This window comes from Bos mutus, chromosome 15 (genome assembly GCF_027580195.1).
Source record: "Bos mutus isolate GX-2022 chromosome 15, NWIPB_WYAK_1.1, whole genome shotgun sequence".
Taxonomy (NCBI): Eukaryota; Metazoa; Chordata; class Mammalia; order Artiodactyla; family Bovidae; genus Bos; species Bos mutus.
The window spans coordinates 44,679,314-44,806,873 of NC_091631.1; the positions used below are offsets into that span (position 1 = coordinate 44,679,314).

The 127,560-nt window shown below is 48.9% G+C and overlaps 3 protein-coding genes and 1 long non-coding RNA gene across 6 annotated transcripts; 2 read left to right on the plus strand and 2 right to left on the minus strand.

Moving 5' to 3' along the window:
• Positions 1–9,058: 9,058 nt before the first annotated feature.
• NCR3LG1 (natural killer cell cytotoxicity receptor 3 ligand 1) lies at positions 9,059–22,343 on the plus strand. The gene is made up of 5 exons (XM_005896775.2): positions 9,059–9,706; positions 11,110–11,457; positions 18,982–19,308; positions 20,858–20,951; positions 21,700–22,343. The coding sequence occupies exons 1-5, from the start codon at positions 9,607–9,609 to the stop codon at positions 21,953–21,955; spliced, it is 1,125 nt and encodes a 374-aa protein (XP_005896837.2). The 5' UTR covers positions 9,059–9,606; the 3' UTR covers positions 21,956–22,343.
• A 4,856-nt stretch (positions 22,344–27,199) lies between these two features.
• On the minus strand, positions 27,200–30,348 carry KCNJ11 (potassium inwardly rectifying channel subfamily J member 11). The gene has a single exon (XM_005896774.3). It carries the CDS (start codon positions 29,405–29,407, stop codon positions 28,241–28,243), a length of 1,167 nt encoding a protein of 388 aa, XP_005896836.1. The 5' UTR covers positions 29,408–30,348; the 3' UTR covers positions 27,200–28,240.
• A 3,813-nt stretch (positions 30,349–34,161) lies between these two features.
• On the minus strand, positions 34,162–113,149 carry ABCC8 (ATP binding cassette subfamily C member 8). Of its 3 annotated transcripts, none has more exons than XM_070384042.1 (39): positions 112,948–113,149; positions 111,548–111,689; positions 107,516–107,637; positions 101,728–101,894; positions 99,876–100,118; positions 98,788–98,976; positions 90,745–90,909; positions 87,350–87,505; positions 81,184–81,318; positions 80,699–80,861; positions 71,740–71,780; positions 70,416–70,561; positions 68,034–68,139; positions 67,779–67,895; positions 67,306–67,381; positions 66,461–66,566; positions 57,499–57,531; positions 55,715–55,750; positions 54,898–54,996; positions 53,754–53,838; positions 52,723–52,803; positions 50,797–50,934; positions 49,176–49,301; positions 48,141–48,240; positions 47,677–47,918; positions 47,412–47,584; positions 46,254–46,323; positions 45,280–45,437; positions 43,476–43,568; positions 39,363–39,465; positions 38,689–38,802; positions 38,241–38,361; positions 37,957–38,087; positions 37,059–37,137; positions 36,754–36,862; positions 36,262–36,365; positions 35,351–35,484; positions 34,812–34,874; positions 34,162–34,299 (listed from the first exon to the last, which is right to left on the minus strand). In XM_070384042.1, exons 1-39 carry the CDS (start codon positions 113,093–113,095, stop codon positions 34,162–34,164), a joined length of 4,752 nt encoding a protein of 1,583 aa, XP_070240143.1. In that variant the 5' UTR covers positions 113,096–113,149. The 3 variants fall into 3 exon arrangements, with proteins under 3 accessions (XP_070240143.1, XP_070240142.1, XP_070240144.1); XM_070384041.1 differs by having other exon boundaries at positions 57,499–57,534; XM_070384043.1 differs by lacking the exons at positions 107,516–107,637; positions 112,948–113,149 and having other exon boundaries at positions 57,499–57,534; positions 111,548–111,686.
• Positions 52,460–74,527, plus strand: LOC138991010 (uncharacterized). Its single transcript, XR_011467048.1, has 3 exons — positions 52,460–60,218; positions 70,161–73,314; positions 74,360–74,527. It is a non-coding gene; the product is annotated as an uncharacterized lncRNA (long non-coding RNA).
• Positions 113,150–127,560: the final 14,411 nt, after the last annotated feature.

Sequence of the window (127,560 nt, forward strand, 5' to 3'; positions counted from 1 at the left end):
TATGAAGGTTCTATAAGCATTTAAATGTCACTTCAGTCACCTGCTTCCCTGGTGGTTCAGCTGGTAAAGAATCTGCCTGCAATGTGGGAGATCTGGATTTGATCCCTGGGTTGGAAGATCCCCTGGAGAAGGGAACAGCTACCCACTCCAGTATTCTGGCCTGGAGAATTCCATGGACTGTATAGTCCATGGGTCTCAAAGAGTTGGACTTGACAGAGCAACTTTCACTTTCAGCTACCTGCATGCACATACCAGTGTTTGTAACATGCAGGAAACATTTCCACCTAAATTCAAGAACAGTGACAAAGAATCTCTGATTATGGGGTAGTGGAAAGTTCTGGGGTCTGGGTGTTAGGACTTTGGCTCTGTCATTCTCCAACTGTATGTTTTTTTCCCCCCTCCTAGAGTCTTGAGAAAAAACTCTAAAGTTTAGATTGTGAGATTTTATTAATTTTACTAAAATTTCCCAACTTTTCCACTTGAAATCATTTCAGCTTTGCAAAAAACTTGCAAAAATAGTATATGCCCTTCACCTAGCTTCCTCAAATGTTAACACCTTAAACAGAGTTAGTAAAATCAGGAAGTCAACATTAATATAATTTTATTAACTAATCTTTAAATTTTGCCAATTATCCCACTAATACACTTTTGCTAGGCTAAAGAGCCAATTCAGGATCATACATTGCAGTTAGTTGTATATATGGGTGTGTTTGTTAACTTTGAAAAAAAAAAAAGCCTATCCAAAAAAGTTGCAACAATAGGTCAGCTAATTCTAGAATGCCTTTCCCCTAGATATATCAGTTGTTAGCAGCATGCCACATTTGCCATCAAGCTCTCTCTTTCTCTACAATTCTGATTTTTTACTGAAGCATTTCAGAAGTTTCCGACACTATGATCCTTTACCCTAAATCTGTAAATTAGCATCTCCTAAGAACAAGGACATTCTTTTATAATAACCATCTTTCCAGTTCAGTTAAGTCGCTCAGGCATGTCGGACTCTTTGTGACCCCATGAATCGCAGCATGCCAGGCCTCCCTGTCCATCACCAACTCCTGGAGTTCACTCAAATTCACGTCCATCAAGTCGGTGATGCCATCCAGCCATCTCATCCTCTGTCATCCCCTTTTCCTCCTGTCCCCAATCACTCCCAGCATCAGAGTCTTTTCCAATGAGTCAGCTCTTCACATGAGGTGGCCAAAGTACTGGAGTTTCAGCTTTAGCATCATTCCTTCCAAAGAACATCCAGGACTGATCTTCTTGCACTCCAAGGGACTCTCAAGAATCTTCTCCAACACCACAGTTCAAAAGCATCAATTCTTCGGCACTCAGCTTTCTTCACAGTCCAACTCTCACATCCATACATGACTACTGGAAAAACCATAGCCTTGACTAGACGGACCTTTGTTGGTAAAGTAATGTCTCTGCTTTTGAATATGCTATCTAGGTTGGTCATAACTTTGCTTCCAAGGTGTAAGCGTCTTTTAATTTCACGGCTGCAATCACCATCTGCAGTGATTTTGGAGCCCAGAAAAATAAAGTCTGACACTGTTTCCACTGTTTCCCCATCTATTTCCCATGAAGTGATGGGACCAGATGCCATGATCTTAGTTTTCTGAATGTTGAGCTTTAAGCCAACTTTTTCACTGTCCTCTTTCACTTTCATCAAGAGGCTTTTGAGTTCCTCTTCACTTTCTGCCATAAGGGTGGTGTCATCTGTATATCTGAGGTTATTGATATTTCTCCCAGCAATCTTGATTCCAGCTTGTGCTTCTTCCAGCATAGTGTTTCTCATGATGTATTCTGCATATAAGTTAAATAAGCAGGGTGACAATATACAGCCTTGACGTAGTCCTTTTCCTATTTGGAACCAGTCTGTTGTTCCATGTCCAGTTCTAACTGTTACTTCCTGACCTGCATATAGGTTTCTCAAGAGGCAGGTTCAGGTGGTCTGGTATTCCCATCTCTTTCAGAATTTCACCATCTTTTAGAAGTGGTCAAATTATCATCTTATTCAAATTCAGGAAATTTCCTGTGGACAAAGAATGTGGTCTGCCACTTCTGTAAATAAAGAATGTTGCATCACCACCATCATCAGCCTTCATGGCTGCCCTCTGTGCAGGTGTGCAGCCCGAGGGGAACTCAGGAAGGAGATAAACAGGAAACCAGCCTTAGCGAGTTGAGGTGCTTATCAAAGGCTTGATTTCAATGAGCCCAGACTCTTGAATCTTTCCATACATAGAAAAGCACTAAATTCATTACTTGAGATATATGGTTTTCTTTAGTTAATGGGAATCTTTTGCTATTCCAAGAGGCTCTTTCCTGGGCTTTAGTCCTCAGTAAGACCACTGAATAAAACACAATTCTCAATTTTTTGATTATGTATTTTTTTTCAGTTGACATTACAAAGTATTGCTCTAATATCTGGTCCATACTCAGATTTCACCAACTGTTTCAATACTGTCCTTCATGGTCAATTTTTTTTTTTTTTTTGGTAATCTAGGATTTAATCCAGAATCAAGCTTTGCATTTACTTCTCACATCTCTTTCATTTCCCTTAATCTAAAATAGCTCTTCAACCTTTCTTTGTCTTTCATGATGTTGACACTTTTGAAAAGTACAGGCCAGTTATTTTATAGAATGGCCCTCAGCTTGCATTTGTCTAGACCATTATTTCTCAAAGTATGTTCTGTGACTGATGCTGTCTATACACCAGTGTCACCCAACAATGATGGGTAAACATAGAAACTGAAATTTGTTGTGCCTTTGAAAATAATTTTACATTTGTTTTATAGTAAAAATTGGAGGCTTAATTTTTATGTCTTTTGATTTCATTTTTCTCAGAATTCCTTTTTATTGTATTTTACAAAATATCAGTCCTCAATAGGTTGGATATTCTATCTTGTTTTTTTAAACTTTTTCTTTTATGTTGGAGTATAGCCAATTAACAATGTTGTGATAGTTTCATGTGTCATCAAAGGGACTCAGTTATATATATATACATATACATGTATCTTTCTCCCACATACTCCTTCCCATTCAGCCTATCACATAACACTGAGCAGAGTTCCCTGTGCTATATTGTAGGTCCTTGTTGGTTATCCATTTTAAATATAGCAGTGTGTACTTCTTGATCCCAAATTCCCTAACCATCCCTTCTTCCCCCCATCCTTCACCCCTGCAACCATTAAGTTCATTTTCTAAGTCTATGAGTCTGTTTCTGTTTTGTAAATAAGTTCATTTGTATCATTTTTTTTTAAGATTCTGCATATAAGGGATGTTATACAATATTTTAGATTGAATTTTTTTTTTTACAAAGGTCCTTTGTCTCAGTTATTTTGACAAGCAGTGTCTGGAATAGCCTTTTGAGGCTAAGGACTATGTTTTAGTCACCTGAATCCATTACATTCAGACCATACCTGTCAGAGTTCAGTGAATGGTTGCCTGTGGGGTGACTTAAAATGACCATTCCTTTATTGCAGAAGTTTTTCTTATGCTGAGTTCAAATCTGTCTCTCCATAAATTCTACATAGGGACTTTACTTCTGCCTGCAAAAACATCATATAACATGTCTATGCATATCCTTAGATGTCAGCTTTTCTAAGACTTAAAAAACTGAGACACATCGTAAAGCCTCAGTCTACTTCAAGCAAAAGTAACTCCATTTCTTTTACCATTTGTAGTGATTAGGATTAAATTCTGCTGAAAATAAGAACACCTCAAATAAGAATGACTTACTGACTTTGTTTCTTATGTTCTGCAAGTTCCGGGGTGTCATCCTAGGTCTGGTAGGGCAGTTTCACAAATTATGAGGGACCCAGCAGCCCTCTATTTTGCTATCACATTGTCCCCAGTGCGTGACTTCTATGCTGTGGTCTAAGATGTCTGCTTGTGCTCTAGCTATTACATCTCTATTCCTTCCAGCAGACAGATGAAAGGGTAAAGAGCATATCCCTCCCTTTAAGGATATTTCCCCAAAATAACACAAAACACTTCAATTTATTGCACTCCTCTCACACGCTAGTAAAATAATGCTCAAAATTCTCCAAGCCAGGCTTCAGCAATACGTGAACCGTGAACGTCCAGATGTTCAAGCTGGTTTTAGAAAAGGCAGAGGAACCAGAGACCAAATTGCCAACATCCACTAGATCATGGAAAAAGCAAGAGAGTTCCAGAAAAACATCTATTTCTGCTTTATTAACTGTGCCAGAGCCTTTGGCTGGGTGGATCATAATAAACTGTGGAAAATTCTGAAAGAGATGGGAATACCAGACCACCTGACCTGCCTCTTGAGAAACCTGTATGCAGGTCAGGAAGCAATAGTTAGAACTGGACATGGAACAACAGACTGGTTCCAAATAGGAAAAGGAGTACATCAAGGCTGTATATTGTCACCCTGTTTATTTAACTTATATGCAGAGTACATCAAGAGAAATGCTGGGCTGGATGAAGCACAAGCTGGAATCAAGATTGCTGGGAGAAATATCAATAACCTCAGATATGCAGATGACACCACCCTTATGGCAGAAAGTAAAGAAGAACTAAAGAGTCTCTTGATGAAAGAGGAGAGTGAAAAAGTTGGTTTAAAACTCAACATTCAGAAAACTAACATCATGGCATCTGGTCCCATCACTTCATGGCAAATAGATGGGGCAAACAATGGAAACAGTGAGAGACTTTAAATTTTGGGGCTCCAAAATCACTGCAGATGGTGACTGCAGCCATGAAATTAAAAGACGCTTACTCCTTGGAAGAAAACATCATATAACATCAACTCCTTGGAAGAAAAGCTATGACCACCTAGACAGCATATTGAAAAGCAGAGACATTACTTTGCCAACAAAGGTCCATCTAGTCAAAGCTATGGTTTTTCCAGTAGTCACTATGGATATGAGAGTTGGACTATAAAGAAAGTTGAGCGCCGAAGAATTGATGCTTTTGAACTGTGGTGTTGGAGAAGACTCTTGAGAGTCCCTTGGACTGCAACGAGACCAAACCAGTCAATCCTAAAGGAAATCAGTCCTGAATATTCATTGGAAGGACTGATGCTGAAGCTGAAACTCCAATACTTTGGCCACTTGATGTGAAGAACTGACTCATTGGAAAAGACCCTGATACTGGAAAAGACTGAAGGCAGAAGGAGAAGGAGATGACAGAGGATTAGATAGTTGGATGGCATCACCGACTCAATGGGCATGACTTTGAGCAAGCTCCGGGAGTTAGTGATGGACAGGGAAGCCTGGCAAGATGTAGTCAATGGGGTCCCAACGAGTCGGACATGACTGAGCAACCGAACTGAACTGAACTGAACTTCCACTTATATTACTTGGGTCAGAACTTTGTCATATGGCCACACTGTGCTCCAAGAGAGGCTTGGAAACACAGTCTTTTATTTTGGTGATCCCAGTACTCAGGAGAAAAAATTGGTGACTTTTTTAATGAAGAAGGAGAAAATAGTTGACTGACAAATAGCAGTCTCTGCCATTTTGTCCTCATATGCATGTCTCTTCTTCAGTGTTTTTATTTCTCGTTGGATGTTTTCATGAATTTAAATATGATTCCAAGTTGTATGTGACTTCCAAAAACACATTGGACAGGATTTGTCTTATATAAATGGCCTCAATATTAACCAGCATTTGAGGACCATGTCTCAACATGAGATGTCTAAGAATGTAAGCTCATTTCTTTTATTTATTCATGGTAGAACTAATTTATTTATTTATGATAAAACAATAACTTTATTACTAGTAAAGGCTAGATTTATGAGAAACTGAGATTTATTACAATAAACTCCAGAATTATATACAGCCTTATACATCCCATTCCTGGAGAAGGAAATGGCAACCCACTCCAGTATTCTTGCCTGGAGAATCTCATGGACGGAGGAGCCTGGTGGGCTATAGTCCACGGGGTCGCAAAGAGTCGGACACAACTGAGTGAGTGACTTGACTTTATACATCCCATTACAAGCTGTGCTGGACTACCACATAAGAGACAAATCTTTGCGAAAATGGTCCTGCTTGGAGCAGCAGAGAGAACAAGTTCTCCCAGTGGGAACCTGGTTTCAGAGAGAGAAAGTGGGAGAAAAAGAGGCCAGGCTATGTGAGTCAGTGATCAGAAAACCCTTCAGGAATGCTGAGTGAGGCAAATCTTAGCTGTCAAGAGGAGTTGGGGATGGGCAGTCTCTGTTTTGTCAAAGGGCTCTGAATAAAGTCATTCTCCCTTTTCTTTTCATAATCAATGGATCCTTGCATAGTAGAATATGCCTTATTCTTTTATTTTTATTGGAATATATGTTTTTACCATGTTAAACTCATTTGTTTCAGAAACATTTGTGAAGCGTCTGCTGTGTGCTTTGGGGTTGAATGAAAGACTAGCAAACATATTACAAGATATGTTTTCTTGTGTGTTTGCAGGAATTCAAAATATGTGAAATTGGAAAAGATGATAACATAAGTAGACTTATTTAATGTAAATTTGATTAATCTTTAAATGTTAATAAAAATGGTGAAAGCTGCCAATTTTACTCTGCTTACTTTTTCAGGCAATTTCTCAAATTTTCTACAGGATGATATGTATATGTCACAACTGTGTGCATTCTTTTGGGCAGGTATAGGGATTTATCATACATTTCCACAGAGGATGTTATTTAATCATGTCAGTAATACCAGAATCAAGATTGTTGGGAGGAATAGCAACCTCAGATATGCAGATATGCCACTCTAATGGCAAGAAGTAAAGAGGAACTTAAGAGCCTCTTGATGAGGGTGAAAGAGGAGAGTGAAAAAGCTGACTTAAAACTCAACATTGCAGGCGGTGGTCCTAAGATGGTGGAGGAATAGGAAGGGGAGACCACTTTCTCCCCAACAAATTCATTGAAAGTTCATTTGAACGCTGACCAAATACCACAAAACAAGTTCTGGACGCTGGCGGAGGACACCAGGCACCCAGAAAGGGAGCCCATTGTCTTCGAAAGGAGGTAGGACAAAATATAAAAGATAAAAACAGAGACAAAAGAGTTAGGGATGGAGCCCTATCCCGGGGAGGGAGTTGTAAAAGAGGAGAAGTTTCCAAACACCAGGACACCCTCTCACAGGCGGGTCTGCGGGGAGTTTTGGAAGCTCAGAGGGCATCAGAACCAGGAGGAAAAAATAAATAAATAAAACCCACAGATTACATGCTTAACTGCAACTCCCAGCGGAGAAGTAGCACAGACGCGCTCGTGTCCGCCACCAGCTAGCAGGGGCTGAACAGGGAGGTTCAGGCTGCGTTGCTTAGAGTAAGGAGCAGGCCTGAATGCGAGGGCAATCTGAGGGAGCTAACATGAGATAGCAACCCAAACCATGGGATAGCCAGAGAGGAAAAAAAAAAAAAAAAGGAAAGAGAGAGAGAGAGAGAACTTTCCCGTGTAAAGCTCTAACATAAGGTACTGCCAGGCCAGCTCACAGAACAAAGGACTGAGCAAATACCAGAGGAGAGTTAGCCGGCTGCGGACAGGCCCATCCCCCACCAGAGGCAGAGAGGCAGGTGGGCAATAGCCAGAGCCGGAAGGCAAGGGGTAAACTCAGCCCCAGAGATGGCATCCCCTACCAAACTGTGAGCAGGCTCCCAGTTGCTAACCAAGTCTTCCTGTTGACATTGGCCAGGAGGGTCGCAGCCAGAGATCTGCTCCCCAGAGGAGACACACCTGAGACAGCGTTACCGCTGCGCACCCAGGAAACCCGTGGCTGGGACCGGGGAGGTGATAAGATGCACTGCACCTGGGGAGAGCGCACCTCGCCGAGCACCTGGTCGCCTGAGCTGCTTGTATCTGAGAAGGGCACAAAACGCAGGCCCAACTGAGTCTGTGCCTTGGTGGAGCACCTGAGAACCTGAACCGGAGCGGCGTAGACCTGGGAAGTGCATGCAGCCCAGGGCCCACCTCAGACAGTTCCCTGGCAGAGCAACCTGGAGCCTGAGCAGTGTAGACCAGGAAAGCACACATGCTTCTGACACACGCCGTGAGTGGGGGCAAACCCAGTGTGGCCCAGACACTGCAAGGACTCCCCACAGGTGCAGTGTTCCTCCCTCCTTGCAGCACAATTGAACAAGTGAGCCTAAATAAATGACCACCTTCACCGCCTTGTGTCAAGGCGGAAGTTAGATACTTAGAGACTTTCAAACAGAGGGAGCCAAAATAAACAAAGAGCGAACAGCTTTGGAAGTGACAGGTACAACAGATTAAAACCCTGTAGTTAGCACCGGCTACTTTGGCCACCTCATGCGAAGAGTTGACTCATTGGAAAAGACCCTGATGCTGGGAGGGATTGGGGGTAGGAGGAGAAGGGGATGATAGAGGATGAGATAGCTGGATGGCATCACCGACTCGATAGACTTGAGTTTGGGTAGACTCCGGGAGTTGGTGATGGACAGGGAGGCCTGGCATGCTGCGATTCATGGGGTCGCAGAGAGTCGGACAGGACTGAGCGAGTGAACTGAACACTGGAAGGGACCTACAGACCTTGAGAAGAAGTATAAGCTGGAACAAGGAACTATCTGAAACTGAACAAGGACATTCTTTTATAATAACCATTTTTTCAGTTCAGTCACTCAGTCGTGTCCGACTCTTGGCGACCCCATGAATCGCAGCATGCCAGGCCTCCCTGTCCATCACCAACTCCCGGAGTTCACTCAAACTCATGCCCATCGAGTTGGTGATGCCATCCAGCCATCTCATCCTCTGTCGTCCTCTTTTCCTCCTGCCCCCAATCACTCCCAGCATCAAAATCTTTTCCAGTGAGTCAACTCTTAGCATGAGGTGGCCAAAGTACTGGAGTTTCAGCTTTAGCATCATTCCTTCCAAAGAATACCCAGGGCTGATCTCCTTTAGAATGGACTGAACTGACACCACACTACCCTCAACAACTCCAGAGAAATTCCTAGATATATTATACTATTATCATTTTTTAAGTTCTTTATTACCCCTTTAATTTTCATTTTTAAAACCTACTATTACCTTAAAAAAAGGACCCTATTTTTAAAGCAAATTTCATATATATATTCTTTTATAACTTTTGCGATTTTTTTTTAAATATTGTATTTTTGAGAATCTAAGCTCTACTCTAGATTTTTAATCTTGCTTTTTGGTATTTGTTATCAATTCTGTACCTTTAAGAATCAAATCTTCAGTTCCAATTATTACTTAGGAGTGTGATTACTGGCTTGATTGCTCTCACCCCCTGTGACTCTCCGTCCGTGCGCGCATCCCTCCGCCCCGCCCTGCTTCCGCTCGGCCGCCCCGCCGCTCGCCGCCCGTCAACCCCGCGCTGGGAGGTGGGGATTGCCTGTTCCCTGGTCCGCGGCTCCCAGCCCAGCCCATTTCCCCGCGCAGCTGGCGGAGGTGCGACTGAGCAGGCGCTCGGTGAAACTTTTCCTTCTTCGTGAACGGAGTGACCAAGACGACTTCGCAGAGTTCTGCAGAAGGGGCCCAGAGACCTTAGTTAAATACGCCTATAGTTCGGTCTGGACGCGAGAGAATACACTTTCTACCCACTTCTTAGGCGCTGCTCACTCTTAAGAAGAAGGAACAAAGAGGAAGTTCGAGGCCGCCGGTAAAGCTAGGCTACTGCAATGGCGAAGAGGGCGGCTGGCCGCGTGCGGTGGGACCCCGTGTGGCTGCTCCGCGTTCTGATGTCGGTGTTGGTGCTGGAGCGCTTCCAGCTCATCGCAGGTAGGATGAGGGAGAGAAGGAGGGAGGGAGGAGGGGTAGCGGTCGCTAGGCCTTGAGATCGCAGTCGGCTGGGTTTAGTTCAATTCAGTCGCTCAGTCGTGTCCGATTCTTTGCGACCCCATGAATCGCAGCACGCCAGGCCTCCTGCCCATCATCAACTCCCGGAGTTCAGTCAAACTCATGTCCATCGAGTCGGTGATGCCATCCAGCCATCTCATCCTCTGTTGTCCCCTTCTCCTCTGCCCCCAATCCCTCCCAGCATGGGAGTCTTTTCCAATGAGTCAACTCTTCGCATGAGGTGGCCAAAGTATTGGAGTTTCAGCTTCAGCATCAGTCCTTCCAATGAACACCCAGGACTGATCTCCCTTAGGATGGACTGGTTGGATCTCCTTGCAGTCCAAGGGACTCTCAAGAGTCTTCTCCAACACCACAGTTCAAAAGCATCAATTCTTCGGCGCTCAGCTTTCTTCACAGTCCAACTCTCACATCCATACATGACCACTGGAAAAACCATAGCCTAGACTAGACGGACCTTTGTTGGCAAAGTAGTATCTCTGCTTTTCAATATAGGGGCGCGAATAACCCCGAGGTAGCTTTCGGAAAATGCTGATTGATTTATTGAACAATTACATACTGAATCCCTGCTTTGTGCAGAGTCGCCTCGTGTAGGAGCCTGAGAACAAGTGTTTCCTCAAGTTTGTGCTCTGGTGTTCTGTAAACTTCTTTATCCCTTGCATCATGCTAGTTGCTAGAACTGAGGGAAAAAATAAAAAATGTGAAATGAGATTACTCCGGGACTTTCCTGGTTGTCCAGTGGTTGAGACTCCACTTGCACTGCAGGAGGCGGGGGTTCAATTTCTGTTGGGAGGGAACTAAGATCCCGCATGCCACCCTTGGTGGCCAAAAACAAAAAACACTCAACGGAAACCTCTTCAACAGGGGCGAAGGAATTGGGCCATGGATCATACTAGCTGAGAGTCCCTTAAATTCCCTTTAAAAAGAAAAGGAAATAGACTCCACCTGTGTATCTTGACTTCACTAAAGTCTTTACTGAGAGTGCATGGGTGTCACCGAAAGTGGGCTCCACCTGTTGGTCCCTCAAAAGCCAGTGAAGAGGCCAGGTTGGTGGAAAGGAAACTGCTTTATTTTGGATATTGGTGGATTGGCTGGATGGATGGGGTTGGGGTGGGGTTGGTTGGGGGAAGGAAAGAACAAAGTTCAAGGATTTTATATGGATTAATGAGGGGCCATGAACTAAGGGGTTTTGTATCTGAGGATCCCCCCCCCAGACCTGCCCCCACCCCCAAAAAGGGGAAGATGTTTCCAATCACATGATTGTGTTTTAGAGTACCAGGACTATGTTTCTTTCAAGGGTCTTCCATAACCTTCTCTTGTTGCCACAGGTTTACTGCAAGTGGAGATGGCAGGGAGGACTCAGATGGTTTTCTTGAATGAAAATGTAACTATCTTTTGCAAGATCCATGATTCTCCACACCTGGACATCAAAAGTATGGGTATCACGTGGTTTCAGAAGACTGGAAAGTCTGAAACCTACACCAAACTGTTTCAGTATTTCGGAAACTACAGGGAGACATCCCAACGTGGAGCCTGGGTGTCTCTACGGAGTCTGCAGAAGGGAGATGCCTCATTGCAGCTGCCTCGTGTGCAGCTGGAGGATGCAGGGGAGTACCGCTGTGAGCTGGTGGTTACTCCTCAGAAGGCCCAGGGGAGTGTCTGGCTGGAGGTTGTAGGTGAGTGCCTGAGGGCAGTGCCCTGTGGTTCTTATGATGATGGGGCTTGCAGTGGAGATGTGGATGGGCTGAGTGGAGCAGAGGTTTAGAGCATGGGCCTAGGAGTCAAATAGAACATAGGTTTGAGTCCAGGACTTCCATGGACTTCTTAACAACTTTGGGCAAGTTTTTAATCACGCTGAAACTCTAAACAGATGTAACAGTATTTTTTCTAAGAGAATTGATTGTAGAGAAGTGGCTCAGAAAAATGCAGGTAAGATAGCTAGTGAGAAGTTGTTGTACAGCACAGGGAGCTCAGCTCGGTGTTCTGAGATGCCCTAGAAGGGTGGAATGGGCGGGTGGGATGAAGGGGCTCAAGAGGGAGGGAATATATGTATACATAGAGCTGATTCACACTGTTATACAGCAGAAATTAACACAACATTGTAAAGCAATTATACTCCAATTAAAAACTTTTTTTAAATGCAGGTAAAATGCTCAGAATAGAGCTTGGTCCATTTAAAGTAGCAGTAAAAGATATTCACAGTAATTAGATAATTTCCCTGGTATGTCTATAGTTAGCCTTCACTGAAGAGATACCTCTGAAAGGTATCTGGGGAAGGAGAGAGATTGCACTCTGTTTCCATGGGTCTGAATCCTATTCTGTCTGACTTTGCTGCTTTCAAACTGAGTGATTGGTCAGCCATTTAATATCTTTGCCTGTGAATTTTCCCACTTAAAATAAGGTGACAAGTCTTACCTGCTGAGGTGTTCCGAGGATTACATAAGATCATGTATGAAAATGCTCGGCCAGTGCTGTTTTAAAACAGCAGGTGCTCAGTCAAGACTTAACAACAGCAACGTTCTTCCCTAAACACCTTTTTGAACTCCTCTGTCTGCTATTATAAGTAGGTTGGATTCTCTGTGGATGGGCTTGGGGCTACCACAACAAAACACCACTGACTGGGTGGCTTATACAACAGAAATTAATTTTCGTACAATTTTGGAGTCTAGATGTCTGAGATCAAGGTGACAGCAGGGTTGATTTCTTCTGAGGCCTCTTTCTTTGGCTTGTAGCTGGTTGTCTTTTTCCTGTGCTTGCGTATCCTAATCTTCTATAAAGACATGAGTCAGATTAGGGCTCAACCTAATGATCTCTTTTAACTTATCAACAACCTTAGTAAAAACCCTATCTCTCAGCTTTTGCTTGTCTGTAAAGCTTTTGATTTCTCCTTCATATTTGAATGTGATCCTTGCTGGGTACAGTAATCTGGGTTGTAGGTTTTTCTCTTTCATCACTTTAAGTTTGTCCTGCCATTCCCTTCTAGCCTGAAGAGTTTCTGTTGAAAGATCAGCTGTTATCCTTATGGGAATCCCCTTGTGTGTTATTTGTTGCTTTTCCCTTGCTGCTTTTAATATTTGCTCTTTGCATTTGATCTTTGTTAATTTGATTAATATGTGTCTTGGGGTGTTTCACCTTGGCTTTATCCTGTTTGGGACTCTCTGGGTTTCTTGGACTTGGATGGCTATTTCCTTCCTCATTTTAGGGAAGCTTTCAACTATTACCTCCTCAAGTATTTTCTCTTGGCCTTTTCTTTTTGTCTTCTTCTGGGACTCCTATGATTTGAATGTTGGGGCATTTAACATTGTCCCAGAGGTCTCTCAGGTTGTCCTCATTTCTTTTAATTCTTTTTTTCCACTCTGCTTCATTTATTTCCACCATTCTATCTTCCACCTCACTTATCCTATCTTCTGCCTCAGTTATTCTGTTGGTTTCCTCCAGAGTGCTTTTGATCTCAGTTATTGCATTATTCATTATTGATTGACTCTTTTTTATTTCTTCTAGGTCTTTGTTAAACTTTTCTTGCATCTTCAAATCCTTGTCTCCAGTCTATTTATCTGTAACTCCATTTTGTTTTTGAGATTTTGGATCATCTTTACTATCATTATTCTGAATTCTTTTTCAGGTGGACCCCCATCTCCTCCTCTTTTGTTTGGTTTGCTGAGCATTTATGATGTTCCTTTACCTGCTGAATATTTCTCTGCCTTTTCATCTTGTTTAGATTGCTGTGTTTGGGGTGGCCTTTCTGTATGCCGGAAGTCTGTGGTTCCTCTCTATTGTGGAGGATCCTCCCTGAGGGTGCGTTGAACGAGTGGCTTGTCAAGGTTTCCTTGTTAGGGAAGCTTGCGTCAGTGTTCTGGTGGGTAGAGCTGGATCTCTTCTCTCTGGAGTGCAGCGAAGTTTCCAGTAGTGAGTTTTGAGGTGTCTATGGGTTTGGTTGACTTTGGGCCGCCTGTTTTTTTGTGCTCAGGGTTATTTTCCTGCTTTGTTGGAGAATTTGCTTGTTATGTCTCGCTCTGAAACTTGTTGGCTCTAGGTTGGAGCTTGGTTTCAGGTAGGTATGGAGGCTTTTGGATGAGCTCTTGTCGATTGATGTTCCCTGGAGTCAGGAGTTTTCTGGTGTTCTCAAGTTTTGGATTTAAGCCTCCTGCCTCTGACTTGCAATCTTATTCTTACAGTAGCCTCAAAACTTCTCCATCCATACGGCACTGATGATAAAACATCTAGGTTAATGGTGAGAAGATTCTCCATAGTGGGGGACACCCAGAGAGGTTCACAGAGTTACATGAAGAAGAGAAGAGGGAGGAGGGAGATAGAGGTGACTAGGAGGAGAAGCTGCTGCTGCTGCTAAGTTGCTTCAGTCGTGTCCGACTCTGTGCGACCCCATAGACGGCAGCCCACCAGGCTCCCCTGTCCCTGGGATTCTCCAGGCAAGAACACTGGAGTGGGTTGCCATTTCCTTTTCCAATGCATGAAACTGAAAGGTGAAAGTGAAGTTGCTCAGTCGTGTCCGACTCTTAGCTACCCCATGGACTGCAGCCCACCAGGCTCCTCCGCCCATGGAATCTTCCAGGCAAGAGTACTGGGGTGGGGTGCCATTCGGGGTATCAAAAGGAGAGAGAGCAATTTAGACAGTAATCAATTCCCTATTTGCTCTCCACAGTCTGGAACACTCAGAGAGATTCACAGAGTTACACAGAGAAGAGAAGAGGGAGGAAGGAGACAGAGGTGACCAGGAGGAGAGGAGGGGGAGTCAAAAGGAGAGAGACCAATCTAGCCTGTGATCAGTTCCCTAAGTGTTCTCCACAGCCCGAAACACCCAAAGAGATTCACAGAGTTAAGTAGAGAAGAGAAAGGGGAGGGAAGAGATAGAGGTGACCTGGGGAGGAAAAGGAGAGTCAAAAGGGGAGAGAGCAATCAAGCCAGTAATCACACGCCTAAGTAAAAATGGGAACTGAAGATTAGATTCTTAAAGGTACAAAATTGGTAACAAATACCAAAAAGCAAATATTAAAAATCTAGAGTAGAGGTTAGACTCTCAAAAATACAATATTAAAAATACAAAACAAAATCACAAAAATTATAAAAAATATATATATGAAATTTGCCTTAAAATAGGGTCTTTTTTTTTGCAAGGTAATAGTAGATTATAAAAATGACAATTAAAGGAGTAATAAAGAACTTAAAAATAAAAAAATTAAAAAATGATAATAGTAAAATATATCTAGGAATTTCTCTGGAGCTGTTGAGGGCAGTGTGGGGTCAGTTCAGTTTCAGATAGTTCCTTGTTTCAGCTTATACTTCTCAAGGTCTATAGGCCCCTTCCAATACTTAGTCAATGCTAACTACAGGGTTTTAATCTGTTAAACCTGTCATTTCTGAAGCGGTTCCCTCTTTGTTTATTTTGGCTTCCTCTGTTTGCAAGTCTCTTCAGTGTCTAGTTTCTGCCCTGACACAAAGGGGCAAAGACGGTCACTTGTTCAGTTGTGCTGTGGGGAGGGAGGAACACTGCAAACAAATATCACTGGCGTGTGTGGGGAGTGCTCGAAGTGTATGGACCACACTGGGTTTGCCCCGGCTCACAGCGCTTGTGCTTATATGACCCAGCAATCCCACTGCTGTGCATGCACACTGAGGAAACCAGAATTGAAAGAGGCATGTGTACCCCAATGTTGATCACAGCACTGTTTACAATAGCCAGGACATGGAAGCAACCTAGATGCCCATCGGCAGACAAATGGATAAGAAAGCTGTGGTACATATACACAATGGAATATTACTCAGCTATTAAAAAGAATGCATTCCTCAGCTATTAAAAAGAATGAGGTGGATGAAACGAGCCTATTATACAGAGTGAAGTAAGTCAGAAAGAAAAACACCAATACAGTATATTAACGCATATATATTGGAATTTAGAAAGATGGTAACAATGACCCTATATGCGAGACATCAAAAGAGACACAGAAGTAAAGAACAGACTTTTGGGCTCTGGGAGAAGGTGAGGGTGGGATGATTTGAGAGAATAGCATTGAAACATGTATATTACCACATGTGAAATAGATCGCCAGTCCAGATTTGATGCATGAGACAGGGTGCTCAGGGCCAGTGCACTGGGATGACCCTGAGGGATGGGATGGGGAGGGAGGTGGGAGGGGGTTTAGGATGGGGAACACATGTACATCCATGGCTGATTCATGTCATTGTATGGCAAAAACCACTACAATACTGTAAAGTAATTAGCCTCCAATTAAATTAATTTAAAAAAACTCTATCTGTAAATATAGTCACAGTCTGAGGGAATTAGTTTAAGAGTTCAACATATGAATTTGGGAGGGGGTACAATTCAGTATAACTGGGGGGCAGTATCTGTGAGCTCTCCACAATTTCACTGAAGACTTGTACATATCAATTTTGGAGGTAGGGATGTATATTAGAATTCCTCTGCAACTGATAGCCTAAAAAGTTTTTTTTTTCTTTCAAAAATTAAATAAATAAATAGACTTTATTTTTTAGAAGAGGATTAGATTTATGGAGAAATTGCAAAGACAGTACAGAGTTCCCATATTACTCTTGCCTCCACACCCCACTCGCCCTATTAAATCTTGCATTTATGCTATATTTTTATAATTATGAACCAATATTGATACATTATTATTTATTAAAGTCCATAGTTTATTCACTTGTAGCTCAGTCGGTAAAGAATCTACCTGCAATGTGGGAGACCTGGGTTGGATCCCTGGGTCGGGAAGATCCCCTGGAGAAGGAAATGGCAACCCACTCCAGTATCCTTGCCTGGAAAATCTCATGGACACAGGAGCCTGGTGGGCTGCAGTCCATGGGATTGGAAAGAGTAGGGCAGGACTGAGTGACTAACACTTACATAGTTTATTCAGATTTCTTTAGTTTTTTCCTCCTGATAATTTTCTTTGCTCTGAAGGCTACTATTTTTTCAAAAAGAGTTTTATTTAATTATTTGTTTTTGGCTGTGCTTGGTCTTCATCGCTCCACGGACTTTTCTCTAGTTGTGACAAATAGGGGATGCCTCTCATTGCAGTGGCCTCTCATTGTGGAGCATGGGCTCTAGGTTACATGTGCTTAATCGTTATTTAAAAGTCCCTATCTGGTAATTCCAAAATCTGTGTCATTCCAGAGTTTGGGTCTGATGCTTGCTTTGTCTTTTCATACTTTTTGGCATGCCTTGTAATTTTTTGTTGAAAACCAGATATTCCATATCAGATAGTAGGAACTGAGGTGAATAGGCTTTTGGTATGAGGATCTGCATTTCTTTGGCTAGGAGTTGCATTCTGTTTAATGTTAATGCTGTGCCTGTAGATGCCAGAGACTTCGATTCCTTCTGGTGTCTTCCTCCCACCCCCCGCCTTATTTTCCTTGAGTTTCCTCATGAACTCCTTCTGAAATAGAACCTACGTTTAACAGCTCTCTCAGTTGTAATCTACTGTTATCATTCTGGGGCTCTGTTGATGTAGTGGTAAGTTGTCATAGAGGGGAAGCTGTTTATAATTTTCTGATTAAATCTCATTCTTTGAGTTGCCTGAGCCGCTAGACTGTCTCACCTTCACAAGTGTTCCTAGGTGAGACAGGAAGGCTAAGAGGGGGCTGGAGCCGCTAAACATCACTATCCCAGGTCAGATAAGACTTTGGCAAATTCTTTTCCCTTGAGAGCATCCTTTATTGTGGAGAATGCACTGGGTATGTGTGTGTGTGTGTATATATATTTAATTTGTATTTAATTACTTAGTTTTGACTGCTCTGGGTCTTTGTTGCTGTGCACCGGCATTCCCTAGTTGCAGCAGGTAGGCACTACTCTCAGGCTGTGGTGTGTGGGCTTCTTCTTACGGTGGCTTCTCTTGTTGCGGAGCACAGGCTCTAGGGTGCACAGGCTTCGCTGGTTGTGGCACATGGGCTTAGTTGCTCTGCAGCATGTGGAATCTTCACAGACCAGGGATCAAGCCCGTGTCCCCTACATTGGCCGGTGGATTCTTAACCCCTGGACCACCAGGGAGTCCTGGGTATATTTTGAAATAGTTATAATAGTTATTTTTCTTCTCTTCCCTGCTCAAAACAGGAGGGGATTTTTCTTGGATCTTCACAGTGAGAGCCTGGTGGGATTCTTGGAGGAACAACTCATGAAAGTGTGTGGCCCCCTCTAAGGCTGGGCCTCTAGGAGTCTTTTACTCTCAACCTAGTCCACACTTATCCTTTAGCAATTTGTCAGAGTTAGTGCTTACGTATGTCAACCAGTTTATTGCTCTAGTACCTTCTGCTTAAGGTTTTATGATCTTGGCCGTGATTCTCTCAATCTGCCTGTGTGTGTCTATGGTTTACAGGGTGGTGGCTTGCCCTGTCACCTCAATTCTTTGATGAATCTAAAGAAAACTGTGGATTTTCAATTTGTTCAGTTCAGCTTTATTTCCTGTTCCAAGGATAGAAATGATGACTTTCAAGATCTTTACATGTGAGAGGGGAAGCCAGAGGTCAGTAGTGCTTTTAAGAAGGCGGCTTATTTTCCTTTCTCAAAAATGTAGCCAACCCAGGGCAGATATAGCAGTGCTCTGATCATCTGGGACCCAAGATCCTTTATCTTGTCACTTTTCTGTCTTCAACCTGCATTTCTGCTTTGTGTTTAGAAACGGCTTCTCTGTCCCCAGCCATGACATACTATTCCAGCCATTCTGTAGAAAGAAGGAAGTGGAGGGGGAGAGACACTGTTCTTTTCTTTAAGATACCCTTGTTATTTCAGGATCCTTCTTAGAAGTTGCTCTCACCACTTCTGATTACAATCAAACTTTCAGACCTTAATTCACATGACTACACCCAGCTGCAGAGGAGGGAGGGAGAAGCAGCTTTAACTTGGAGGTGTCATGGAAGAATGGAGACTGGCAGCAGTTAGCAGTCTCTGCTAATTCCAAGTGTTTATTCCAAGAGTTTCCTCAGATTCCCAAAGGTATCTATGACACAGAGGGGCTTAAGAAACTCTGCTTTATAAAGCTGCCTGAGATTCAGGGTCACAGCATATCAATACCCCACTGGCACTGGGACCAACGTACCCAGAACACTTAGTCTAAGCAGAATACCATTCAGTTTACTTCGCTTTCCTGAAGGCTTGCCATGGGTCTGACATTTGAGCTGATAATAAGCAAATCTCTACCTACCCTCAAAGAATGATTTCTCTCCCCTGGCAGCTCAGCCAGTCAGCAACTTGTCTGAACAAGTCATGGTGAGAGATAACAAGGACAGACATATTTTGTGTACATCAAGTGGGTTCTACCCAGAGCATATCAACATCACATGGAAAAAGTGGACCCAGAATGATCGCCACTTCAGGGAATTTTCCAAGAACATCACCATTGACCACATAGTCAGGAATGAGGATGGTACATTTAATATCACTAGCCACCTAAGGCTGAAGCCATCTCTGGAAGACAATGGGACCATCTATCAGTGTGTGGTATGGCATGTATCCTTGCCCACAATCCAGAGTTTGGACTTTCAGTTGATTCTACATCCAGGTAAGCATCTTCCTGGACATTTCCCTTATTCTTCATTTTGAGGGGAGTATCATATAAACTTTGGTTATATAGGGAAGGGGAGAAAAATTGGTCTGATTTAGATCAGCCCCAGAGTCAGCAGTCCAGATTAGGTCCCTAAGCCAGGACAGATGGTCTAATAGGTGACCTGGCTTCTATGGTCATGGCTCTGGTCCTAGGTGGGGATGATCCTGTTGGTCCAATGCATCTGCATAGAGCTGAGAGAGGTCATGAAGGCAGAGGCTGACTGGTGGCCCTGAGGGATGTGGTCTGGGTGTGCCAGATGGGGCTTGAGATGATCCTGAAGGGAGAGAGAAATTGTTCTTGGAAGTAAAGACCAGGGATTGTGTGGGTGGTGTGTACACAGATGTGTTTAGGGTATCTCAGAAACAGGGGAATATGAAATTGAAATATGCTTTGTGTGTTTGGTATCAGGGATTTGTCTGGGCTGGGTGATATGTATATATCTTGTTGTATATTGTTGGTGCTTACCATTGTTGGTGGTTAGTCGCTAAGTTGTATCCAACTCTTTTGTGACCCCATGCACTGTAACTCGCCAGGTTCTTCTGTCCATGGGACTTGTAGGTAAGAATATGGAAGTAGATTGGCAGGCAGATTCTTTACCATCACCAGTCACCAGGTAAGCCCTCTTAGTCCAAATGGACTGCTGTAACAAATTGCCACAGACTAGGTGGCTTATAAGTGCCTCCTCAGGTGGTAGAGTGGTAAAGAATCCGCCTGCCAATGAAGGAGATGCGGGTTCAATCCCTGGGTTGGGAAGATCCCCTGGAGAAGGAAATGGCAACCCACTTCAGTATTTTTACCTGGGAAATCCCATGGACCAGAAGAGCCTGATAGGCTACAGTGCATGGGATCGCAGAGAGTCAGCCATGACTGAGTGGCTGAGCGTGCACGCACACGCATGCGGGTGGCTTATAAGCAACAGAACTTCATTTCTCACAGTTCTAGAGGCTGGAGTCCCAAGATTAGTGGCCAGCATGGTTGGGTGAGAGCCCTTTTGCAGGTTTCAGACTTCTCATGCTGTCCTCACAAGGTGGAAGGGTGAGCGATCTCTCAAGGCCCTCCTTTATAGGGCACTCATCTCACTCCTGAGTGCCCCACCCTCACGACCTAATCACCTCCCCAAAGCCCTGTCTCCTAATGCTGTCATACTGGGCATTAAGATTTCAGCATTCAGATTTTGAGGGGAGAGTGACATTCAGTCTATAGCAGTATACAGGTGATACAGGATGGTATAATGCTATGGAAGCTTTAAACATGTGCACAGCATGTGCATATTGTATGTGGTGTTTGATATTGCTGTATTTCTGATAAGTGCTAAACAGGCTGTTTGACGTCTGGAGGTGTAAGTGATAGGATGGAGGAGGGCAAAGACATGTGGCAGAAGGTTGGTGGTATCATCCCTGACAGAAGATGACATACAACCACACCAATCCTAGAAGCAGTCATGTGATCTCTTTGGCCCCTGCCAATAGGCTTCCTCTTAATGTTTTCTTCCTTCTTTCTGCAGAATCTGAGAAGAAAACTGACTGGCTCTCTATTGGAATGATTGTAGTAATCATCATTGGACTGATCATACTTTTATATATTTTTCTTAAGACAAGGTAAGGGGCTCTAAAGCAAAGTTTAGCCTTGTGTTTTGGAGTACGCTCTGGGAGTTCAGAATTCATGGCCAGTGCGTGGTGTTGGAGAGCTCTCAGGATTGATGCTGGGGTGTTCTAAGTATATTTATGATATATGGCTTTTTTTGATGTGTTGGGGAGGCACTGTCTCATCTGGTCTCCATGTAGTGGCCTGGGACTCTGGGAAGACGTGCTGTAAGGCCCTTCTGCCTCCTCCTGATGAATCGGCTCACTGTGAATCAAGCCTGACCTCGTTGTTCACACCAGGCCCGTGAATGATATATGAGCTGCAGCACTGCTGTCGCATACAGAGTCCTTGGCTCAGAGAGGGGATTTCCTTCCCTACCATTTGTGCACATTTTGTTAATAACTCAATGGGATAACTTACCACCCAAATTATACTGGTTTAACCAAGAATTTCCAACCCCAGTGAGGGTGTTGCCAATCTAAAACATGTTTCCAAACATGTTATTCCCTATGGTCCAAATAGCAAATAAAACAACTCAAACTGTTGTCGAGGCCAGTTTAAATGCATTAGTTAAATGCTTTTGGGTAATAAAACTGCCCCCAATTATTTACAGGCCTGCTGATGCAGAATCTGTGCAATAACTAGTATATCTCATTATAAATGCTTTTGGAAAAGCAGACCAATCCATTCATCAAGAAAAAAGGCTGTTTGTCTAAAGTTGGCCAACTGATTCATAGGACTTACTCTCCTGATTTAACCTAGGTCAGTAAAATGCTGGAAATGGTGCCTGCTGAAGAGAGTCTGCGCTCATGTTGTCCAACTCTTCATGACATTATGGTCTGTAGTCTGCCAGGCTCCTCTGTCCATGGTATTTTCCAAGCAAGAACACTGGAATAGGTTGCCATTTCCTTCTCCAGGGGCTTTTCCCAACCCAGAGATCGAACCGAAGTCTCCTGCATTCCAGGTGGATTCTTTACTGCTTGAGCCACTGGGGAAGCTGGAGGATGAGAGACTGTAAACAGAGACTTCTGGAGGATAAGGGACCCTCGAAGCTGGAACTGGATCAGATGACCGCTTCCTCAACGCATCAGCAAGTCTAGCTAAGATCATCAGTGCCAACAGAACTGACTCTTGAGTGCATGAGACTTATTTTTCAAAGCCACTTAGCCACCATGTTCCAGCTATGGCATCTCTGGCATCTGCTGTAGTTTCAAGCTTGCTTGAAAGCTAATGGCATGCTATCCCTCATTATCCCTTCTTCCTCCCTTCACAGATAGCAGACCTGTGTCAAAGTTTTAGTCAGATCTGTACTTATTTCCCTGAATTTATTTATCCTGATTTTATTTATCAGGATAATGTACTAATTTATCCTGTATTTATAAGTGTACTGATTATAAATAAATGTAGTGATTATAAATAAATGTACTGATTTATCCTGTATTTATTTATCTTCTCTTCCCCAGTAACAGTGGCATAGTGAGAAAAACTGGAATTGGTCAAGTGAAGTCAGAGTGCGTAGAAGCAGGGTTCTGTAATGAATTGTGCAGTTGCATATGCACTTTGTATCACTGCTTCAGCTATTGGCATCAATGCCTGGAAGGACCTAAGGACAGGGGAAAGACAGAAGTTTACACTCCTGTACCCAAGGTGGCCAGTGTAGGTGGCCTGCCTTTCACATCACTCCAGAGTGGAAATAGAGTAGAGTGTAGGTAGATGAAGATATACGATGCCCCAGGCAGGTGGACCTGGCAGCGAGGATGCCAATTGTAGGGAAAGAGCAATTGGTGGTGGCAGTAGTCAGGCTTTCTCTTGTTCCACGGTTTCTCACTCTTACACGTTTGGTAAATAATAATATGTAAGAGCTGAGATCATTTATAGCACTATGCATACATGTCACGACGTACTTCTTGGCCACAGGCTGTTTTTATTCTGCAAGTATATATAAGCTCCGCCTGAAAAGCCCTGGAGGCTGCATTAAGGCTACATTACAGCTATGTTAAAGTTATGTTATGGCTGCTGTCATGGGTGCTGTGCCAGTCAGGAGAGAATAAATGTGTCTGCAGTTCCTATGGCTCCTTGCATCTCCTTCCAGCCTCTTGGTTCACGCCTCACCTACCCTGGGTTCAGCAAACAGTGCATACAATGAGATACGCAAGACAGCTGGTATAGTCAGCAGGATACAGTGAGACACCAATACTCTAGGTTCTAATGCAACAAGCCCACCCTCTGGAACCCAGTTCTGACTCTAATCCCATCGTTTGGTCTTTCCCCAACTCCTTTCAAGTTGGAACAGATCTGTTGTTATTCAAGCCTACCCTAATCTGGGGTCAGCAGCATTCATGTCTTCTTCCTCCAGGTCTTCTGCATGTCTTAGTACAATAAGGTGTCTGACACTGGCCCTGGGGAGACCTCAGAGGTGAACCCAGAGATGTATGGGGAGCCAGAGCTACTCTTTGCAGCAAGCACTCTAGGAAAGTTCTCCCTAAGAAAAGACGTTGGAGAGGAACTCAAGAGCAGGACAGAGCTGAGAGGATGATACATGAGGAGAGTGGCTTCATAGAAGCTGGCTGAGTCCTCCCCAGCAGAAAGACCAGAGGGCCACCTAGGTGGGCCACATGTGGGCTGTGTGGTGACTGGCTGGAGATGCCAAACCCAGAGGCATTAGGCCTGAGCAGTTTTCCAGAATGTCTTAGTAGGCTAGTTTCTCCAGCCTAGCAGTTCAGTTTCACTACTGGAAGAGGGTGGCTTGGCTTCCCTTCTCTGCTGAGCTCAGGACTGAGACCCAGGACACATGTCACAACACCTGTGTGAGTTGGAGACAGGGATGGCAGATGTGCAATGTCAGTCTGCACTGCCGCCTGACTGGCTGGAGTTGGGGGAGCCTGCAAGGTAGGGACCCCAGTCCACATAAAGAAGGCAGAAGATGGAGGGTTCTTCATAGACACCAGTGGGAAAAAGTGTCAGTGAGGTCCTGTAATAGGGAAGAAACTTTGTATTCTATTACAAGTTAACCAATAAAGGGCTGTTGCCTGTAAGGTTGAATTATACATAATGGCCCATCCCTGGGAAGCCTGCCTTCCAAGTAACGAGTATTGAGCTAAAATACCTTTGTTCAGCTCAAAGGAAACATCCTGATGACCTATGAATGACTGCAGAAAGGAACCAATGAACACATCTCTGGAGGATGACCAGAACAAGTAAAGATGTTTGATTTTTACTTCCTCCCGTTGCCTGAATTCTAACTCACAAGATGGTTCTGAGGGGCATGAGTCCACCATCTTCCTGAGCTACTGATTTTCTAAATAAAGTCGCTATTCCTTGCCCCAAGAACTCGTCTCTTGATTTATCGGCCTCTCATGTGGCGAGCAATATGAGCTTGGACTCAGTAGCAGTCCCTCTGGCTCCTTTGGTGTTTGGACATGATCTGGGCTGTCACAGATGAGTCTGCATCAGTCTCAAATCTGGGACTTTCCTGAGTTACACTTTCCCTCTTGTTCTTGATCCAGAGACATCCGTCTGCCAGTGGTGGTTTTTGACAACCAAGAGCAAGGTGGCACCCCTAGTAAAAGGTGATGCTCAGGTCACTGGGATCCTGCAGCAGTGGGAAGGGAGAGAGCTTTGGTGTGAGATAGACTCAGGGCCAAATACTGGACCTGCCACTTACTAGCTGTATGGTCTTAGCAAGTGATCCCCAAGTCCAATCCTATTTCCTTATCTGAAAATTGGGAGAAGAGCGCCTTCCTCAGCACTGGACCACGGTGACATGAGACACACCTTTCTGGGGGATCTGCACATGGGGTGTGGACGAGCTTAGACTGCTCCATCACATGATGCCCTGGAGGCAGAATATCAGAAACAATTCTCAAAGAATTTCCTGCTAGGCTGAGGGGAGGTTAGGGGAGCTCTTCTGTCTATAGTTAGACAAGTGCCTTAAAGAGATGGGTGGCCCCCGAGGATGGGAGCACTGTTAGAGGACAAGAACATCTGTGGGGTGATCAAAGGAGGTCTGGTCCAGCTGCTCCTTCCATGCCTGGAGCTTTTCAGCTTTTCCCTGAGTTAAGCCTAAATGCTAGGGATCTTACAACGTGAAAAGCCCAGGACTAGGAGAAGGCAATGGGACCCCACTCCACTGTTCTTGCCTGGAGAATCCCAGGGACGGGGGAGCCTAGTGGGCTGCCGTCTATGGTGTCGCACAGAGCCAAACACGAATGTAGTGACTTAGCAGCAGCAGCGGCAGCAGTGATTCTGATTTTCTGGGATCAAGTGGGTCTTTTCTGTGGCCAGCAGGTGGCACTAAGCCCTCAGTTCTGCCATTTCACTATCACCAGCTGTTTACTCTTGCCTGGAAAATCCCATGGATGGAGGAGCCTGGTAGGCTGTAGTCCATGGGGTCGCTAAGAGTCGGACACGACTGAGCGACTGCACTTTCATGCATTGGAGAAGGAAATGGCAACCCACTCCAGTATTCTTGCCTGGAGAATCCCAGGGACGGAGGAGGCTGGCGGGCTGCCATCTATGGGGTCGCACAGAGTCGGACACGACTGAAGCGACTTAGCAGTAGCAGTAGCAGCAACTGTTTAAAGGTGTATGAAGGAGTGGAGGAAGGTTACTCTGAATGGTCCCCAAGGAAGGTGCTGCCCAGACGCTTCTCATTAGTGAGTCTGACCTCCTCCTCTGTTCTTGAAGACAGGTAAACTGAGTCTTTAGACTAAGAACCAGGTACTGTCCCCAGAACCCTGGGCCAACTTTGAACAGCTTTCTCATCTCCTTCCTCTAAACCAGAAACAAGTCAGCACAGCAAAAAATCAGCTTTTGGATGGGGGGCAGGGTGTGTTTCTGTGGGTACAGGGATGGGGCATCTTAAAGCCTGAACCAGCAGCTCCTTAGTCCTTCAGCCCTGCCTCTGGAATAGCCTGGGACAAACTCTCACTGATGCAACCAAAGCCCTCTACAGGCCTCACACTGCACCACTGACCTTGACTTGTCCTGTACATTATTCATCATTCACTCATTCAGCACTTTCTGAAAGACAGTCACAGTGCTCAATCAGGCACAGTCCCTGACCTCAAGGAGCCATGGACTTGGGAATGGGGAGACAGACCCACAAACACTGGCAAAAGTAGAATGCCCACAAGCACAGAGGAAGGGACAGGACCATCACTTTCTAGAGGAATCGGGAGGCTTCAAGGAGGCATCATGGTGGCTTGGACTTTTATAGATTTCCACAGGGAGAGATGAGGCCTGGACAGTCCAGGCAAAGGGAATAACATCATCTAAAGCTCAGAGGTAGGAAGATCAATGCTGTATGCAGGGAGGGGATATTGAGGCTGCCAGGGTGGTGGGCGGTTACATAGGGTCCTGGCCAGAGAACAGTAGGCTATAATGACTAGAAGTCAGGAAAAGCCTGAAACGACTGGTTATGTGTCTAGCCTTGACCAGAAGGTAATGGGGAACGACTGGAGGTACTTGACATTGGAAAGAATGAAGTCTTTTAATAAGACTACTCTGGTGGCCACATGGTGGATGGAGTCCAGAGGGTTGAGATAGAGAAATAGGTAATAGGTGCTGCCACAGCCCCTGTCATCAGGGTCTGAGCTGGATGGGGAAACAGTGTAGAAGGTAAGTTCAGGCAGAGAAACTCCTCACTAGGGGACACATAATAGCACTTTCTCTCCTGGCATCCACTTGCTCAGCTGTCTCATCATGTAGCTGATTCAACAGCAGTCTCAACTGTTAACATTTATTGAGCACTTACTATGGACGAGGCACTCAAGCATTTGACTTGTGCTCTTCATTTACTCCCAAAGCAATTCTATGAGGTCGGTACTATTAGTAGCCCCACTTTATAGATGAGGCAACTGAAGCACAGAGAGGTTACGTTAGATGAAGGCTGAGAACTCGAGCCAGGGTGTGAACGAAAGCACTTGTTTTGAGAGCTAATGCTCCAGTCGCCACACTGGACGTGTGACGTCCAGTGACGTCCCTGCCTCTTTCCTTGAGCACCTCAGCCTTCCAGCAGATCCCTGGGAGTGGAGGCAGGGCTCAGGGCTGTAAGCCTGATGAGTGCCCAATCGAGCCAGTCAGATAGGCTGGCAGGGCTGGGCTACCGGAGGCAGAGAAGGGAAGTGTCCCTGAACAGCGGAAGAGGACCAACCCCAGGTCCCTTTCCTGGCCTCCCAGCTAGGGTCCCTGGAGCCTCTGAAATGTGGGCTGGCAGCGACCAGCCCTTGCCCTCCCTGCCCACCAGAAGAACAGCCCAGAGTTTAGGTCACAAAGGGGTAGGCTTTATTGACGACAAAGAAGGCAGGATTCTGGGCAAGTACACATAGCACTGCTCCAGGAGTCTGGCTTGGGGTCAAGCCGGTCACAATCAATGGCCTTTTTGCCTCAGGGACCTCACCCACCCCCACCATCCTGTGCTTTCCAACATTTCCTTTTCTAGCAATCCAAAGGCTCTCTAAGGCCACCCTTTTGACAAAGTGAGTGGCAGCCACCGGTGGGGAGCCAGGCCTGTGGTGGGCCCAGGACCCCAGTCTCTCTCAGCCTCTTTCAGTCCACAGCCTCCCAGGGTGGGGGACAGAATGGGAACAGGCAGGTGCAGCAGCCCTGGGCCATGGAGCCCCCATTAAAGAAGCTTTGAGGTCAGAGGCAAGCGGCCTATAGCTCCTCCCCGAGCCTGAGCAGGGCTCAGAAAGCTAAGCCCCTCAGCGCCATCTCCTCTCTGCTGAGCATGCCCGGGGGGCAGGGGCTCCACTTCTCCAACTCTCCAGCTCTACTGTGCTCCCTCATCACCTGCCCTTCCTAGCAGGCCAGGCCCACCCTTTCGCCCATCACTTTTTCAGGGACCATGTAGGGGCTGGGGCCTCACCACAGGCATCTCTTGGGGCCACAGAAACAGGGCAGCGGGCCTCCAATGTGGGGCCTGTTCTTCCCCAGCCATTTGCCCAGCTTGTGGCCAGTTGGTCGGGGGGCCCAGGATCGGATGGAGACCCAACTTTAGGGCCTGACCCTTTCCACAGCTCTGTCAGTCTGGGGCAGGGGAGCGGAACGAGCCAGTCCTGAGTTGGGGCTGGGAGGAGCAGGGACAAAAATAACCCAGTGCAGGCTCCTGCTGAGGCCAGAAATAGAGTAGTGACAGGTGCCTTGTAACACCCTGGGCGAGCAGCAGGCAGGGAGGCTGAGCTGGAGGGCCCAGCCTCACACAAGGTCCTGGCCTGGCCGAGGGGCCCACACCACGTCCGCTCTACATACCATGCCACACTGGCGTGCGCACACATAAGGAGGGAGCCCAAGGGAGCAGAGCTCAGGACAGGGAGTCTGGAGAGATGCTGAACTTGGGCTTGGCCTTGGCCACAGCCACGGTGCGCTTGCGCAAGGGCCCGCGGACAAGGGTCAGGACATCCAGCAGGCTGGGGTCCTCCTCAAGCTGGCGGGCTGTGCAGAGTGGCGTGGGCACTTTGATAGTGTTGCCAAACTTGGAGTAGTCCACGGAGTAGCGGCCATCCTCCTCGGCCACAATGGGTACAAAGCGCTGGCCCCACAAGATCTCGTCGGCCAGGTAGGAGGTGCGGGCCTGGGTGGTGATGCCCGTGGTTTCCACCACACCTTCCAGGATGACGATGATCTCAAGGTCCTGATGGTGGTGCAGGTCGCAGGGCGCCAGGTCATAGAGCGGGCTGTTGGCGTCAATGACGTGGTAGATGATGAGCGGAGCCACCAGGAAGATGCTATTGCCCCCCACACCATTCTCCATGGGGATGTCCACCTGGTGGAGGGGGACCACCTCACCCTCAGGGCTGGTGGTCTTGCGCACCACCTGCATGTGGATGGTGGCACTGATGATCATGCTCTTCCGGAGGTCGCCCACGCGCAGCATGAAGCAGAGGCGGCCGTGGCGCAGGGCGATGACCGCATGCTTGCTGAAGATGAGGGTCTCGGCCCGCCGGTGGGCCTGAGCCGTCTTCATGAAGATGCAGCCCAGCATGATGGCGTTGATCATGAGCCCCACGATGTTCTGCACAATGAGGATCAGGATGGCCAGAGGGCACTCCTCGGTCACCATGCGCCCGCCGAAACCAATGGTCACCTGGACCTCAATGGAGAAAAGGAAGGCAGACGAAAAGGAGTGGATGCTGGTGACGCAGGGCACAGCGGCACCCTCGCCAGGGGCCAGGTCACCGTGGGCGAAGGCGATGAGCCACCAGACCATGGCAAAGAGCAGCCAGCTGCACAGGAAGGACATGGTGAAGATGAGCAGCGTGTATGGCCACTTGAGATCCACCAGCGTGGTGAACACGTCCTGTAGGAAGCGGCCTTGCTCCCGGATGTTCTTGTGGGCCACGTTGCAGTTGCCGTTCTTGGACACGAAGCGGGCTTTCCGCTCACGGGCACGGTACCGGGGCTCTGCGGGGTCCTCTGCTAGTCGCGTGAGCACATACTCCTCGGGGATGATGCCCTTGCGGGACAGCATGGCTCCAGGGACCACCAGGTAGAGGCCTCCCCCATGGAGGAGGGGGACAACCCCTGACTGAGCCTTCTCCCTACTGTGGGGTTCCCGCCCTGGGACCACCCTCAGTCTGCACTGGTCTTACTTCTGAGACGCGTCTCCAGCTAGACTCGACTCATCCTCACTTCCACCTGGCCCCTGCTTCACTTCCTTATACCAGCCTCACACCTCAGCCCACCTGCCCCACTGCCTACTGAATCACCTCCGCTCTGCCTGTTCGCCACCTGGCGCTGGATCCCAGGTCAACTCTCCTCCACCCGCTGGCGACCCCTAGGCGTCTTCCTAGGACCCCTTCTCCCCACCGAGCCTTCCTTCTCAACCTTCCTTCTCACACCTCCGGATCTTATCGGCTGACCAGACCTCACACAGCGTCCACCGTGTCTCCCGTCTCGCCCATTTCCGCCCTGGGCTCCCCTCCAAGCTCCAGTTTCACACGGTCTCCCCTCCAGGTACGCTCCCTCTTTTCCTACCCCGCCCCTCGAAGCGCTCTCGCCAATTTGCGATCCCCCTCCAGCTCTCGTCCTCTCTGTCTCCTTGGGATCCTGCGCCCTCCAGAGTCGCCAGTACACCCGGCCCCACTCCAGATCCCCTCGCCTCGGCGCGACCCGGCGGGGCTCAACTCGGAGTCGCGGCCTCCCGGCCCCGCGCCCGCCGCACGCACGCCGGCGCCGCGCCCCCGCCCGCCGCTCTGTCCCTGCTTCTCGCGCCCGTCGCCACGGCACCTGCTCCTGCTCTTCAAGCCGCAGTCCTCGCCTCCCCGCCCCCTCCTGCTGCCCGGGCGCCCGCGGCGGGTGGTTCTGCGGCCCGTCTGTCCGTCAGTCGGCCCGCGGAGACCGACCTGTGCTAGGTCGGGTAGAGGATTGAGGACACCGGGCGCCCGGGGCGTGGAGTAGGGGCCGGGGACCGCCAGGGGGAGCCCGACCTATTCCTGGGCTGGAGGGCGGGCGGGCACCGGCGCAGGCCCCGCCCCTCGCCATTCACCTCCCCCGCCTGCCTTCTCCCGAGCTCGAGGTCTGGCTTGGGGACTTTGCCCAATCAGATGCTCCGAAGAGGTTCCTCCCAGCCCTCACACTATGAAATCAGGGCGGGGTGAGGGGCAGTGAAGGGAGTCGCGACCCGATCTCCCATTCTGGGGACAGATTCCGTGTTGTCCTGGCTCTCCTACTCCAATTTTCCCATCGTCGGTTGTGCCAGTATCTGCCTGGGCTTTGTGGGTTCCCCGCGATAGGAGATACAGGAGCTGTGTCACAACCTGGTATTGGGGCGAGGGGCAGATTAGGTGGCCGGAGGACTTCTCAACAGACCACTTCTCCTTGGCGATGATTTTTAGTATTTTCTGAGTCACGGATTCTTTGGGAATCTGATAAAAGCTACGGACTTCCTCCCAGAAAAAAAGTACCTTAGTAGGTGTAGAAACAGTTTAACACCCACTGCAGAGAATGCTGGATGCTTAAGCCCAGAAGCCTGGGTGGTTGCATCTTCTTCAGTCATGACCCATCCTTGTAAAACCACCCCTGCATTTTAAAGAGGGTTTGAGCTACCAGCGCCTTCCCGGATGGCTCAGCAGTAAAGAATCAGCCTGCCAATGCAGGAGATGCAGAAGACGCAGGTTCGATTCCTGGGTCTGGAAGATCCCCTGGAGAAGGAAATGGCAACCCACTCCAGTATCCTTACCTGGAAAATCTCATGGACAGAGGAGCCTGGCGGGCCACAGTTATGGGGTTGTAAAGACACGGCTGAGCATGCACGCACTTAAGCTACTGTTGCTTGCTTTACACCTCCTGGGGTACATGATTTTGTCTGCCTTAGGTTATGGGAGGCACCTAGGACTGAGGAGCTGTGTCAAAGGGCTGTTTTGGGCACTGTGTGTGGGGGGTGTAGGGAGGGCTCAAGCTCTTGGCCTGGAGAGGAATGGTGTTTCTACTGCAGGCATCTACCTCGGGTTGTTCTGTGGCTTGGGCCCCCTCTACTACTCATGGTAAGCATGATTTGGGGCTGTGTTACCAGAGATGCAGATGAAGGCAGGAGGAGAAGGGGACGACAGAGAATAAGATGGTTGGATGGCATCACAAACTCGATGGACATGAGTTTGAGCAAGCTCCGGGAGTTGGTGATGGACAGGGAAGCCTGGTGTGCCGCAGTCCATGGGGTTGCAAAGAGTCAGACACGACTGAGTGACTGAACTGACCAGAGATGAAATGCTTAGGATGGGGAGGGGAAAACAGGATGAGCAGAGAGGGGAGCTCAAGGAGACAGAGTTACACAGGAAACCTCTGGGGCAACTATAGCTGTTCAGCCATCAGAAAAGAAGCCTTGGAGAGCCTTCCCAGGGAGTTTGTGTACTATTGCAGAAACCCCTGGTGTCCAAGGAGGATAGACTAGTTATTTTGTGTGGCTCAAAATATAGAATTGGTATAGATACTGAGTGGAACAGCGGCAGGCTTTGATTTCATGTGTGGAAAAGAAAGTGAAAGAAGGTGTTAGTAACTCAGTCATGTCCACCTCTTTTGTGACCCCATAGACTGTAGCCCACAAGGCTTCTCTGTCCATGAGATTTTGCAGGCAAGAATACTGGAGTGGGTTGCCATTCCCTTCTCTAGGGGGTCTTCCCGACCCATTGCAGGCGGGTTCTTTACTGTCTGAGCCACCAGGGAATCATCACGCATGTATGGAAAAGTCAGTTCTAATGACCAGAGATGACCCTCATCTGTGGGGTGTCCGTATCATGGTTGGTGGGCCATCAGGGGTGCTATAGAGAGATTTAGGTTAAGATGACCTTGGGCATCTCTGCAAGACTTCAGTGTGAGCTGTGATGTGCCCCTGTGCCTATGCTACTTTCCTTTAATCCCTTGCGGGGGGCGGGGGTCATAGACACGAGGATTGGGAACCCTTTTTTCCCTCCTCAGGCTCTGCTCCTTCCCAGCGGAGGGAGTCGCTGGGCCCCCAGAGGCATCTCGGAGGCATCTCAGAGCTGGAAAGGCTAGGACTTGCCTCACAGGGTGGCCCGAGACCTCAGCTATTCCTTGCTTTTCCCTTTGTAGGAAGGCTTGCTCCCCGCCCAAAGAGCTCAGCCTCCTGCTGTGCTGCATCCTTCACCTCCTCATACTTATCTCCCCCCAGCACTGCATTTGTCAGGTCTCTCTCACTCAGAAACCTTCTTCACTTTCCTATTGTGCATAGGCTTGTCCCAGACCTTGGGTTGGTCCTGGCATTCAAGGCTCTCTGATCTTGTTCTCCCTCCCCTTCTTGGGCCTTTTTCTTTAACTCTCTGCTTAGATAAAATGCCTACCCTTCCCATGATCAACTTCAATCCTGTGTCTCCCAGGCACCCTGCCAGGCCTCACAGAGCTCTTCCTTCTGAGCTCCTCTGGCTCCTAGAACAGCCAGAAGGGCCTGTGCTGGGCCCCTCTCCAATGACTGGTGGGTTTCCCTTACATTGTCTGATTCTGACCCCCTTGCAACTGACAAAGCTGCAACCTGTGTCTGCACCCCAGGACTCAGAAAAGCTAGTACTAAAGGAAACATATAAATGATAATAAAGCGATATGGAAATAAGCACCTTCCTTTCTTGCCGGGACAGGTGTGCACTCCTGTCTCATGATGACTGTGGAGTCTGAGGACAACTGTTGTAGTCTCCCCAGTGTCTGGGCCCAGCATCTCCCAGTCACTACCTGGTTGACTTGGGGTATAGGTACTGTGCTTTCCCTCTGATGGGCCACCCTTCGTCAACTTCTGAATGTCCCTGTGTGTGGGATGGAGTGGGGGACATATGATTCATGCCCCTCTCCTTTTCAGAGGGGTAGGATGTTTGCTGCAGGTGCTAGTAGCCATCCGTCATGGGCGAGAGACAGGAAGACGGAATCCATCAGCCCTGATGGCAAACACCTGGATCCAGCCATGCTTGAAGCAGTATACCTCCTGATCTTCTCAGTCACATAGGACAAGAAATTCCAGTTTTTTTTAAAGCCACTCTGAGTTGGGTTCTTGTCATTTGTAATCGAAATGCACTGATCCAGTGTACCTGGGGACCCACAATTTTAACCCAAGAATTAAAGTAAGAAGGAAAAGGGACCAGACTGTATGGAGATCTGCCACCTTATCTGATGATATAATCACAAAAATACTATAACCTTGTTATGGACTGACTTATATCATATGACCGAAATTCATATGTTGGAGCCTCCAATGTGATAGGGCCAGTGAAGAGGTAATTAGGTTAAATGAGGTCACAGAAGTGCAGCCTCATCCAATATGTCTAGTATCCTAAGAAGGAGAGCGAGAGACCAGGGGTGTGCACACAGAGGAAAGGCCATGTGAAGATGCAGCTAGGAGAGAGGCCTCAGGAGAAGCCAAGCCTGTGACACTTTGATCTTGGACTTCCACTCTCTAGCACTGTCAAAAGTAAATTTCTACTGTTTAAGCCGCCTGGGCTATGGTGTTTTGCTACAGCAGAACACAACCTAGCAGACGAAGACAGCCCTCATTTCACAGATGAGGGAAAGTGCTTTCGGCCACACTCACACAGCTTCCTCAGTTCTGCTTGATGCTAAAGTCAGACTGGATCCATGGGACCCACGGCCCACCCCAGTCCCTGCCCACCAGACCCACGACCTCTGGCCTTCAGTAGGAAATAACCAATCTCTTTATTTACAAGTGATTTACAGTTAGAAAACCCAGGCAGGGGGGTGGGGCAGGGATGGCACTTGGGCTGTGGTAGGTCACTTGTCAGCACGGACAAAAGAGGCAAAGACACTGTCCTTCCGGCTGAGCAGCTTCTCTGGCTTGTCGAACTCAAGGATGGCGCCGCGCTTCAGAACGATCACCAGGTCTGCGCTCAGGATAGTGTGCACGCGGTGCTGGGCGAGGCAGGAGGGGTTGTCAGGGTGGTGTGGGCAGGGCTGGGGCCACTGAGGCATCCCTCCTGCATCTTGGAGGAGGAGGCATGTGGCCAGAATGTCCTGTCTCCATGGTGACTGCCCTTTCCCAGGGTGGGACTCCAAACCCTCCATCCACTAATGCCACCTTCTCCCCCACCATGTCTCAGATCTGCTCAGAGATCCCCAACACCTGCATCTCCCATTTGCTCTGGAGAAGTAACCCTAGCCTAGCTCACAGGGCCTTAGGGCAGGGGTGGACCCTGGGACCTGGAGAAAGACAGCAAGTCTAAGGGAAGTGTGGGTGCAAATCCTCCTACACTCCAAATCCTGCAATCCAGACTCCTTGCAAGCCTGCCAGGCTGCTTGCCCTGCACTGCCCAGGGCTCTCTCTTGGGGTGTAGGTGAGCCCAGAGGCTGCCCGCTGATGATAGCCTCAGGAGGCCAGCCCTCTCTCCGGGTGTCCCCCTGCACCCCATCGGTGGGCCCCTTACCGCGATGGTGACCACGGTGCGGTCTGCGAAAGCCGTCATCACCACTTTCTGGAGGATGTTTTCCTGCCAGGTGGGAGCAGCAGCTGTTGGCTTACCTGCCCAGGGGGTGGGGTCTGGCCTGGCTACTGGCCCAGTTCCCATGTGCCTCCAAACCCAGCCCTGCCCCCTCCCTGGGGCTCTAGTCCCCACAGTACCAACCTGCTTCCCAGTATTCAGGGGCTGGGCTCTGCCTGTTGGGAGTTCAGCTGTGTGTGTGCATGTGTGCATACATGCAGGCTGTGAGTGTGTCTGGGTGTGCTGTCTGGTGGGGGGATGGGTGTGAAGTCTGTGGGTTCCTGTGCAGCTTGTGTATATGTGTGTTATAAACATGCCCTAAGACTAGCTGAAATCAGAGTCCCTCAGTCTTTACCTTTTCTGCCCCAAATGGCCCTTGATGCTAAAAGCAACCTGAACTTCAGGACTACTTTCTGAACTTCTCCCTAACACCCCCTGAAAACCGTCTCCAAGACCCCTGCCCCATGGGTGTGCCCAGCACCGACCGTGGCCATGTCGATGGAAGCCGTGGCTTCATCCATGATGAAGATACTGGTCTTCCTCACGAAGGCCCGGGCCAGGCAGAACAGCTGCCTCTGGCCCTGGCTGAAGTTCTCCCCGCCTTCCGTGATGATGGCATCTGAAAACAGCCCCAGGGAGCGCTGAGTTAACCCTGCGTTGTGAGTTGAGTGGATAGAGTGGCTTGTGTGGGAATGTGCGTACAGGGGCTAACATGTAGGTGTGTGTCATGGGTAGAGGTGTGTGCAAGGTGGCTGCACCTTACACAACACGGGAATTACAGAAGTTACAAAGAGAAGAGCGTCCCCAGGAGTTATGCGCGGCTGTGGCCCTGGGCAGTACTGGGAGGAGGTGTGAGCACAGAGTGTGTACGTCAGGCATATGTGTGGGCTGTGGTGGGGTAATTTTCTGAAGCCAAGGCTTGGCTGGCCCCCACTGCCCCAGGGGTTGCAGCAGGTACACCAAGGCTCTGCTGATGCCCCTGCCACCCCTCGGGTTGGGGACAGACTCTTCTCAGTAGCCTTGATGAGTGAGCTGTGCCTGTGATCCCTGAGTCAGTCTCTCCTTCCTCAGGGTGGAATAGGGCAAGTAGGTGGATGGGGAGGGCGGGACATGGTATCAGGGACTTGCAAGCTCTGTGTCACAGTGACCCTTACTGTCCCCCCTGTGCCCTGCAGGAGGGGCCAGATCCTGAACTGACCAGTTGTGTGACCTGGGACAAGTCACATGACCTCGCTGAGCTTCTGTATGGTAAGAGATAGAACTCGATGGTTTCTGGGGTCCTGCCAGACCCTAGACTCTAAACTCTGGGTGAAGTTGATGTGGGTGTGAGTCGTCCATCCCCAGCCCTTACAGGTGTCCCTGAGTGCCCGGCCAGTGCTCAGCCAGGAGTAGTTACCAAGGCCTCCTGGTAGCGCCTTCACCACCAGCTTCAGCTGGGCTATCTCCAGGGCCTCCCACAGCGTGCTGTCGGAGCACTTCCGCTCTGGGTCCAGGTTAAATCTGGAGGGTGACACACAAAGCCCTTTGGGAGGGGAGCAGGGTCCTGGCTCCATTCCCAGGGTACGTGCAGTGGGCAAGGCTGGAAAAGGGAGCTGGGAGGGACCCGTTTGACTTGGGGGCTTGGCTGGGAGGCAGCAGCAAGCTGCTGGCTGTGGGAGGGGGGGAGGAAAGCACCCAGGCCTGAGGAGTGGGAGATCCCTACCTGGGCACCGCAGGAAAGAGAAAGGCATCAGGGTGCAGCTCTAAAGAACCAATGCCAACCCTTTATGCCAGAGCTGGAGCAGGGCTGCCCCTGGCCTTGCCATTCTCTCCTCTCTCTGCCCAGATCTGGAGGAGTGGAGCTGGGCCTGGGGCTGGGGTGGGCCTGGCAGTGGGGTAAGGGGCTCACCGGATGGTGCCGCTAAAGAGGACGGGGTCCTGCAGGATGATGGAGAGGCGCGAGCGCAGGGTGTGCAGTGGCAGTTTGGCGATGTCGATGCCGTCGATGATGATTCGCCCTGTGAGGAGACAGTGTCACAGGTGGGGCACCAGGGAGCGGGGAGATGATGGCGCTGGGGACAGGGTCCGCCTGGGACATGGGTCCCAATGAGGATGCAGGGGAAGGCAGCAACGGCTGGGCCTCCTGTGACTTCTGAGCAAACCCAGGACTGCGATCCCGTCTGGTGGCTGTGGGATGCCTGTCATACGGCTCACCTTCGAACATGTCCACCATGCGGAAGAAGGCGAGAGAGAAGGAGGACTTCCCACTACCTGTGCGGCCACAGATGCCAATCTGGAAGGAGAGGAGCAGCCATGCTGTGGGCACTGAGGCGGCTGGGAGCCGTGAGGGCTGACTCTGGGCTGTGCGGGCGTGGGAGTGTCTCTTCAGCCAGCGCTGGTCCTGGATTCGGGCTTGTTTCCTGCAGTGGCTCCAGAGGGGGCTCCGGCTTGCCTGGCTGCGTGTGGGTGTGGCTGTGTCGGGTACAGGGCCTCAGGGGAGGTGGGGGCACTGGAGCACTCTCAGTGGGGTGTGGCAGGAGGGCACAGGGTGGCCGAGTGTGGGCCGCAAGGTGTGCCCCGCCTTAAACTGGAGTCATCCCTTACCCCATAGCTTCCTGCCCATGGATCCCTACAGAAATGATCATCAGGGACCAACCCAGAGACAGAGATGGCGATACAGAAGGACCGGAGAGGCAGGGACAGAAGTATATCGAAAGGTCAGGGAGAGTAAGACGGGCAGCCACAGACAATGATGAAGTGAGAGAGACAGGAGGAGGGGCGGAGGGGTCAATCAAAGTCAGATCAGAGTGCCAGACGGGGGGCTTCCTCCCCAGGACAGGCCCTCGCTCTCTGCCCCAGGACTCTACTCTGAAGTTCAGGGACCAGTGTCCTGGGAGAGCCCCTGGCCGTTTGCAGGGGGCCCTGACAAAGCACCTCTGAGCCCACGGAGTCTGTGGTGTCTGTCTCCATGGTGGGTGAGTGGGGGCAGCAGGAGGAGAAAGGGAGAGGCCCAGGGCTGAGAGACTGAGGGTCTGGATGGGTGTGAGATCTGGAGGGCCCTGAGGGTCAGAAGGCGACCCTAGGGGTGCTGTCCAGCTCTCCCTACCCCTACCTTCTGTCCAGGGGAGATGAGGGCATTGACGTGCTTCAGCACCGGCTTCAGGGAGCTGTCGTAGCGCACACTCAGGTTCTGGATCTGGATCTTGCCTTGGTCTGGCCAGTTCTTGGGGATCAGCGATGGTGCTGGGGGCCAGTGTGGGGGTCTCAGCTGCCAGGCATGGGCCACAGCTGGTATCCAGGAGTGCCCCCCACCACCCCCAGGTTCCTCGTGCCTCCTCAACCTAAACACACATCCACGCTGGGCTGTTTCTCCGGGAGTCCTCCCGCGCCCCTCACCCAGCAGTCCCTCGTAGCTCTCCGCTTCAGTTTTCAGCAGCCCGTGGATGCGTTTCACGGCCCCCAGCTGGAGCTCCATGTCCGCCAGGTTCCTCACCATCCAGTTGAGGTAGTTGGACACCTTCGGGGAGCAAGCCAGTCACCTGGTCCCATTGGTGATCCCCTGGTCCTGTCCCTGGGCCCTGGGATGGCTCTTCTTACAGCCCAGGGTGCCTTCCCTGGGGGTTACAGTGAATGTGGATCCTCACCCAGCACCCATCTGGGGCCCAGGCCTGGGTGAAGGGGTGGGGGCCTGCAGGGAGCCCTCCTGCCCACATGGTCCCTCTGGCATCAGACTTGGTGTAGCCGGGTGGAGGGAGAAGGCCCCGGAGCATCTCAGTCGGGGGAGGGGGTGCCCTGATGTCTGCTGGTGTCTACCCCCTCTCCTGCCCCGCCTGTCACCACTCACCATTAGGGCGTAGGTGAGGCCCAGGCCCACCAGGCCGGCAGAGAGCTCCTTGTGCAGGGAGTTGGAGATGGAGGTCACAGCCGCGATGAGGACCACACACGCACCAATGTACTCCTGTGGAGGGAGCGGGGCTGGCCTGGGCCCTCAGTGGGCGCTATGGCCACAGCACACCGCCCCAACCCACACCCACTCCCTTAGGACAGAGAGCAGCTCAGCTGAGACTCAACCCCAGCCCCGCACTGCACATACACATCGTCAGACACGCAGGAGGGCGTGAAGGCTGGAGCCCCGGGAGTCACCGTGTGCACACAGCAGTGCTCCCCCCACCCCCATGCCCAAACGCATACCTCACCAGCTGGCCCCACGTGCCATATGACCCACTCCAGACACACACACTTGTCACAGCTCAACGCACAACTGTTCTCCCCCTTGGCCCACACCTCAGACACACAAGCCTCCAGGCAGTGAGAGAGGGAAGAGGAGGCCAAGGGCAGACACAGGGAGAACCCCCAGGGTTGGGAGACGCAGGAGGGCTCTGCACCCACCCCGTGTGCGCACCTGGGTCAGCATCCATCCTGCCTTCCCGCCCTCCGGCCCGTTTGGCCCTTGCTCTGGCAGCACAGCGCTATCAGAGTCCCCTGTCCCGGGGCTGGGGGGTGGGGGGAGGCACTTGCCATGCGGACTTCTAGCCACCTGTTGGCGGCCGTGAGGAAGAGGGAGGCGATGTTGTTGGAGTCTGTGTATTCAAGGAGCTTCTGCTGGAACCGGGCCTCGTACCTGGAGGGAGGATCAGGAGGGTGAGGGGGAATCATCTTGGTCCATGCAGCCCCTGGGACCCTCCTCACCTGCAGCCCTGAAACATGCCACCTCTGCCCCTGATGTACACCTCTCCTCTCTGGAATGCCTTACCAGCTCCCTTCTTCTTATTCATACCTGTCAAGAGCGCCACCTCCTTCAGACTCTTGTTTTCACTCCAAGACCAGTTCTCCTCTGTAGGGCTTCCCTCTTACATGAAAGGGCTCCTCCGTCCAGCCCATTGCTCAGGCCAGAAACCTGATTTACATCCAATCATCTGATTCACATCCAACCCCTCAGTCCTCTTCTGACCACCTCCAGTACTGACCTTGCCTCTCTGCCTGCCTCTCGCCTGCTCCCTGCCCACCACAAACTCACCTGGACTATAGCATCAGCTTCCTAACAGGTCTACCTGCCATCTCTCTACAGTCCACTCTCCACACAGAAGCCAGCATAAGCTTCCCAAATTATGAATTGCATCCTATCTCTCCGATGCTAAGAATATGAAAGACTTTTTAGGATAAAGAACCATTTTCTTGCCTGTGGGAACCAGTCCCTGCCAACCTCACCAGCCTCCTTCCATGCCACAAATCCCCTTGCTCACTGCGTTGCAGCCACAGAAATGACAGCAAGGTAATTTATTACATTGCTTGCCTCTTTTCAGTTTTGTGACAATGCCAAGTTCCTCCCCACCCAAGGCCTTTTATCATGCTGTTCTCTTTGCCTGGAATGTTTTCTCCTCTGCTCTACCCAAGGCTGATTTCTCTCAACCTTCAGGCTTTACCTTAAATGACATCTCTTCAGAGCGGCCTTTCCTGGCCTATTGTTCTCCATCTCTGCAGCCTGTTTGTTTCATAATCTCTGCTCATATATTAATTTCTCTAGCTGTTTATCATCGATCTCCCTCACTAGCCTGTAAACTCCACGAGGATGGAGACCTTGTCTGTTTTGGTCACTAATGTATCCCCAGCACTTGTGTGTGCTCAGTGGCTGAGTCGTGTCTAAGTCTTCGTGACCCTGTGAACTGTAGCCCGCAAGGCTCCTCTCTCCAGGCAAAGATACTGGAGTGGGTTGCCATTTCCTCCTCCAGGGATCTTCCCAACCCAGGGATCAAACCCACGTCTCTTATGACTCCTGCATTGGCAAGCAGGTTCTTTACCACAAGCACCACCTGGGAAACCCCATCCCCAGCACCTGGCACTGTCAATAAATATCTGTTGAGTGAACGAACCTTCTATCCCTCTAAGATAGATGGGATTTTCTGTGCAAGGAACTCTGGAGGCTTCTTCCCTGTTCTCGTGCCCTCCTCATGTTCTCCCTCATGTTACTCTGTATGATCTGCCTCTTCTCTCTGACCAGCCTGGGCTCCTGGTGTCACTCTCCTTGGCCACCTCGTCAGACCCTGGGCCAGGCCGACAGAAGCGGGCAGCTGTGCTTGTTTGATGGTGAATAAAGGAAAGCCATCTCAACATGGTCTCAGGGAAACAACCGATGGGGACTCAGAGGGACTCAAGATGAACCTTTTTGGGCATTTGCTTTTCACTCCCAGAAGATGTTTGTTCTGCTTTATTTCTGGGTGAAGGGTCTGAGTTTGAACCATGTGTCTGAGGAGAGCAAAGTGAATCTCTGGGGTGTGAGAGGGTGTGATTGCCCAACCACAGGGTAGATGTGTGTGTGATGGGGTGATGTATCTTATGGGAGTGTGAAACCATATGTCTGAGGGCTTGAGTGAGTAAGTGCATGTTGGAGATGTACATGTGTGAGTGCTCGTGTAACTGGAGAGTCTGAAGCGTGTGTGACTGGCCTGAGGGGTGGGTGTGCATGAAGGTGCATGTGAGATGGGGCTTCTGTGATAGGTGTGTGATGATGTAAGGAATGTGGAAAGAGCCCCAGATTTGGAGTCATGCAGAAGCAGGCTAGAGTCTGAGTATTACTATTACCGGCTATGTTTCAGGACTGAAACTAAGTTTTTTCATGGGGCTAGTAATAGTTCCTTCGTGAACTGAAAAAATCACTCAGTGTTGGGCATCCTTGAAACTTTTGGGGGGATAAAAAGTAGGGCTTCCAGGAAAACCAGAGGGTCAGCCAGACCTGGGTCCCAAGCCCAGAACCAGCTCTCACTGTTTGTGTGACCTCGGGCTGGTTACTCAGCCCCATCTGTAGAATGGGGCTTCTCCTACCTATGTCACGAGGCTCTTGTGAGGATTAAATGTTATAATCCACACACATGCCTGGCACACAGGAAGTGTACAACCAATAAATAATCACTAGTTTGCTCTTGGCAGGGCAGGCTGCTGGGCAAAAGCCAATGAATTCAACACCTTCAGGGATGATTTTAAAAAGTCCTTCATTCAAATTTAAAAATCATCCACTGTGTCAGTGCAATGTGGAGTAGGCCTCCAGAGGAGCAGTTTCTCTAGCCGACCATAGGCTTGGTTGAGGCAAGGATGCTGGCATCCACGCAGATCCTGTCTAGGGGGTCTGGCCCACTCGAGGAAAGTCACAATCTCTCTGCCCCAGGCCCAGCCTGAAGGCCTCCAGGATACCAATTCTAAGAGGAGCATCACCAAAAGTTAGAGTAGAGGTTGGCCTGGGAGTGTTGAGGGATGCAAAGGCTGGAAGAACTAGGGAGTTCAGACTGGAGAAGAGGACAAAGCTGGGAGGAAACCCTGGAGTCCGGCCAGGCTCCAGGGAGTATTCCGTGGGGAAGACGGCACAGGCTCACACAGCGGCAGGGGAGGTCCAGGGAGCAGGGCCAAGGCCAGGGCAGGGTTCAGCTTTGCTTTACTCAGATGAGACCCCAAAGAGGACTTCCCATTGGCCCCAGATCCCCAAGGAGTGAACTGGGGCTGCGGTGTGGCACCAGGAGTCTGGGCAGCTGGACTTTGGGGGTTGGAGGGAGGAGATAGAAGCCTCCTTAGACTCTCTCCTTGAGCCCCAGGGTTCCTGGACACAAGGCCAGTGCCTCATGGTTATTGGCATGCCCCGTGCAGCTATGTTATCCTAAAAATAACCTAGAGTCACTCTCTGAGGCTTAGAGACCAGGGCCCAGAATCTGGGTCAGATGTCTCTAACGTGTCTATCCAGAGGAGAGATGCTCTAATATTTCAGACAGAGACTGAGGTGGGGAGCAACAGTTCTAACCCCCACTCCCAAGGCAGCCTCAGATGCCCCTGTCATGCTGAACACCACAACTCAGAGTGGCAAGAGGATGGCAGGGCACTGACGCTGGGGTAAGTTTCTATGCCTGGTGAACTCTTACCTACTCTTTGAGTCCCAGCACTAATGCCACCTCCTCAGTGAAGGCTTCCATGACTGCCTCCCTGCTGTGCTACCATAGCCTTTCTTTCGGAGTACCTGGCACATGGGTTTGTCCTGGCCTGCTCAAAGCTGACACTGTAAATGCCTCCAGGGTATGGGCTCATCTGAATTATTTCCATCTTTTCAGTGCCTGGCAAGGGGCTGGGTGAACACTCAGTAAATGTTTGTTGAATGAACAAGCCAGCTTCAAATCTGGACTTTGTGAAACCTTACAGAGAACCTCAATTTTCTTACCTGAGAAATGGGACTCATCAAGCTTTCCATGTCAGATTGCAGGGCAGAATGAATGAGTACTGGCATGTAAAGTACTCAGCATACTAGTGTTTGGCTCACAGTAATGTCTCAATGAAAGATGGCCTCAGGACTGGCCCACACCCTGTGAGGGCCTTTTCACATAGATTTATGAGGAATTGTCTCGGCCTTGTCTCTTTTCACATTTTACCTTTTCACAGAGGCCCTGGGCTTGGCTCTAGGTCTGAGAATCTCCCCTCTAGATCATGCAGCTGGAGCCCAGTGGACCTGACCCCTCGGGTGGACCGGCCTCAGGGCCTGATGGGGGCTGGCAGACATGTGTTCTGCGCTTTCCTAAGTGGAGCCCTGAGAATCAAATCCCATGACCTGTGACCCTGGCCCCATCCCCACTCCCCTACCCTCCAGGGTGAATCTGGTACCTGAAGGCCCGGATGGTGGTGAGGCCTTCCACAGTTTCAGCAAAGTGCGAGAGCAGCGGGAGCTGGGTGGTGTCGTCCAGCTGCTGCAGGTCCCTGTGGGGGAAGCGGGGAGCAGAACCTAATGGTTAAGATGGTAGGTCGGGGCTCAGCCTGGGTCTGAATCGTAGCTCCACCCCTACCATTGTGGGGCCAAATGGCTTCACCCCTCTGGGCCTCAGTTTCTCGCCTGTGAAGAGGGAAGAGGAGGGTACCACCCCATCTCATTGATGCAGATGCTTAAGCAGAGCATGTTGAAGGGTTACCGTTATCACGCACGTCATCCACCTCGCGTCTGCATCTGTCCGCTGGCTTTGCTGCAGCGCCTCACTCTGTGGTGAGGCTCTACAGGCAGTGTTGCTTCCCTTTCAGAGGTGAACAACCTTAACAGCCAGGCAAAGGAACAGGAGGACCAAACTCCCCAGTAACCACCACAGGTGTTGGCACATCACAGGCCAGGATCTAAAGAGCTCCTTGAGAGGGAAAGGCCAGTGGTTTCCATGGCAACAGAATTTGCTCCTGCTCCCCACAGCTGCACCTTGACAAGTGTATTAGTGCCCGGGAGGCCAGGTTGGAATGCAGGAAGCAGCTTTCCTGGACAAACCACACCCACAGCCAGAGTGGATGCCAGGGGAATAGGGTGGTTTCTCTGGCAGAAGAAATGAACTTTGTAGAACAGCTTGTATAGTGTTTAAAAAGCCTCTGTGATTTTGTGGATATCAATGCACTTTGTTCTTCGTGGGTACCAAGGGATTCCAGATCAACCAGGCAAAAAGCCATTTATACAGATCTTGATCCTTGCGGGCAAGGTAATTGTACCCAATATGTATCTAAATTTAATTATTATTATAATGCCCAATCAGTATTTTGATTCATTTCTAACAAACTCTGTGTACTTGGGAAACATCCTTAACCTTTCTGACCACAACCCCAGTAACAAACATTATATTACAAATCAGTACACAAACATGCACCCCACCCCACACACACCCATACACAGCCAAAACAAAGGTTTATCAAGCAAAGCTTATTGTTACTGTGTGCGAATACAGCCTGATATTTTCTATATATTTTCTCTTTCATTGAAAAACTGGTTGTGATCTATGATACTGATATCATGACCCACTGATAGGTTGTGGTTGGCAGTTTGAGAAACACTGGCCTAGAGGCTCTTAAAAATTGGCCCTACAAATCTTTGAATCTGTGAGCTTAATAGAATCACTCCCAGAAAGAACTTCTTAGAAAACATTCTTAGAAAATTTTGAGTAGGAAAGAGCCATGCATGGTTCCACGGCCCATGAAGGCGAATGTGATCAATGAGAAAGGCCATGAGAAGCTCCCTCAAGTCAAGGATTTTTCTATCCTTGCTCTGGACCCAAGTGAGTTGGGAGGTCTGGTTGCCATCAGACCCGTCACATCAGGTGCCCTCTGATTTTATGCATCAGCAATCAGCCTGGACACTAGAATCATACAATCCTTCTGGGAAGCATTTTGGCAAAATGAATGAAGGGCATAGTCGCATGTATACACCCTGACCTAGTGATCCCATTCCTGAGCGTATCACCCCAGGAAATAGTCCAGATAGTAACTGCAGTGTGTGTACTGCCAGATGCTTGTATTAGGACAGTGGAATATGAATATTTCTATTTTCATTTTGGGGAAGGGGACATGACTCTACCACTTCTATAATGATTCTGATAACAGAGCTGAAGTGACTATTGCAAAGCAGCTCCTATCCCTCATCCCCACTGGCAAGTGCTGCCATCACCTGGATGCCACCCGGAAATACTTCTGGATGAAGTAGCACACAACAGCCAGGGGCAGGAGGGCCACGAGGAACACCGGTGTGACATAGGAGATGACGGCCAGAGCTGAGACACAGAGCAGGGTGGAGCGGCTCAGGCACTCCAGCGTAGACGGGATGTGCTGCGGGAAGGAAGGGTGAGAAAGGGAGGTGAATTTTTTTTTCAAAGCTTTTAAAATATATATATTTATTTATGTATGTCTGCATTGAGTCTTAGTTGTGGCACGTGGGATCTTGGTTGCGGTATGTGGGAGCAGCCTGCGGGTTCCAGAGCTCTTGGGCTCTGTAGTTTGTGGCACGCAGGCTCTCTAGCTGAGGCCCTCTGGGCTTAGCCACTGCGGCGCGCGGGCTTAGTTGCTCTGCAGCATGGGGGATCTTAGTTCCCCCACCAGGAATTGAACCCTCATCTGCTGCGTTGGAAGACGAATTCTTCCCCTGGACACCAGGGAAGTTCTGGGAGGTGAGTTTTGGTATTTGGTCGTCTTCAGCGTGTTACCCGCTGCCAGGTTTTGCTCTTCCTTTACTACTGGTCCATGTCTTATCCCTACAGCTACACTGTAGGCTCCCTGAGGCCAGGCATTAGGACTTTGCTTTTTCACCATTTAGTACGATGAAGAATAAAGGACATAGGCAGAATCAAAATGCTTGTTCTCCAGAAAATCAGTCACCTTGGTGCAGAGTATGCTGGAACCTTCTTGTGAGCCAGAGTGGGCTTGGGCAGAAGCCAAAGGGATGTGGTTTCCTTCAGCCTCATTAGGAGAGTCTCCCAGGGGAGGCCCCAGGTCCTGAGGCAGCATTATAATCAGATGGAGCCCACTAGGTTCTTAGCCCAAGGCTCTGATCAGCTGATCTGGGGAAGCCAGCATCAGACAGGAGAAGCTCCTGGGGACCTGGCTTCTCTTTGGACTGGGGACATACGTCACCGCGATCTTGTGTACCTGGTCGATGGTGTTACAATCAGATGAAAATCTGTTCAGGATGCTTCCAAGGGGCGTGGTCTCGAAAAACCTAAGAGGTGATCAGAGGACAGTTACTCATCCGTGTATTGATTTCCTTCCTGTTTACTGAAGGAGGGTAGTTATTTTTTTGTTTCCATATCTCTGGAGTCATCCCCAGGTCTGCCTTCCCAGGGTGATTGCCTGTGTCTGGCCTGTGTCCCTGAGAATTCCCATGGCTGCCCAAAGGGATGCTAGCCCCTTCGCAGCCTCTCTGACCCTCCAGCCCATGTGTGACCACTGCCACCATTCTCTGCTTCTTACTGGGCCTGCCTCACTCAGCAGCTGTCCTCCTGGGGACATAGAGTTCTCTCCAGAGAGACGATTCTCCTGGGGGTGGGGATGGGGCAGGGAGGGTAGAGGCCAGGCCCTGGGGACAGTCTGTCAGCTGGCTGGCCCTGAGAGGTCACTCCAGCTGTCAGCACTCTGGCTGTGACCCGGAAACAGCCCAACCCCAACCAGAGAATTTCAGAACCACAGATCTGAGACAAATAGAGGATAAGTAAACTTGGAGGCTGTGTCTGTGGGTCACAGACTGATCATGAAACTGGAGAGGAGATTGTGATTGGATGATGAGGAGGGATCAGATAGCCTGTTTGCCTGCTGGGTTTGTAAACTGAGTTGGCAGCCAATCGGGCTATGACAGCTTTAACTGTCTTTCACACCAAGCAGCCTTTGGGGTTTTGATTGATCCCATTACAGAGGATTAGAATAACTACCGTGTGTCCCTGGGGTCAGAACCTGCAGAATGGCTGAATGAGGAAGGAGAGGCAGGGAAGGGGAGAGCTGAACCGGGGGTGGTACCTGCCTAGAAAGGGGAAACATTCATGCAGAGCCTGCAGACCCTTGAAGGGCTGTTGTGAGAATTAGATGAGCTAACTGTGTGACATTTCTAGCACCCTGTCTAGCTGAGTAGATAACAGTTTCCCTGTTTTCTGCACCAAGGAGGGGGCTTTTCCCACCCCATGTCCTTGAGTCACATCTAGCGACCTGCAATAGAGATTGTATGTATTGATATATCCCCATTTTACAGATGGGAGAGCTGAGGCCCAGAGAACAATGACTCGCCCACAGCCAGGCACAGCCAGGGGAGAGGGCTACCTCATGGGAGCCAGGATGATCTGGTTCAGCAGGCTGCGGTGCAACCTCTTGGCCACCTTCAGCCCCGTCCATTCCACTGTGACAGACGTGATGAGGCACAGCACGATGCCCAGGCTGCAGAGCACCGTGAACACCATGGCGTAGCCGGTCTGATTGAGGGAACACTCCTGGGCCTGGCAGAGAACGAGGCTGGCATCCTGTGGGGGGTGGCCCGTGCTCAGTCCTCCCGGTCCCCTGGCTCTGGCACTGGGGCTGCTGGACCCACCTGGCTGAGGGAGCAGTTCCTGGCCATGGGGCTCAGGGTCAGGGCACTGTCAGTCCACTTGGCCAGCCAGTAGTCGATGGCCACCAAGACCATGTGCTTGAGCAGCTGGGAGAAGACGAGCAGCGAGAGGAGCAGGGTACCAGCCGAGGACAGGTAGTTGGCGCAGGCCCGCCATGGGATCTTGGCACGCTGGTGCAGCACCGACGACAGGTTGTCCTCCTCCTCGCTCTCGGCTGCCTCCTCTGCAGGTGGAAGAACCCCCTTATGGAGTCACCTTGCACACCCCTCTGAAGAGAACAGGGGTTGGATCAGCCCCACTTACAGATGGGGATACTGAGGTGCACAGCGGGGAAGGTATGCATCAGAGGCACACCATCTCCCCACTCCCGGAACCCCAACCCTTAGTCTCCTCACGGTGGAGCAGACCTCAGGCCATGATTCCACTCCAGTCCCATGGCCTGTACCTTCCTCCTCTTCCTCATCCTGCAGGAGCCCATCTCTTGAGGACATGGCCCGGGGCAGGCCCTGGGGTGGCTCCGTAGCTTTTCTCTCCATGACGGTTTCCTGAAAGATAGATGGGGCCTGGCTAATGTCCTCAGGGTGTGCGGAGGGGAAAAGGGAAGGGGGTAGGGGGGAACTGCCCCTGGTGCTGACCACTGGCAGTTATCAAGTTGCCCCTGCCTGGAGGATGGTCCAGATGGACACATGTTTGCCTGCCAGAATTTACTCCTTCCCCTGCATCAGCTACTAGCATCCCAGTATCCCTGTGGGAGACCACCTCTCCCTTATTCTGTCTCTGTGATTCAGGTGGGCTAATCATTCTCTCTGAATCCCAGAGTGGTCATGTGACCCGGGATTGGTCAGTCTTCACATTCCACATCCCTGACCACAGTGATTTGCTCAGGATGGGCACCTGACCAAACTGGACCAACAGAAGTCAGCCCTGGGACTTTTGCTGAACTATCATAAAACAGGCACTGTCTTTCTGGCAGAGCTGCTGACCTGGAAGAATGGAAGCCTGAGATGCCGATGGCCCTCACTGCCTCCATGAGAATGAAGCTGGTGTGAGAGAAGCAGAGCCAAGGGGTGGGGAGAATTAGATTCCTCATGATACTGCTTGGTCACCTGGATCCAGCTCCACCTGAAGCTATAGCATCACTGGATGTTCCAGTTTCCTGAGCAGTAAATCCTTAACTCCCCACCCCCCTTTTCTCTTTGTTTAGCCAGTCTGAGTTGGTTATCTGAAGCTTTGTAACTAAATGGTATCTGACTATTTCGGGACATGGGGAAGGCATTGGCCTGACTCTGCCTTGGGTAGCTGGCACAGGTACTGGCTGTCTAGTAGGAGCAATTTCATGCCCAGCGTCCACATCTGTCTTTTGTGTGTGTTTTGGGGGGCTTCCTAGGGCCAATGAGGGCAGGAAGGCCTTTATGAGTTCAGGTTCTAGCAGAATCTTATCCTCAGGGGCCAGGCTGCCTGGCCCCCAGGCTACACCCACCTTCTCCAGCTCTTGGTCCTGCCGGTTCATCAGGGTCTTCCAGTGCTCAAAGAGCTGGCACTCAGACCTCTGGAAGTCCTTGAGGGTGCCCTCCCTCTGGATGGTGCCGTCCTTCATTGCGATGATCTAAAAAGGCAGAAACAAACTCGGTGGGGGGCTGGCTGAGGCGGGGGAGTGGAGGTCATACTCCTGCCTGACCGAGGGGTCTGAGACGGATGTGCTCAGAGCACACATCCCTTCCCCACCACAAATGGCTCCCGCTCACCCACTGCCCTCAGCAGGACACTCCAGGATTTAGAATCTGGTACATCTCAGGGGTAGTTCTCAATGGTTGCCCCGTGGTTGATAGGAGGGTTTGCAGAGCAAATTAGTGCATCCTGGTCAAGTTGTCTGGTTATCCCCAAGGACTCCAGCAATGACAGCTGTTTGCATGCACTTAGTGGGCTAACAGCTCATTACCCTTAACTCCTCCTCACATCAGGCCTGTCAGGTTCCACCAGTGTTTGGCAAAGCACCTGTTGGTCTAAATGTGGGAGGCCCCTTTGAGATCAATAAAATGTATTTTATTTGAAACAGTCAATGCTTTATACTCACGTAGACCCATCATTAATTCAGAAACCCAACCTGCTCTTCTCACTCCCACTCACCCTATGCTGGGGTTCAAGGGCTGATGCCCCAAAGTCCTGTTCACTTAAGGAACCAGGCACCTCTGTGTTGGCCTTCTTTGGACTAAGGACTGTCCTGAATTGTCTCACCAGGGTCACTGCAGAAACTCAGACACAAACTTGTACCTCCTCTAATAGCTATTTTTAAAATCTGGAATTTCCCCCCACCCCCTGCCCCCTACATTTTTTCTGTTTTAATAGCTTTTCTGAAAAGTCTGGATCTTTTTCCTTTTTATTCATAGTAGAGGGGAAGACCTTACTACATGTAGAAGGAAGACTTATTTGAGGGAAATTATCAGGGGCATTTAACACAGACCTGAAGCTTAGGAAGGGCCTCATTTTCACAGACAAATTTATGTACAAGTCAGGCAAGGCCCCAATTTCAAAAGTCACATGATTTCCAGTTTAAGAATTAAATGCTTTCCAATTATTTTAAAAATAACTACTGTCTTCATGTTGAGGAATATGGGGATTTAACTGATGTGATATTTCATTCTACTGATAACACTGACATTTCTATTACTACTGCCAATGTTTGTTTCCACATTTCCCATTTGATCCTAACTTGAATCTGACGCACTAGTGGGCAGGAAGATGCTCTCCTGTCCACATGGGCACTCCTCAAGGACAGGGGAATGAGTCATCAAAGTGGGTAGGAAATGGAAGTAGGAACTGAGTGTCTGCTTCTTTCTAGACTTCTTGGTGCTGACCTTGTGTGCACCCATGGGGCCCCTGGTCAGGATGCAGATGTCTGCAACTCTAGGTGACACCAAACACTTGGACTATGCCAGGTCTCCCTGATGGGCCAAGCCTGAGTGAAGCCATCCAGTGCTGCTCTCTTCTGCTCTGTGACCCTCAGCAATTGCTGCTCAGACATCTGATGGAGTCCTTTGAAGACACCCAACTGCCTCTCCCACCATAGCCCTCCACAGTTTGACCCGCTGCTGGCCCCTCACCCAGTCTGCATGTGGTAGGTACTGTAGCTTGTGGGTCACTAGGACCACTGTCCTCCTATCATCTCGGAGCAGCTCAAGGATCCCGGCCTGCATCAGATGGTCACTCAGATGGACATCGAGAGCTGAGAAGGGGTCGTCCTGGGTAGATGGGAGAAAACAGGGGCAAGCATGGGGGTGGGTAACAGTGGATGTAAAAACAGTGGATGTACATGCTGTGGTTTAGGACTGACACCACTTCACTGTGTAGCCTTGGACAGTGTACCTAACCTCTCTGGACCTCAGTTGCCTCATCTCAAAATGGGCTATCAGTCACTACTCTCAAACAGGTCTAATCACAAGCACTTCCTGACTCCTGAACCTCCAGTGACTCCCCATAGTCTATTACGTCCGAATTCCTTAGCACCCTAATCCAGACCCTTTCCCACCTGCTCAGTCTTCCTTTCCAACCTCACTTCCCATCTGTCTTGTAAAAGCTCCCTATGCTCTGATTTTCAGGGAATCTGCCATTCCAGGCCTTTGCCCAAGCTTTTCCCTTTGCCTGGAGTGCTGATCGGCCTTTTGTCTATCAGGTGAACTATTACTCATCCTTCAGCACTTCCCCTAAGCACCAGCTCTTCCTGTGTCCTTTCCTGATACCTGAGCCTAGTCTTTCCTCCCTCTGTCCCAGTGATACCCTGCAGGAAGTCAGATCTGATAGCTATTTGTCTAGCCTGGACCGTGGGGCCCTCAAGAACTGATATCCCCTGAGCCCGTGCCTAGTACAGAGTAGGAGCTTAAAAGTTAGCTGAAATAAATTAAAGTATCCACTTTATTCCTCTCTAACAAGGTTGTTTGAAGCTCACAAGGGATGATGAATAAGCTAGTACTTTGTAAAATGCTATGCCTGTGTCAGATGGTAACAAACACTGTGAACCTTTCCGTCATGCAGTGAGTTTAGTGGGGAGGTGGCGGGGTGGAGAATAAAGCCAGGATCAGAGAACTGAGAGTCCTTCTGCCAGCGGTCTGTCCCAATGGCTCGCTCTTTCCTTCTGTTTAACTGATTCACTCTTTAATACTCTCTTCTGTGAAGCCCTCCCTGATTACTCTTGTCCTCACAGTTGTCTCCCCGGACAAGGCCCTTCATAGCCTGTTACACAGTTTGGCTTTCAAGTGGGCTGTGGCTCTTGAGTATTGGTGAGCTCTGTTTCCCTAATTAGATTCTAAACCTCTGAAGCCAAGGGCTATGTCTTGGAATTCTTCAGTATCAACTAAGGCACACCACACAGAACTTGGCATGAAGGAGGATGGGTACAGCCAAGTTTTATCTCATGTTTGATTATTAGAGGTTACCTGGAGTGCTGTGTTAAGAAGGATTCTGAGGCCAAGTTCAGTTTTCATGGGAGAGAAAACTGAGATCATTAGCAATGTCTGCTCTGGGCCTGAAACAGGAAATGGCAACTCACTTTCCAGGTATTTGTGATTCTTATATTTGGGCTAAATGAGTATTAATAGGTTGGGGATGTGCTACAAAGCAGGGGCCTATAATTACTGCTCATCTCCCCTCGTGCCTACTGCAGAGCTGTGTGACGTCCACATTGATCAGTTGGACTAATGTTGTCTCAGTTTTTCCATCAATAAGATCAGTAGGGAGGGAGGGAGGTTGGGGGTGGTTCAGGATGGGGAACACATGTACACCCATGGCTCATTCATGTCAATGTATGGCAAAAACCACTACAGTATTGCAAAGTAATTAGCCTTCAATTAAAATAAATAAATAAATTAAAAAAAAAAAAAAAGATCAGTAGGTACTATCTCTGGCAGGAGAAGTTTGCTCCTGGAGAGGGATGTTGTTTGGTGATGGTGTGTGTGCGTGTGTGTCTGTCTGTCTGAGCCAAGGGGGCAGCCAGACACAAGGACCTCAAGGAAGTTGCTGGCTGGTGTACTCACCAAGAAGACGACGTTGGTGTGCTGGTAGAGGGCTCGGGCCACGCTGATTCGCTGGCGCTGACCACCGGACAGATTGATGCCCTGCCGCCGAAGGGGAGGAAAGGTCAGGCCCGCACAGCCCTTCAGCAGAGACTGTCCAGGCCCCTACTTGATGTGAGCTCTTTGGCTTCATTCACCTCTTTGCGCCCTCCTCATCTGGTAGAGAGGAGGAACTTGTACACGTTCACTGAATTCATTCAGAAGTGGGGAGAATGATCCCCAGGCCTTTAACAATTCATCATGTAGCTGCTAGGGACCATCTGACCCATGAAAACCAGGACAGAGGAAAGTGAAAGTCTGTCAATCAAGTCTGATTCTTTGCTACCCCATGGACTATACAGTCCATGGAATTCTCCAGGCCAGAATACTGGAGTGGGTAGCTATCTTCCCAACCCAGAGATCAAACCCAGGTCTCCTGCACTGCAGACAAGGGAAGCCCAAGAATACTGGTATAGGTAACCTATCCCTTCTCCAGTGGATCTTCCTGACCCAGGAATTGAACCAGGGTTTCCTGCATTGCAGGTGGACTCTTTATCAACTGAGCTATCAGGGAAGCCCTAGGATGAGGGGATTTAAATCACACACCAGGAGGACAGCCATGGGAGAATCCTATTCATCTAAGCTTATGGAGGAGGGACCCCACCTGAGGATGGAACAGGAAGAATAACCCTGAGCCCGGGGCAGTGCTGGGCAGGCTCTCAGTACATACTCGGGGTATCAGTAGAGAGGTCAAGTCCTCCCAGCCTGGGAAAGTGCTAAGCTGACCTCTGCACCCAGCAAGACTGGAAACTTGTCCAGGACAGCCACAAGCCCAGGGCTCAAGGAGATCATTTTGATCCCATGGCAGGCACTCTGCAGCCTTACCCCTCTTTCATTTCACATTCCCTGCTCTCCTTGAGAACGATCTCAGGGCGTGGTGATGGTGATGGGTGGGGAGCAGGGGAGGCCAAGGGTCCCAGCTTTGAGTAACTCCCCTGGAGGTTGCTACTAACCCGTTCCCCAATCTGGGTCTGGTCTCCATGGGGCAAGATGTCAATGTCTGGCTGTAGGGAGCAGGCTTCAATGACCATCTTGTACCTGCAGTGGGGTGGGGTGGGGACACAGCTGAGCAGCCTGGCCAGAGGTGGGCCTGAGCTTTTGCAGAGGGTCATTACCCTCCAGGCAGCTGTGCCAGGATGAGCGATGGCTTTAATGGGCCTCCTGATGGGTGTGAGCAAACACCACGTGAGCTCGAAAAGAGCTGAGGGCAGCACCTGACACCATCTTGGAGCAAGTTAAATATTTGAAGGATGAAATTGGATGGGAGCAAATAGCCATGTAAGTGACAAGAGAGGGCCTGTGGCCCCTGTACGGTGGGGAAAGCTAGAGCCAGAGCCCACGCTTGGGGCACTGCCAGGGAAAAATCACTGCTGGTTTGTTGAGGCAGTAAATGATGATGGCCGTTCAAATATTTGCCCAGCCTACTCCCCTCACACTTCCCTGGTCAGCTCTCAGTCTGAGTGGGTGCTAGCCAGAGTGCATGGAGGCATCAGAGTGTCTTGGTGACAGGTACTTGGGCGTTAGAAGATGGATTCGAAACCCATTTCTGTCACTTCCTGGCTGGGTGGTCTTGGGCAATTTACCTAACCGTCCTGAGTCTTGGTTTCCTCATCTATAAAATGGGGATAATAATAGTACCTGCCTACTGGGATTGGTGTGAGCATTAGAAGAAATCATGAATAACAAGAGCCTCTGGAAAGAGGTCCATGGATGTCAGTGGTCATTAGCCCTGGAGGGATCTGTGTGTGAGCTGCAGAGCTGGGGGCGGAGAATCATGAGAATGGAGAGGGCAGAGCGCTGGGGGAGCCTTTTCACCAACCTCAAGAGGGGGCACCAGTGTGCACACACCTCCCTCCCCTCCTACCCTCTCAACCATGGGAGCTGGACTGCCCCGACGTCCAGAACATCTGGATCATTTCCAGGTGGACCTTATGGAACAGGCTGGAATCCCGATCAGCAGGCTGGAGAGCAGGATGGCGGGGTGAGGGAGATGGATGGAGGAGCAGGCAGCTGGCTGTGCTTAGGGGCTGGGGAGGGAGACTAAAGCATGACCAATTTCTTCCCTCCCCCAGCTCCCTCCCTCTGGGAGGCTTTTACCGTTGCTTGTTGAAGGGACTCTCAAAGGTAATGTTCTCCTCCACGGTGGCATTTAGCAGCCACGGCTTCTGAGAAGCATAGGCCACTGGGCCTCTCTTCCTGGAAAAAGTAGGGCAGGACGAGAGGAGGCATTCTCAGGGGGTCACTGTCAGAGGTGGTTATCAAGCTGACGGATAAAACTGGGACTAGGGGGTGGGGGCGCCGCGAAGATGAGGAGGTGCAGTTGGCTGAAATCTGCTCTGCGTGTGGCTCCTGGTGGCCTCTCCATTCCCCAAGGCCTGAGGCAGGCTTGGGTGCTGGGCCTTAGCTGACTGGGGGATATGGGACCCCAACCCCTCCCTGCTCTCCACCCCTCCCTGTCCCACCTCTGCAGTCTGTTCCCCTTCCCAGGTCTGCTCAGAGCCTGGGAGAAGCCAACTAAGTGAATACTTGAACCCTGATCTCCTCCTTCCTTGCCTAGCCCTCAAACCACTCAACTTTGATGTTAGCAGCTAACTCTCCAAATGGAAATTTTAAAAAGAGCACTGTTAAGGAAATCATGTTTACTGTGGTATGGTTTCTGAAGACAAAGAAAGAAAAAAAGGAAAAAGAAAAGGAGAAGATGACCACAGGGATAAAAACAATCTGGTGTGAAGGGCTTGATGCCTGGAAGCAGCAGTGGTCTCCCAGCCACCCTGTGAAGCAGAGCCCCCTCCCTGGCCTTCTCTGAGGCTGGGTTGGACCTGGGGAGCTGCCTTCCTGAACTCTGTGGCTCCTCAGGCCTCACAGCCCCTCTGAGGAAGTCTCTCCCAGGGGGCAGTGCTCGGGGTCACAGTACCTGACGTCAGCGTCGGCCACTGTCTCCCGCTCAGGGCTGCAGCAAGGAGGGAAAGACATACATTCAGGGTTCACCCACATGGACTGAGCACGCCATAGACATTCTCAGCTCCTTCAGACCCAGCATGAGGGCCTTGATGACCCCTGAGACGGAGTCTGCAGCCACAAATGCCACAGGTCCCCCTGGGGAGCCTCCACTGCCTGAATACAATCGGGGTGTGTGAAATTACAAGGGAGAGTGGAGTGAAGGCACGTTGGGTGTAGGCTCACGGTGGTGGGGGTCTTCCTACGTCAGGGGAGTCTGAGGCCCAACTCATGGGTCCTGCAGACCCAGCCTCTGAGCCAGGGCTCGGATGCACTGGCCGAGCTCATGGGCTGACACGGCTGCACAGACAGCTGGAGCAGGGAGTGCACTCTGACAGCAGCCAGCCCGGGTGGGACCATGGGTGCCTGCGAGTCTGGGGGTGGGAACCCACAGCTGATGCAACTCAGGGTGGCACTTGCAGGGCTGAGAAGCGCTCCAAGTGTGATTCCCAGAAGACAACCGTGGAGCCTAGGAGATTCACTCAGAGGGACAGGGTCAGCTGTGGTGGCCATGTGGCCTGGACGGACCCCAGCTGCTCCGGTGTCAAATATTCTGCCCTGTTGCTCTCGTCCACATGTTCACACTTGTCACATACCGTGAGGTCTGCTTTTTGGCTCAAGAGTTACGGTCACTATGGCTAGAGAGGCTGGGCTGTCATCAGGCCCTGGCACTTGGTGACAAGGTGGGAGAAACGGCAGAGAAAATGTGGGGTTGTGAAACCTCTGTGGAGTTGGGGAGTGAAGGCCAGACACTTACACTGATTTACAAGGTCAAGTCAACCTTCCCAGTCCTGACTTCCCACCTCCTCCAGTGTGTCTCGATTGTCTTGAAAGAAGTGTGCTTAGGGAGGGTTTTGAAGGTCTTGCAGCCACATTAATCTATTTCACTTGGATGTTTTAGACAACCAGAACATAAAGCACATAGAACATAAAGCAACAGGCTGAATTTCCTGTCTGGCCTCGGGGATAACCACCTCCTCTCCTTATAGCTTTGTTTCTCAACTATTTTTTGGATCACCACAGGGCCATTTTAGACGTATTTTTTCTAATTGTCCTTTCCCTGCCGCATTTATTTTCCAATTCAGTGGGTTTAAAAAAAAAATTATATTCACAAGTTTGTGCAGCCACCACTGCTGTCTAAATCCACAACATCTTCATCACCCCTGAAAGAAGCCATACCCATTAGCAGTCATCACCTTCCTCCCTTCCCACTAATCCGCTTTCTGACTCTATCCTCTATGAAATTTTAAAACCACAGATCTACTGTATGTCTGCTTATATACTGTGGCCCTTTGGAGAGCCACAAAACATTGGAATATCTAAGTTTTTCCTCTCCAGTACCAGATTTTTCCCTCTTTGAGAATGCATGCCTCACGTGTTATAGGGCTTCATGTCTCTAAGTGTATGTGGACTATACAGCCCTGAATCTATCCTTAGCACCCCTCCCCGCCCCACACACCCTGCCTAGCCCCTCCCTCCCCATTTTTTTTAAACTACTTTCCTCCCCTGTATTCCCTCTTCTTCCTTTTTTAAAATTGGTCACATGGCGTGGCATTTGGGATCTTCGTTCCCTGATCAGGGGTTGAACCTATGTTGCTTGCAGTGGAAGCGTGGAGTCTTAACCACTGAACCACCAGGGAATCCCCCCAAGCTCCTTCCCTTTATTGGGGACCCACTTCCAACCCAGTCCCAAGGCTGTACCTGGGGTCTTCTCCCGTCTCGCTGTCAGGAAGGCTGCTGGGGCACAAATGGGAAAAAACACCACCAGTTACTTCTCCCCTGCCCACTGCCTTTATTTAGATCACATTGTGTCTTTGGGGAGAAGCAACCTCCACAATCCCCACCCCTCCCACCCATCCCCAGTGTCCCCAAGTGGCTTCTCAACGTCTGTCCCTCCCACAGGCCCTGGATGGGCGTCCTCCAAGCAGCAAGGGCTTCATCAGTGCCCCTGGCACCACTCTCAGCAGCAGCGAGGCTGGCTTGGTGTCAGGACGGGCTTTTAGTTGGGAAAACTAAAGCTCAGAGAGGGAAAGTGACTTTCCCAAGGTCATAATCATTTCATACAGTGTTTTCAAACTGTGGATTGGGACCCAATATAGGGTCCGAAATAAGTAAACTACAACTGCGCTAAAACAAACCAACATACAATTCCCCCACCCCAAAACCAGTTTGTACCACATGTGGTCAAGATGTGTATTCTTTGTGTAAAATTTTTTCTCGCCTATCAGTGCATAAATGTAGCAGACTGTGGTATAAAATGCATCTCATACTGTGAATTATAGTAAAAATTTTTTTTTGAAAAACACTGTGAAGTGACCTGAATTTTGGTGCCAACTTTGCTAGTGCTCTTTCTCTTGCCCCAGGCCACCTTCCAACCTTCCAGAAGCAACCTTCTGCCAATGAAGTGTGTACATCTGACATGCACATTTGGGGAAAATCAATCTGTTCTGTTTTCATGCAGATATTACTTTAATAAAACCAGCTAACATTTATTATAATCTTGACAAGCACAGTGATAAGCATTGCAATCAGTTCAGTTCAGTTGCTCAGTCGTGTCTAACTCTTTGTGACCCCATAGACTGCAGGACACCAGGCTTCCCTGGCCTTCACTATCTACCGGAGTTTAGCACTGCAATACTATTATCTATTTTAAAGTTCAAAAAAACCATATGGAAGAGGTCTCTTTATGGACAAGGAAAGTCTCTTTAAAGACAAGGAGATTTTTGAGAGTCTAAGTAACTTGTCCAAAGTCACACATCCAGCAAATAGCAGAGGAAATAGATTTGTCTGATTCCAAAGCTCCATGCTCTTAATGACTATGTTATATTGCCTCACTATGACTACCCAGGCCATAGCTCTGATAAATTTCTTGCAAGGAAAATCAGGATGGATAGAAACAGGGATGGGAAGAAGACAGATGAAATTCTCTTCTGTCCTCTGCTGAGGGGCAGAACTTAATTGAGACCTTGATGGGTATATAATCACCAACTCCCTATGATCTTATTCTTTGATCTTTATTAGTTTCACTTCATTCTCTCAACTCAACCTAACTCGTATTGCTTAATCATCAGATTGCTGTGATTTATGGACAAGCTGGTAACATAAAACAGATAAAAAACCCAAGCTTCCAAATTCTAACTCTGCGTCCACAGCCCAGAGAAGCTTATCTCTGCAGTCTTCTGCTTTGACTGCTTCCAGAGTTGCAAAGGCTGTTGTTTATCCGGAGGGAAGCACATCTGTGGCCTCCCCAAGGACCCCGGGACACAGGGTGCTCCTTCGGCTCTAACTCAGTTTGCATCATTATCTGGGCTGCTCAATTAGCCCTTATAATGGACTACTTTCCCCTCTAATAAGTCCCTGTGTAAGTCGTTTATCCCCAGTGGGATTTTAAGGCAGGAAGAGCATCTTTTTTAGCCCCCACAGGGCTTAGCATATGGGAGATCTGTTATAAATGGAGGTTGATAACAGACATCTTTAATTATTTGGGAGGAAGGAAGGGAGGGGGGCTGGCACTCAACGTGAGGCATTGTGTGCAGTTGTTTGTATCCATGGTTTCATCCTCACAACTCTATAAAGAGGTTTTCTATCTTACAGAAAAACCAAGGCTTAGAGTTTGCCTGATGTACCCAAAGGTCAGAGCTAGGGAGAAGGGAGCCTGTGGTGTGAATCCAGGTTCATCGTCTCCTCTTTCCAGCATAGTTCCAGACTTTCTAGAATGAGCCTCCTTGTTGTATATGTATTTCTTAATCTGAAAGGTAAAGAAGGGTACACATGGCATGCGCTTCCTCCCATTGATTGCTGGGCTATTAAGGGAGTGTTCCTCCTCTGCCTGCACTTTTGGGACCAAACACTGAGCTAAGAAGATTATCTCTCCAGTTCTCTGACCCACCTCCTTCTCTGCAGCCAGCTGGGAGCTGGGTCCCTGAGTGCACACCAACCTGAAACATGGCCCAGAGCCTGCCCTCAAATGGCTCATGGACTGGCAGAGTGAATCCCACACATACAGAAGTCAGAAAGCTATAGAGGCCAAAAGAAAAGTAGGAGCAAGAAAGTGCTATAGAACTTTGGGAGAAAAGTATACAAACACATATGCAAATATGCAGAAAAAAGACTGGAAACTTCTGGGTGGTGGATATTGTATGTGTTCATATTAGGTGGTTTTTGCCCTCTTTACACTTGCTTCTTTTCTTATTCAATGCACATTCTTTTAGAATCAGAGAAAACTATACTTTTTTAAAAGATTTTTTTTTTTGATGTGGGCTATTTTAAAGTCTTTTTTTGAATTTGTTACAATATTGCTTCTGTTTTATGTTTTGGCTTTTTGGCTGCGAGGCATGTGAGATCTTAGCTTCCTGACCAAGGATCAAAAGACCAAGGACCCCCTGCATTGGAAGGCAAAGTGTTAACTACTGGACCACCAGGTAAGTCCAAATGTATATTTACAAGTAGTTTGGAGGAGGAAGAAATCTGAGAAAGTGAGGATGGGCTCATAGAAGTTACAGGTGAATGGAACCTCAAAGAGAGAAGGATTGAGACTGGGAGTGGAAGGAGGGAATTCCGGGCTGGAGGAGGAGCTAGCACAAGTGCAGGCAGTGAGAGAAGCGGAAGGAACATGGGCTGGAAAGTCCGTATCTGAGGGGCTTCTCTACTCACTGGTTGTGAAATCTTAGGCAAGTCCCTTTACTTAGGTAGCCTTGTTTCCTTACCTATAAAATTGAGGTCATGGTAGGAACCTCACCGTGACACTGGGAGAATGTATTAACAACACAGCTCAGAGTTGGTTGGAGGGAAAGATGAGGATGGGGTTTGAGAATGAGGGATGGAGTAGGGGCGTGGGGAGACCATCCTTTCAGCTCAGTGTTTGGTTTCAAAGGTGCAGACAGAGGAGGAATCCAAAGGCCCCAACACTCATCTAAGACCCCCAACAATAAACACAGAGGAAAGCTGTGGGGACTGAGGTTGGAAGGGCAAATTAGGACTTACAGGTCTCCACGGTCCGTACATCCCGCCCCAGAGATACTTATTGCTGCTCTGAAATGTAACCTTTCACCCACAGTGCCCTTTCCAATTGAGGTCACTGGGTCCCAATGCCAAATCTCTGAGGGAGGAAAGGGTTTTTGCTATTGTTCAGATGAGGAAACTACGGCTCAGACCAGTGAAATAACCTGCTCAACGTCACACAGCTATTGAGAGGCAGAGTGAGAACGACAGCCAGAGATCATCCCGTTCTCAAGGCAGGCTTGTCACGTTCACACAGCGCCCCTTCTGTCTGCCCACCATCTCTCCACAACTGCCAAGGAAGCCTGGGGTGTCCTTGAGCTCCTGACCTAACTCCCCAAAGGCTCCAGGGACTGTATTAACAGATGGATCACAAGGCTATGCTGAGAGGAGCCTATTTTTTTTTGCATTTGGCCACACTCTGCAGCATGCGGGATCTTAAGTTCCCTGACCAGGGATTGAACCCACACCCCCTGTATTGGAAGACAGAGTCTTAACCATTGGACCACCAGGGAAATCTAAGAGGAGCTGTTTTTCACCCCTGGGGAATCAGGCGTCTCAGGAAGCAGCCTTCACACCCAACCACCACAAGGCAGCAATGTTCTGAGAGTGTCTGAGAGAAAGCAGGGCCTGGGCCCACACCCTAGCGGGTGGCAGGAGCAGCAGGGAGCTCCAGTGAGGCCAGTTTGCAGTTCCTGGTGGGGAGCTGGGCTCTTTCTCCCACTCCTAAGTTTTTCTCGGATCCCTGCTTCCTGCTGGCTCCCGGGGGACATCTAAAATCAATCTACTGTGGACACTAATGGTTCTCTTTTTTTATTTCCAAGGAAAGAACTTCACTAGAGTATATCTGCTAATTTTGACCGCTTATCAGAATGTTTTTCTCTTAATGATCAAGGAAAGAGTGCAAATTCCAGGTTAATGGTGCATCAGAGCACAGAGCTGGGCTGGGGCAGGCGAGTATCATTAGAGAGAATTTTGAAAGCTGCACAGTTTTCCCAGAGACCTGGAGCCCAGCAGCTGATGTGTGGGATCTTCTCAGTGCAGCCACAGTAATTCTTCAGCCTGGAATTCAGGGCATTACCCTGGACTCCGGGTCCCCCACAGGCTTCTGTCCACCTAAGACTGGTGAGCCCCCTGAGGGTGGGGCCAGGTCTTCTCCTTTGTAGCTTACACAGAGTGGCTCACAAAATACATATCCCGTGTGGGCACCGCATTGGAATAACCCTCCAGCCCCACCTCCAAGGAGCCCAGTGTCCTGGGGGAGACAGACACACAAGCATGCGATATGAGGCCACACAAAGAGGATTTGTACATTCTAAATGTTGGTGGAAAAGTTGGGTGGTAGAATTATGGGTGAGGGAAACAGCCTGGGCCAAGGTGTGTGGGAAGGAGAGAGACATAAAGACGTATTTAATGGCAGTCTCCTAAAGGTCATAAACTGTTCCCAGTTCATTCATTTAGCAAAGGCACTGTAGATACAGAGAGACAAATAAGATATGATCTTTGTCCCCAGGGAGCTCACTGCAGTCTCTCCTGGGAGACAGGCTGGGGTATAATTAAAGAGCAATAGGGGAATTTTTTTCCTGGCATAGAAGTACATTGTCAAAGAATAATATTTACACTAATATTTATAGGGCACTCGGTATGTGCCAGGTTAAGCCTCACATTAACTCCGTGGGTAATAAGGGGAAACTGGTGCAGAAGGGTCACAGAATTTTCCAGAGGATGGAGTCCAGATCTGAACTCGGGCAGCCTGCCTCCTGAACTTCTGATCCTATGTGCTCAGCAGTACTGCTCATCTTGTTCAGGGAAGGAATAAATGAATGGTGCACACACAAACCTGTATCCCAGAGCATTCTCTGTTGTGTGCCTCCTATTCCCCCAAATCTCTGCCTTGGGCCTCCTGGGACTCTTTCTGGCTGCCTGGTTACCAGGTCTCAGCCCTGGTATGGATTAAAAAATATATGGGAGCAACCTGGCATCGCCCTCACCTCTGGCTGCAAACAGGCAGGCCCTCGGGAGGGGCTGCTGGGTCAAACGCTATTTTGCTCTTGGTTCATTTTGCAAGTGCATCATCTCCCTGCAGACCTGGCGCCCAAGGTCTGAGGCATGGAGCTCCTGCAAGTAACGTAGAAGGGCCCTCAACAAACAGCCCGTACACTTAACTCACTGCCCAGCGTAGGTGGGCCAGGCAGAGCTGTGTACAAGCCAGGATTCTGAGAGCAGATGAAGCCAATGAGCCATGTCCGGCCAGCCTACTCCTTCCAGTTACTGTAATGAGCTCGGGGCTGGTCTCCCTTCCTGTGGCCTCTCTCTCTCCCATCCCTCATCCTGTATCATCAGTACCTTTCTTCTACAGCCTTCAGACTAAATCTTATTTCCTGGGCCTGGCACACAGGGTATCTGACCTCAGCTCAGCCTACATTTCAGTTCTGACCTTCACCAGCGCCCCTCACACCCACTGCTCCGGGCACCAGAACCACATCCTCTCACATCAGCATGCCTTTGCCCACCCTGATACTCCTGCCTGGAACATCTTCCCCTCCCACCCCTGCTTCTTCCATCTGATGAAGCCACAAGGGTCCCTCAAAACTCAGATACCATGTCCACATGAGTCTTTCCCCCTTGACCTCAGAGTTCACTCTTCCTCTGTGCTTGATGGTGGCACGAGGTGGCACCATGGCACTGGATATCTGTTCCCCTCCTTTGGAAGCAGGGCCACGTCTTCATGATCTTTGCATTCCTATTGCTGTGCCTGAGGTCTGGCGTATAGCAGGCACTCGATAAATATGTGGCGAGTAAATACACCAATGCAGAGAAACCAGAGCACAAGCTGAGTCATGAATGAATTCTCACAGCTTCTCAGGGTGGGCTGCAGGCTACCCTGATGTGCTCGCTATGCTTGGGAGGGAAACTGCCACAAAGCAGCTTCAGGAGACATGAGATCCTCCCTGAGCCTCAAACAGAACCAGGATGTAGGGCCCAAGCTGCCTGTTGAGGAGAGTGAGTGTTCATGCAGACAGAGCTGTGAGCAGCGATGTGGTGGTTCTGCTGGGGTCGGGGGGCAGGGTATCACAGCCATAGCGGCTGCTGGCCTTGAACGTCAGGCTGGCTGTTTCTTCATGTTGATCTCCAGCCCCTTCTCTCTCAGCACACAGTGGAAAGCACATGCACTTGAGCACTACTTAAGTGTACATTCCACTTCTGCCATTTAAGAGCTGGGTGGCTCAGGGCAACCTGCTTCACCTCAGTTTTCTCATCTGTTAAATGGGGATAATGAGAACGCCTGCCTCATAGAATTTGGTGAAGACTGACCAAGACAATGAAGTAAATAAAGTGCCTTACACAGTAATCTTGCACACAAGAGCCGCTCCAACTCCCTGGAGAGGACCCTGAACCCCCTGGGGCTGGTGCAGATTTTCTCATCTGTTAAATGGGGATAATGAGAACGCCTGCCTCATAGAGTTTGGTGAAGAGTGACCAAGACAATGAAGTAAATAAAGTACCTTACACAGTAATCTTGCACAAAAGAGCTGCTCTAACTCCCTGGAGAGACCCCCTGGGGCTGGGGCAGAGGCTTCCAAAGAGAAAGGAGGAGCAGTCAGACCCTGAGAGCTTGGAGAGGAGGTGGGAGCTGAGGCTGAGGCCTCTGCAGAGGACAGAGAGGTCTGATGCTGGTGTGAAAGGGCACGCGAGGGTGAGCAGGGTGGGGAGGAGATGAAGGAAGTGGGACAAAGGGGACAGGCTCAGAGAGGGCTGAGCCAGATGCAGAAATGGGAATCCAGGAGTGACCCCAGTCTCTGAGCAGTGTAATCCCATCCAGGAAATCCCACCCTGCCCTGAGAGGATCCAGCTTGCCCTCTACATGGAAATTGGAGAATAATCTCTGGAGCTAAGACCCAAGGCACCCCAGCCCAAGGCAGCAGGCAGGCTTGAGGGAAAGAGTCCAGGCTTGGGACTCTGGTCCACATGCTGAGCATGTCACCCCACCTCGCTGTCCTCAGTTCCTACTTCTGTGAAATGGGGTAATAGCACCCAGCCGGAGGATCCAATGAGCTCATGTGTGCAGTGCACCTAGCCAAGGGCCTGCGCAGAGCGGGTGCGCAGTGACTAGCAGTTGTTCTGTTCGGCTCACAGTTCACTGGGGTTTCCTGTCTTCCTGTCACAGATATACACAGGCAGCCAGTGGCAGGGCTCCTCCCTCCAAAGCCCTGAGAGGCAGTTGGCACCAGGCTCTGGCAATCCAATGCCTGGACCTTTCCAGTCAGGCTGTGTTGAGAAACACCTGAATAAGATGGGGAATGGAGGCAGAGACCCTGTGTCCCCAGACACACCACATTCCCAGTGGAATTAAGGTTCCTGAGTCTGAAGTTATAGGAAACCCAAGGAGCTCATTGCCAGCCCATAGCCCCGTTGAGGAAGGAAACTTGCCATTTGTTGGGTGCCCTGTTCAGGGGCATTTTGGAAAAGCAGGAGATGGGGGGCCTGTCCCAAGGCCTCTCTCTCTCCTCAGTCTGCTCTCAAGTTGGTGAAAAAACCTGACATCTTGAATGCTAATTTGCCCCTAGAAATGATTGCTAGGGAAAGTCTGTCCTCTGTTGAATTGGTCTCGACTTTTATTCCTTAAACCTTGATCATATCCCTCTTTCTCTTGGATACTTGGGGGCAGGGAGGTGTTGGGGGGCAGAGGGTGGTGGACTCCAACCCAGGTTACATGTTGACTGCAGTAGCCGTGTTCTGCCCAGGTTTCTGAACAGTTTTCCCACCCTCTTCATTTCTTGGCTCTTCTTTTCTTACTTTTAAAAAAGCTTTTATCATTTATGTATCTTTAATCAACTAGTTTCAAGTGCTTTGGGGAAATAGATAGCCATAAATAATAGATTCATGATTGACTCAGGCTGGGGTTCGGCTCTTTAATTGAGACAGTGATCTTTGCCCAGAATCCCACATTTGCCTGATTTATCTCTGGTTCCTTGAAATACACACTGACTGGTCTGTATCAGCTTTGCTGATAACCAAGCCAGAAACCAACGTTCATGTTATGGATCCCCGCAGTGGGGGGCAGTGCAGCCGAGTGAACGTGGAGTTTGGAGTCAAACAGAACTGAGTTTGAATTCCAGCTTTGCCACTAATTGGGTAGGTGAATTAGGGCAAATCGTTTGGCCCTTCTGTCCAAAATGAGATCTGTTAACAGTACTCACCTTGCTGGTTTTCGTAAGAATTAAATGAAATAGTGTGTGCAGAGGACTTGGCAAAGTACCTGGCACATAGTGAAAGTGTTAGTCACTCAGTCGTGTCCGACTCTTTGTGACCCCAGGGACTGTAGCCCGCCAAGCTCCTCTGTCCATGGGATTTCCCAGGCAAGAATACTGGAGTGGGTTGCCATTTCCTTCTCCAGGGGATCTTCCCGACCCAGGGATCGAACCCAGGTGCCTGCATTGCAGGCAGATTCTTTGCCATCTGAGCCAGCAGGGAAGTCCTTGGCACATAGTGAGGGCTAATGCTAATGATGGTAACGAGAGTAACAAGTAACTGGTTTCACCGAGCGCTCATGGAACACACTCAATACACGCATGACGCACCCTGCACTGAGAACGGCTGCGAGGAGGGCTGCCCACCTGCCGCTGCCTTTCCACTGACTGAGCCCGGAAGGTGCACACAGTACCTGTTCCAGAAGACGGCCCCCGAGAGCTTCTGCATCTCCCCCAGGGTGGCGAGGAGGAGCGAGGACTTGCCGCAGCCCACCTGCCCCACGATCATGGTCAGCTGACCTGCAGGGAGGGAGGGCAGCAGGGGGAGCGGAGGCCAGAGAGAGTCTGAACAACTACCACCCAGACAGACAGGCAGCAACCCAACTCTAGGGCCCCCATCTGCTCTTCTCCTGTCTAGAATCCCCAGGGAGCCCTTTCCTCCTTTGAGCCTTTCCTTCTGGAAACCCACACCCTATCTCTGGCTCCCCATGTTCTTCTACTACTAATTCCCTGCCCTTTCCTGAGGGCCTACGTCTCTCTCCAGTGCTCTCCAGTGTGAGCTCAGTGCCTCTTGGTCCCCACAAAGGCCACCCTATCCTTCTCCTTCCCATGCTTTGCTCAAGCTGCTGCTTCTGCCCAACTGTCTACCCTGCTCACGGCCTGAAGGACCCTGCTCATTCTCGGAGTCCCCAGCTCTTTCACAATGCTTTCCCTGGCTACTGGGGATCACTTTTCCTTTTGTGAAGCACCCACTCTGTCTGCAACAGGTGGTTTGACATCAAGACCCCGCTGTCCTGCCCTGTCCTTGCTGCTGCTCTCCCACCAAGCACCTGGACTCCCCGAGGAAGGAGCCCAGCCCCTCTCTAGCCTTCGTACCCCAGAGCACCCACCAAGAGTGCACATACAGCAGCTGCTCAATTGGTCCTGATTTTTCTTTTTCTCTCCTCGTCATTCAGTGGAACATGGGGAGGGGGCACTTCAGACATGATTCTGAGGGGGACACCCCTAGACCATGATGGAGGTGTGAGCTGGGTCATACCTCGGGGGATGCGGATGGTGATGTTGGACAGTGTGGGGATTCCATCGGGTGTCCACGTGAAGAAGCCTCCAATGATCTTCATTAGGGGCACCCCACCGACCAGAAGAGAACAGAAAGGCAGCTGAGTTTGGTGTGAATAGTCTTGCCTCCCCTCCCCCATGAAAGCAAAAAAAAAACAAAACACACACTGATTCCAGTCCACCTCCAAGGCAGGGGAGTTGGAGCATGGCCTTCTCATGCAGACCTCTACCTGAGGCACCCTCCCCAGAGGATGGCCACAGGTGCCCCCACTTGGTGGAGATTGAAGCACTGGCCCTGGTCTCAGGGCTCCTATGGACACTACAGGCAGGCAGGGTGACCTCCATCCAGGGCAGAGGGCTCAGGACCCAGGTGTCTGGTCCTTCAGACATTGTGCTCCCTTGTGGAGATGGTGCTGGGTGGCCAGGCATGGAGGTGTAGGGTCTAGGACTCACCTGGACACAGCAGTTGTCAGCATCCCCATCTGTGCCAGGGGCCAGGCTCTGCAGTGGGTTCGTGAGGCCCCGACAATCCTCCCGGGCTGGACGCTTGCGGTTCACAACCTTGAGGGGCTGGAGTTTATTAGAGGAGGTGAGGGCCCAGGGGCTGGGAGCTGTGCAAGGAAGCTGAGGCAGGACAACAGCAGGGCTCGAGCTGCAGGCGTTAGAGAAATACACCGGGGTTGGGGTGCAGGGCAGGGGGGCACTCACCACCGTCTGGTACTTGCTGGCTTGGCCCTGGGGCGCGGGTTCTCGCGGAGCACACTGCTCCTCACGGATCTCTGCGCTGGACAGGAACTCGCTGAGCTTTTGCACGCTGCAGAGGAAGCGCAGACACCCCTCACCCTGCCGGGGGGGCAGAGAGGAGGGGAGAGGGAGGAGGGCGAGGCCTGAGAGAGCAGTTCTGAGAAGACTTCAGGTTCCAGCTGTGGCCCCCACAAAGCCCACACAGGAAGGGACAGACCAGGGCCATTCTGTGGGGGCAATAGGAGTTACTAGGGTTATTAGTGTTGACTAGTCAGCTGGAGTAGGTTAGGGCATGGATTAGGAGGGACTGACTAGTTTTAGGGTTAGTTTAAAGTTAGTTGGTTAGTCTGGTTATTAGACCGAAGGATAGTTGGTGTTGGGGTTTATGGGAGTTCTGATAGGTTAGTTAGGATTAGGATTGGCTATTAACCATTGAGTTGGGGCTTCCCTGGTGGCTCAGACAGTAAAGAATCTGCTTGCAATGCAAGAAACCCATGTTCAATCCTGGGATCAGGAAGATCCACTGGAGAAGGGAATGGCTAACCACTCCAGTACCCTTTCCTGGAGAATTCCATGGACAGAGGAGCCTGGCAGGCTACAGACCATGGGGTCACAAAGAGTCAGACATGACATGACATCACTACTAACTACACAGTGGACACTGTTAAATGGTTTATAAGCACATAATTGAATCCCCATTAAATAATTTGATCTTGCTGGGGGAGGTGTGGAAGAAGTATTATTCCCAACTCAAGGAGGAAAAGGCTATTCTCCACCCCAAGCATTTCCTTATGAACTCAGAGGAGGTTCCAGAATCTTCACTTGATTCATTCTCTCTTATCCCTAGGGGTGGGCAAGGTGTCTGGGGAATCTTGAGAATTGTTCATACAATCCCACCTTTTGCTAAAATTTCCAACAGCCTGGGGCCACCCCACCCCTATCTCTGTTCTGAGCACACAGTCTCTCCCCATACAAGGAGCAGACTGCCAGCCTCTGCCTGCTTCTCCTTCTGTCCCCATTCCAACACAGCTTGGTGGGGTGGTGCGGGGGCAAGGAGTGGGAGATGGAGCTGACTTAGGGTAAAGCTTCAGGCTGTGTTATGTTCCCACTTTCAGCCCAGAGTCTGGTCTCCTTCTTTAAAAAGGCTGTAGCTATCCTGAGGTGAGATGAGGAGTATTTATATAGAAATGCTTCTGGGTCAGGCAAGAGATTCCCCATAGCTGTAACACCTCTGAATATATGGGTTCTACACAGAATCATCGGCTGGGGTAGGGGTGGGGGAGGAGGGTTGATCATTAGTTGTTTCACAATGTCACTAAAAGTGAGTCAACACAGTTGATCCTGGAAATGGGAGCTAATCCCTTTCCAGCCAGCTACTCCCTAGTGAGATTCTCCTATGACCACAGCTCTGCTGTGTTATGCCCCTCCATCCTTGACCCTCTTTCCATCAGCTACTTCATTCCAACAGCCACCCCTCCTGCCAGCTGCCTCGGACCTGCCAGGGTTCAGGAGAGGGATGTCACTTCCCACAAGGCTGGAGGGGTTTGAGTACAGAGGACGTTTGTTCCTGTCTGGTCCCACTGGTGATAAGGAAGGACATAGCCAGCTCTCCCCAGAGGCACGCCTGCCCGTTGCTTTCACAAAGCTAGTTCAGCGGCTTCGGGAGATCTTCACACTCCAGCTGTGGCATTCCCCAGCTAGAGCCTCAGCCTTTTACCTCCAGGCTTTCACTCCCAAGAAGGTGATGCCTCTGGGAGAGTGGCAGAGTCACCACTGGGCTCTTGAGCCCTGAAGTGGGGCCTCCCAGAGTGCAGGCCAGTTAGAGACAGGGGGTGCAGGTGCTTGGGGAAAGCCTCTTCACCGACCGGGACTGTGAAGGTGCTGAGTCCCGTGGAGAGACCGCGGGTGTTCAGCTTGGGGAAGACAAGGATTTCAGGGATGCCTTCTAACATCTGCGGGGCTGTCATCATGTGGGAGAGGGATGATGTTCATTCTGAGTGGCTCTGGAAGGCAGAACTTGGAGCAATGGTTAGAATTTATGAGGATATACCAAGTTCGGCTCAAAGTCGATTTTTTTTTTTTTTTATGGAGTTGTCTTGAAGGTGACATTGAGTTCCCTCTCCTTGGAGGACATAAGAAATTTGGCTAGTCCTTCTCAGGGATGGTGTAGAGGGGAGCTACACATGGACTATGTCCCTCTGACCAACCACAACCAGCTTCAGCAAAGCCCACATCAACGGGCAGGCGTATCCCGGGACCAAACAGCTATGGTTGCTGTGGTCGCCAGAGCGAGCCTGGGCCCGACACATGAGCAGCCTGTCGCCCTGGCCGGACCCCTCCTCTCACCTGACCAGAGCCTTGACGGTGGACCGGACCACGCTGGACAGCAGGAACAGCGGTGTGACCAGGATGTGGAAGAGGGAGAGGGAGGCGAAGGCCACTGAGGGGGAGAAGTCGGCCTCTCTGAAGAAGCTGACGTGGCCCACGAAGGTCTGTGGACAGAGGCACAAATGAGACAGAGCAGAGCGGGATTCAGGGCACGGGCCCCTCCCACACTGGCGGGCCTCAGTCTCCGGGGAAGGAAACCAGAAGCGGGGAGCAAGGGATCCAGGGGAACTTCTGGTTGGAGATGCTGTCATCCTCAGAGTCATCTCATGGAACCATCCCTCCTGGCCCTGCCTCCTTCATTCCAGGAACACCAGGAGCCCTCAGGTTAGGTCAGCTCTGCCCACTCTCAGACAACAGTCCTCAGCCGGAAAATGTAAACATGCTATTTACAAAACCACCTCCTCAGCTGTGCCCCCCAGCCTCCGGCTACCTGGCTTGGCTCGGTAGCCTCTGTTACCCACAGTTCCCCAAGAGCCAGGCCGGGAACCAGCCCAATAAGTCATGTTGAAAGTGAATTCCCAAGCGTGACTGACAGGCTGTGAACTTGACACAGTTCAGGGACTCCGGCCCCGGGGGAAAGAAATGCATCTCTTTAAAGAACTGCAGCAGTCACAGAAGTCAAGGATGGGAGTCCTGAGAGAAGGGGCTGTGGGCGTGTGGCCTTTTTGGAGGGGTGTGCTGCTGGCCCCCACTACTCAGCTCCCACACAGCTTTGGCCAAAATTGCTTTAGAAAACCACCACTGTGATATTTAATGACACAGAGAATTGTTCATGTCATAGTCTTAAATTTTAAAAAGGTTGCAAAACTGCGTGTGAAGCACAATCCTATTTTTGTAAAAATGCTGTATTCTGTGACTCAAGAAAAGACTGGAAAGAAACACATTGAAGTTGTTGCCAGTGGGATTATGGGTGAATTAAGTTCTCTTTGCCTTTTCCCTTCTGAATTCCCCAACGTTTCTACAAAAACGTGTCTCACTTTTATAATGAAGAAGTTTGATGGCACTTTTTAAAAGAAAGTTTAATTGATCTCGAGACTAAGCATCAGGTCTTCCAGGCTGGGAGGCAGAGGTCTTGTCTGCCTGGATGGGGTGTGGAGAAGCGACCAGCTCCATATACAGACAGACTTGCCATCCGTGACCCTGTTCTCAGTGCCCCTGCTGAACCTAGCTCCTGAAGCCCCTGTACAGAAAGGCCAAACCCTGGGAATCTCTCACTCCAGAAATCCCCACTGCCCCCAACCAACCCCCCAAACAATGGGAGACAGAGAAAGGATCCACTTACGATGAGGACAGCTGCAATGGGGATGGCCGTGTTCATGAAAACTGCGGAGGAAGCACAGAGGGAGTTTAGCAGGATGAAGAAGACAGCTGGAGGTGAAGCTGCCCAGGCTGGACTGGAGGCAGGGCAGCCTCTGGGGTCCTTGCCCAGCCTGCAGGGTAGAGCTGGGACAGAAATCTTAGCCCTGTGGCACCTCCAGCTCCTTACCATGTGTCCTCAAGATGCTTATCCCCTGTCCTTGAGTCATAAAAGCCTCTAAAGAAAGGCTGAAATGCTCTTACTCTGCTCCATGTAGACAGTGTGAAGAAAGCCCTACAAGAAAATGGCAGGGGGAAGGATTGGAGAGTTGGCAGCCGGTGGTCAAACATGAGGTCAGCAGCATGTGTTTCTGGGGCCACCGAGTTGCTTCTCCTTCCTCTGTCTCTGGTCCCTGAATTTCCCTGGACTGAGGCTTACAGGATTCCTAATCTCCCAAGGCTCTTAGAACTTCCCTGGTGGCTCAGATGGTAAGGAATCTGCCTGCAATGTGAGAGACCTGGGTACAATCCCCGGGTCAGGAAGATCCCCTGGAGGAAGAAATGGCAACCCACTGCAGTATTCTTGCTTGGAGAATCCTCATGGACAAAGGAGCCTGATGGGCTACCGTCCACGGGGTCGCAAAGTGTCGGACACGACTGAGCAACTAACACTTTCACTCTTGCATGGCTCTTAGGAAGGGTTTCAAACTCATTCACACTGAGGTATTAGTGACTGAGGACAGCTCGAAGCAGGGACTGCCTTAGCTCTAAGGCTGGGAGTCCATGCATAGGTGGGGCAGTAGGTTTCCTGCAATGGAAGCCCCTTCTTTGTTCTGTCTACAGAGCAGTCCTCAGACTCTTCACAGGGACCCCAAAGAGCAAAGAGATCTGGACTTAAAGTCAGAGAAGGGTGGAGTCCTCATTTTTTCTAACCTGTGTAATCCTGGGCTGATCATTTACCTCCCTGGACCTCAGTTTCTTTCCCCTGAGTTTTGTTAACTTGTACCGACTTGTTCCCACACTCAGGCGCTCTCCTCGGTGAGAGCAGGTAATGTAGGGAAGGGACTCCATGAAGCCTTAGTGCTACCTAAGTACTACACCTCCTGGGCGGCTAGCTTAGCCCTGCTCCTCTGGACCAACCTGTGAGATGCCGGAGGCAGCCCTGACCCCTGGCCCAAACTTCCGGAGAGAGCACCCCTCCTGGAGTAAGAGATGCCCATTCTAGCTGCCACCATCCCACCACCTCCCCCTTCCTTCCTGAAGCCTCTTCTAGACCAGCCAAGAGTCTGGTTCTACAATTAGCCAGATGAAAGCAGAAGGGGCCAGGAGCCAGAGGCCAAGGGCTCAGCCTGTGCACATGGCCCCTGTTCAATGAATGGTGAAGCGTCTGACGCTGAAAAATTCCAGACGTTCAACACCATTCCAAGAAGCTGACTGTCTAGTTACTCCAAGAGTCCAGCACCAGCGAGAACATCCACTGTGTGTGTTGGAGATGCGGAACCCCAAGAGAGAGGAAGAACATGGTCCCTGCCCTCATGAGGCTCCCAGTCTGCGGAAGGAGGTAAGGAACTATGCTCCCAGGAGGCACCTTATAGGATGGGAGACAGCCCCTGTGGGGCTCTCAAGCAAATAGGAAAGACACTGTTCCCATCTTTGGGGAATTCCTGATCTATGGGCCCTGCCATTGGAGGGCTCCCTGTCTCATGGAGAAGATATGACTGGAGCCCTTGGGGCACTGCCAATCTCTTTGACCACAGGGCTTTTTATCAACACTAATATCATACATGACGGTGCTTTGACTGCTCTTCCTGGATGAAGGCTCCATGGTCTCCTGGTGCCCACCACAATGCCACAGCCCTCCCTCATGGCCCTCTTACACTGCAGGGGGCAGGATATAAGCAGTATTGGTTTTCCCACAGCACAGGGAACCCAGATCTGGCATACAGGACACAGCATGGCCATCACTGGCTGGGGAGAGGGAGGGAGAGGACGATGCCCATCAGGCCTGGGCCCTTGACCATCACCACACAGCTTGAAAGACAGGTAGCCTCACCCTCGGAGCCCTCAGGGCAGATGGCATCTTCTGTTCCTCTCCTGCCCATCCTGTCAACAGGAACTTGTGCACCCCACCCCTGCCCCAGGCCAAGACCCCTCCCACACATGCGGGGGCTCAACTCCCAGCTAAAGAACAGACCAGGAAGTTAGATTATAAACCGGTAGGACTCGCTCAGAAAGCAATCTGGTGCTTCGGAGCTAGAGCTGCACAGAAGTTCAGACCTTCTGATCCTGTAATCTCTCTCCTGGGAATTTATCCTGAATAATCACTCAAGAGAAGCACAAAGCTCTCAGTAAGACGGTGTTAGCCGCAGCACTATCTGTCACAGCAAAATGAAAACCGCAACCACAGCAAAGAAGCACTGAAACGAAGTAAACTGGAAACATCTAACGGGAGCGGCTGTTTTAGTAAACAATGGACGGCAACTCCAGGCAGACTTTACAGTCAGGAGACGTGTGATAATTGACATTTTGTTCTACTCCGTGTTTTCCTTGGTCGTGATTTTTTCATTTATATATTTTTTTCTATTTTATTGTCTTCATTCTTGTAGCTGCCTGAACTCCTTTGAGGAATGAGACGAGCTACACATAAATCTGAAAAGGAGCATTCCAAAGCTGATGCAGCAACACGGAGAACACAAGTGATATATAATTAACTTCTATCAGTTTTGGCTATTGTATGGAGATGCTAAAAATGAAAATGTTATTTTCCATTGTCCTCATTCTCTTTTGGAAGGATGGCCTTTTTACAGGGAGCTCTGGGTCACTTTCAGGGGTGGGGGTTGGGTGAATAGACTTGCCAGCTGCAAGATCAGCCCCTTAGGACTGGGGTGAACACAGCTGGAACTGGGGGTGTCAGTGCCGGAGACTGGGAGGTGTTAGCCGCAGGCGTGCTACAAGGTCTGGCTTCTCTCTGCACTCAGCAGACCCCCCTGTGCCTGGGATGAAGGTATGGTGGGGTGGGGTGGGAAGGGAGCTGGGCATCCCTTCAACTGGTCATGGCTTGAAGACCTGAGGCCTTGCCTCCATTTCCCTGAACCACATAAGGGCCTATAGGAGGAGTGGGAAGTAAGACCAAGAGTAGATTTCTCTCCAACTTTGGCATGGGGTAGGCTGACTCACTTTGATGTGATCTAGGAAAAAATTAAAAAAAGAAAAACATGACAGTGCTCAAACCTTGAACGTTGGGGAGCAGGAAATACTGTTAAATAACACGAAGTGAAAGCAGAAGATTACGAAACGAGGTGTGAGTGTGATGCTGTTATGGAAAAGTTTAGTTGTGTGTAGGCAGGCCTGAAAGGCCACCTTCAAAAGGGAAAGCCTTTCTGTAACAGCGCAGAGTTAAGGACAGATATTGTTTGAATAACCCCCTCCTCCTTTAAGAAATATTCATTCAGAAATTGAGGGTCTCCTCTGTTCCAGGCACTGCATTCCAGGCAACCAACACAACCCCTCACTACTGAGGGGTACAGTAGTGAACAATGGTGTCGCCCCTCAAACAAAATAACACATCCCCTGAACACAAAGCAGGGCTCAGATAGCCCGCTCCCTGCCGGCTTTGGTCAAGGAATGCTGCCCGGCCCGCGGGTGCCAGCCCCCACACTGTAATAACAGCAGCTTTTCATCTCCAAAGCACTGATAAATATTTCAGAAGCCACGCGTCGGGGAGGCACAGTGAGCCATTTGTGCCTCTGGTTAAGTTCACCGCCTCTCCCCAGGCCCAGGGGAGAAGCTGCCGGCTCACAGTGAGGCAGGCCGCACCTGCAAGAGCGCTATTCAGTCTGAAGTCAAGAGAGGGAAGGAAAGCAGGTTCACGGTGTGTCCGGCGCTGGAGGTGGTGGAAGTGAGGCGGGAGGCTCACAGCCAGCTGAGCCCTGCCTCCAGCTCCCCAGACACCGCCCCCCGGCCATCCAGTGGCCCCCTCCCCAGGCAGGCCAGGATGTGCATCAGCAGCCCACTGCGGCTGCACCAGCTGGCGGGAGGAAGAGCAGATGCTGAAGAAGTCCCGAGAAGCTGGAGAAGTCTGGAGGTCACCTTGTCCCCAGACACGGGCTGTCTTCAGTCAGGGCCTCCACCCAGGGGGAAAGAGGGAGCTTAAGACTCACCAAGAATAGCCAGGCCCTGGGTTTCCAGGAGGGGCAGGTGCTGGGTGCTCTGTGAATGGCAGAGCTGGGTTTGGCGGGGACGGGGGGTTGTTTTTTGTTTTTCAGGACAAAGTATGAGGCCAGTCACATTTATCCAAAGTGAACCACCTGAATGTGGTTCCGACCCGAGCGGGAAGAGGGAAGGTCCCTGACCACAGAACACTGGAAAAGACGGCAAGCCCCTTTCCTTTAAACTCCTTCAATGCCTCCCTGCCTCAGGGGGAAACCCAACGCACAAGATGCAGCACCATCTGTGGGAATGAAATAAAAGAGGCCAGGGCCAGGTGTGCACCATGAAAGCAAACCCGGGGGATTTAGAACTGACCACAGGCATGGCCCCTGTTCACGTCATGGTCTCCCACAAGACGCGGAGGGCAAAGGCCACGCAGCCTCCTCTCCAATGCCCAGGGCCTCAGTAGAGTCTGGCAAAGAGAGAAGGCTCTGGAATGAGTGCTGCATGAAGGACAGAATGAACGGGCAGCATGTCGGCTGGGTGATGGGTAGGGCCTGGGACCCTTCTGTCACCTCTGCAGAGCTTGTCCTCCAATGCATGGCTGGACTGGACACCTAGGGCTATGTGGGTGCTGCAAGAAAAGAAGGGTGGGACTGACTTCTAAGAGGAAGCACAGCACTCACCCCTGCTTTTCCTCACTTGGTCTTCTTACTAAAACCTGGCCTGTGCCAGCTGCAGCCAAACCTCCTCCTGCATGAAGCTTTGTGCACACTCCCTGCCCATGTGGGCTTCCTTCTTCTCTATTCTCTGCCATTTATTGGCTGAGGACCTCAGAGAGTCCATTCCCTTCCCTGAGCCTCAGTCTTTCCTGCTGTAAAATGGGACAACAGGGGCACACAGCTCACAGAGTCGTGAGGGTTAGTGCGGCCAGTGCAGAGCAGGTCCTGTGGTTGAGAACTCCCAGCCACACTGTCTCATGTACGTGAGCGCTGACTTCTCAGCAGAGTATAAACTCCATGAGAATAGCAGCACATCTTTTGCCCTTTTGGGTGATTAACACAGGGCAGGGCTCGCTCAGTGCCATCTGAGTAACTCACATCTGTTTTTCTTCAAGAGGAAATACCCATTCTGGATTTTGATAGCAGGGAAACTGGACTCATTTCCTTTTCACCCCCTTGTGCTGACCTGCCCTGCACCAGCTCAGGGGTCCACACACAGGAGATCTCAGTGATGCTGACACTGAGACCATCAGATAGAGTGCCAGAGGTAACCTTGTCTGCCTGACAGTCTGACTGCCTGGTGTATGATGACCAGACTGAAAACCCCGCAGGCCGCACCACCGATGGGCCCCATCAGGACACGTGACTCCAGGGCTCCACTGCGGCACCAGGACCCCATGGTTGGTGCCAGAAGGGAGGATGAAAGATGCCCCATTACCTCAAGCCTAATCACCTGTGTCCTAATTCCAGGTGACAGAGAGCAGAAGGCAGGAAGTCCAGGAGGACGTAAGTGAAAACACACTCAAAGCTAATAACTGCAGCCTGGCAGGGCCTCTAACCTGTCTCTCCCCATCCCACCATCAACCAACACAGAGAAACCCATCCCAGGAAAGGTGAACACCCAGCGAGCAGCACTTGGCTTTCCAAGCTCTCTCTCTCCGAGGGCTTTTCCTGTTCCCCTCTCTGCCTTCTTCCATGGACCAGCCGAGGCTGTTTATCTTTCTAGGTCACCAAGTACTGGACAGGTTAGGGGCCCTGGGCACACCCCTGCATAGCTCCAGAGCCCCTGACTCCTTCCAGAGTCATCTCAGCTCTGGACAACAAGCAGTCTCCTTGCCCTAGGTCCTCCTTCCCCAAACCCTTCACAAAGCTATGGCTTGTTGTCTGGGGGCCCATAGGACAAAAAGAATTTATTAGACAGGCTTCATTGGGCTAGCCCGGAAACCTAGGCATCTTATAATGCTGTTTACATAGGAAGCCATGTCCCAGCAGGCTGTAGTTCAGATCGCAGGAAATGAGCATACATTTCCTAGATGCAAAGGAGCTCCCACATGCCCCCGTCTATATGGTCCAAGGCTGCCTCTACCTTGCTGCCAGGAATCTTGGGGACTTGGTGCCCCCAATTTCCTTTCTGCTTCCCTTCTCTCTCTCCCACTGTAGCAACGGTGAGCCTGCCCCACTCCACCCTGCCACATTCTTGTTGGAGGGAGAAGCCCTCCCCTACCTCAACAGCTGTTCCTCCTGATGGGGTGTCTGGAAGCCAAGTGTCTGTAACTCACGGAGCTGAACATAGTGTGGGGTTACTGTTACCACGACCAGACCCAGGGGTAGGCAGAGCTGACAGACAGGCTGAAGAAGGCCTGGGGTTGTGGACACTGGTTTCCCTGAGCTCCCCAGAGGCTCCTTCCCAATTTCTCCTGTTCTATCAAGTGCTCACAAGAGTCCCTTGGATGGCAAGGAGATCCAGCCAGTCCATCCTAAAGGAAATCAGTCCTGATTATTCACTGGAAGGACTAATGCTAAAGCTGAAACTCCAATACTCTGGCCACCTGATGAGAAGAACTGACTTATTGGAAAAGACCCTGATGCTGGGAAAGATTGAAGGCAGGAGAAGAAGGGGACAACAGAGGATGAGATGGCTGGATGGCATCACCGACTCAATGGACATGAGTTTGAGTAAGCTCTGGGAGCTGGTGATGGACAGGGAAGCCTAGTGGGCTGCAGTCCATGGGGTCACAAAGAGTTGAACACAACTGAGTGAATGAACCAAACTGATCAAGTGCTCAGTCTAGGAGGAGGCCACAGGGTCATGGCAGAGGAACCTGGAGTGTCTCAGTGAGGAGTCCAGGAAGCCTGCGATGCTCATCACTCCATTCTGTGAAAATCAGCTCTTAGCAGGATTTCCTGCAGAAAGATGCCATGGCTGGTGCCATGATGGTGGATGGGCTGGTCACTGCTGCATGGACCAGGATACCATCTGTCCTGTGCTGTCTGGCCAGACACAAGGAGGTGCTCAGTGCAAGCCCTGCCCTGTGAGAACCTTCAGGTTGAATGCAGGCCACTTTGCCCCGCCAGACCCTCTCTCTAGGCAGTGGACTGCCAGGAACACACAGATGACCCGAATCCCATCTCATTCCCCCGTGCCTCTCTGGGAAACACAGTCAGTGCACCCTCCACTGCTACCCACTGCTGGCACACCCACACGTATGTCTCTTCCTGGCGCATCAAGAGAGCCAGCTTCAGCTGGCGGAGGGGGTGGTAGTGTCTCTCTCTCCTAATTCCCTTCGTTTCCCATTCCCATCAAAGCCCATTCTAGGTTGCTTTTCTTCCATTCAGAGACCACAGCCTGAAAACGGTGTTCCATTGTGTCCTAAGTTTTCTTCACCTCATTTAGGTTCTCAGCTCTGAGAGTCTCAGAGATTCCAGAAAATCTAGTCTGAGCCATGCTATTAACCTAGAAGTGACCTCAGGGAGATACCCACTCTGGGCCTCAATTTCCCATCTGTAAAATGGTTCTCCTAACTTGCAAAAACATTTCCCATTTACTTATCCCTGCCACATTCTGTGTAATTTCCACAGATATATCTTTTTATTCAAAAATCCCCTCTTCGGCTATGTGAATTCATTTAACCTGTACTCTGAGTTCTTGCCCTTTTATTTTTTCTCTTTGGGGGCTTCCCCTCAGCCCTTCCTACAAAAATGGCTCTTAAACTGGGCAGATCAGGGAATCGGTATGGGGTCTTCTAGCTGCTAAATATCTACATCCTGATTATGGACTTGGGCAGTAACTGCAAAGCGGTGAGTCCATGGAGCCACTAGACCAACTGTGGAGATAAACTCAGGCCAGGACTCCATCCACGGCCTGACCTCTATATGCTCACTCTGACCAGGAAGCCATCTGAATTCAAGAACTGAATTTCTAATTTTGAGAAGTTCTTTTGGCTTTCTTTTCGCTGTTTTGCCTTGTGCCCTCCTTTAGCTCTTTAGTTATTTTAACACGTATATTTTATTATCTCTTTCAAACTATTCTATCATCTCTAAGTATTGAAGAACTAATTCTATTTTTTGCGTTTGCTGACTTTCACTCTGATGGTGCATCTTTTCTGGTAGATTTTAATTTCTTAATTATTAGCTCATTATTTAACATGAATGTTTGCCACTGGAGTCCTATGTTCTCTGGAAAACGGTTTTAATATGTGTATCTTTTGGGACCATAAGAGTTTTATGCTTTTTGTTTTTTTTTTTCTCTATTTTCTGGATTTGGGCTTCCCAAACCACTTGACTAATGTAAATTCAGTATCTATACCTGTAAGTACCTCAAGTTTGAGCTTTTGTTCTTTAAAGAGAAAACTTCTCACTCCTCTGGCCCCAGGGAGACAAAAGCTTCCTTGTAGCTTCCTTAGGGCAGTGGCAGCTCAGCCTGACTTATTGAAGAGAAGTCCTCACACTTGGGAGAATTCAAAACTGCTGTTTTTTATTCAGTTACTGATGCCTCTCAATAACACATCAGCTTAGTAAGACATCAAAGACCACATCTGTCTTTCTCATCACTGTCTCTTGAGGGCCAGCCCAGTGTCCTGCACGTGGCAGGCTCTCAATACAGTTGCTGGATCAATGGCTGAGAACACTGCTTTCTGGCAGCTCTAAGAGACAGTTTGATCATCCCTGGATGGGATGGTCCCAAAGTCTCCTGCTTTTGCACCCCTACTTCCTCCTCCAGCCCCGACACCCTATCCTGGCATGTAGGCAGCAGTACACAGTGCTGGCTGGTTGGTGGAGGCGGCGGGTACTCACTGGAGATGGAGGTGCAGATGGCGAAGGCCCTGAGGCTGGTCATCTCCTTCTTGCGGGTCATCTCAACCCGCGTGCGGAAGATGTTCTCCCAGGCATACAGCTTGAGCAGCTTGATGCCACGGAGCATCTCGTTGGTCTGCTTCAGCCTCTCATTGGAGTACTCCTGCCAGAAAGTCCCCAAGTCAGAGGAGGGTTTCCTTTGCCCCCATCCCACCCAAGAGGAAGAAGCTGAGTCAATGCCCTTGCTGTTTTACAGATGATGCCCAGCTTCTGTCCCCACAGGAATGTCCCTGCATTAACCCTATTTCACAAAGAAACTGAAGTCTGGACAGCTGACGTGACCTGTTTAAGGTCAGTCACAGTGTGGATGTGTGAGGGGCTGTTTGGTGGCACCCGGGGGAAGAGTGAGGAGACCCACCAATACGAGGGGAGATGAGTTGGGGAAGGATGGGGAGAGGGGCCACATGCACACTGTGGATTCTTACCAGTGTGCTTCGCTGGGCCTGGGAGAGCTTGGTGGCCACGAAGTACTGGACAGGGGCCAGTACAATGATGACAGCCGCTCCAATTAAGGCACTGATCCCGAGGATGTAGTAAAGGAGAATCACACCCACGATGATCTGAGGGAGGGTTGTGGAGATGAGTTCCCTTTGACCTGGGGGCTGCCCTGCCAGGTCATGTTGATGTTGTTCAGTCACTAAGTCGTGTCCAACTCTTTGCAACTCCATGGACTGTAGCCCACCAAGCTCCCCAGTCCATGGGATTTTCCAGACAAGAATACTGGAGTGGGGTGCCATTTCCTTCTCTAGAGAATCTTCCCAACCCAGGGATGGAACCTGCATCTCCTACACTGACAGGCAGATTCGTTATCACTGAGTCACAAGGGAAGCCCCTGCCAGCGGGTATTAACAAAGTCTGCACTCCACCCCCCCAACCCCACCACCCTAAAGTGGGACATGCCTTGGTGTCCAGCCTTCCAAAGTTTCCTGGGAGAAAAGACGAGGTGTGACAGTGTGATTTCAGAAGGAGGGATTAATACGATGGGTTCGCACACAAGCAGAGAGTTTCTGGACTGGCAACTAAATACATTTATCTGCAAGCTTGACTGGGGCATTCACTCTCTCCAGGTATCCTTTCCAGATGGAAGCCAGTCTCAGAGCTGAGGCTGCACAAAGAGTGACGGTACCTTTTGTTCAGTTTGCTGCTTATCAAGGTTGATATTTCACTCTATTGGAAAAAAGTGATACCTGAGAAAAGAGGTAAAAGAACGGCACCCATGCCCGACAAAACGAGTCCAGGCTCTGAGAGTTTACTTTTTATTCTAATGTTCCTGGTGTCTTTAATTTTTAATGAATCCAGTAGGTATTCTCTAAAAAGAGAATTCATTCTGCTTCTAGCTTTATGTAAGTGACAGCCGGCTTCTGAATATTGATGAGAAGTGTAAATTACTCTTGCCAGCCCCCAAAGCCTCAAGATGACAATTTCACAGGTTGCCTTCAAAGGCAGACACTTCTAAATTCAGGGCTTATTCTGGAAGAACAGATGTGCTGTCTTCCTTAATTGAAAAAAAAAATGGTAAGGTTGGCCCTGCACTGCCTGAGCCCTCATCAAATTGGCACAAAGCTCCTGCACCATCTCAAGGAGAGAGGAGTGGGTGGCTGACTCTGTAATATCTATTAATTACAGAACACCTCCTCCATTAGTGGGTTCTTAGGGGCTGGAAAATGACCCCTTCACCATCTACCTCCCAGTGTTTAGCTGATGTTAAATGCTGGCACGGGCAGGCAGAGGAGCACATTAGGGAATATTCCTACTCTTGCTAGAACACACTCCCATTGTCATTCCGGAAAATTATCCTTGGCATCCACCCTTTTCATTAGCTGTCCTCATTTGGAGGCTATCAGGGTGTCGTTCAGCAGCTTGAGTAAAAATGGACACCACAAAAGCTCTTAGAGCACTCCCAGAGCACTCTTAGGGCCCCAGCTGGGTATAGGTATCTGTACCCACCACCACCTCCAAGGCTGGCAGCTGCTGGGGATGTGACCACTGTTGCCACCAGGCTTATCCCCACAATTTGTCCACCCCGTGTCATGCTCCCCAGACCCTCTGTCTGCTCTGTTCTTCTGCAGGGGTCTGAATGGACCACGTGGAAGAACACACCAGAAATCAGGGATTTGGAGTGCGCAAAGCAAGTGTGGGGAATAAAAAGACTATTTTATCTCCTAGTCACAGGCCAGGAGAGCAATCTCGTGTAGTAGTGGGGTGATCACAGTCCAAGAGTCGGGAGCCCTGAGTTTGAATGCAGTCCCAGCACTTACTGGCTGTGCAATATTGAGTCTCAGCTTCTTCATTTTTAAGGTGGTGATTTTAACTGCCCACTTAGCAGAACTGTTGTGAAGATTGCATGCATGCATGCTAAGTCACTTCAGTCATGTCCGACTCTTTGTAACCCTATGGATTGAAGCCCTCCAGGCTGCTCTGTCCATGGGATTCTCCAGACAAGAATTCTGGAGTGGGTTACCATGCCCTTCTCCAGGGTTGTGAAGATGAAATGAACATATATAATAAGCACATATATAGTGCCTGGCACACAGCTGGAGACAAGGTGGCTGATCCTCCTTATTAAAATAAACAAACAAGCCTCATGGGAACTCTGTCACTAGGGAACCACAGAAAGGATATACCTGGGTATGGTGTTGCTACCAGCTTGCTGGGTCGCCCAGGGTAAGGCCCTTGCCCTCTCTGGGCTTCCAATGCTCATGGGATGAGGTGGCACAGAGGTCCCCACTATGGGCAAGTTCCTTAACATAGTTGTCCATAAGCTTCAGGGGTCCCACAAAGCCCCTGAAATTGTAGGCAAAACGTGTGAATGCACTTTTGTTTTTCTGAGAAGTTTCATTATGTTTTCAAAAGTAATAACCTATATGGGAAAAGAATCTAAAAAAGTGTGGATACAGGTGTATATATAACGGATTCACTTTGCTGTACACCTGGAACTAACACAACATTGTACATCAACTATACACCAATGAAAATTATATAAAAGAAGTATTTGCAGATCAGTGACGGTGTAGAGCTGGGGGCAAGTATGAGGAGTGACTCATCCAGTGGGTATGGGTTTCTTTTTTGGGGTAATGAAAGTGTTCTAAAATTATGATGATGTTGCATAATTCTGTGAACATGCTAAAACCCACTAAACTGTGCACTTTAAATGGGTGAATTATATCTCAATGAAAGTGTTATTTAAAAGGCATATGTAATCCAAAAAGATTCCAATCAGGGAGAGCCTTTGGGGATGAAGGAATGGGGCTCCTGAGCTCTTTTCAACACCATCAAAAGCCTCGTGTGCCCTGTGGATAACCAGGCTGCATATGGAATCCTGAGCCGGTTGAAGGGATTATATTAGTTCTGGTGGTAATACTGGGTCTTGAGGGCTGGTCAAAGCTCTAAGTGCAAAGGTACAGTCTTTGAGGAATTAAAAACAAAAAATCAAGGTCTTCCTTGGTGGTCTGGTGGCTAAGATAAATGCAGGGGGCCTGGGTTTTATCTCTGGTTGTAACTAAGGGTTTGCATGCCACAATGAGTATTGAAGGTCCCGTGTGCCGCAACTAAGACCCAGTGCAGCCAAATGAATAAATAAATATTAGAAAATAAATGTAAAAAACCTAGAAAATCAAATGATACTTCGTGATAAATAAGTATAGATAAGTAATCAGTGGGGGCTTCCTTGGTGGCTCAGCGGTAAAGAATCTGCCTGCAATGCAGGAGACTTGGGTTCAGTCCCTGGGTTGGGAAGATCCCCTGGAGGAGGACATGGCAACCCACTCCAGCATTCTTGCTGGAGAATCCCATGGATAGTGAAGCCTGCCAGGCTACAGTCCATAGGGCCACACAGAGTCGGACATGCCTGACGTGACTAAACAGCAGCAGCAGCAAGTAATCAGTGGAGGTAAAAATTCCTACCTAACTTTCCTCCCACTATGTTGTGAGGGTTAATCACACAAGTGAGAGAAGCTGGACAGGCCAGGCACAGGGCAGGGGTTATTAGTTGTTAGTTAGTATTAGTATTGTTAGCAATGGTCCCTATGCAATAAAAACTATTATTAATAGTAACCAGGTTTGTAGCAGTTTTGTGGACAAAATCTCCTGAAACGAGTTGTTTAAAGGAAAACAAGTGAAATGATAAAAGATAAAATGGTAAATCTTAGCAGAGCGGAGGGGGCACAGGGGTCTGGGAGTGAGTAAGTAGGGCATAACATATATAGCTGTTACCATAAAAAGGACCATCAGATTTTCTACCCTTCATCCAATCTTGTCTAGAAGGAAATGGCAACCCACTCCAGTATTCTTGCCTGGAGAATTCCATGGACAGAGGAGCCTGATGGGATAGAGTCCATGGGGTCACAAAGAGTCGGACATGACTGAGTGACTAACACACTTCTTCCAATCTTGTCTAGCTGCCTCCCTATACAAGCCTCTTCTATTTTCCTTTAGTGTCTCTTAAATACAAACTTTGAGTTTCCCAGGTGGCTCAGTGATAAAGAATCCACCTGCTAAGCAGGAGACGTGGGTTTGATCCCCAAGTCAGGAAGATTCCCTGGAGAAGGAAACAGCAACCCATGCCAGTATTCTTGCCTGGGAAATTCTACAGACAGAGGAGCCTGGTGAGCTACAGTCCATGGGGTTGAAAAAGAGCTGGACATGAGTGAGCGACTAAACAACACTCTATGTCAGGCTCCCTGCTTGGTGCTTTGCCTACATTATCTAACTGAATCATCAGAGCAACTCCAGAGAGTAGGAATCTTCCCCTTTTTCACAGATGAGGAAACTAAGGTTCAGGATAGGTTAAGTATCTTGAACCCAGGGAGCCTGCAGACTTTCTGGGAATGGATCTGGGATTTTGGCTCTTGACCTGAGCACCAGAATGAAGATTCACCCCCAGGCACAGGACAGGAGTCACAGACTCTGTGGTGGAAGAGCTCAGGATGGGAGAAGGAGCAGATGAGGCCAGGAGTCAGTAAACCATGCAAAGAATTCTCATTCTATTGTTGGAGGAGAACATGCCTCCTCCAGAGCCAATCTCAAAAGTTGTCTGGCTTTAGAAAATGCCATGTTAGCCATCTGTATGTCTTCTTTGGAGAAATGTCTATTTAGTTCTTTGGCCCATTTTTTGATTGGGTTGTTTATTTTTCTGGAATTGAGCTGCAGGAGTTGCTTGTATATTTTTGAGATTAGTTGTTTGTCAGTTGCTTCATTTGCTATTATTTTCTCCCATTCTGAAGGCTGTCTTTTCACTTTGCTTATAGTTTCTTTTGTTGTGCAGAAGCTTTTAATTTTAATTAGATCCCATTTGTTTATTTTTGCTTTTATTTCCAATATTCTGGGAGGTGGGTCATAGAGGATCCTGCTGTGATGTATGTCAGAGAGTGTTTTGCCTACGTTCTACATATGTATAGAACAGTCTTTTGGACTCTGTGAGGCGGGGGATGATTTGAGAGAATGGCATGAAAACATGTATAATATCATATAAGAAACAAATCGCTTGGGGCTGGTGCACTGGGATGACCCGGAGGGATGGTATGGAGGGAGGTGGGAGGGGGGTTCAGGATGGGAACACATGTACACCCGTGGCGGATGCATGTTGATGTATGGCAAAACCAATACAATATTGTAAAGTAAAAAAAAAAAAAAAAAAAGATATATATATAAAAATAAAGAAAATGCCATGTTTTAGATTTCCAAAATTAAAACAGGCTTATTGGAGAATTTAGAAATGAATAACTTAAAATTTTGTAGGGCTTCCCTGGTGTCTCAGTGATAAAGAACACATCTGCCAATGTAGGAGACATGGGTTCAGTCTCTGATCTGGGAAGATCCCACATGCCATGGAGCAACTAAGCCCATGCACCACAACTATTGAGCCTGTGCTCTACAGCCCTGGGAGCTGCAACCACCAGACCCTCACGCCACGACTACTGTGACCCACGAGAGAAGCCATCAGAATGAGAAGCCTGTGCACTGCAATGAACAGTAGGCCCCACTCACCGCAACTAGCGAAAAGCCCGCTCAGCAACAAAGACTCAGCACAGCTAAAAATAAATAAAATTTTAAAAAGAATTCATTTCTTTAAAAAATCATTTGTAAGCCCCCATGAGGCCCTTTAGTTCTTTTTTTCCTGTGTGGAAAAATGTGTGCAAATGCATACATATGTGTTTTCCAATTTAGCAGGAAGCACACTGTGAATACTAAAAACACATCATGTCTTTAGATACATGCTTTGAATACTAAAAACACACTTAAAAACACATCATGAACACTTTTCAATGTAAGTAAGTACTTTGCTATAACACGGCTTTTATGTGAAAGTGTTCTACACATGATTATCCTTCAGTTGTTGGGTTTTTTTAAGGTTGGCTGCAGTTTTAAAGTCTTAGTGACCATTGCCTTCTTTGATCATCAAGAGAGACGCCTAGACCCCTTGGAGAGTGTGAGGCAGTGCAGACACCCAGGATACACCCCATGGAGATCCCAAGGAGGCGAAAGGTATAGGTAAACATGGAATGGAAGACGGCAGGCTCTTAGCCACCGGGCATGCACCAGCAGATTCCGATTTTGTGTCTCCCAACTCCCAACAAAGCACATGTCCCTTACCTGTACTGGCATGGCCCAGAGGTTTGGGCACAAGAAGAAAAACCACATGAGCTGGTTGGTGTCGATGGCTACCAGGTTACAGATCTGCCCGGCTGTCATTTCCCCCATGGATAGGTTGGAGGTGGACAGGTGCATAATTTTATTGTAAATCTTGGTCTGGAAATGAGAGTAGAGTGTTTCACATTTGTCATCATCAACCCCCTAATCACCACTCCAGATGCCATGTGTCTCTAAAGTGCCAGGGGCTTTTCAGGCCTCCCCCCATGGAGCCCCAGAGCAGCCCTGTAAAGGGCACTGCATGACTGTTCCAGTTTTATAAATGGAGAAGCTGAGGCTCAGAGAGGTAAAGGGCTTTGACTACAGTCCAAGCAAGTCAGAGAGGCAGCATTCCCATGAGGAATCTACACCAGCATGACAAGCTACTTCCCCAGCAAGCAAGACCTTTCCCTTGGTTGGTCTTAACTGGACAGGACTTAATTGGCTTTTAAATCTTAAATGCAGATTGTCATGCCCAGTCGTATTCTTGATTTACTGGAGGTCAGTGGAGAACATACTTGAGAGCCATAAAAATGATGAAAGGTGGCAGCCATCTGTTTTAATGTGGTTTCTCCAATGGGGAAAGGGGTTTGCTCTGGGGCTAAATCTTGTCTTAATTGAGCCTTGAAATAAATACAAGGGTTCAGCCTGGGAAGGTCTTATGTGAGACAAATGTGTATGTCGATCAGCCCTAGCACTATCCCCAGTCCAGCCACCCCCGAGGACCTTGTTCTGTCTCTCCAGGGCACATGAGGAACAGCCACAGTAATGGCTTCCCATGAGTTCTGAACCTAAAAGCTCTATGTGCAGAGTGATTGTGCCTTCCAGAAAGATGGCAATTTTCAGGCTATGTGTCCTGAAACAAGGAAAAATGCATTTCTGTCTTAATGACCTGGGGATGTCTGCTCTTGAAGGAAATTTTATTGTGCATTCTGTTGTAAGGTAGATTCCCAGCCCTTAATTCATCTTTTGTGTAAAGCCAGGCTTTTTCATGGGGCAGGTCTGCTTAAAGCATGAACTTCTTCTGTCTTTTTTGAGTTATGTACACCATGGTTTAGGTTTAAAATAATGGCAATGACTTTTTTTTGACAGATCTAGGCTTATCCTAAGTTATATACAATCAGTTTTTAAAGAATAATAATAAATCTAGTTTCAGTGAAGTAGGAACATAAGTAAACTAACAAAGAAAGCATTATTAAGTAAAGACTAGCATTCACAGAATTACACAACTAAAACCTGGTATATGTCAAAAATTATATACAATACAGGAATTTTGCTTCATAACCTTTTGTGCAAGAACTGTGGCTGTTCTCAAACTCACAAAGACATAAATCTTTATCTATAGATTTCTGTAAATCTTTGAATGGAAGAATTTTTTTCTAATTTGTTCCCATAATTAATGCCAGCATTTTCTTTTGGGGACATAATGTATTAATCTTTCTTATTCATTCAAAATATTCAGACAGTTTAATAAAAACAATTACATGCTACTACATTAAAAAGCCATATTTGGCTCTTTTAGCATAATTGGAAAATATTAGGTTAGAGTGTGATTTATGACAGAAATAGAAAGTAGATTTAATTACAAAACTGCTTGGCTACAAAACTGGCTGTTTTTTGTAGTGGTACATGCCTGCTTATCACTGGAAGGCTCTGAACAGAGGTTGGGATTTTAGAAAGGTTTTCTGAACTTGCAATAGCTTGGTTCTCCTAGATCTGAACCCCTATGAGTCTTAAGGGTCTTGGATTTTTCTGGGATCTTTCCATCATTTTCACATGAAGACCTTCATGAGGAAATGGCTCTGCTTTTCAACAAAAAAAGCATTGGCGATGGAGTGTTGTCATGCACAGCTTCACAAGTTGTGTACTACACAACTCCAGGGGGCGCCATTCACATGGACTATACCAAGATAACCAGAGTTTGGGCCTTGACACTGTCCCCAGCCTAGGCTGTACCCTTCTCCTTAGTCCCTTTTCTGCATTGCTTCTGATCCTGGCTCCCAGAGGACCAGTCAGTGTAAATGACTTTGAGGAACATTTCTGAAGAATGAGGCAGCTTTGGGATTTAGTCACAACCTCTCAGTGTTCTACTGACTTCATGGGAATTGCTGGGTAAGGCAGAATCTGCTAGCTGTCCCTCATTATCCATTCTCTTCTTTTCATAAGAAGAATTTGTAGCAGGGTAGCATAAAAGCCTGTCAAGAATAAAGCCACAGTTTCTAGCTTCTCTAGGTATAGCCATGGGGCCAAATGTTCCCCAAAGGGATGGGTGAAGATCTCTGCAACTTCTGCATCATGATTTGAAAAGAGGGCAGCCTTCCCTCCTACTGTCCCACCTTTATTATTGTTGGTTTAAATGTAGACACAATAGTGGCGATATCCATAGTCACATTAAACCATGGGACAAAGTCATGTGAGAAGGCTTGGCAGCACAACAGTACAGAAGGAGCCAAGATCTCTGATGACTGTATTAGCCCTGACCAAACGTGAAAGACAAACTTCCGTCCTATTTAAGCCACTATCACACTGGGTCTCTCCATTCTAACAGTGGAACTAAAATTCTAATGAAAACACTGGGGCTCATTACTATCTTGCCTAAAGGGTCCCTGAATCCTTCCTGACCTTGATCAGCCTTCCAACAGACTCTGAGGAGGAAGTCACAGCAGGCAGTAGCAAGAACCTAGACCCAGGGACCAGACAGGCCAGATATGTCCCTCTCATCATGGCCTGAGACTTAAGAGCTCAAATTGATCTTGGTCTGGTCTGAAATCGCTCAGTCGTGTCCAACTCTTTGTGACCCCATGGACAATAGCCCACCAGGCTCTTATATCCATGGAATTCTCCAGGCAAGAATACTGGAGTGGGTTGTCACTCCCTTCTCCAGGGGATCTTCCCAATCCAGGGATTGAAACCTGGGTCTCCTGCATTGCAAGCAGATTCTTTACCATCTGAGCTACTCAGTCTATCTAATCCTGGTATGTCAAAGATGCTTTTTTGTAGCCAAAGAAGACTATCCAGTAGCAGAGCCCTGGAACAGAATTTGTAGAAGGATTATGAGGCTGCACTTGCATGCAGCAGGAAAAAGTTCTGTGATTGATTAGTGATGTCTGTCCCACTTCGAGGCTAAGCAGCTGACATCTCAGATCTAGTCCAAGGCAGAACTAGGGCTGGAACTACTACAGTTCCAAGGCCAGCCCAAGGCACTTTCCACCGTGTCACACTGCCTTGTCAATGGTTAGTTTCAAAACACTGTCAAAAGGCAGCAAAACAATACATTCACAGGGAAATCATTCTTGAGTGTTCATGAGGACACATAATGTGCTCCTTATTGCATAGTGAAAAGATAATCATTCAAGTACCTGTATTGCTCCTCTCAAGTTAATTCCAGTTTCAATGGCGACATAGTAAGATGCTTGCAGAAATGTCCTTTGCAGTAGGAGGGCAAGGAACAGAAGCACGGCTAAGACATAGGCATTCGCAAGGAACTCTTGGGATGAGACAAAGTAAACTCCGAGAAACTGTGTCTGTTGGAAAGAGAAATTCAGAGGTAGCTGTCATTGCCAGCAAAATGACTGCCATTAATACCTGTTATGGGCCACAGAGGCCATTGTTATAGGACTCTCCATGCTTGAAAGCCTTGTGCAACTGTTTATGAGTGGAAAAATCAGGCTAAACATTCTTGTAACTATAGGGAGAGTTGCCTATCGTCTGTTCGTCAACCCACTTAGGTAAACAGAATGTGACCCAGTTCTAACCTCATGTCCATAAATATGATTCTTAGCTTTGTGGGCATGAGGCCAGGGGATTTCACTCTGAATGGGGGCAAGAATAAATAGAGCAAATCATAAAGCAGTCAAAACTAGAACCACTACAACAGATCGCACGAGATGTATTCTCTGCTACAAAAGTGGAATCAGCTGAGGTTTAGTTTCACACTCACCAACAGCCTGCACTGTAGAAATTTCTGGGCAGAAAGACCAGCAGAAAACACGGCAGCAGTGCTCCCAGGGAGGGATGGACCGCATCGCCTGTAATGGACCATTTCAGACCCAAGCACCCCAGGCTTGTGGGCTCCTGGGACCGCCTTTCAAATGGAAAGCTTTCTGAACCTCCAGCAAGATCTCAGATGATAAGCAGTGGGGAAAAAAACCAAATGGTTTGATTTTGTTGCTAAAGATACCAGAGAACAACAGCATGTCCGTTTCTAAATTCAGCATCAACAGCTCCCAGGAAAACTTTGATCTTGATTAAGTCCATCACTCCACATCAATGTTTCCATGAAGACACAGCTCACCCCTTTCTGAGACTCTGCCCTGAACTCTGCAAGTGATTTGGAAGGTTGTGGGAGCTGCTGCTGCAGGGTAAAGAGTGGTGGGAACAAAATGATGAGAAGGAGCCTGAGGGCGTGTCCACACCAGGATCAGGCTGAAAGGGTCAGGATTCTAAGCGGACGCCTTTTCTAGAGTCAGAAATCCCTGCATCCTGGACATAGACCTTTCTGACAGTAGGAAAGATTGTGCCTCTTGGTTCAAGAGTGCCCTTCCACCAGCTCTCACAGGTCCATGGAGCTGGTTCTGGTTACAACTATATTTCCCTTCCTCTGTGGAACAGGGTCGCTCCCTTTTGGGGTCAGCAGGAAACAGCCACAGGGCACACTGAGGCCTCTTAGAAAGAGGGTCCTACTGAAACCTGAAGCCCTGATTCTGCCTCACTTGTTAAAGCACAAGGGGGAAAGGCAGAGGGGGAAGGGAGAAGGAAGACAGTGGAGGTTGCTGGGAGCAGCAAAATGGACCTTAAAATTGGGCTGCTGAGTTTGAGACCTGATCTTACAGGGAAGCAAGGGGCAGGGCCCAGTGTTCACCAGGTACAATGCTCACAACACCCAGTGAGAAGCACACCATTATTAGACCAGTTTTATACATGAGGAAATGGAGTTTCATCATGGTTCAGTGGCTGGCCCAGGGTCACATGCTGATAAAAGAAAAGATGTGAACATGAAACCATGTGAGGCCAAAAACGCTCCCGTAGATCCACTACCTGAGCCTCATCCAACCTGTTAACTTTGAGTCTCCTACTGTCAGCTGCAAGCTTGTGACCTTGCAGGGACTGAAACCTGCCCACTTGGCTAGTTCCAGGTCCAAAATGAAGGCATCTGGTCTAGGGAAAAACCTGGTCCTGTTTAAAATGCCTTGGAATTCTTCTGTTCTACCAGCCTATGTAGACTTGGAATTCTTCCGTTCTACCAGCTTATGTAGAGACCCAGCTCTGGAGAAGGGACTCCATTATTTTAAAGCCACAAAGGACATGGTGGGGATTTATCCCAAAGGAAATACTTTTACGTAATGAAATAGCTGTATGTGCAAAGATGTACTGTCTCTGGGTTAGAGCAGGCAAAAATCCATGTAAATGTGTAACCACAAGGGATGGTTAAGTATATTATGATACTCATGGGAAACACTATGTATCCAAGAACACCAATCAATATGAAAGCTCTTAAGTAGCATGGAACGGCTCACATTCACTATATCACAATGATCAGAAAGCACATAGGCTGCAGAATGAGGGCTAGAAAAATCAACCGATCTCACTGTTTAGGTTACAGGTGCGTGTGTGTTCTTTGTTAAATGCACTCATCAATATCTGTACATTTTCCACAAAGCAACAAATTCTCTTTTTAGAATTTGTTGGAATTTTTGGTCTAAAGGAAAAGCCTTGCTCCCTTTCCCCAAAATGCACACACCCTACGGTCAGAAATAATATTTATTTGGGTCAAGAGTTTTATGACCTGTTAAAATGAAAATCTGCCTGCAGGTATAAGTCATTGGGTCATTTTTTTAATCTCTCTTCAAAGAGACAGAATAAAAGAGATAGAGGCCAGAGTAGTTACCTTTTGATTAAGAAGTAGGTACTAGACTAGCCAAAGAGGCCAGGGATATTGCTCGTGGACGGCAAGCCCTGGGAAGCTTCAAATGGCTGTCAGGGCACTGGCATTGCCCAGCACCTTGACAGCTGGAGAGAAAGGCCAAGGACTTACAGCTTGACATTTGATGAGTGGAAAATGCTTTGGAAGATCAGATGCCCTTGTCTCACATTTTCATAAGCTCTCAGGGAAGAAATTGTATTTGTTCCAGGGGTTTTCATAGTAGCACTCAATAAATATATTTTAAAGTAATCAATGCATATGATCTTCATCTCCCATCTACTTTTTATAGAAGCTATCCATTTCCCTATTTTACAGTTGAGCCAATCAAGGCATGCTGAATGTAAGGTTCCAGCTCTGGAAGGCCCTGGTAAAAATGTTGATAACTGTCTTTGACTGCTTATAGACCAAGGCCTCCACCCATCCAACCACAACCATTTGACATGGTGGTTTAGAGTTTGAGGTTAGCCCATATCTGAGTTCAAGTTCTGGCTCATTATGTTAGTGACTGTGTTTTTAGTAAGTTCCTCAACCTCTCTGAGCTTCAGTTTCTTTACATGTAAGATGAAGCTATTAAGGGTTTCTACTTCAGAGAGCTGTTATGACAATTCAGTGTAACAATGTAAGTAAAAAGTTTTCTTAGGACTTCCCCAGTGGTCCAGTGTTAACACTCCACACTCCCAACGCAGGGAGCATTGCCTTGATCCTTGGTTGGGGAACCAAGATCCCATATGTTACATGGTGTGGAAAAATAAAGATTTGTAGTAAGCATGCTGCTCTGCTGCTAAGTCACTCCAGTCATGTCCGACTCTGTGGGACCCCATAGACGGCAGCCCACCAGGCTCCCCCATCCCTGGGATTCTCCAGACAAGAGCACTGGAGTGGGTTGTAGTAAGTACTTATACTTACTACATGTAAGTATACTACAAGTATATGGTAATGTCTACATTTTTCATTGAAAAATCATTTCTCTTGTGCTTCTGGGGTGTCAGGCATGGAGCTGGGCACACAGAGATCAGCCAATGCAGATCATGTCTTAGGAGACTCAGGGTCAAGTTGAAGAAAAAGAAAATGGGTGTTTTGATGGTGCAAACATAGGATATTACAGGAGCACAGAAGAGGAGCATCTAATTCAATCAGAGGAAGGCTTCCTGGAGGAGGTGACATCAAAGACATGTCTTCGCAGTTCAGAGGGAGTGAGGCATGCCAGACCAGAGCAGCCACATGGACACTGTCATAAAGAGACCAACCCGCACGTTGACATCACAGTCACAGAAATGTGTATAAGTTCTCAAAGTACCCAGAGTGACAGCCACAAATATGGATGTCCAGATGGGGACACAGATACACACAGAAACAGACATACCAAGAGACACAGGGACAACAGAAAGACACACACAAAGACTCATAAGCAGGTCCCAGAAGAACTCAGTCAGAAACACACACTAACCTACACACGATCCCCACGGAGGTTTAGAGGCCGTGTGAGGCTTTGTTTGGCCCTGAGATCAAACCCAAACTGTTCTTTCTTCCTCTGCTCAGCTGACAGCCTAGAGCAGTGCTGGCCAGTTTCAGATGCCAGCAGTTCTTTATAAATCCAATTCCCTTGCCCTCCAGCCAGATCAGAGGCACCCATGGCAGGTGACAGATTGTGGGTGGGGGCTGGGTGACAGAGGAGGCTGGAAAGAGACCTATCAGGGGTTTTGCAGGGCCTGGGTCCCAGCACTCCCTGGGGAGTGACGGTGGGGACAGGAGTGTTGAGGACCTAGCAGGCCATATGACACTTCCAGTAATAAAAGAAGAAATAAGAAATGCCTGTCCTTGAGGATGTCAAGGGCGGCAAGATTTCTTGCCAACCATGAGTATCCTGGCAAGGGAAGAGATGACAGGGCAGCCTCTGATAACAGAGTAAACAGTGGGTGCCCGGCTGCGCCGACTGCAGCAGGATGGATCCGGGTTGAATGGGAAGAAGGGCTTTCTCATGGAGAGGGTTGTTAAACACAGCTACAGAGCTTCCTTCTGTGTTCATGAAGACCAGAATAGCACCTGTCTCTCTGGGTGAGAGCCACTGGGAGGCAGGGGGTGGTGGTGAACCAAATAACTTCAATAAATGACCCCTTTCCCCCACTAGACCCTCCCTGGTGGCTCAGACAGTAAAGCGTCTGCCTACAATGCGGGAGACCCGAGTTCCACCCCTGGGTTGGGAAGACCTCCTGAAGAAGGAAATGGCGACCCACTCCAGTATTCTTGCCTGGAAAATCCCATGGATGGAGGAACCTGGTAGGCTACAGTCCATGGAGTCGCAAAGAGTTGGACACGACTGAGCAATTTCACTTCACTTTCCCCCACTACATGAGAATTAAGGCATATCCCAGGCAACCACACGACTGAGGACTCTCTGTTGCTGACATTGGAGACGATATTTACTTTCAACTCTCGTTTCTATGTCTGTAATTTGCTGATTGCATTTGGGCTGCTGGGAACAAATATTAAATTTGATAAGACCTGCTGCCACTGAGGCAGGGCCATCTGTCTCGGCGATTTATGTGCTGACAAGTAACTGAGACAAAAGCATTCCAATGAGAGGGCAGCAAATCCCAATTCTCTTTCTGTACAAACAAAGAGAAAAGAGAATGCAAAGCTAACACTCAAATGAACTAGTATTCTAAGTGTTGCTCTTACCATTTCTTTGACACATCTGGCCCCAGAGTTCTTAGGAGACTGGTATAAGAGTTTAGGGAAACACAGGATGAAGAAGATGATGTAGACAAGCTGATAAGGGCTCTGGCTGGTGTCACTTTTCCCTAATGCCAACAATCGGCTCCACACTGCTGCAGGCTTATCAGTGTGGAGTATTTGGGAATCCCCTATGGCTTCCCTGGTGGCTCAGATATAAAGAATCTGCCTGCAGTGCAGGAGACCTGGGTTTGATCCCTGGGTCAGGGAGATCCCCTGGAGAAGGACATGGCTACCCACTCCAGTATTCTTGCCTGGAGAATCCTATGGACAGAGGAGCCTGGCAGGCTACAATCCATGGGATTACAAAGAGTCAGACACGACTGAGTAACATTTCTTTTCTTTTTTTTTCATTTATGGTTAGTCTGAAGCTGAAGGTGACACTCCTTTTTTACAAAAGAAACAGTCTCTTCCCCCCATTTTGGGGCCAAATAAAGTTCAGCAGCTCAAAAGCCAGAGAAGGTCTCAAGAGCCACTGAAGTCTACATAAGCAAAAAGAGTCCTAATCATCTTTTCTTTTCTTTTTTTAAGGTTTTCTCATGTTAGTTTTTTAAAGAAATTGATGCATTATATAAACATTTTTAAAAGTGAAAAAATTGTGAAGTACTGTAAAGTTTTCATGAAATTTATTTCCAAGTTAATAGTTCTCACATCCTTAAATGAACAAGAAATCTACCCATCTTAGCCTAGGTAACTCCTACTCATCTGTCAAGGCCCCATTCAAATATCTTCTCCTTCTCGAAGCTGTCATGATCACTGGCTGAGTTAATTACTCCTTTTCCCACAGTTCCTCGTATCTACTTCCAAGTAGCAGTATTTAACACACGGGTGGCACTAGTGGTAAAAAACTTGCCTGCCAGCGCAGGAGACATAGAGACACAGGTTAGATCCTGGGCTGGGAAGATCCCCTGCAGGAGGGCATGGCAACCCACGCCAGTATTCTTGGCCTGGAGAATCCCATGGACAGAGGAGCCTGGCGGTCTACAGTCCATAGGCTCGCAAAGAATTGGATACGACTGAAGTGACTTAGCACACATAAAATGTTTCATTTAGATTTCTCTCTCTTCCATTTGGTTCCATATTCCTCGAGGCCAGAGATGAAGACTTGATAATAGTAATCAATTTAACATCATGATTGTAAGTGCCCAGACTATGGAGTAAAAGAGACTTGGTTTCAAATCCTGACTCTGTCACTAACTAGCTGAGAGACCCTAGGGAAAGTTACTTAACCTCTTTGAGCCCCAAGTTCTTCATCTATAAAATGCGGATTAAAGATACCTACCTTATAAGTTGTATAGTTTGTCAATTACATCTCAAAATGCTGTTACAAAAAAAAAAAAAACAAACTTACCCTAAAAGGCTGTTTTAGGGATTCAATGAGATAACACATGGATAAGTATTAAGCAGTCAATAAGTGGTTGTTATTAATCTTCCTCATCGTAACCATTGTTTCTATACTCTCACAGTCTTACCCAGGTCTGGCACATGGTATGGCTCAATAATTGTTTGCTGAGTAAATCAGACAGACTTAGAGTGTCTCATATTCCTGGCCAAAAGTGCTCAGCTGATTAATTATGTCTCTGGAAAAAGATTCATATGCACCTCCTGGGAATTAAATGGTATCTGCAGTTTTGGAACCCACGAGATGGATAATACTACACGAGGGGAAGTCGTAAATTAGTAATCAGATCCCTAATCAGTAATTACCTGCATCATTTTTGGACTGTCTATTTGTGGTTAGAAGGTTATAATGATGTTCCTGCTGGGGAAATAAGACTCTGAATCTTATTAGAGGTGAAAAGTTTTCCATTTTGTGGCCATGTAAACCTGGCATCATCGACTCAATGGACATGAGTTTGAGCAGACTCTGGGAGACGGTGAGGGACAGGGAAGTACGAGTGTGCTGCAGTCTGCGGGGGTCCCAGAGAGTCAGACGTGACTGAGCGACTGAAGAACAACAACAAACCTAAGCAGCCGAAAAGAAACAGACGAAAGAATCAGGTACTCCACCCTCACCCCCAGAGTGAATGGTACTGCCCCCAGGAAGGAAAACAAACCCCAGAAAGATTTCCTGTCTCTGTCGTCCGACAAATTTCAGTTTGTAGCATCTTTAGAGCCAGAAAGGCCATTGGGTACCATCTAGTCCAATGGGTTTCAATTACTTTTAAGACACGGGATTCTTTTTTAAAAAAGAAATTTTAATGGGAAGTTCTAACATGTTAATAAAACTGGGGCAGCTTTTAACAAAATTTGGAGTGGAGGGAGAAAAAGCCCCACAGATGGGGGCTTCCCACTCTCCTCCCCACAACAGCAGCCACCAAAGTAGCCCTGCAGAGCCTCAAGTGCTATGAGCACACAAAACTGAAGAAGAGAGATCCGTAAAAGTTATCGAGAGTCTGTTAAGATAGCATGAATTAAAAACTAATAAATAAAAGCTTAGACACCTCCTGCAACTTTCTGAATGATGACATAACCGAGAGAAGTATTATGGTGATTACAGTATGCTGCTGTTTCGTTGCTAAGTCAAAAGCGTAGGGCACCATAAATTCTTTAGGGGCACAAGCTTACCTTCTAGCATTTCTGCTGACCAGGTGCAGACATCTCCTAGAGACAGATATTGCTAAGCGCTCTGCATGGTGAGGAACTGCCCGGTGCAGCCACTCTCACACACATCAACCTCTTGCCTGTTCTCACTAGTGAGTGAAAAGCTTGCCGAGGGCGCCCTGCTTTCCCCCTGGGGGCCTACCTTGGGCTGGAAGACGCCATTCTCCTTCCCAAGGTGGTCCACGATTCCAAAGATGCACAGTGGCCCGGCGAAGCCCAGCAGGTCAGCCAAGATGCGGAACGTGCTGCTGAGGACCAGGCGCCTCCCGAAGGCACAGCAGAGAGCCTGCCAGATGGCCCGGGCACCTTGTGTGCTTTGCGTGTCCTTCCGCTGCCCAGAGAGACAGAGTCAGAGTGGCTGAGGGCCCATTCACAGCAGGGCCCAGCCTTCCAGGGAACCCCTGGCTCCTGCTGCCTAGAGAAACCCAGTGGCCACGTCTGCTGCAAAAAGGTGGGCTCAGAGAAGAAATTATGGAGCCACCAAGTACATGGTTGTGTGGGTCCAAATAGACACCTAACGTGGTCCAGATAGGGAAACTGAGGCCAGGTAATGGATCAAGGTCACATGGCTGGGCAGGGACTGCGTGGTGAGCATAGTGCTATAACAAGGGCATGGCATATGTCAGTCCAATGCCACTGTGTCTGTCTTGGTGTTTTCCTCTGCTAGGGCAGAGGCAGTGAACGAGCACTGGATTGGGAGTCAGGTGACCAGCTCTGCCACCTGCCAGAGGTAGGCTAGCTCTGGGGAGGTCATGGCCTTTCTCAGGGCCTCAGTTTCCTCATCAGTGGTTTGAGGAGATGAGATGCCTTCTGGCCTAACTCATAGAGTTACTGCAAGGATTAGGCCACTAATGCCCTTACTCTCCAAATGGGTGACAATCCCCACCTGTACAGTCACTGAGCTCCAAAAGAAAGACCACAAGACATGGGAAATCAGTAACCAGTAGGGTTACCTCCCTGTAGAGCCTCAGTTTCCCCACATGGACAATGAAAGTGTTAGGCTAGGTGATCTAAAACGTGAGGACCATTCCAGCTGTGACTGTCTTATGGGTCTTTGATCTTGGACTTCTCCCTGGTTCACTGTGTGACTTAGGGCAAGCCTCTTTCCCTCACGGGACTCAGTTTCCTCACTGTCCCATCAGGGGTTTGACCTGATGCTTTCTGAGCTCCCTGTCTGTGATGCTAAACCAGAGGGCAGGGAACGGACAGTGTGATTATGCCCCCACTGACCGCCTGGGCATCAAAGGCCTCACAGAGCCGCTGGTAGTTGGTGAGGGCCCGCATGGCGATGGGCAGCTTCCCAATGGCTCGGAGATCGATGGGCTTCTTGTGGGCAGTCTTGATGAAGGCGTTCATCCACCAGTAGGTGCCTTTGGACAGCAGGTTCACAAAGGGCTGCAGGAAGCGCACCCCCAGGTCCTGCAGGTCCTCTGGGGGCTTCACCTCCCTTGGCGTCTTGAACAAGATGTACCTCTGTGGGCACACGGACACCAGGGAAGGGTAAGTGCAACTTCTCATCACCTCTACTTTGTCCCAGCAGAGACCTGGGGTTGTGTCGTCCCACCCTTGACTTCTAACAGGTCGGGCCATCATTTGCCTCTTCCCAGGAAAAAGACCCCCCCAACTCCTCTTGACCACCAGTGCCAGGGCCTCCTGACTCGTAAATATTCATTGAGGTCCTACTTTGAATCCCCTGGGCTGGGTTGGGTTGGGCAAGAGCAGGAGTCTCCCATATGCCATCTTCTCTCTCCTACAAATCTGAAGAAACCACCATGTTCATATAGGGTTTGCAGAATGTGGAGCCATGCAGACCTGGGTTCAAATTCTGTCCCCTCCACTAACTAGCACGGTATCTTTGGACAAACCTCATCTAAAATGTCTCATCTTAAACGGGGATTTTACTTGCATCGCAGCAATGCTGTGAGGGTCAGTGGAGGCAGAGAATATGAAAGCCCGTATACCCTGCAAATCACCAACTAAAAGCAGAGGAGGCAGAGAAATGCAAATTAAAGTAGCACTTCACACTCATCAGACTGGCCCAAATTAGAAATGGCTGGTTGGAGGAAAGCAAAGGGCTTTCTAATTCATTGCTGGTAGATTACAGCATTTCTGAAAGGCAATCTGCAACATCAATTAAAATTTCAAATACACAGGCCCTTTGAGCCAGCAACTCTGCTCCTTGGATTCCCTCCCATAGAAACAGAAGCAGCTTTACATAGATACAAGTATGTTTAATATGCCATTATTTGTGATGGCAAAAATCTGGCAACAAAGTGAATGCTTATCAATAGGGTAATGGCTCAGTTACACAATGGAATATTATGCAGCCATTAAGAAAACTAAATTAAGCATACTAGACTTGGAAGGAATCCTAAGAGATATCCGATAGATGAGAAAAGCAAGATGTAAAAAACTACATATAATATGATCCCATTTTTATAAAACAAACATTGAAAGAAACAATACCTATTTATGTTAAGGAGATATCCTTAACAAATGCAAGTATGTAGCACAATATGTTAGTAAAAAGAATGAAAGGATACATGCTTGAATGTTGATATGGGTTACCTGGGGAGGGACAGGTTGAGGGAGGGGAAGGTAAGAATCTCAGAGAGGGAAAGGGGGCAAGCAGAAATGATTAAAAAAAAAAAAAAAACTCAAAAGATATGTATGCAGCCACACTTAACACATTTACTAATTCATGTGTAATTATATGAATACATTAAAATAAAACAAGCCCCCCCACCTCAAAAAGAAAAAAGAAATCAAACTCAGAGAAGTCAGAACCTGAAGTTTTATTTCCTCCCTATTAAACCCAGAGTCCTTTAGCCTTGGCTGTTACCTCCTTTCCCCCTGGGAGCCTGGGGTAGAGGGCTGCTGGGCTGGATGGAAGGCTCCTCCTGAAACATCCCTCACTGGCCTCAACTCTCCTTCTGAGGACGGGTAAAAGAAGCTGACTCCTTCTAGGACATGGCTAAGAAGCAGAGTGGTGGCCCACATCCAGGGGCAGGACCCTGGTCAGCAGCCCTGCCCTGGCGCAGGTGTGTCCAAAGGCGGGTGGCAGCCCGGGGGGCCTGCTTACCCTCACCCTGATGACGTTAATCTCCACAAGGAGCAGCATCCCGTAGAGGATCACCAGCAGCCCCGTGAGGCAGAAGCGCAGCTGCGAGAAGCCGATGGCATGGTCGTAGAACTTGACAAACTTGATGGTCTTGGTGATGAAGGCCAGGGTCCAGTAGACTAGCAGGGCTGCCAGGGAGAGGCGAGAGAGCACGGAGGGTGTGTGTGCACGTATGTGGATGTGTGTGGACTCATGCCTGCGCAAGTGTGTGCAAGAGGACAGAAAAGTGTGTCAGGGAGGAGGTGTGCCTGTGGCCAAGCACACTCAGTGTGAGAGATGTCTGTGTGTGTGAATATAAGAGTATATAATTTTGAGACAGTGAAAGTGAAGGTGTTAGTCATTCATTCATGTCTGACTCTTTGAAACCCTATGGACTGTGGCCCACCAGGCTCCTCTGTCCATGGAATTCTCCAGGCAAGAATACTGGAGCGGGTTGCCATGCCCTTCTCCAGGGGATCATCCTCACCCAGGGACTGAACCTGGGTCTCTGGCATTGCAGGTAAATTCTTTACTGTCTGAGCTACCAGAGAAGCAATGTGCATACATTAAAACATTCATGACAGGCATGTTCAGAAATAATAGTAATCCTGCAAGTCAAGGTGGTCAGCCAAATTTTCCTTTATAATAAATAAGAAGAAAAATGGTGAAATTATTTCTTGAATTTAGCTAAGTTATAGGCACCGTGTCAAATAAGCACTTTAAACATACATATCTCATTTATTTCTCACAAAAGCCTCGTGAGCAAAGTCCTGCCATCACCCTCGATTAAACAGATAAAGGAATTAGAAAGGTTTAGTAACTGATCCAAGGTCACACAGCCATTACGTGGCATAACTGGGCTAGCTTAACGCCTAACACAAGTAGGCTCCACCATATAATGGCTTCCTTGTGGAATTCCCAGTCTGGGAATATCCTAAAAGTCCTTCAATCTAGTCCTTTAATTTTACAGATGAGGAAGCTGAGGCCCAGAGAGAGGAGGGGACCTGCCTAAGCTCACTGCAAGCTAATGACAGAGGGAAGGTGAAGCCCTAGGTCTATGGCCTCCCTCGCCCAGAGCCCACTGTAGCACAGTGATGCTCTTCAGGGAGCCTGGGGAGTGGGGGATACAAAAAAGTGAGTCACAGTCCTGCGAGGCAGTGCGTATTGTGGTTAGAGCTGGGCCTGCAGCCAGATATGCTTGGGCTCAGATTCTGTGACTTAATAGCTACATGATCCTGGGAAAGTCATTTAACCCACCTAGGCTTCAGTTTCCTCATCCATAAATAGGAATAATAATATTACTACCTCAAAGGTTGTTGTGAGCAATGTATGGGAAGCATTTAGCAAAATGAGCCTGGCACACACTGGGTACTCTTTGGGTATCAGGTGTTAATATATTTATTATATCCAGATTTCAGACCTGAGACCGTAAATGATCAGAAGTCATTGGTAGAGTCTATCCTCTAAATTCCTATCTACCCCATTCAAATCCACCAATAAACCAGCCAGTTTTGGCTTACTGGTGACGACAAAAGAGAGCAGTGATTAAGTCCCCCTTCAGGGAGTGCTTTGGCACAGGCAGGCCTTCCCCCTCACTCCCTAGAGTCATATGGTTTACAGTATATGACATATGGGATCTTATATATGTTATAAGGTCAGCCTAAATGCCTAGAGCTCTTCTCTAGAGGAATCACAGAGAGGGAAGAAGACCGTCACCCTGCCTTTCCTCCCTGGGTGGGCTCTTGGGGACAAAAGCTGAGGTCTGTCTCAGCCTGGCTCTGGGCTGGGAACTAGGTTGAGACACTGAATTGGGGAGGGGAGAATGCCACCTATCTCAGGTCCCCGAGTGAGAGCATCAGGATAGTGGGCAGGAGTGTCTGCTTCTGGTCCCAGCCCTCAAGTCTGGATGGTGTCTCTCAGCTGAGTCTGGTCTCCGGGTCACAAGGAATCCCCTAGCTGGAGGCCATACCCCTGCCTCCACACCTACACTCTCCCAACAGACTCTATCCCAGGCACCAGAAGCTCTGGAGGCCTTCGTGAGGGTTTCCTACTGGGACCAGACTTGTAAATACATCTCAGGTTGGTCCAGCCTCTAATGCTTAACAGACATGATCTGATTTGATCTTTATAAGAACCCTAGGACTTAGCCAGGGACTTACTATTCCTGTCCAGATGGGGAGACTGAGGTTCAGAGAGCCTGAGCGTCTTGTCCAAGGTCACACAAGGAGTTAGTGGTGGACCCAGGACTAAGCCAACAACCCTACCCTACAGTGCTGAGCTCTCAGCCTGTGGCCAGACACAGCAGTGCTCGGTGAAAGCTTAGGGCTTGTCTGAGGGAACAGGAGAGGGGAAAGAACAGCACGGGGGCTGCTGCTGAGCTTTAAACTCTGAATTCCCCTGAACCTACCCCAACATTGTTAAGCAGCTATACTCCTATAGAAAATAAAAAGTTAAAAAAATAAAATAATTGAAAAACCCCTCTGAATTCTCATCACCTCCGCTTTTTCCCTCTCTCTCCGCTCCCTCACCCCCTCATCCTACCTATTACCAAACTCTATTTTACTTCCTAATTATCTTGAATCCATCCACTTCTGTCCACCTGGGTTGCCACCATCATGTCTCCCCTGGATTACCTTTAGAGCTTTCTCAGGGTTTCCCCACTTCCCCTCTCGCCCTCTGTAGACCAATATATTTAACGAAATATGACCTCAACGCACCCATTCTCATAACAGCATAATTTGCAGTAGCCAAAAGGTGGAAGCAATCCAACTGCTTATTGATGGATGAGTGTAAAACAAAATATGGTATACATATATAATATATATATATATACAACAGGATGTGTATAACACAATGGAATATATATATACACACACACACACACACACACACACACACAATGGAATGTCATTCAGCCTTAAAAAGGAAGAACTTTCTGACACGTGCTACAAATGGGTGACTCTTGAGAATATAAAACAAAGTTAAATGAACCAGTCACAAATGGACAAAATAGTGTATGATTTAACTTAAATGAGGAGCCTAAAGTAGTCAGATTCACAGAGATAGAAAGTAGAATGCCAGCTTTGAAGGGTTGAGGGTAGTTATTGTTTAACACGTACAGTTATTGTTTAATGGGAAAATGAAAGAGTTTTGGAGACGGATGGTGGTGACAGTTACCCAACAAGGTGAATGTATTGAATGCCACTGAAGAATGCGTTGAAAAGTGATTAAACTAAGTTTTATGTTACATATCCTCAATGGCTTCCCATTGTCCTTGGGATAAAGACCAACGCCTGTGGGGTGGCCTTCAAGGTCCTGCCCCACCTGCCACTCTAGCCTTCCAGTTCAGCTCCCTTCTGCCCTCTGCCCTCTAGCACTCCTTCCCTCCCCCACCCCAGATTTCCTAATGTGCTTTCTTTCTTCTGCCTCTGGGCCTTTGCACATGCCAGTCCTTCTGTCTGAAGCATTTCCCTGTCCCTTTCCCTAACTAGTTCCTACTTATCTTCCGTTTTCAACTCAAACATGACTTTCTCATAGAACACCTCCTGATCTCACCCAGGTCCACGAACAAGGTTACTTCTCGGGACACGGTTCACTTCTGCAGGACTCCAGACCTATGACCAGACCGTAGCCTCCACAGAAGGACAGTTCTTTCTCTAGTACTCACTGCCCTGCAGCCCATGGGGTGCATCCTCTTCACTTTCCCCTGTTCTAGAACTTCTGGCTCCACGGAGAGCAAGACTCTACCTAAGGGGAATGGAGGGAATTAGTCCTTGTTCCTTGGAGAAGGACTGGTCTGTCCAAGGGTGGTAATTTGGGCTTCATTGTTGTTGAGACACTAAGTCATATTCGACTCTTTCGACTTCGTGGACTGTAGCCTGCCAGGCCCCTCTGTCCATGGAATTTCCCAGGCAAGAATTCTGGAGTGGGTTGCCAGTGCCTTCTCCGGGGGATCTTCCCAACCCGGGGATTGAAACTGTGTCTCCTGCATTGGCAGGCAGATTCATTACTGCCGAGCCAGGGGAAGCCCAATTTGTGCTTTAGGGAGAGAATATTATATGCTTTCTGGAGAATGACAAAATGAACTTGCCAGATGCCCAGATAGGGTGTTTCCAGAGGCACTGGTCAGCCGGGCCTGGCGATTAAGGAGGGGTCTCTGTGCATGAGAAGCTGCTTCAGACACTGGTGCGGGAGGCTCTCTGAAGCCTGTATTTAACCTCTCTCCACCTGCTGCCCCTCAGTCCCCCAACAACACTCATATGGGGGCCCCTGGGGTGAGGACATCTCTTGCACGATCCTGATGGAGTGCAGCTCCCACCTTACCAGAAAGGTAGACCTGAGGCTAGCTTGGGAAGCACCCCCTTCCCATTCATGACACCAGGCTGTCTCTGGCTTAGCATAGAGAGTTCCAGACTCCAGATGTCAATTAATGCTGTGACTTCTAAAAATCATGGTCTGACTTAATGACACACAGTCTGACCACAGCTTAACAGTAAGATGTACAGCCCGGCCTTAGACATGCAGACTGAGCCCCACACAGAGGAAGATCTGTGGATTTATACCTCGGGTCCAACATAGTCTGAGGACTCTTAGACACACAGCTTCATTCTTTTTAAGAGTCTGCTTGGGTCCCAGACTCCTGGGTTCTAAACCAGGCTTTACCCCTTGACTAGCTGGGGAGACTAGTGCAAACCACTTAACTTCTGAGCCTTGGTCTCCTGATCTGCAAAAGGGTAATAATGGTACCTCCCTCACAGATTTGTTGTAAGGATTAAATGGAGTTAATACATGTAAAATGCTTAGGATTGTGCCTGACACATAGAAGGTGCTAAATGAGTGTTCGCTGTCATTATGTGTAACCTCTCTCAGTTCAGTGTTCACGTCTGTAAAATAGGAATAGCAACAGTACAAGAGAGAGAGTGTGGGGGTTAAGTGAGATGATGCGTGGAGGAAGCTTAGCATAGAGCTTGGCACACAATACAGTCTCAATAAAGGTCAACAATCATCACTGTTGTTTCTGCCTGGGACCCCAGCCACATGGTGTCAGAAGGTCTAAGCGGGCACTCCCAAGCGTTGGCAAACCGCAGGCTCTGGTCCTGGGGCCCTTCTCTTTTCTAAAGGTTACCGCATCTGGGCTCAAGTTTTACATGCACGACCTACAAAGCCATGACTGCCCCAGACCTCCCTCCCCTGAGTGCCCAACTTGTTTATCTGCCTGCTTGATACTTGAGCTGGCTGTTTCAACTCAGTGTGGCTTAAACACCCCACCCAACTCCTGCTCCTTTGCCACGGTGGTCACTAATACACTGCTCACACAGGTGCCCAGGCCCAGAGCCTGGAGTCTTCTGTTCATCTCCTGGCCCCCGACCTAACCTTCAACCATTCTCCCACATTTGCCTTGGCCCATACCAGCTTCTTTGCCAAGTGTGTTCCTATCAGAAGGGCTTTGAACTTGCTATGCCATTTGCATGCAACATCTACCCCCCCCAAAGTCTGCATGCCCACTCTTACCAGAGGCCTCCTCCAAGCATCCTATACAGACAGCAACACGGCCTTTCCTCTCTGCCCCTTACCATACTTTGTGTTCTTCTTAGCATCATCACTACTTATTTGTCTACTGTCTTTGTAGGTCTCCTCCACCAGACTGGAGGCTCCACAATGGCAGGGATTTTTCTCCACTTCTGAACCTCTAGCGCCTAGAACAGCGCCTGGCACAGGAACAAATGGAAGTCCCTATTCCCTCCCCCTCTCACCCCTCCCGCTTCCCTACCGATCAGCAGCTTGGGGAAGTTGGAGGTCTCAATGTTGTGATAGTAGACCACAGAGGTGACAGCGGCCATGAACGCCATCCCGGCCGGCATGTACAGGTGGAGATGGCGGGACTCGGTCACCCTGAGAGGAGGGTAAGAGAGAAGGAGAGAGGAGATGTGGGTGAGCTGCGCCATTCCCCAACCGAGTAGCCCAGGCCTTGTGTTTAGGGTGCAGCATGCAGTGCGGCCTCCAGAACACATGCACGGCAGCTATATGTTGGCAGCTCTGCTTGGCAGTACCCCAAACACATCTATTAAATAAGGGGCCCAGGCATTCACGGAGATGCTATGAGGGTTTGGTGTTCAGGCTTTGAAATTCATGGTCTTCTCTCCCTGGTTTCACGCTTACAGAATCTGGCAGAGGGAAGCTGGCCTTGGCAGTCACAGTTGCAAAGCTTCTAGCCTGAAACCAGAATGCAGAGAAGCTGGGGTCCTGATGCCATCACTAAGCCACCACACCAACTAAAAAAGGTGGCCTCCGGATTTCTTGGTAAATGAGACTGTAAATGTTGATATTCTTCAAGCCTTGATTAGTGGATAGTCTCAGCACAAGGTCTTCACACTGTTATAAGAGGTGCAAGGCAGCCACTAGTGGGGACACTGGGAACAGCCAACACCTTGCCCAGGGGGCCTTCAAAACTCTTGCCTCTGTGCTCCTTGAAATAATTTTGAAGTGACTTCCTTGGCAGTTCAGTGGCTAAACACTACACTCCCAGTGCAGGGAGCCTGGGCTCGATCCCTGGTCAGGGAACTAGAGCCCCCATGCCGCAACTAAGACCCGGCACAGACAAATAAATAACAAATAAATATTTTTAAAAGAAATACATAGAACATTTTTTAAAAAGAATTTTGAAAAACTCTGTACTCTTGCATAGATTTTAAGTGACATCTAAAATGTTATTTCATAAGTTTAAATACAGTCTTCTGTTTGCAGTAGAAGGTAGAAATAATAAATATTTTATAAAATGACAATGAATAACCATAATTGAAATAAGTATTTTATGACATGACTTGAACAGATTTTCGGCTGCTTTATTAAATAATACATACTGACTTAGGTAACAAATTAGGTAAAAGTTTCTACAGGGCTTTTTCCAGTTTATGCTGGTCTGGGAAAACATTCTATGTTAAGAAAACATTTTTATAAATAACCTAAAAACCTTTGGTTGTTCTAAATTCAGAGCACCACAGAGAAATAATCCTTAAAGGAAGACAAGAAGCCCTATAGATTAGCCCTATACCTTCAGTTCAGTTCAGTCGCTCAGTCACGTCCGACTCTGCGACCCCATGAATCGCAGCACGCCAGGCCTCCCTGTCCATCACCAACTCCCGGAGTTAACTCAAACTCATGTCCATCGAGTCGGTGATGCCATCCAGCCATCTCATCCTCTGTCGTCCCCTTCTCCTGCCTTCAATCCCTCCCAGCATCAGAGTCTTTTCCAATGAGTCAACTCTTCTCATGAGGTGGCCAAAGTATTGGAGTTTGAGCTTTAGCATCAGTCCTTCCAAAGAACACCCAGGACTGATCTCCTTTAGAATGGACTGGTTGAATTAATCACTATAAGAGGCTTGCATATGTGCTAAGTCACTTCATTCGTGTCTGGCTCTTTGTGTCCCCATGGACTGTGGTCTGCCAGGCTTCTCTGTCCGTGAGATTTTCTAGGCAAGCATACTGGAATGGGTTGCCATGCCCTCCTTCAAGGACCTTCCCTACCCAGGGATGGAACCCATGTTTCCTGTGTCTCCTGCACTAGCAGGCAGGTTATTTACCACTACCACCACCTGGAAGCCCAAATGAGGCTTATACTTGAAAACCACTGCTTTAACACCCCTTCTCTTATCTGCCCTGTAGACTTCCCAGCAAGTCTGTAAACCCAGGGTGGGTGGATTGGGGGTGTTAGAAGGCAGGGACTGTGGCTTCTCCTCCAGTCTGATTCCCCTCCCATGTCCCTCTTTCATGCTTGCCTGCCCAAGGGTGTAGGCTACAGATGGAAACCAGCAGACACCAGGTGACAAGTGCCCAACTGAGGAGCTGACCCACCCTCTGGGGAGCTGACGGTGATTTGCACTGAGCGTAGAGAGGTTTGGGATACAGGTGCTGCCCACACAGAGGGGTCTGTTGAACAGCCAGCAGGAAGGAGTCCCCAGTCTGATTCTTTCCAGTCTCCCACATCCTGGGAGTGTGCTATCTGCCCAGGGCTCTGCCACTCTGCACTTTGCATCCTCTCCATGCTCTAATATCATCCTGGACTCTCCTATGAAGCAGGTCAGGCAAGGATTATGAAGCTCATTTCACAGGTAGAGAAAGTGAGGCCCAGGAAGGCTGGGTGACTTGTCCAAAGTCCCACAGCTGATACACAGCATAGCAGAAATGCTGGTGAAGACCAAGGTCTACCTTCTCTACAGAAATGATGGTTTCTTCTCCATTGTTTTGTTCATTACAGCCCAGTGAGTATCTTCTGGCCCTAGGGCTCACAAGGCAGCCCTCCCCTCTCTGGCATTTGCACCGCTTTGGAAAGGGTGCTGGGATAGAAGGCAGGAGGCAGACTTTTCACCTGCTAGTTATGTGGCAGTATGCATTCTTGTCCTGCTTATCCCTTGGGCTTTGGAGGAAGCCCAAGGCAAGCAGTTATCACAGAGATTATCTCTGAAGCCAGGATGCAGTGGGAACGGAGGGTGAGGGAGTATGTCTATCGATGGGGGTGGGGATCCCCTCCCCGTGCTGTCCACCTGCAGGAGCCAGGGCTGGCAGGAATGGAATCTGGGCATAGTCTAACCCCCGCTCAGAAGGGTTGTACCTCACCTATTTAAGCCAAATGCCCACCACCTTCCATCACTGCTTCACCCAAAAGGGAGTCATTCTTCTTTAATGCGATGGCTGCTCACCTCCGCCTTGCCTGCACCCCCAACTGCTGACACACCACTTTCGGCTGCAGTCATCTCTCACCTAGACTACCGCAGTCACCTCCTAGGTGCTGTTTACCTCCAGCTACTCACTGCTGCCACCCTGCCCTCAAGTTCTCACCTCCAAGTGCTATGCTGATTACATCGCTTCTAAACTGCCTGCAAAATTCAACTCAAACACTCAGCCTGGCGTTGGAAACCTTCCTGGAGATGCCCTCAGTGTCCAAGTCTCAGCCTTCACAGCTCTGGTGTGTTTCACACTAGCCCCGCTGCACTGCCTCACTGCTCCCACCCTCTCTGGAACTCCTCTGCTCCTCAGAACCCTAGTCATCCTTCCAGATTTGGCTCAGAAGTCCCCTCAACCATGAAGCTTGTTCAATCTGCCTTCCTTTATCCTCCCAGAGTACTTACTTGCAAGATTATTTCATTTATTCTCTTAAGGAGTCACTAAGAGTCTATGGAACTTTCTCATGTGCCTTGCATGGTGAATACAAAGATGAGTAAAATGCAGCTTCCAACTCTGAGGCCTTTCTGGCTTAGGGAGAAAGAGTTTGCAAATAGATATAGATGAGAACATAGAGTATGACCTGTGCAGTGGCAGAGGTGTGGAGAGTATGCTGTGAGGCCCTGGGAAAGGTGGGCATGGGGAGAAGGCCTTTGGGAATGAGGCTTGAGACAGGGAGGACCAACTGTGAAGAACCTGGATGTCAGTCTAAGCACTTGGGACCTTGAAAACAACTGGGAGCCAAGGAAAGATCTCAAGCAAGAGTGATTTTTGCCCTGAGAAGGTTAACTCCAGCAGTCTGTGGGAGAGGCTGAGTATATCCACAGGAGCTATGGTACTCTAATAAATTCTAGGATTATTTCACTGGGTCTTGGTGTGCAGATCTAGGTAGGGCATGATTCTCAGTGTCCAGTGCCTGGCACAGAGAGCCCAGCACATGTATGTTAAGTAAACGGTTGCTGAATTTATTAGCAAATAAAACCGTATCAGCTCATGGAATGCAGGTGAGCTGGGGTCTCCTTGGGCCTTTCGGGAGGCACCCTGGAAGAGACCCGCTTATTTCGGTCCTCTGAGAGTCACTCACCCATCAGACAGGATGCCCTCTGCGATCTCACACACCAGGACGAAGAGCAGCATGAAGGTCAGGATCCAGCGCAGGTTGTGCCCAGGGAAGTGGAGCCATGTGCTGTGGTGAATGTGCACCTTGGAACTCTGACTGCCCCATCCTGCAAGGAGACACAGGAAGAGGTGGGAAGCCTGGCTCACCTGGAGGAGGTTTCATGAACCCCAGGAAGGTGCTTAGGCACGGGGCCCACGGTGGGGATGAGGAGTGTACCCAGGACAATGTCTCAGTCTGTTCACTTAAACTAAATGTCTTTGCATGAAGCCCAGACCCATGGAGGCCCACATGTGTAGGTACCCATTTTATATCTGGCTTTTCACGTGACAAACTACAGCATAAATAATCCATCTGGTTGAGAGTAACAGTGTAAATGCTGGTACAATTTTTGATATATCTGTGAGCATAGCTTCCTTCCTATTTCTAATTGTCTTTGTCAGTAACTAACAACTTTTTGCTTCTGCAGCATCCTTCTCTTTTTAATTCTGTGACAATTATTCCTTTCTTCCCCAAAGCTGTGTATGAATGTTAAGATTTGCTTTTTTTCTTAATTAGAGGGAATTAACAGGTTTGGGGGGAAGCAGGGTTGACAGAGTGAGTTGACAGAGCTAGCCAGCTTGGGAAATACATTCAGGGGACCCCAGGAAAGAGGCACTGAAAACCTCCCGGGCGGTTCCGCCCAGCTCTGCAGAGGGTTTTCAAACAGGGCGCTGGGGTCCTCCGGGGTCGCTGCTAAGTCGGATGGGCTCTGCACGGAGCCTGAGAAGTTGCACTCTAGGTACACGCGCGCCCGGATGGGGTTGGCTGGGGAAGTGGAGCCTCTTCTCGCTCAGGGCGAGTGGGATCCCAGGATCTCCGGAGGCTGCTGACCATCACTGTTCGGCTCAGCCCGAGGGCTCGCAGGGCCTCCATCCCAGCCTCCGAGGCGCAGGCTGCTCTCCTCCCTGGCCCCATTGGCGGCTGACGAGGAGGGTGCCCTGGGGGAGGGGTGACCCGGCTCCCTACACAGCGCCTCTCAGAGTACAGCCCGACCCCCTCCCGACCTTTCCAGCACGGAAAGAGACCCCCTGCCTTCCCCTTTCTCCATTCCGGCTCTAGCCCTACGGTGGCAAAACTTGGGGGTCCCCTGGGTCAGGAGCGTCCGTTGTGGTTGGCGCGGTTTCAGGGACATCCCAGTAGTGAGGGCTGCGCGGGTATGCGAGCGCAGGGACCGAGGGGCTTCATACAGAGCAGGGGAACCCCGGAGGGAGGCGAGCGGCGATCGCCCGCCCGCAAGGGGACACGGAGAGCGGCAGGACGCAGCGCCTCCTCCTCCCTCCCGGCCTCCACCCTCCCCTCCTCAGCCGCTCGCCCAGAGCGCTCACCGATGAACAGGATGGGGAAGGTGATGAAGAGCAGGAAGACGTGCGGCACCACGTTGAGCGCGTCCACGAAGCAACCGTTGTTGAGGACGCCCTGGTCCACCCGGTAGGCGGCCGAGTGGTTCTCGCTGCCGCAGAAGGCCAGGGGCATGGCGGCGCCGGCGCTGGCTCCGGCTCCGGCTAAGGCTGCGGCTGCCGCTGGCTCCACGCGCCTCGCGCGCTCTGTCCCCTATAGCTCCGCGGCCCGGCCTGGCCACCAGGCCCCCGCCCCCACCCCGCGGGCCCCGCCCCGCCGGCGCTCCCGCGCCCCCACCCCCACCTCCCTGCTCCGCTACCTGCTGGGCCCCGGGGCCGGCGGGGAGCCAGACCCGCCCGGCCGCGCTGGGACCGGGGGTTCTGCGGCGTCCGCACGAGGTGCTGTGCGGGGGGCCGCCTGGTGGGTGCCCTGCTGCGCGCGCACGCTGGGGCATGGGAGAAGGCAGGCTGGCTGGGTGGGTGGGCCCGCTTGATCCTGGGTGGAAGGCTGAGGGGTGCAGAAGAGAGGAGGGGCCTCGTGTGTCCGGAGTGAGTGCTGTAGGAGTCTCACTGCCCTGGGTCTGAAATGTGGGCTCACCTGGCCTGGTGCTGGTGTATGAAGTTACATCTGAGGGTCCTGATGGAGGCAGAGTGGGACAAATCCCACCCCATATGAATAGGAAAAGCATTGAAAAACAGTATCTAACGGGACAGTTCGATTGTTTTCAAAAGTCCTTCCAGGGGCTGTTTGTTCACAGGTGCCTTATAGCCTATCCCACTCTTTCACAAAGGGCATCTCCCAATACTCCTGCTAAGTACAGATTATAATCTCTCCCATTTTTCTGATGAGGAAACTGGGGCTCAGGGAGTTTACATGACTGACCCAAGGTCTCCCTGTATCCAGTTAAGGCAATGGAAGGCAGCCAAGAGAGGTGGAAAGATAATGTCACCCTAAGCTGTATCCTTGGAGAAGGCAATGGCAAGCCACTCCAGTACTCTTGCCTGGAAAATCCCATGGATGGAGGAGCCTGGTGGGCTACAGTCCATGGGGTCCCCACAAGTTGGTCGCGACTGAGCAACTTCACTTTCACTTTTCACTTTCATGCAGTGGAGAAGGAAATGGCAACCCACTCCAGTGTTCTTGCCTGGAGAATTCCAAGGACGGCAGAGCCTGGTGGGCTGCTGTCCATGGGGTCGCAGAGAGTCAGACATGACTGAGCGAGCGTGCACACAGCTGTATCCTTAACCTGACACACACAAGCTTAAGGAGTTCAAGAACCCTTAAGCTTGTGAAATTGTAAAGACAGTGTTATGCCTTTTTGGCTTTTTGGAAAAATTCTCATAGGTCTGTGTTCAAAAATGGTTTATGTCCTATGGAGAAAGAAGACAAAGAGGATTTTGGTTTAGATTTTAGAAGAATTTTCTGAGTTAGAGGTTTGCAACATAAATGCATGTATTCTCAGGGGGAGCTGGGGCATCGTCAAGGAAGCTCTTTTCAGTCCCTTTCCCTCTGAGCCTCTCTGAGCCTGTTCTGAGGCCACTTTGAGGCTCAGAGCCTTTATAGAACACTGTTGGGCAGGGCCTCAGCTCTGCCTTAGGCCTTGAGAGAGGCCAGGGCAGAGCCGGGCACCAGAGCAGAAGGCAGGTGGGGCTGAGTGAAGAGCTTAGGAAGGGCAGGAGATCAGAGTCCGAAGTCTTGGACAGTCTCTGACTTTGGGGAATCTCTATGAGGCTGAAAGAGGCTTGCAGTATTAGCCAAAATAGTGAAAACCTGGTGGCGGTAAATGTCCAGTACCAGTGAAAGGAGTTAATTAACATGGGTGAAGGCAGTCATGGAAAAAGTGATTGCCGAGTGTGTGTATGTAACCAAGGGGGAAAAGCTTATGAGACAATGTCAGGTGAAAAATCAAGAAATAAAACTGTATGATTCCTTTGATTATAGTCATATTAAATATGTATATTTGAATGTAAGCCTGCAGGGGAAGCTCAGACTTGGAAATGGCTGTTAGATTAGGGTGATGTATAGTGTACATTAGCTGCTGTTGCTGTGCTGATTCTTATTGTTATTACCATTCTCTTTCTGTAAGAACGAGACAACTAAGTTTCAAAGAGATATGATGTGCTCTTGGTCACCTAACAAGATTGTTTTTAGGATTTTATTTTTGACTCCTAAGTTTTTCTTTTCATACTTTCTGCTGCCATTCTGGGGACTTCCTTAGTGGTCTGGTGGTTAAGTCTTCACATTTTAATGCAGAGGGTGCAGGTTCAATCCCTGGCTGGGGAGCTAAGATCCCAGCTGCCTTGTTGCCAAACAAACCAAAACATAAAACAGAGGCAATATTATTGAAGTAACAAATTCAATAAAGACTAAAAATTGTCCACATTAAAAAAATAATAAAAAAAACAGCAACTTTTTGTTGCCATTTTGTTTTTGTAGTTATAATTTCAGTTTTTCACACTTTCAACAATGCTATTTTACCTTTCAGTAGTAGTAATATTTTGTTGTTGTTGTTGAGTCACTCAGTCATGTCCAACTCTTTTCGACCCCATGGACTGTGGCTCACCAGTTTTCACTGTCCTTCACCAGAGAATATATATGTATATTCCAGTAGTGCTATTACCAGTAGTAATATAGGTGTGTTTAAAAGACAAGTCCCCAGTCCTGCCTCTACCGCTTATGTCACATAGGACAAGTCACCATTCTGTGCTTAACTTTCCTCTTTTCTAAATGGGGAAGATAATAATACAGACCCTAGAGGATTCAAATGAGGTCACAGGCATACATGTGCTGTGTTAGCCTGGAAGATGATCCTGGCTACATCATCCTCTGGGGGCTCACATATGGGACCCCATCAATCAATGAAGGTTATCTAGTGGTCTTTCCTTTCCTTGCACTCAGCACACAGTGCCCAGCATAACCCACATACTTGCTTCTTCTAGGTCATTTGAAATAAATAAAAAGCCTGCTCTAACCCAAACTGGGGGGCTTCCCAGGTGACATTAATAGTAAAGAATCTGCCTGAAATGCAGGAGACATGGGTTTGATCTCTGGATCAGGAAGATCCCCTGGAAGAGGACATGGCAACCCACTCCAGTGTTCTTGCTTGTTAATCCCATGGAAAGAGAAACCTGGCAGGCTACAGTTCAAACGGTCACAAAGAGTTGGACACGACTGAAGCAACTTAGCACACAATCCAAGCTGGACTCAAATATATGGGACAATTAAGGGATCACTCACTGGGACTAAGAGAGTGTTGTGTCTAGAGGCTGGAAGGGGTACCACGTTTGCCACTTCTAATGCAAACCTACTGCATGACTGTGGGCAAATTCCACCCTTCCCTACACCTAGCTTTCTAGTGAGGATACCCATCCCACTGCCCATCATGTGACTGTATTATCTTGAAAAGTGTAGAGCTAGGGGACTTCCCTGGTGGTCCAGTGGCTGAGACTCTCTGCTTCCGATGCAGGAAGCCTGGTTGGATCCTTGGTCGGGCAACTAACTCTCACATGCCTCAACTAAGAGTTTGCATGCCACAGCTAAGACCCAGCATAGCCAAATAAATACATTTTTTTAAGAAATGTGGAACTGGGTGCATAAGGAGGCATGAAAGGACTTCTGCTGTAACATGGATTGTAATCTAGAAAACACCCAAATGTACATCAATAGAGGGCTAGTGAAAGCAAAACCAAAAAACAAACGAACAGTATCATAATTCCATGCTGTGGGATACTGCGAGGCAAATACAGAGGATGAAGTAGGGTTATGTACAGAGACGTGGAAAGATGTCCAAGGCATAGATATAGAGCAGTCTGTGTGTGTGGCATGAAACCATTTTATTTCTGCAACAGAAACAGACAGGGAGCTGCAATGTCTCTATGGGGAGGCACTGGATCTCAGGCTTTTCCACCTCCAAAGATGCTGGCTCGATTTCATCAATAGCAGGCTTGAAGCAAGGGTATTTCCCTTTGAGAATTCTCAGCCTTCCTCAGAGTAGAATGGAAAACCTGGGAGGGATTTCACAACTTGGATTCTTGAGCTCAAAGGGCTCGCCAGCTGAACGGAGGCAGAGATCATCCCTCGCTTTGTGTACAGAGAAGGGAAACCTGGGTACAAGGCTTCAGAAAACTTCCTTCTAGCTGTGATGTCGTTCATCCTTTAGTGCCCTGGCTCAGGTGTGTCAGTAACCACGACAGAGGAGGTCATCAAGATGATAATGGTGACATAGTAGAGAAGGAGGATAGGTCAAGAAATTAACTCTTTCAGTAACCCCAATCAATAGTGAGATGGTTAAAAACAAACAAAACCCAAAATGGTATTATCCATGCTTTGCAGTAAGTAGAGAGAGTAAAGTAGGCTATCTGTGCATGCATGCTAAGTCACTCAGTCGTGTCTGACACTTTGTGACCCCATGGACTGTAGCCCACCAGGCTCCTCTGTCCATGGAATTCTCCAAGCAAGAACACTGGAGTGGGTTGCCACATCACCTTCTCGGCTCAAGGATCCAACCTCCTTCTCTTAAGTGAAGAACATCAGTCGTGTCCGACTCTTTGTGACCCCGTGGACTGTAGCCCACCAGGCTCCTCTGTCCATGGGATTCTCCAGGCAAGAATACTGGAATGGGTTGCCATTTCCTTCTCCAGGGGATCTTCTGGACCCAAGGATCGAACCCAGGTCTCCCGCATTGTGGGCAGACGCTTTAACCTCTAAGCCACCAGGGCAGACCCTTCTCCTCTTAAGTCTCCTGCATTAACAGGCGAGTTCTTTACCTCTAGTGCCACCTGGGAAGCCCCAGGGCTATCCAAACCAACTTAGAAACCCCACCCCCAAGTCACCCTTCAGGCAGATGATTGTGAAGGAAATTCTAGGCAGAGAACAGACAACTGAAATATCAAAGAGAGAGAAGTTCTTGAGACCGGGAACCTGCACTCAGCCTCCCTGCCTGCCTGCTGCACGTGTGTGTGTGTGCGTCTGCAGGGTGGGGTGGAGGGGTGGGTAGCCACCCAGCAAGGGAAAGTCTAGGTGTCAGTCGTGCCAGAAAAATCCACACAAGGGCCATTTTGAAGGCAGATTCCTTGCCTCAGAGCAGGGGCACCAGACTGACAGCGGTGGGGGACCCTCTGCCATCCTTGCCTGGGTGGATGCTGCAGAAACAAGATGAACCCTCCCCAGTGTCTTGGCACCGTGTAAATGGGGAGGTGGGGAAGGAACTCCAATAAAACCCAGGGTTAACATTTTCTGCCAGCCTGGAAGGGATAGAAATTAAATAAGTTCTTGTTCTTGCCCACTTAAGCTTTGGTCCAAGATCACCCTCACCATAGTAACACAAGCCAGAGGACGACTCCATGCATGACCTGGTTTCTCTACACGCTTGAGGACAAGCCCATCCTCTCACTATATTCCCAAAAGATCCGGGTCCCCAGTACCTTGATTTCAAATGGAGGCTTTACTGAACTCCTAATGGGGAGGTGGGAAGATGTGATTTTCACACCTCACAACAGAGACTTAGTAGAATCTCCTATTTCTCCTCCAGCCCCAGCAGTCTTCTCTGATTTGTGTTTTCTTACATCTCCTCTTCCTTTTTTCCCACACAGCCTCTTCTTCAAAACATGCCCCTCAGTCCCCAGGGCAATTCAGTATTTGCCTTCAGCTTCTACACCCACTCAGGGTTTCTCAAGCATGCCCTGTGTCCCTTCCCTAGCTGCTGACTGGCCTCAAACCTGCTCTCTTCCTGGACAGATTATTGGGAGAGAGAATAAGATTTTTCTGTCTTTTGTTTCCCCAACAACTCTTGAGTTCTTAGTGTATACCACACTTTACCTGATTTAAATCTCAGGGGAATTGCCTAGAAGTTACTATTATCAGAGAAAACCGAGACTTGGAGGAGTGAAGCTCTTTTCCCACACAGCTGGAAATTGGTAGAGAAAGGACCAAAACCCAGTTGGGGCCAGCTTCAGAGCCTGCTCTGTCAGTCACTCCTTAAAGCGATGCTGAGGGTCCTGAGCATTTTATTGCCTCTGAGACTTCATCTCCTGAGGAGGGAATGAATGCAGGCCCCAGAGGACAGACCTTTGGGGAAACCTATACAGCTGTGTACTCTGCCTTTTCTCTGTGTTAGAAGCCGAAGGAAACCAGTCATGACATCAGTCACTGGCATCAGTCGGGGGGCCAGGTGGGAGGACGTGAGTGTGAGGGGGTTCCGTGGAGTGGGGCCTCACCTGTGGGTGAAGCAGGCTCACAGATGACCTTGCAGTGATTTGCTTCGGAGATGATTTCCAGCGACAGAGGGAATGATTGCATGTGAGATGCACGGGGATTCCATAGGGTGCGCTGGGCTTCCTCTTTCCCTACCGAGGTCGCCCTGCAGCAGAATCCCCATCTGGGCTCCTCTCTCTGGCACAGCCTGGCCCCAGACAGGTGCCTCTGGCAGGTACAGCACAGCCTCAGCTCTCGGGGCCTGAGGGGCCCTGCCAGAGCCAGGGCTGAAGCCGGGTGAGGTGGGGCATGCTGCTGGGCCACCTGTTTTCCTTTTAGCTTTCTCCCTGCCCACCCACCCAGAGGGACCTCAGCTCCTGTTCCCCTGAGCCAAGGGGATCCAACTCTGTGCTGTGAACGTTCAGGTTCTGGTTCAGCCCCTGACCAGCCATGTGACCTTGGGCAAGTCAGCCTCCCTGGTCTTCAACTGTAAAAGTGGACAAACAAGCTTTCTCTTGCAATTCAATTGTGTAAGAAAGCCTGGCAAACTGGAGACTGTGTATCAAGTTTTCCAATTTTCAAATCAGCTTCTTATCCAAGGACAAGACATTGATCCCCCTCCTAGTTTTATTAAGTGTAACTGACATATAACAATGCATAAGTTTAAGATGTATAACATAATGGCTAAATATATGGATATGATTATCACTGTGTTTAGTTAACATCCATCTCTTTACAGAGTTATAATTTTTTTTCTTGTGATGAGAATTTTTAAAGTTGCTCTCTTAGCAACTTTAAAATATATGATACAGTACTGTTCACTGTGGTCACCATGCCATATATTACACGCTCAGAACTTATTATAACTGGAAGTTTGTACCTTTTGATCACCTTCATCCTTTTTCCCTATTCTGCCCCTCCACCCTCCATCTCTGGTAACCACCAATTCATTTCTATGAGTTCAGCTTTTTTAGATTCTGCACATAAGTGAGTTCATACAGTTATCTGTCTTTCTCTGACTTACTAACTTAGCATAGTGCCCACAAGATTCATCCATTTTGTTGCAAAGGGCAGGATTTCCTTCTTTTTATGGCTAATATTCCATTTCATATACAGACCATATTTTCTTTGTCCATTCATGCGTAGATGGACACTTAGGTTGCTTTCCATGTATTGGCTATTATAAGTAATACTGCAACACTTACTGATTTTTAATAGTTGATTGAGTTCCTACCTAAAACTTGAGTGGGAAAGAATAAAATGCCAAAGCCCTTATAGCATTCTCTAGCTTGATCATCATCTCCCTTTAAAGCAGGTGATATAATCATCATTACAGACGTGAGCATGAAGCAGAGTGGAAAAGTCACTGACCCAAGGACCCCCAGCCATGTAGGTAGAAGAACTCAGGTCCCTACCTGGAGCATCCTGCTGAGAAGCAGGGGTGGGTTGGTGAAGGGGTGGGATAAATGAGGAAGGCCAAATGGGGTATGGGAGCTTTCCAGTTGGAAGGAGGTGCGAGGAGGTGTGGTGGGGAGTCTGGAAGTTGTCTCTGCAAAGCAAGTCCATGGTCCTTATTTAGTCTTGGCCGCTTGAGGGTGTGCCTATATGTAAGTATATATACAGCCAACTTCTTGGCTCACTGATGAAAACCTGGTGTATAAATTAAGGTATGTGTGGGCATGCCTGCCACAGTGATTCTGTTGGGGAGGAGGAAAGAATTCCCTTCTCTCTGGTGCTTTGGCAAAGAAAGACCTCTTCACTCAGGCAAACAGAGACCTGAAAGGGAGGGAGGGAAGGAGAGCTGGGGATGAGAGAGACAGCGGCGTCGAGACAGACTCACAGCCACTACCTAACATTTACCTACTTACTTGAAAGAGACATTCCTGAAGCACTCTCCCCTCATTTCCTGTACAGACTCAAAATTTATTTTCAGCTAAAAATTAGTATATTAAGCATTCAAATTCATGAATATATTTAAGTTGAGGCTTTTTGAGTAGCCAGGGTTACTGAGAAGGGTTATTGAGAAGACAATCATTTAATGATGTGGGTGTTCTGGGGCTTGGGCAAAGGATAGAGCCTGGAGAAGTTGTGTTGTGAAGAGCAAAGAGCCCAGCGGTTTGGAGAGAAGTGTCACCTTTTCCACTGGAGCTGGAGCAATCAAATCAAACTCCTCTGCTGGTCCAGCCCTCTGGTGGGAGAGGGTGGGAAGAGGAAGATATTGAAATTTGCTTGCTCTCCTATTTGGGAGAAATAACCTGGCTCAGTCCATGGCCGCTCCAATCTATATCTGAGGCAGTTAGTCAATCCATTATAGGCTTTATTGGGTATCTGCTGGGTGCAGACTGGGTTTCCCAGATTACATTGTTCCCTGAAACCCTGCAAACTGAGTATTATTGTGTCCTTAGGAAGCAAAAGCCCAGAGAGGCTGAGGGACTTGCTGTAACTCACAAGCTAGTGAGATGCATAGTCTGCACTGAAACCCAGGTTCATCTGGATTTGGAACCATTATGCTTCCCATACCAGTGGTTCTCAGAGTGAGATCCCCAGGCCAATGGCATCGCTAAGGAATTTGTTAGAAATGTAGATTACAGAATCTGAAATTCTGGGGATGGAGTTGAGAAATCTTATTTTTGTTTTTAAAAGTATTTACTTGTTTGGCTGCACTGAACCTTAGTTGAGGCCCGAGGGATCTTCCAGCTTTGTTTTGGAGTTTGAGGTCTTTAGTTGCAGCGTGCGAACTCTTAGTTGAGGTATATGGAATCTAGTCCCCTGACTAAGAATTGAACCTGGGAGCTTGGAGTCTCAGCCATCGGACTCCCAGGGAAGTCCTGAGAAATCTGTTTTAACAAGTCCTCCGGGTGACTCTAACCCCTGCAGAGTTTGAGAACCATTGCTCTCTACCTCATTGCCTTCTGATTAGGAATAACAGATGTCCCTGCCCTCAGGGGTGTACAATCTGCTTGGGAAAACAAGATAAACATACATCTGTTTATTTTTTTTTAAAGGTGACTGGGTGCAGAGTTAGCTTTCTTGAAGTTTTAGGGGAAACAGTGGCCTTGGGGATGGCCCAGCCTATACAGGGGAAGAAGGGGGAGACTGGCTGGTTAGGGAGGGATACCACTGTGTGTAAAGGTGGGAAAGCTGGGGTCAGACTTTTCCAAATGCAGTGCAGGAACCAGTAAGTCTGGCGGAGATGAGGCTCGATGAGGAAGGACAATGGGAGGCTGGATGACTTGTGCTCTGGAATTTCCAGCTGTGGAGCTCCCCAAAGAGATTCTGCCTCACTGTTCATTTGACAGTCCACATTTAGGAAGCATCTGCTGGGTGTGCCTGGCAGGAAGCAATGGGAGCTAATAATAGGCTCCCTGACCCACTGACTGCCTGCTTCTAGGCTTTAAGCCTTGGGCTCAAATGTTACTTTCTCGTGTGAAGCCTTCCCTGACCCTCCCTCGTGGTAGGCTACTTAAAGGTCCCTCCTTTTGGTCTCTCAGCACTTTGTACAGCCCCTGTTGCTGCCCTTGCCATGCAGTGATGGGCCATTTGCTGGTCTGCCTGACCCACTGTGGGCCAACACTGAGTCTCATGTAACTTTGTTTCTGGCACGTGGTGGGTGCTCAAATCTCAATACTTGTTAAATGAATGAGTGAGTGGATGAATGAATGAACAAGTTGATCAATGATGTTTCCCCATGGGCACAACAGCTGTGTGCTTGCTCAGCTAAGTGGAAAATTGATGTCTATGAATTGATTCAGCTTTTTCATTGACTTACATCGTATCAGGCAGGTGCACTTTCTTTGTCTGTCTTTAACAGATTCCTCCTTATTAATTTGTTGGCATATCTCTATTGAACACATATTATATGACCAGCCCCTTACAAAATGCAGAGACCCAGTGGTGAATACAGGGCCTGCTTTGAGTAAACTTATTCTTTAATCTTCTGGGAGTTCCCAACATCTCATTATTAGGGTTTTTTGTTTTAATCATCACCCTATTATAGAGTGGATTTAACCTCTTTTGGATCAGAAATACTTTTGAAAATCTGATAAAATTCAGACCACTTCTCCAAAAGGAGATTTACATTCTGAGATTCTTAAGCTCTCCCTAAATCTATCCGTGGACCCTGAGTTAGGAACTGCAGGCCTGAGGTGGCTGCCCGGTGGGTGTGGGTCAAACTGTGCAGAAGGTATAGAGCCACATCAAGCAGAATTTTGCCCCTCGGTATGTGTCAGTTGAGTAAGGGGGCCTGAACAGTAGAGTCTGAGCTGACTCAGTGGTCTCAGGATCACCATAAACTGATCAAGAGTCTGTGGTCAGAGTGGCCAGCTGTGCAGCACGCAGATAGAGAGGAAGAAACTCTGCTTCCTCTGAGGTGACAGCCTTCATTGCTTGCCTGTGATGCTCGCTGAGAACCTCCCTTGTCTGTCCACCTGTGACCAGCATATGGACTGTGGGGAAATAAAACTCCCTTAGATTTCTCAGGTGTCTATTAAAAAAAGAAAGAACCCCTAGCCTCCTGAGATTTGGAAATATATATGATGTAAAGAAGAAATTTTTGCTTTCACTTTCCCTAGAAGCATTTTGCCCTTTGTACACCATGAGAGGGTCTTCCCTGATGGCTCAGTGAGTAAAGAATCTGCCTGCAATTCAAGAGACACAGGAAACATGGCTTGGTTCCTGGGTCGGGAAGATCCCCTGAAAGAGGGCATGTCAACCCACTCCAGTATTCTTGCCTGGAGAATCCCATGGACTGAGGATCCTGGCAGGCTATAATCCAAAGGGTTACAAAGAGTCAGATATGACTAACTAAGCGTGTGCTTGCACGCGCATACACACACACACACACACACACTATGAGAATTAGATCTGCAGCCACTTGTTTGAACATGAACTTGAAGTTGCTCAGTCGTGTCCGACTCTTTGCAACCCCATGGACTGTAGCCTACCAGGCTCCTCTGTCCATGGGATTTTCCAGGCAATAGTACTGGAGAAGATTGCCATTTCCTTCTACAAGGGATCTTCCCAACCCAGGGATCGAACTCGGGTCTCCCGTATCGTAGACAGACACTTTACTGTCTGAGCCACCAGGGAAGTCCAGCCACTTGTTTAGATAATTGTTTTTACCCAAAAGGATAACAAAACATATCCAGCAATTCCACCTGTGGATAGATGCTCAAAATTATTGAAAGCAGAGACTGGAAGAGATATTTGTACACCCATGTTCATAGCAATGTTATTCACAATAGCTAAAGAGTAGAAGCAACTGAAGCGTACACCAAGAACTGAATGGATTAGAAAAATGTGCTATTTCCACACAATGGAACATTATTCAGCCTTAAAATCACATGCTACAACATGGAAGAACCTTGAGGAAATTATGCTAAGTGAAATATGTGTGCTTAGCCACTCAATTGTGTCCAAGTCTTTGCGACCCCATGGACTGTAGCCTGCCAGGCTCCTCTTCCATGGGGATTCTCTAGACAAGAATACTGGAGTGGTTTGCAATGCCCTCCTCCAGGGGATCTTCCCAACCCAGGGATTGAACCCAGGTCTCCCACATTGCAGGTGAATTCTTTACCATCTGAGCCGCCAGGGGAGTCGAGAAAAGACAAACAGTATATGATTCCACTTATATGAGGTACTTGGAGTAGTCAAATTCATAGAGATAGAAAACAGAATGGTGGTTGCCAGGGCCTGAGGGCATAGGGGTTACGGAGAGTTATTTTAAATTTACTGAGTACAGAGTTTCAGTTGGGCAAGATAAAAGAGTTTTAGACATGGATCGTGGTGATGGGTGCACAGTAATGGGAGTGTGCTGAGGATCACTGAACTGCACTTGAAAAGATTAAGACAGTAAATTGTAGGTTATGTGTATCATGTCACAATTTAGAAAATGACAACAAAGCTTCTCCTATCTCTCCAACAGAGCCAGAAGGTTATAGCCAGGGCCAGGGCCCCAGGTTAAGCCTCTGAGGTACCAGGAAGACTCGAGCACTAGCTCCCTAGGTGCGCACGTTCCAGAAGCTTAGACTGAGAATCCTTTCCATCCCTTCTCAAAGAAGAAAAGGCTTTTTCAGTTTCCCTTTCAAGAGGGGAGGGAAATGGCTATCTGCCTCCTATATATAAATGGAGAAAACCCAGTTTACCACCCCTGGCCTATGGATTGTCCATTACTCATGAGAAGACTTTCCCATCTGGTTTTCATCTCATCACCTCAGGGGTAAGATCGGGGGCAATGGGAGAAGTGGGAAGGAGGGGCTGACTCCCTTATCATTGCCTATAAGATAATTAAGAGGAAATCTGCCTCTGATCTAGAATACCTCCTGCACATATTCAGGACACAATTAATGAGGATGAATGTTAACCAGCACATGTGCGTGCATGCGCGCACACAAACACACACACTCAGCTGGTGGCCTGTTGGGGAACAGGTGCAGCTTCCCTAGTAAGGGAAGGTGCAGGAGGACTTTGTGCACAGAACATGTGGACAGGGAGATAGCCCCTCACCCTCCCCAGCTGCTGTAGTTGTGAGTGTGGAGCACAGAGGCAGACTGAGCAACACCTCGACCTCAGAGTCCACCTTGGGGAAGCCACATCCTGAAATGGGTCCCAAGCTCCTCTTTCTCTCCATTGTAGATCAAAATAATAATAATAATGCTAATTTGAGATCCAAGAACTATTTCTAAGCACTTTACCTCTATTCCTTTTGATTCTTACAATTCTATGAAGTGGGTACTGTTTTACCGTTGTTTAGTTGCTGTCACGTCTGACTCTGTTGCAACCCTACGGACTGTAGCCCGCCAGGCTCCTCTGTCCATGGGATTTCCCAGACAAGAGTATTGGAACACATTACCTTCTCCAGTTAGGAGATCTTCCTAACTCAGAGACTGAATCTGTGTCTCCTGCATTAGCAGGTGGATTCTTTACGACTGTGCCATCTGGGAGGCCCCAGGTTCTGTCTATATAACACTTTTATAGTTGAAGAAATGGAGGTAGAGATTAAGTAACATGCCCAAGGTCAGATTTCAGTTCTCACGTCTCTGGACATTTGGAATCAAGTGTTGGAACCCCTATATCTCAGCCTGAGAGTTCTATAGTCAGAGCAGATCTTTCACATCCATGTTTCTTGTCCCTTAGTGGTGACCAAGCAGCCTGTCCTGGCAGCTGGAGTAGGTGAGAGTTCCACACACCAAGGGAGTTGTCCCCTGGCCTCCTGAGCCTCCTCTGAGAGTAGATCACAAACAGAGGAAAAGGGAGACCAGAAGGAAGGGAGGAAGGAAGGGAGCTTTGGAGAACCAAGGTCCTTATGGACACTACTTTGGGACTGCCCAGATCTATTCCTTGTCCTCTGTGACAGCACCCCAATTTTCCTCTTGGAACCTAGTCTTCCCCTTTACTCAGTCCAATCGGGTGCTGGTAGGGTTACATGGATGGACATGTGATCCAGGCCTGGACAATTAGGGAAAGCCTACCCCCAGGACAAATTTATTGGAACTCCTAGGTTAGAGGAGTGCTTTTCCCATTGAGAGAGCACTACCTGGCAGAATATGTTTTGAATACTGGAGGTCATGTTGGCATCAAATGGAAGAACCTATCTGAGAATGAAGCCAACCAGAGGAGGGTGGAGCCAAGAGATGGTGTGATGGATAATTTTATGCCAACTTGGCCGAATGCTGCTATGAAGGTATTTTCTTTAGATGAAATTAGCCTTTAAATTCGGAGAAGGCAATGGCACCCCACTCCAGTACTCTTGCCTAGAAAATCCCATGGACGGAGGAGCCTGGAAGGCTGCAGTCCATGGGGTCGTTGAGGGTCGGACATGACTGAGCGACTTCACTTTCACTTTTCACTTTCATGCATTGGAGAAGGAAATGGCAACCCACTCCAGTGTTCTTGCCTGGAGAATCCCAGGGATGGGGGAGCCTGGTGGGCTGCTGTCTATGGGGTCGCACAGAGTCGGACACGACTGAAGTGACTTAGCAGCAGCAGTAGCAGCCTTTAAATTAGTAGACTTAAAGAAGATTATCCTCCATAATGTGGGTGGGTCTCATTCAATCAATTGAAATCCATAATAAAGAAACCCTATTTTAGGACATTAGGGTACTATTATCCCCTGAGGAAGAGGGGGACAGATTACCTTCAGACTCAAGCTGCAATATCCGTTCTTTGCTAGCTCCCCAGCTTGCTGGCCTGCCCTGCAGATTTTGGACTTACCAAGCCCCATAATCATTTGAGCCAATTCCTTAAAATCTTTCTCCCCTCCTTGACACTCACAGATGACCAGAACAGATTCCTGATATCATTGTTTTAACACTTGGATCCAACCAGATCTGGCATCAAATACGCCTGGATTTTTCACTATAGTAGTCGTCTTGAATTGTGTTTCTGTCACTTACCTCCTAAAGGGTCCA

Bases quoted from the DNA above. Each gene is read 5' to 3' on its own strand.
- NCR3LG1 (XM_005896775.2), top strand. From the start codon at position 9,607: ATGGCGAAGAGGGCGGCTGGCCGCGTGCGGTGGGACCCCGTGTGGCTG. The intron at 11,458-18,981 runs GTGAGTGCCTGA...CTCCCCTGGCAG, and splicing joins TGTCTGGCTGGAGGTTGTAG to CTCAGCCAGTCAGCAACTTG. The intron at 20,952-21,699 runs GTAAGGGGCTCT...GATTTAACCTAG, and splicing joins TATATTTTTCTTAAGACAAG to GTCAGTAAAATGCTGGAAAT.
- KCNJ11 (XM_005896774.3), bottom strand. From the start codon at position 29,407: ATGCTGTCCCGCAAGGGCATCATCCCCGAGGAGTATGTGCTCACGCGA.
- ABCC8 (XM_070384041.1), bottom strand. From the start codon at position 113,095: ATGCCCCTGGCCTTCTGCGGCAGCGAGAACCACTCGGCCGCCTACCGG. The intron at 67,382-67,778 runs GTGAGTCCTAGA...CCCCTAATGAAG, and splicing joins CTGACAACTGCTGTGTCCAG to ATCATTGGAGGCTTCTTCAC. The intron at 35,485-36,261 runs GTAACTACTCCT...GGCTGTTTTCAG, and splicing joins GGCGCTACCAGGAGGCCTTG to ATGCCATCATCACGGAAGGC.